We start from the raw sequence: 127,565 nt of genomic DNA on the forward strand, positions 1-127,565 counted from the left end.
ACGTTGAACAGTTACAAACGTAATAATAAAGCATAGTCATTTGATCGGAACGCAGCGACAATGTAATATCTAAATAATCTCTGCCATAACAGCGAACTGGCTGCAATAAATAGTAGATTGAGCCTGCACATTGGGCAAATACTAATTCAAGTGGTTCATACTTCGATACTAGTTCATCGGACCTTATCATCATTAGAGAGGCAAACCTTTACCTATATTTTAGACTGCACGGCTGTTGTTAACCTGAATATTTCTGCTGTAACTACTGCAGAGATATGCAAAGCTATTCCGTCAACTTAAAAAAACCATTACGAAAAAGGATAAGTGAATAAGAAGCCTAGTGGTGAATTTGCTGTCGGACTGCTCCTCTATGCCGCTAAAATGTATGATTTTGTTACAATAATTGTCTACGTAGAACAGGATTCAATGCTATTTTTGCCAACCACATCTGTCACCTAGCCCGATCCTTTTTATGCGCCCACAATTCCTAACGTTAAACCATCGGAAACGTCGGTGCTCAGGAAATGAATTCTGCTATATATATATATAGTAACCTTTCCCTCTTTATAACGCTTTTTCCCTCTTAAGTCTCTACCTCCACGGGTCTACGTGCTTGCAATCAACTTGACTAACTTTGATAGAAGCTTACGTCAGGCGTATTTTCATTTACGTCCGGCTACAATTTCACGGTACTATTAACCAGATATTGCACCGCCGAGCTACGAAGGCATTGGATGTACAGACAGAAAAAAAACCACGGGCTGTTTATTGTCATATAAAGTTAGAGTATATATCTATTGGGAAGGAAAATACGACTCGCTTTGTATAGCCGGTGGCTCCATCTTTCCGAAGGATGTTACATGTCTATAACATGATTTGGCATTAAATCAACAGACATCGGACTGTGTAAGGTAGTCAAACAATTACATTTTTCGAATTAAACTCGTTTAGGGCGTTGTCTGTGGTATTGCGTAAACCCAATATATTTGTGATCATGATTCTAAAAAATTGTCTTTTAACTGTAAATGTCTCTTTTCCCATCTATTACTATTATTATTTGAGCTCATTTACTAGGAGTATACATCCTCGCAATAAGAATATAGTAAAAATAGTTTTTTAAGAGCTACATATGAGATAATATCGAAGCAATTGTACACAGTGTGTGCACAGACCGGTAGCACGTAGCCAAAAGCGCCGTAGTACTTCGACAAAGAGCGAAATGTTTTTTTTTTGCTGATAGTATACAGTACCTGTATCGCCCATATATCCATCTCGAGATTGAGTAATGCGTCCTTAATGGTCGTAGACACGACGACTGCTACTCGACCATTTGACGGGAACAAAAGAACCAACAGAAAGTTAGTTAACGTAAATCGATGCTATTTTTGAAAATGTTCATTTAAATAACCTATAATCTTTGTTATTAAATCATCAGTAAAAGTAATATATGACATTATTTATAAGCTAAGAATTATAAGTGCCATTATGAAAAATAATATTTTGATGTATAATGATTTTGGTTGACTTTGAGAATTTGATAGATGCTTTCGGATAACTTTGTGAGAAATGTGCAAATATATATACAAATATGTTGGTTTGTCGAAAAAGTATTGACAGTTATTGAGCCGAAATAACACTATTAAACTAGATATGTGCCATTTTGGCCGACCATTTCATCGCCATATAACTTTTATGATTTTAGGGCAGAGAAGTTAGGGCAATAATTTTTACGTATGCCTGTATAGTGATGAAACTGTAGCATATAGCAAAAATTTCACTTGTCTTCTGAGACATTCAGTGTGATGGCTGAATAGAAACATACCGATAATTCAGCAGGTCTACTAGTGCGGAATTGATATTACCTGAAATGTGTAACTTTAAAGGGAACCAGCTAGAAAAACGGTTGATAATTTTCCTGAGCTCAGAATAATTAAACGTATATTTTTTTTAACTTAATAATAAATTCGTTGTGCTTTGAGTACGCGGAAGATTTCCAAAAAAAGCCTCGTACGCTTTGCAATGCCTAGTTGAACACGGAAGGATAAACATTGATATGTAATGATTTGAAAAATGAAATACCTAAATGCGATTATTTCGAAAATTGAATGACAAAAACATCTGTCGTTTACCACTCGTTTTAAGTTCTGCTTCGTACATCAGGTCATGTGTATCTAGGATACAGACATACACACAAAAAAGTTTCGTCGTTGACCAGATAGGTGTCTATAGCACTATGGTTAAAGTTTGTTGACTTTACCGGTCGATTTTCTAACGTTCATCTGATTGATTCGTTATGAACTGTTCGAGAAATGTATTCAAACAACAATTGCCGATGTTACTCAAGGGAATATATAGCTACAATGTTGGCGGATACGCTAACTAGTTGTCGAAGTATACCGGCTTTATCTAACACCTTGATAGATGCTACGAGTTTGCTCAGAGTATTCACTGCTATCGCGCTGAAAGCAATGGGGCCGATGGGGGTAGGAAAGCTCTTCTCGAAGTAGTTTACCTTTTCTATGTATCCGGCATCTGGCCCGTAGACTACCCCAATAAAGATCCACAAAAGCATAGGTCTGCGTAGTGATGTTGATACTGTACTAGGTAAACATGCGATGCAATGTTTTCTCCCAGTGCTATAATTTTCAATACAGCTTTTGAATGCAGTCTGAGCGCTAACGGAACTTGGTTATGAAGTTTAAAATTCATCGCATCAGTAAATAGGTAGCTTTTTATGGGATTTCGATGCTAAACCGGGCTCGGTTCTTTGAGATTAGGCGCAACGACGCCGATACACCAGTGAAAGGAAGTCTGAAAGAATCGAAATTAAGTGTAAAAGCACGATTCAACATAGAAAATGGCTGACATAGAAGAAGAAGAGATTGAGTGTACGCTGTATTGTATAGTATGTAAATGGCTGTATCTTTTACCTGTAGGCCAAGTATCGTAGCTATATTCGCCTAGCTGGTTCGTTGTGTGCGCGTATCGTTTTTCCCAATCACTTCTATGGATCATGGATAACTCACCGTCGGTGGCGTATTAAGTATGTGTTTGCGAGTATCCGCGCGTCTGTCATAAGAAGGTGTGAGTACACTGTCATTCCCGGCAAAATACTCTCGTTTACGCGCGGAACTGGAGGACAGACTGTCTGACATCAGTACACAAGCCGCCCATATTTCTGTCTTTCTCCGTTGGTCGTTACGCTGCTGACCAACGCGCGCCTCTTTAATTTATAGTCTTATCCATAACGCTACTGCCGTCCACAGCTGACAACTGTAGGCTTGGAGTCAAGAAGAAGACTGAGTATGGACGGAAGATACTTCCGTCGGTAGTACTCGAGTGTTATAAGAAAGCTGAATATGAATAAGTAACATTCACTGACCATACGGCCTATAGGAGAATACGCACGCCAATCGAAACAGGAGCAGGCATTGCCCTCAGGAAGCACCGATAATGCTCTGAATTTGTTGACGTAATTCTAGATAATTGACCTTGGTACTGGCATCGAGCATAGCTCTATGTCAACCAGCATATTAACATGAAACAACGGTTAAAGATGGCGATACGTATCTCCTACACTAACTCACAATAATATGTTAGATTTTACATTATAGTAGTTTTTGCGTTAAATAGATAACCGAAAAGATACGCTCATTGAATTGCATTTGTTGTTGACTATGTCAATCTGGCCAAATTAACTTCATTACGCATGGATTTTCAATCCAGCAGTTTGAGATCGTGGCGCATATGGTTCGCAGCACGTCGACAGGGCGGTATCTTTTACTGACATTCGTACGTTTTTGAGCCTGCATCAGAGTCTCCCACCTTGTCATACGCAAAGACGATATGAAGATTGCGTACTGTTTACATGAGAAAATTCCGAAAATTTTCCTCGTTTTTTTAAGTTCGTATTGGTCCAGCAGAACCACTGTAATAATGGTGTAGACTGACGCGTCTTACATCTCATTTACTCGATCTACTTTTATCTAATTTCTCATTTACGTTATCCAATTAGGCTATGCTAGATAGATAGTGAAACCTGAAGGCGGAATTTTTGGGTTGAAACAAATAGAAACTGAGACTCATTAAAACTCGAAACGTTAAAAAAAAAAGTAGATCTGTTACATTTGAGGTCATCTGGTTAAAAACGAAACTTCACCCAAATCCTATTATGCAAGACCCTAGCAGGGCAAATGAACCCAACTATGGATCCAAAACACCTACAGCAGTCGATTAGATGAAGGTGCTGATTATGAATAGATCACTATATATAAATTACTTTTTTTGCTGTTCATTTCTGTCGGGACCTTTTCTTCTTATTGCAATAGAGCCTAGCACTGGTGCTTCCTGTATTAGTGGTAAAGATGCCCTTGTAAGCGATGGACTTCTAATTTATTGCAAGCAAGTCAAGCAGCTAGAATATTTAATTTTGCATAGGATTTAGCAATGTCAAGGGTTTTCTTTTTCAACTGTAGAACGAAACTTTCATCAAAACTCGAAATCGTGCGATTTAATTTTGGTGAACATTATGTCATCCCATAGTTATTTTGGATATCTATAAAGTTTCTGCTTCCTCGCAGAAATTCCATTGTCGTTTTTGAAGTTCAGTATACTGAAGTTTATTAAAAAATAACATAAGTTCCGACTTGCTACAATATCCTTATTTTACAAGTTCATCTTCAATGCCGGTTCAAGTTCTGAGTCAGTTCGTATATTATAATAACGGTAGCCAAGTGCGGTAACGTTCTCCATGGCCCCCTGGACATATGGTCCTTGGTTGCAGAATTCCGTTTTAACGAGACTGACTCACGCTGGGATGTAGTGCACTTTGTTAGAAGCATTGCGCAGATGACTATCTATATCTATATAAAGCTATAACTATTACTTCGACACCAAACACACGCAAAATGCTAACGAAATTCACTTATAGTTAGTTAACAGGATCAAAAAGACAATAGTAGATAAGTAGTCGTTTATCATGTGTTGAGCAGACGATAATCCATTGACAAAAATTCATGTTTTAGAAATTCGATATCAATACCTTTACGGGAAAACAGCTTCGAAATAACAGAACTCTCCATGACGAATTATCTTTGCCATCATTTTTTTCGGAGTAGTATCTTTTAATTATTCTTTTGAAACCTATGAGAGCGACTTATCAGTACATTCTAGGCTTAGCTATCTTAGGACATAAATTATCCAAAACATGCGCTATAACGAAAATCTATAAACATATATATATATATATATATATATATATATTGCTGTTGGAATCACAGCTTAACGCATATCTACTTCAAATGAAAGTTGTAGCGGCTTGAAATGTACTAAGCAAAAACAGCTTTTATATTACGCTTTCGTTTAGCCTAGCCACAATATCATCAAAAATTATAGTAAAAGATCATTTCCCCAAATACGGCCCACAAGAGATAGATGTATTCTTCGTAGAGTTGGCATATATTGCCTTATAGATACACATATTACGTGTAAAAAGGTTTTCGGCAAACCTGAACCAGCGACTTCCAGTAAAGGGTATCCAGGTGACTTTTTTCAATAGACTGGATCGTCTGAAAGCATTACTCAACCCTTTTGTTAGAAAAATCCCTCAGCACAACAAATACGAACAATTTAACTCAGTGACGTTGGCCACTCTAATACTAGTTAAATTAAATATAAATCTACAGTAGAGAAGTAAAACTAAAAGTACTGCGCTTCTATAAAATATAGCGGATCTTACGAGGCTTCTTCCATAGATGGTGACGAAACCCAGTGCAATCTGTGAGGGGAATCTTTGCAAGCTTTCACATGTGCTACGAGATCGATATTTTGCATTTCGTAAGTCTGATCTACCGAATTTCATAGGACTTAAAGATGTCGCTAAAGCTTTTTACACAGCCATCATAACCACCATGCGTGGGCTGTAGCTGGAACTGACGACAAAAGACAAGTATTGCTAAAACCATTATTCTGCGAGCTCCTGGCAAATCTTCTTACCTAAGCCATATATAAAAATACGAATGTTTAGAGATACTTTTTTTTTATCTTAAATAATAATTCATACACATTTTTTTAGATAATTTATAATTTATAAGAAGTCCTCGTGAATAGACCAATTATTAAAAGCGGTCTATGTGCTCTGGCGCTATCTATCATTAATTTCCACTGGGCCTTCTAGTTGCTTACCGGGCAGACATTAATTAAGACTCTTCGAACGTACAAAGTCCGCCCCGAATCAGTACGCAGCGATAAAATGAACAAGGATGCATATCCTTTATAGCAATTAAAGTACCAAGTAAATGATATTCAGCTAACAATGCGCAATCGCGAACAAGCCAAAGGAAATGAACCTCCTGCTATCTTTTCGATTTAGATTTTCACAAAATGGACCATCGAAACCCCACGGCTGTCGCTAAAGTAACCTTTGTATAAAATATTTTTAAGAAAATGTACACAAAGCTAACTGAAAGATAGCCTATGAAACAGGCACTTTGGTGCAGCAATAAGTTGTCCATTCGCCTTAATAGAGTTGGTTGCAAATCTTATTACATAAACTCCAGCAAAAAGGAGTAATGGACAAGAATTTACAGAATAATTAATACATATTATAATTAGAATATGTAGGAATTCTATTTGCAGATGTCTTCTTCTCATACGAATTGGACCGCTTCCTCGCGTACCTACCATTGCTGATCTATCTACAGAAACCTAATAGAGAATTGAAAACTCTATTATACAATTAAAACTGCTTTTTTTTTTGTTCGTTTTTCGACGCGAACAAACAAACAAACAAACAAACAAATGTTCATAAGTCTCAGCGTGAACGGCAGCGCAATAGGATCTGGCCATTTATTTAAAGTTAATTAGCGATTTCCTCTATTCAAAGCCATGACGTTCAGCTATTGTAAGACCTTTCAAAAGTGAGAGAGGATAAAAATTGTCGATTAGTCTGTTGCAAATGGTATTGCTCGAGGCTTTAACACTTTCCGTGTACAGAACAGTAGAATTGGAACAGCCTCCAGATTAACGATGTTAATAGCGTTCACTGGTAACGATATCACTTAAATCCGATCACCAGCTTTCTCACTCGGATCGGTCTTTGTTAGGCGGCAGTTTTAAATGATTCGGGCACGTGAGCGATGACCTAAGTCGTAGATGAGATATTTAGCCACGTTCATGGTGGTTACTCTGACCTACAGTTAAACCACGTTATCGCTGTCTATGACCAGAAATTTGCGGATATCCAGAGCAAAACCTACATTTTTAACGCAACACAGATGTGTGCTGTAAGCAATTTAAGTTAATAATAAGTTGTAAGCAGAACAGACCGCTTTAGGCGGCCCTAAGGTTTAAAAGCTTTTTTTACATATGAAAATAAATGTGTGATAAATTATTTAAGCAATGGTAAATTCTTTTGAAATACGTTTGTTATGCAGGAAAGATCATTGGCTGTCAGTGCCCTCCGAGGGGCTGCAGGATAATACATAAATGTAACTACTCTTTGTAGATGTATGATATACATGATAGCCAAGTACATGGCAAAGCATTAGTATTGAATGAAAATTTATAAACAATTTACACACACATAATTTTTCGATATATACTGGACAATTCATGACACAAAATTCATACGCTCATAAGCTTCGACTCTTGCTTTCGACATTTTTGTTATTATGATCTTTGCTTAATTTAATCATGTATACACGTTGACTCTGAACGCCCTCTGTTGAGCTCTTTTTATTTCAATTTTTAATGCAAGGACATACGGCAAGCACTATCTATTGTAGTCCCGCGCGCTCATGTACGATTCGACCGCATTATTTGTACTTCAAGCTTCTATCACTGCCACCGTCGCAGCTAGCGTTCTATGGTGAGCGACGAGGAGCGAGGTCTGTCGAATCGAAGATGGCGCTTGCCAGTGTCAGAGACTCATTGTTATATTCGCGGTTTTGCTGTTGTTTGTACAACTTCGATTGTGGGGGCGTTGTTTGTGCGAAGCAGAATTTCTGCTGCCAATATCCCCTGTCGGATTCCAACCACGGGGGTGAATGAAATACGGATATCGGCTATGGAAAAACGATTATAGCATCATTGTGCATCCGTTCGCGCGCGCTGAGCTCCTGTTCCACCGCTAAGCCATTGGCCATTCTCTATCAGCAGTTGAATCAGCCATACCCCCTGGTTAGCCGGCTCGGGCGCACAACACCTCATCGAATTTGCTGCTAGCCAGTTTTGCTCGAACGAATCAATCATCAAAATCTATACTGGTTTCTCTTTGTGAATCGCCCCCAATCGCGGCGAATGCAACAAGAGGACCATGAACGGGCTGTTGACGAACTCGGCGCGACGACATCCACGACAACTACAGCAGTCACAAAAGAATTTGCATCGGCGCCGCCATTTCGAGCGCCGCTTGCGTCGCGACGAGCGGTCATCGCCATACCTCTGACTTCTTCGTTTGAGAAGTCCGGAGGAGCCTACTACCGCTAGAAAAGACGACAGACACACAAAAAGTGAACGAAGTAAAGCGAGGACGGCGTGTCGTGGCCTACATATGTCCTTTTCTACGGCTGCCACTGTACGAACGACCGACCCCGTTTTCGCCCCCACCGCCAGAGTGAGTCGAAAACAAAAAGCGCGGGTCGTGTGTTTTTCGCAGCAAAAACCATCTCGAAAAACCGAAACGAAAAAAGGAGAAATAAGCCATAGCGACGAGATTGTTGCTTTTGTTTATCGATCTATGTATATATTTATCTATCAAAGTGCAACATCATAATATTGGTATTACCAGAGGCCATGGTTCACGAACCGTCACATAATAATAATAATCAGCAAAAATAACAAGTCGACCCTTGTGTCTGTTGTGTTTATGCTGTCCCTTGCATCGTGGGCACGGGACAATTTCGGTGAGGCTGTGCTGCAGTTGTTCTTAGCTTGACCACCGGTATTATTCGACAACGCTTATAATATTCGATCAAGTGTTTTCGCCCGCAAGAACAAACAAATTAATAACATAAACAGTACTCTGTCTCTGTTTTTGTTTCTTTTTGTGCATTAGCTCAGTGTAGCTCGGTTATTTTTTGTTTAATCTCAGGTTATGTGAGTGTATTGTTCATGAGTTTCGAGCAAGTGCGTGTATTTAAGGGCGAACAACGGTACTTTCGTTCACTTGCGAATCGCCCATTCTGCTCAACGATTTTACTCTGTGCGAATATTTTCTATGATGCCGACTACGACTGTGGTTGTTAATCACGATTACTATCACCTGTAAACGACAGTTGTTTCTGTTGTGCCTCTCGACAGTAGCTTGTTCCTTTAGAGCAGATCCAGTTCACCCTGTACCCAGCTGCTTGTTTGCCCAACTTCGTGTCCTCAGTCTGTCTGTCTGGCAATTTTTTTGTGTCTGTCTGCGTGTGTGTGTTGCGTGTGTGAGAGTCTGTGTGCGAAAAGATCATACCACGAAGAAAGACGGCACGATACTGACACCATGGGGTTGTTCGAGCAACCTCAGCAGCAGCACCAACAACAACAGCGACACCAACAGCAGTTGCTAGAGATGTCAAGTAGCAAAACCACTACCAGAAACAGCAGTAGCAGCAGCAGCAGCAGCAGTAGTAGCGGTATCAATAAAACGACGTCTTCGTCTTTGACTAAAAATGCAACTGGCCCTCATCTAATTGGCAGTAGCACCAACTCGAGTAGCCATCATGGTCACAATGATAGCAGCAGCTCAATCGTCAGCCCGAAGACATCACCAGCAGTAGCGGCAGCAGCAGTCGCCGCGATACCAACAGCTTCACCACTGTCGACAGCAACGGCGACAGGAACGATGGTTCCGAGGACTCGATTCTGGCAAACGTTCCTGCCGAAACTACAGTTTGAACCTATGCTCGCCGGAATCGCTGGAGGAGTAACCTCTACCCTAATACTTCATCCCCTCGATCTGCTCAGGATTCGCCTAGCAGGTACGTGCGTGCATAACGAGAAGATAATCTAATATATGAAACAGAAATCCTAAGAAAACAAGAATAACAAATTGAAAGATACTGGAAAGTAATTGCTTGGCTTTCTTAGTCCCGAAAGGGCGCTAGCTTTATTTTGTTTGTTTTTGTTCAGTGCGGACCCGCGTCGACAGGCATTACTGTTGGCATTTCCAGCGAGCGTCCCTCAAATCGACAACAGCAACAACAAAACTGCCAGCTAACTCAATGTCGCGTATACGAATAGTTCATTTTAATCAGTACAGCCTGTCGCTCTTCGCGACAGCGACAATCGCTGTTAAAGGTATTTGGCACAGCCAGGGTTTTACTCCCGTCATGTTATCGTCAGGCAATCCGTCTCAGCATCGATTGATTCACTACGTTTGTTTAGGAAGCTGTTATTTTGGCATTACTTGTATGGTACGTTGGTATCTGTGACAGGGAGGTTCAAATAGTGCGTCTAGAGAGTGGGATGCGATTTTCGTTGCTGTAAGGCACGGCAGCCGAAGCAAAAGCAAGAGGTGGGCCGGCAATAGACCATGCATAAATTATGTTATACAGATTCTATTGTGACACCTGTCCGGATGGATGGTTGCTTTTTCCTGTGCTTATTTTCTAAGTCACGTACGCTAAACCGCTTGCTTAGTCTTCGCAAAATGGTTAATTATTGTTGGCTGGTCTTAGTTGTCAATAGAACTATGAAAACTGGGAAAAAAGAGGGTAAGTGATCAATACCGTTGAAAATGTTAGTCATATACTATGTGTGTACTAAAGACGTATTTTTCTTTCTACTGCTGTAGAGCTTTGTTTATATCAAGATGGGCAACATACTTACTTGTATAAAGTGTGTATTTGTTATTTGCCTTTCGTTTAAACTTCCACTAGTAAGGGTCATAGATTAAAATGACGTTACAGCTTTAGCAGTACTGCCAACGTTCCCAAGCCATTAAAGTCGTTACCGATTTCGTCCTAACTTGCGACTGTGTCCCTGTTGTTTTTTACCCATTACTGGTTTGCCTTTTGATTAGCATTGTCATGCTAACAAGGAATAACCGATGTTTAAGACGAGTTTTTTAATCACATAGTTTAATTGATCCAGATGTGAAAAGACCGAAATATTTTGGTCGCAAATTTTGATCTCTATTGTAGATTCCCTCGCTGAAAAGTACTGTCCTTTCTTTTCTGGGACAACGGTTCCTCGACAAGTCTGATGTCCCCAAGCCAGCAACAGGCATTCGTCACTTGTTTGCAAAAGCCCTGCCAAGCAATGTAACCCAAATGTGCCCAACATATAGGAGCTATTCGCAGGCACTTTGTTGCCAAAGAGTACAAAACGAATTGGTGTCAAAACATGTCTATAAAATGGAGACATTGCAGTAAGGCATTTGAGAGGGACATGAAAGGGCGCAAGGGGAAACGGTTAGTGACTAATCTAGCCTGGAGGACTGGATTACACGAGACAGTACTCAAGTAAAAACAATATGATCAGACGTATCATTTAATAAGGGGTGATTATGCCAAAAACATTACGGCTCTAGGTCCCTTTTTATTAGATACGCTGTGGTTGTATCAGCAAGCTTGTATCCATTAAAGGAATTAAGTCGTTAGTGTACGTGGGGACTAATAATAGAAGAAAATTAGAAACATTACACGCAGCGTTGTTACCACGCCTAAAAATTATTCCTGTTATATTCCTTGACTTCAATTGGTAGGCTTGTGTTAACTACAAGCACCAAAAGAGAGCTCTTTAACGCTCTTAAGCTCTAAACTCTCTACCATTTCTGTATTTTCTAACGGTGTTGATTAATACGAAAAGCTACTAAACAAGGTAGATCAGAGTAACTTAACTGAAACATTCTTGCATCGCAGTGATCATGCAGAAATCGTCATGGATCGACACGCTGCAATGGACTTTTTATGCGAACCGCTTCCAACGGAAACTGATGTTTTATCAAGAGAACTTTTTATGTGGAAAAAGCTGTTGATAAAAACTGGAAGTCGCAACAGGCAAATATTGCTTGCAACAATTCCTACCTGGAGTTTTTTTCAGTTGAGGGATTCGCCTTTCAAGCTGTTCCATCTAACTTATTCCACGAAATACAAAAACCTATGCACATATGCTGTTCGTGCAGAAACCCTCTTCTAGTCGCTACACCTCCTTAGTCCAGCGAAATGCGTTAAAGTCGATAAAGCGAATCATTGAAAGGAGTCACGGGGACCATTATAAATTATGAGGGTATTATTATTATTATTAAAAGCGTAAAACAGTGCCTTTAGCGCAGTCGATTGACAAGATTACCTAACAAAATATGCGCAACAATCCACCTATAAATCAGCCTATTCAACTGGTAGGCGTTGTGATACATTAAAAGTCAAAATTAGTAAAAGAATTTGTTGTCCATAATATTGGCGAAATCCTGACAGCTGTAGAAATAAGATCAAACAAACGATCCCTGCGCATCGACCGCGTATGCTCGAAAGATATTTTTTACGGTCAACCGATAGATATAAGGAACTTACTATAATACAAACATCGGCGTTATCGAGTAGCTGTCTTTTATCGCTTATTTTTATCGTTCATCGGAAATTTTGTCGTAAGAGATTACTCTAATGCGGATTTATAACGAAACCCATCCGGAATCGCCCGAACACGCAGACAGAGTTTTAAGGATATGCATACCAGGGGTCGATCTCAGCAAATACTCTTGAGCGAAAAATTCGTCTTTCTACCATAAATGTGTTTGTTTTTCTACTTTGTTAAAACTCCATAATATTACCTGGGAACTTTTATATTGTACCCTTCATCTATTCATAGAACAAATCGTACGCCGTAAAATGTCCATATTCGCGTTATACTAGTACCTGCTTTTCATCATGTTAGACTTCATTGTCGTGTTAAATTCTGACGGCCGCGGAATGGCCTAGATGGGTAACACACATCTCTTTAAGATTAGGGTAACCATGAACATGCGGCCATCGTTAATTCGAATTTCAAAGTTAGAAAATATTTACCATGATATCTAATCACCACATTATTTTAATTCCAAACAATTCCAGCGAGAAACGGTTCAATTAGAACCCTTTAGTGGGAGGGATCCGTAATGAATAAGTGGTGATGAAGATTTATTCATATAAGTAAAATAGCCAAAGACCTTACGATCCACTTGTAAGTATTAAACGCAAAGATTTGTGGAAGCTTTCACTTTTCTTATCTTCATTACCATTTCATTTTTGTTCATACTTTCAGCATTTTGCCTGTTTTTGGAGCCACAGACTTGACTCTGCCCTCATTTAGTTAATGGCGTTTGATTTGTGCGTATCCCATTCTAACCCAGATCATTCGCAGGTCGTTCGGTTGCTGTTATTGCTAATGCAAGTCCTGTCGTATAAAAGGTTTGGTTGATAGTGTTCATGTTGTTAGAGATCATCCAGTCTGAGTGAGCTGAAAGCGGATAGGAAATTGTAATGGATCGTATTCAAAAGGATAAAAGATGGAAATGAATATTTCTTAGGCCGTTTGGAGCTGGCGACCAGAAACAATTTTCCCTCACTCGTACGAGCGATATCGCAATCGGTAAAAAGCAACCGGACCGTTCCAACGAGTCCACATAATTTCAATGTGTATTACTCCTGCTGTAACAGTAAAAGAGCACTTTCAGTTGACAGACGATGACAGTTATAACAACATCGCAGGTGTTAACGGCCATGTTGTTGGGGCCATTGACTGGCCGTTTTGCCTGCTCAACAGGTACAATCCTGTTGAATGGTGACGTTAATGTAACAGTTCGACATATCTGTATTTCAACTGGTTTTAGATCTAGTTAATTAATGTATTGAGACCTAGAGGTTTAAAGGCATACTTTTAAAACTATTTGTTGAGTACTTTCTAGATGCAACAGTTTTACTGATTTCGTCATAAAGTAGGTACACACCGGGATACTGGCAGACTCTTAACTTTAGTATTTATTGCTGATGCAACAAATTCAGGTTCTTAAGTGAATTTTCAAGTCGATTGGAACTCGTAATCAGGAGCATCTCAATAATATGAAACACTTCTTTAAGGGCGATTGTGGAAAATCATAGTTATTTAGTGGTTGTAGGTCAGACTAGCAGCTGTTTGATAATGTGTTATTAAGATCGATATAACCTAAAGTTAGATTTCCTGCACTTTCCTAGCGTTGATAAAAGGGAAATCTCCACGACACAGGAGTGGACTGCTTTGGGTCACCAAGATGAAGATAGTTCAGTTTGAATTAAATCGGCGTTGAGCACATAAGGTCTTCACGTCTCCATATAGAGTCTGTTAAGAAGAAAATCGTTAGATGTATTTTTTTGATTCTGCTTGAAAATTCTTACCAACTACCTGCTAACGTATTTTACTGAGCCGCAAAGCCTCTAACTGCCTATATTTCTGTGAAAGTAGATTGTGTAAACATTTAAGACCACGAATGTCGTATGCTCTTTCCTTATATCTCTATAAAACAGAAACAATAACCATAATATTAAGGAAATATGACCGGAATCTTACTCAGCTTCCTTCAAACCTTTGTTATAAGAATAGTGTCTCAATTTCGATGTCACTTTACGACGAAGATTGTTGATAACGTTACAGACAACTATCAAGACAAACTCGGCACATCTAGTGTATTGCAGTTACTATTAATTACTACTAATTATTGCTAGTAGTAGAATGACATCAGCACTTCGAGCTTTTTCCGTGCGTAGTGTATACGAAAGCCTGGACTTCATTAGACTATTCATTTCCGTCGAACCGCGTGTTGAGCGAGCTAGTTGTGGCCGGTGCAGAAAGAATATTAGGACTAAGAACGAATCACGTTACAAATTGGCACAGCGGCAGGCGGCTGACGGCGACAAGATAAACATGTCTTTTTTTTTGTACGTACACACTCATTATCTCTACAGTATTACACTCAATTTAGAACGCAGTGTCTGAAAGAAAATGTATAAAATCCTATTGTTAATTAGAGCTGACTATCTGTACAATACCAGAAGGCGGAGAAATCCGAACCCAACTCATCAGTTTGTTTTTAGCGAATCGTAGGTAAAAGTAAACGCCGCATATGGGTGGTATTATATCCTAGTTTTTTTTTGATGAGCCAAACAATGCACTGGGTCATGAGATCATGAAGTTTTTGGGTATCAGTCACTGATCCTCTTCTGCAAATGGACGTTACCATTTTGCTTACTATGTAACCCAATTGGATGACAAAGCTATACTGAGGAATATTTGTTTTCAAAATGACAAGCCATTTGAGTATGCTTTTTCTGTATGAATCTATAAAAATCAGTTTAAATATTATTATCATCGTTAGTTGGAGTAATCGAAACAGTGTCATCGAATACCCCCCCCCCCCCCCGGCTTTACTGTTGGCATGTATTAGTAACATGACATGAAATTCCATCCACTTTGTTTTGCAGTTTTGATTCTATGGGATCAAGGGCCCACAAATAGGTAATTTTAATTTACATTAATCTTTTAATAGTATTCTTTTTGTCTAACGCGATAGTAAAAAGGACTATTGCCTACCACATGTCCGTTCTAAACAGGATTATATATACAAATTAATTCTTTCATAATAACATTCTAATGGATAGCGAAATCGTTTACCTTCATAGCTGGCACTATGATCCTTTCAACATGTATTTGGCCCATTGGGGCAACAATATTGGTCGCTGAAACCACACGGGCAGTATTTAAGGTTGGTCGAATACCTTTTTGCTTGCCCTGACACGTGGCAGATCGCACTAAACTCAATGACACAAAATAAGCACCTTTTATGTATACTATGGTATAAGAAAAATAATTTATTATAATTCACCTAAACCCATATAGTCATGTGGTTTAAGAAACAACACCCACATTTGGATTATAAGGGGCATCTCATTTAGTTTGTGGTACAGGAAGTCAGATAAGTTCATTAAATAATAGTTCTGAAAAGAGACACTGTTTTGTGCAAAATAATATGTTTTGGAAAGACGGAAACATTACCGAGTATGTTCAAATAATACGCCTATGTACTACCGGTACTAGGGTTTTGGTGTCAAAGTTCTGGGTAGACAGGTTCATGTTACCTAGCCATTATCCGAAACACAGTATTGTACTTCAGCTTGCTACTAAATTTTATCTATTTATTACTATTAATTTATATATACAGTAATCGTAATCACTATAATATCCGGTCTACCAAAAAAAATATTGACCGCCTTAAAACCAAAAGCACTCTTTTTACTAAAAAACATGATTACTAAGCCCAATATACGCCATTTCCAGCAATGACTTGTTGCAATTTTTCTGGTAGCACTACAAAATACTATCACTGTAGAACTTCGGTAACATTTTGAAGGAAAAATTGTGACAAGTGATTTTTGCATTCTTCCACTGAGCTAGCTACCGAAGATGTTCCGTAGAGACCAAAAGAGATGATAGCCTAATGATGCAAAATCCGGATTATATATATTTAATAAACGCCATTCTTGACGTCAGCCTGGCCAAACGTTATGGAGTACACTTTTTTAATTTTATTTTTATTTGCACACGACTGTCGCATGCAGTCCATTTTTCATCACCTAGAATAAGTTGTTTTAGAGACTGCTCGATTTTTTGTAGTCGAATTTCTGTAGAGTTTCGCAGATGGAAATACGTCCGAAGTCATTTCGTTTACGTCAATTCGTATGGCGCCCAAACATCGAAGTTTTTTGTTGCCAGCTTTTTCAAATGGTTAGTTCCTTGGTGATATTATGATCGCTCATATATCGCTTTTATTCAACTTTGCAACAATTTAATTATCTTTTTTCGTAACTGGTCGACAAGGAGCTCTTTTCATATCGAAATTTCCCGGACGAAAGCAACAGAACCGTCTTTGGGCCGTTTCACCCGATAACGAATTTTGACCATGAGTAACGCACATTTTCGTGAGCTTGTGTCTTAATCATAATAATTTGGAAAGATAGTGTATTTTACTAAATTTCAAGATGTTGTATGGGCATTTTAAGAGTTAGCATATTTACTGCCAAATCTCAGCTTTCAAATGAGACCAACGCTGACCCAACAGGTATGTGACCTTAGCGCCACTAAGCTAGAAAAACGGTCACTACCTTTCAACGACCCAATATTAGTTTTGGCAACATAACAAAACATATTTCGTCAGGATGAATAAATTGCAAACGAATATTGATCCTATTATTATAATCAATTACGGTTGTTGCTACCAGTTATTATTATCATTATTATGATTATTGTTATAATTGCACTGGTGCGATGTGTCTTTTCTCTTCATATGTTTATCTCTATGATTGCGATTTGATTGTACAGTGAACGACGGTCAGCTCAAAACTCGGCCCCAATATCTGGGTATTCGCAATGCGTTAACGAAGATCGTTCGTGAGGAGGGCGTGAAGGGTCTGTACCGTGGAGTGTTCTCCAACTGCATCGGAAATGGAACCTCCTGGGGCCTCTACTTCCTCTTCTACCATTCGATCAAAAACTATATGCTCAACTCTCAACGCAGAGCAGAGCGGAATCACCCGAGTGGCACGCAAAAAGATGTCGAACATCTCGGTCCTGCAAGGCACATGCTGGCCGCAGCAGAGGCAGGTTGCATAACACAAGTAAGTTAGAAAATGAAGTTCAACATGATAGCTCAACATGATTGATAGAACCTATTAGATACACAGCTCGATCACGCGTTAGACTAGGCCAGTGTACCAAGTAGCTTCCCTGCCCAGCATCGGGCAATCAGCCCTCAGCAAAGATATTGGTGTTGACAGGTTTTAGTCACATGCAGAATATGTATGCCTGCACGTTTCCATGCATGTTTCCATGCCAGTTTCAAAAACCAGCCTTGGACCTAACCGGCAAAGTATGTCAGGCCGTTCAGCCGTGTTAATTGGTATTGCCAGCGAGTTGGAGGTTTCAGTGTGGTTAAGAGAATTTATAGTAGTTGGTATATGGGAAATCACCTGTCATAAGCCAACAGTAGCATGAGAGATATTACTAGTCCACAGCAAACTTAGTACACAGCAACGATCAGACCGCAGTATAGCATAAGAAAGGCAAATCACAGTATTAGATAAACTGCATGGCCATAAATGGCCATACGTCCCTTAATGCCTTGAAGCAATATTAGATATGGCCAGCATGGAAAAATCAACTTTGGCCGTGATCTCATATCAGGCATTTTTAATGTACGTGCGTCTTTTATATTGTTTGTTTGCTGATGGCTAAGCGCTGTATACTGATTAAAACTATTTTCGTTGACCTATTATAATCATTTCAAAAAAGAGATAGCCGAGTTTTGTCCTCACTTCGGACTCTAGAGATGGCTATGTGGGACGGCAAAAAACCGCATTTTTGAAATCGAAAAGACGTCGACTTATATAACAATTATCCTCGTTCAAAACTGGCTTAGCCCAATTTCCCTTGGAATACTTTTGCCAATACCATCTTTGGTTCACGCCACGTCTTAATAATACTCTCAGCTGTAGAATCCTTGTCATAAGCCTCACATAGATCGTGAGATGTTTCCGTAACTTTCTCACCTGTTAAATAAATGTGACAAATTGTAGTCGTCCGTTATATTCATTTTAGAGCAACTAAAATTTTGTGAGCCACACAAAACGTTGACTCTGTAAAGAAAACTGCAGATAACATCCAAAGAAGTAAAGTTAAAAAGAAAAAAATTAACAAAAAACAAGTAAGTAGGTATATACATATATATATATATATATATATATATATATATATATATATATATATATATATACATACTCACTCATATTTATGATCTTAAGGAAATCTGATTTAACTTCTCGTATTACTTTCTGTCCTCTTTTCAGACCTGCTGTTAAATACTTGATAAATGTTTATGCTCTCCTTTATCCCCAGTATTTATAGTGCTGATTTACATTCCCATTAACTGCAACGTAATAACAATAATACTATATTCGCAGAAAACATTTAAAAAAGTATGTACATATATATGATAGGTTTGCATAAATAGGGGGTCATGGGAAATTTATAATGATAACCTGTTTGAAATTCGTCTTAGGTAATCACCAATCCACTGTCGATGGTGAAGACGCGGTTATGTCTTCAGTATTCTGACCATTACATGAATGTGCCGGCGACCAAGAGATACAGCGGCATGGTGGATGCTTTTCAAAAGGTTGTCAAGTATGAGGGCTTCAGCAGTCTATATAAGGGTGAGTTAATTGTAGAATTTAACGCATGCATCGATATTTATATTACACGGATATTTGAGCATCCTCGAGGTATATATGAAAAAGCCTAGTCGTGAAACCTATGATCTTTCATAAATTATATAGTTTATGCGTGCGACTAAGTCACTGTCTTGTCAATAATTTAGTGTATGTTACACAGAATAAATGTACTTATTGTGATGCAACTTAAAAATATTTTTCATTAATATAGCGTAACTTTAGTACAATTCCCGCAACTGCGTGAAAGGCCTCACAAGACTTCGGTTCGAAGACTGCTGTGTTATCGAAGTTGATAATCATCAGATTTGTCACATGGGCAGTTTAGTAAGTGTCTTCATTGCTAACAGTTCATCTCAGGGGAGGTACACATGTTTGTTCCCGCGGTAGGTATTTTTCCCTGAAGGCTAGGATGGTCGTTGACGAGCTGAGCTATTCTTACCGGCTGTAGAGAATCAGTAGGCTGGCCAGCACATATCCGCAAATTCGGTAAACTCTGAAATCTGGTGCGTATGTCCTAATTAGTATGACGAACAATTATAATGCAGAGCTAGATTTGTTCTGTCGTTGAAAAATGCTCGACGCTTGTAATACCTACCACTGGATTTATCCTCGTTTTTGTAATGTAATTGCGTCTAGTTATATTATTGGTGAGCATCTCGTTCGGGTTCAGTTCCCTTTTAGCACACAACGGCCACCTAACGATTTCACGGAACATCGCACCTGCAACTCATGTTAAGGCGCATAGTCTTTTGTGTCGCCTCAAGGTAATTCGACAAATACACTGGAAATGTTAAGCGGTCGGTTGATTTCTTGGCTCCTCGACCTGCTGTATTATTGAATCAAAGTAAGCAATACAAAAATTACGTTATTTTTTCTTATATCTCTGTTGGCTGATGAAGCAACACTGATCTATTCTACATTGACTGTAGAGGTTGAGCGATGTGTAGACAGAACTGCTTATACTGGGTACATATGTAACAGTAATAATTCTGCCCGTTCACTATAGGTTCGACCAAATACAGAACACTGTAATTAGTTATTAAAAGCTAGACAAGGAACAATGAAAACGTATCCATTGCAAGAATATCCCTTCAAACTTAAGCTTAGTCTTTGTTATTGAAATCTAGTACTGATTAGACACCTCTGAAGTATTTTACCGTAATTACCTACAGTCGTTCGTCGCGAATTATTTGCTTATTGTTGAACTACAAGTGTGCATTATTGTAAATGCTCGTGAGACACACCCCCCGAAAATACTGCTTTCAAATAACTTTTTTGTGCTTTTGATATCTGCTAAAAAATTTAGTAGTAAAATTTCTAATTAATTATCGAAGATCGTGCTTTGAGTAATGGAGCGCTCTTTTTTTTCAGGTTTACTACCTGGTGTCTTTAACGTAGCGCATGGATCGATTCAATTTATGGTCTACGAGGAACTGAAGGCCGAGTACAGCTTGCATGTACGTCGTCCTGGATGTGAAAAATCATCCTGCATATGTGTTGAAACACGAACACGAAACGATTGTTTTTGTTTTATTTGAAACTGGACTAAGTTATGGATTTCCACAAAGTACACTCTTCTACACAAACATCTTTGCGATGCTTTAACACAGTGGACAAAAAGTTGAAGGTCTCATATAATTCTAGAAATTTTTTAGATATGACCGATTATGACTGTCTGAAAAATAATAAAAACAGCGTCAATAAACTGCTCACTGTCTCATCAACTCGAATTTGAACCCGTTGAAATTCTCTGCTTGTGCGGCACTTCCCTACACAGAGTTGTCCTTCCTCAAAACAGGTCAATCGACATCGTCTGACGACCAAGGAGTACCTGATTTTTGCCGCCATATCAAAGCTTATCGCCGCCGCAGTCACCTATCCTCAACAGTTGATTCGTGCTCGCTTGCAGGACCAGCATGTGCAATATTCTGGCTTTTTAGAAGTGGTCCGAAGAACCCAGCGCGCTGAAGGGATTAAAGGCTTCTACAAAGGTTTAGTCTATTGATCCAATTTTAAGAGAGACTTTTTAACTTTTTAAGATTATTTACCATGCAATGTGCCTAAAAAGTAGAAGAATTGTTTATAGATGCGCATATATTTATGAGTGATTTATCTAAACATGGGTAATTTATTTACCTTTAACACGTTTAATAAAATAAGCTAATTAACGATAAATGAACAAGTTCTTATTTAATCGCTTTTGTGTTTTTTGGCTTAGGTTTTGGGGCGTATTCAATTCACGTGACGCCTAACATCTGCATCGTATTCTTAATATATGAAAAGATGTACCCGTCTAAAGATTAGAATTTATAAATTGATGGTGAGTACTTTTCCGACTATACCATACAACTACCTCATGGATTTCTGAAACTACCTTTTTGAGAAGTATTACTTAAAAATATAACGAAAAATTATTTATGTACAAATAACTATCCGATGGTGTCGAAATACGACAAACACTATTAGGAAGGTTTCTTAAAAGTGCCAGTTTTCTTCAAATTCCCTTTAATATCTGCTAAAAAATCTGACAAGCAAAATTTAGCAAGTTATATATAGCAGGTCGTTATAAAGTCTTTTCAAGTAACTTTGCACATGCATAATTTTTGTACTAGACACTTTTTTGCGTATCGCAATATTACAGGGTAAGTACAGTGTATTTGGCCGTCGTATCGGTTAATGATTAGTCGCTGAATGGACAGCATACGTACGCTTTGAAGTTGCGAACCCGTGTCGCACACATGGCCCCGTACCAGGCTCTCAGTGCGGTACAGGACAGGTCTACAATCACCTAAGGCAATTGGATAAGCCATTACGATGATAGCGATGCAATTACGCCGACACACAGAAGAGGCAAAACGGACCACAGACAGGAAACAGCCAAGTGCACGAACAACGTTGGCGCCAAGGCAGGAAAGTCGGGTTCCCGTTCATTTCACAAGGGGAAAAGTAGGAACTCACAAGCTCTAAGCACGGGCATCGTAGAATGGGCGGTCATTTTCTTAAAGAGTCCACCCACAGTTGTGGACTTTGGAAGATTATACGTATGCAAGCTTGGGTGTTTTGGATAGAAAGAAAAATAATTGAGTGCTTCTAACTGCTTTTCTCGCTCTCCCCTTTTTTCCATGGATTTGAATGCAATTCGTGGGAGCCCCGAAAGGAAAAGCGAAGCTCTACAACGCCGTCGAGGTTTTTATTCGTTAGCAAGGCCCCAATTCGTCGACAGTTGTAGTAAAGTGAGGAAACAAAATTATATATGGCTAAAAGCCGAGCTGACTACGACTCGCTTCAAATACCTGTGTGTAGTAATATGCTAATCAACCGTTTTGATTTTAACTTGACAAGTAAAATTTGTCAAGATAATGATGTGAACGAAACCAAACAGACCACACCAAAAGTTTTGTAATTGTTGTTTTTACCAAAAAAAACATCAACTGATTTCAGCAATTAAATCTATTGGAAGAAGCTGACAAATTACTAGATTTCTTAATAGTTAGTAGTGGTTAACGGTTTTTTGTTAGGTAAGAAATAAAAAAATCGACGGTCGAGGTCGTCGTTGTTACTGTTGTTAACCCTTGTATTAACCGACCGTCATTTATATATATGTCTTTAGAATATAGAAAATATCTCAAAAATTGAATACGATGAAGAGAAAGGGCCCTCTCAAGAGACTAAAGTTGTGTTATTGTATTTGAAAGGTGTATATCTGTGAAACTGAAGTGTGGGTAAAGACGAAAATTCATATATATATATATATATATACATATATATATATATATATATATATATATAGAGAGAGAGAGAGAGAGAGAGAGAAAGTGGTACTAGCAATTGCCTATGATGATTACTTTTAATTATAATATTACGAGAACGACTATGAAAATCATATATTAGTAAACGTAGCATGTTAAAATTATATCAACAATATGATAAATGTGACCGATTCTATGATTTCAATTTTTCAATGACTTAGAGGAACGAATCGACGAGCCAGGGAGTCAGTTCGCGCGCTCGGCGGGCGTTCTGAATTGTCATTTAATGCTCCCTCCGTTCTTCACTAGTGAATACTTATGAAAATGTAATAATCGAAGAGTCATAACGCAAACAACATAGCAATCATAGAAAAGCATGTGCATGTTTAAAGCTGTGTTGAGGAAACTTTCGAAGGTTGACCGTGATCACTTGTGAATAGCTACGGGATTACAGAGTTTTGTTGATGTTTAGAGAGAATATTGAAAAAAACGTAGAGGTCGTCTTAAAAGCGTCCGTTATCTATGGATACGTACGTGTGCAGAATGGAAAGTGCAATTAGTCCGATGGATTTATCAAGGTTTATATTAGCAATAATCGTAATGAAATAATTTCTAATTTTGCCATATTTAATAAAACTCTACTGTTTGGTCCCTTTAGGGAAACACTGAGTCAATCAGCACTTATTGTTCATGACGAGGTAATTCCGATATACTGACAATGGTCACCTTGTCGGTCGAAATGTCGTAAATTACCCCGATCGCAAGACCTGTGCGACTTGGAAGACCACATTATGACTTCAGTATATTAGCTTCTGTTAATTTGCAGGTTTCTATTATCAATAATTAGAAGAAAAGTTGTCGATCTCAGTTCGTTAATCGAAATCATGTCAATTCCTTCTGGTAATGATCCAACAAGAGCAGAAAGTCTCTAGGTTAAATACAGGAATACACAAATTTGGGCGAAGCTCTTTCCAAGCCGAGCGTGTACCGGGTAAGGGTGATCCGCACAAAAAACGAAAAACCCAGTCCGAATAAGGAAGCTCTAAATGCGAAAAGGTCGCGTTGAAGGGGCTCTACAGAATAATTAATATTAGGAAGGATGACAGTGGTGATGATCGTTCGAAGCATGTATCACACGTACCCACAGTAGATTAACAATTTCTGAGTACTAACACGACTACTAATTGTTACTGTTGTAATGAATTTCATTTTTTCGTAACGCATTCTTGTTATTGCCATTATACTAGGATGTTTTAATTATAAATATACGTTTAACTTTATTGAAAGGCTTGGGCTGGGACATAAGTAGAGTTGAGTTAACGTCTGGGAGAATAAAGTTGACTGAGATAAAATACTGTGGATAAAAAAATTTTGCCGTATCTATCGAAGACCGTCGATTCGATCAAATGCTGTGTCCCGATTTATGAAAAAAACGTAAACGACGATAGAGGATGAGCGTTACCTTGCGAAGAAATAATGACAAAAGTGGTGAGGAGGAGATAAAGGCAAATATCTATTTTGCTAAGCAAATAAGTAATAAGGAAATAAATCAAAATGCACTATTGCGTACACGTGATTAATTGCCCTAATCACGAAACCCGCAATGTATGAATAATCGAAAGAAAATGTTGGTGTTTTGCGTTCTTAGTATTTCGCTAGGGGAAGTATATGATTTGCAGAATATCGTGCACCTTTAAGTTATCTAGATTCTGATCATGCAATCAACTACACCTAGAATCTTTCGGGAGATTTATTTTTTTTAAGAGTAATGTATTTATCAAAGTTTAGCAGCGTTTTGATGTATAGTTATGTAAGTGGTGCCAGTGTAGCCCACCACTATCCCTCGTAACACGAAGTTCGGGCTGTAAATCGTTATAATATTACCGTCAATACAAAGCAATGTTTTAGGTCTCTCCTTTCACCATTTTTGAAACCTTTACGTTGTGTCTCCATGCATCAACTCGTCTTCACTTCCCTAAGCCGGTTAATACACTTTAATTTTTTAGCAGTAAGAAACAATTGATGCCTCAATAGGATTTGCTGTATGTATGTACCATATACATAGGTATATACATCTTCCGCTGGACTCTATCTACACACATGGACTTTATATGTATGACTAGGTTCTTATAGAAGTAAATCAATCAAAGCCATGACACATATCTTTCTAAAATACTGTGATCAGTTGCGGTAACGTTTTTAGCAAGGTCATGCGAAAAAGAGATTTGACTAAAATATGTCTTACCAATAATACTAAAGATCTCAAAGCTGCATCAATAAAATGTGGGCATTAGAGTTTCTATTGGCGAAACAAGATGACAGGTTCGGATAAAAATGGAATACATATATTTAAATCATGATGCGATTCACAGATGTACGAATAGTATAAAAAAGCGCGCTTTCTCTGGATGTATGAAATTGAAATGAATTTTTGCGCGAGACCTGAGGTTTTTCTACGTCGTAGCAAAGAGATACAATAAGCCCTGGATGTAACTGACTATCTCATTGCCTCCCATTTTGCTTTCACCATAGAACCGGTCCACGAACGAGATCCCCACCTAGAACAATGTCCAGAATAAGTATTTATTTAATTTCAGACCATCGAAGCACCTGTTACCAGATAGATCAAAGTAGATTTAAAAAGTAAAAAATCGTCGTATACGAGTATCGAAAAGGCAATCGTACTAACCTCGCCGATCGAATAGTTGTACTGTCTGGCGCGAACAATCATTTCCATCTGAAAAACATAACCTTTGGATACACATGACTCAACTAATTTTCGGAGAACATTGCACCGATAGAGCCGAAACGAGCCAGTCAGATCGGACGCACCCGGACGGAGCAGAAATTGTGTGAGAAAATTAGCTCCACGGGAGATAAGTTTACGTTTGAAATCCCATCCGTGTACTCCGCCGCCTAACGCATACCTGAGAACGGGCACAAACAGAAACAGATATGGTTTTTTGTACACGCGGGACTGAATGTTTGCGAGTTTTGACAATAACCCATTCTGTTTCACCAGCAGAAACTGTAAAATGTCTACATTTCATATATCATGTTTTGAGATCTTTAGCGTTATTGATAAGAAATATTTCAGTAAAACCCCTTTTTTGCATGACCTTGCACCTAGCACTTATACTACTTTGATATTTGCATTTTAGTTGCTACCGCAGCACGACTATTAATGTAGAAATGACTTGCGAGTAACTTTTGCAGGATCTTCCCGGGCTATACTTAAGTTTCGTGCTAGAAAATTACCGCGCGCGGGACCCCCCAAACGAATATTAGATAGTTAATGAATTAAAGAAGTAATTAGCTGTCATTTGTAAAAAAATATTATTAAAGAACTCAAAACGTAAACAATTAAACTGTTCGCTGTTCGAAGCCTTTTGAAATTCGATAACCGTTAAGGATTTCCTCCAGCGGACATAACTAGTCGACATTCTCGTACAAATAAACGAACCGTGTTCCGGAGACGACATCGAAATTACCCTCCTTCTGCTTCGCTACAAAACTAGGAATGAATTTTGGATGATGCGAAAGATCGGCGTCCATAATCACAACGAATTCACCCCGAGTGTATTTAAGACCATGGATATACGCAGTTCCAAGTCCTAACTTAGCTTTACGGGGCTTCAGGATGATACGATCGTCGCCATAAATCTTCTGTAGACTTTGGGCGACTTTAAGGGTTCCATCTGGGCTCGCATCATCAATGACGATAATTTCGTATTCCAAATCACTGTAAAATAACAACGAGTGGCTTATAAAAATAATAAGAGACTTTATTATATAGATAGCATTTAAAGAAGGTTGTTTATGTACATAAATAAGTCATCGTAATATATTGTAGACTATTTCTATTTTTTGTTTTCTCTCTATCATAGCTTTAATGGTATCCGTTTTTCTTAGACTCATGCGAACAACTGGAACGGCTATTTTTCGATTCCATCATCATTTAACAAACCTGGGAATATGAAAAGTACCGTAAATTGGCAGGAGCCATATTAGTAGGAAGTTGACTTCACTTTTGTTAATTTAACCAAAAACTATCTATTTCTAAACTATTACTATTATTCTATGCCATTCGCCCTGATACAAGATATCAGAATTATGTCATTAATAAAGCCAACACTGATATGTTAGGTTTAAACATAACATCAGCTAAGAATTTTAGGTTAAAATCTTTCTAAACTGAACTTTCTGAAGGTTCCTCCAATTTACGCACTAGAACTGCTCTCAGCAGCTTTATTAGTAAATCATCAGTGAATTTCATAATTCAAAATAAATAAATATATTATATTTGTATATACCCAGAAGAAATGGTATCTTTCCAAATTGCTTATTATACACCGCACAATAATTACTTTTGTTTGATGATTAAGGACAATAGCTTCACGTTAAGTAATCGCTCGCTGCCGCTGCTTGTTCGCACGATGCTCTGACGTGTGATCCAGCTGACAACTACCGATAATGCGCTTAGCGTCAACGGTTCATTACATTGTAACACAGTCCCTACTAACTCTTGAAGCCGCTACCTAGTTAGTGGCCTCATACAAAAGAATTGCCAGTTACAATGACCCTTTGTATGTAATAGCGCCGTGTATAGTCCAGCACGCTGGAACACCACTTGGTTACCTTTCTGTCATATATTTGTTGATGAGCCACACGACGATTGGTAAATTATCCTTTTCGTTGTACGTCGGTAAGAGTATCGAATACTTGCTTGTATCGCCCATTGCCAAGACTAGTTTGTCACATACAATGGTAATCCAACGGAAAAGCAAGTATATTGTCGGCAGAGAGGAATGCCCCTATGTAGCCAGCACGGTAAGCTAAACGTGAACGTAGTCACCGTAGGCCGATGCGGCTGGACCAGCGAGGAAAGGAAGCGCGCCAAATACGAAGTGACCATTAGATCCAACAGGTTTCCCTGACTCTATTCGAACACTTCAGCAATAGCAATAATAGTGATATCGGACGCGATAGACTTAACCGATGCAGACAAACGTGCTCTTGGAACTCATGCTTGGAGAGCAGATATACGGTGGTTGCGTGCTTGGCTACAACGCGAGCCTTACAAATCTCGTAGTAATTTTCATTCAGGAGCTCTAGACTCTACACTTCAGAGCCAGATGTCATGAAGCACTCTCAACGAATAGTTGGCAAATAATAACATCTTTTAGTTTAAAAGATACGAAACCATTTACAATCGCATTTAGGTCTACAGAGACTGAAGTGACGTGAAATGAAATAGGTCGCTCAGCAATAAAAGCCTGTATGTGGTAAACTCCAAAACTGTACCTGGAACTCATTAGGTTCTGTTTGGCGCGTGCATTTAGGAGGTAAATGTAATATAGACTTAAGGTGATGTATTATTAACGAAAGTAATGCAATGGACCAACGACTAGTTACTGCGGCCTACTACATAATTCCAAATTTGGAATCGTCTTGAATATTGGTTTCCTGAGTTCCTACCGAGATATAACGAATAAGCCCAAAGTAAATGTAGATTTCTAAAAATACTGGCAATATGTCACTTCAGATGACTCATTTTAGCTTGTGTTCTGTGAAGCAAAAATCATATTCGTTTCATGTAGTTTAGTTGACAAACCACGATTCGCGGTCATTGGCTTATACTATATAATACAACGAACCGCAAAGTACTCTGTATTTAAAGTGATTGCTATACAGGAAAACCGTACATATGTAAATATGTCTAGGGTTTATGAGTGATGGATCCACTTGTCGCTATTTAGATATGACATTCGGTGGCCCAACACATCACCAGCTATGCAGGTATTTCTCTTCGATAGTCTGAAAAAGCAAAAAGTGTCGTCCTAACGTTATAGAGGATTCAGCGATCTTCAACTCCAATTTAATATAAACTTCGTTCATCACCTTCACGTAGCACAGAAACGATATCATACTTTTCCTCTTCCGGAAAGCGTACCAGACAAAAGTATGCCACATACCTATCGCCACAAAAGGATAATTCTGTCCTGATTAGTGAGAAATGACGATGTTGTGGTGGAAACGTCAATCGGTACTGTTTGGCTGGTTGGCCAACCAGGTATATATTGGATACCAAGTTAAACTGTGTATGCCCAAGGTTAACAGAAATCAATGGTCATCTGTGAGACCATTAACGGAAGATATATGCCCACAATTGTTTCTACGTGGTAACAATGCCAGTGGCACTTTATTCCCTCATAACAACCAGGTAATAATTCCACTTCCAACAACGTCAAGAAGTTTGCAGGAGGCGAGGACAGTCAGGTCAGGTAACGCACTTGACCGGTGAAATGGCGATTTACGGCATGAAGCTAGATGGCTAGGCTGACTATTACACGCGAACAGTTTTTCCAATGATCATGGCGTCTGCTAAGTTGCAAGATCTGGTAGGACCATAGCTTTGTCTTAACGTAGCTTGATTGTGTGTCCAGACGACGCAAAATTTAGCAAAATTCGGGTTTGTATTGTTCATATTAGTCGATGACAAAGGACAGGTCAAGTCCTATTATTATTTTAGACGGCTAAACTGACTAAACATTAATGACAATAAGCAGAGTAAACACGAAATTTTCACTAGTCGCTGTGGCGCTGTACCTTATGTTTATGTTTCGAACTAGTTTAACTTTCTTCAGATAAATACCAAACTATGAGTAACGCACAGACTTCAATAAACCTGAGGTGGTCACATGCAACTAATTCGAGGGTAAAGCTCATCAATGCTCTTAAATCAGGTAGTTGTAACAGCCTTCCTTTGTATTGCTGTTATTTAGCACTATTCATGCAAAATAGTACGGGTAGTTGGTCCATATCAGTATATTCGTATTTGTAGCTAAGCAAATAAGTCAGAATTTACACACTTGAGCCACCCTTTTTGTTACGTATGCGCTGACGTTAGCGCCCAGTCACTTAATTCGTCTTCAAGTAAAGTAAGCTGCTGTTGATTATTAGAAGACCAGCTGCTGTATTCGAAACCGTAAATTGTACGTTCTCTATAGCAGCTTGCCTGTGCCAAGTTATTTCGAATTGGGAACTGTTGTTTAATGCCCGCATTACGTTGGTGGAAGTTATTCGCTTGTCAACTTGTTCCCATTTGTTAAAGACTATCAACTACAGCTATCTTTGAAGTGTATATAGCGAATGGAAATCTAAGCAATAAATTATAGACTTTGACAGATTGACTAACTTCCGAGTTGACATTTCTCAGATGTAGTTGACTTCATTGAAGGTGACGTACTTCTCGGCAATCTTGCTGGACACAGCAGTGATGTAAGTAGATATGTTCGGAATATAACGCTTTGCCTATTTTCTGTTGTACATTACTAATGAGAAATTTACCAAACATGCATCGCGTAATGGTAATTATCACCACATTTCCTTTCAAGCCTTAAATTCGTAGTTTAAGAATCTAGATCTTAATCTTAAATTAATGAGAATAAATCACGATCTATATGAATCGATGCTTTTTTTCGGTAATAATTTTGGAACGTTATTGTTTAAACGAACTTATGCCCTAGTAGTGATAACACTAAGTCTACCTTGTTACAAATTTAACAAGTCTAAGACAAGGTTACCTTTATATATGCCTAAATTTCAAATTCAATAGACATAGTAGGTTCCCTTGATTTCTTTCTTAAAAGTGACTTTCATTGTCGTATCGGTTTTCGCTACAGGCTCGTGTACCAATCATGGCGCATCCGCCAGACACAACGTCTGACATTCTGTTTAGCGAATGGATACGGCTTGTTAAGGAAAGCAGAACTTCAAAGGGTATTAAAGTCGATTTTAAAGGTACTTCATTCATCATTCAGTCACGATTATTAAATGCTGTTGGTGTTAGACATAGATGAATACATGATCAACCCAGGTAAATGTTCCAAATTTTACACTTAGCCGTGTCATTAGGTATCGCTTTAGGTTCCTAACCGTCAGCATAAAGCAACGCGTTTTCTGTTTCTTTTTTTAATCTATTTTTTTTTAAATCTACACCATTATTTGTCAAAAAACTACCACTGCAGCATCACAGAGCGGGAAGTGTACCGAAACCGTCGTATTGAATATCTTTTGACTGAGAAATTTCCTTACAGAGCAGCGGATTTTAATCTTGCTATATTCATGATTTTTGGTGTTTTCAGATTTCGATGCTGTTGAGTCCTGCCTTTCCGATATAGCCATAACTATTCCGACGGTAGGTTCACCTTATAGCAAATCTTCTAGTATAATCAACTTTTGTACGGCGACAGCTGAGGTTCACAATGGCTTCTCGCCTTGCATTCAAAAAATTATGGTTCAAATAAATTCTTTGAGCGAGTATGTAATATTTCTCGTATGCTTCTCTGCAGCGTTCATGCATAAAAAAGGTGAAAAAAAAAACAGTGTAGGAAGTACTTTTTTATTTACATGAAAAGTAAAATAGTTTTTTTAAAGATACGATTACTAATTGACCCGAAATGTATTTTTCGGCCGGGTTTGAAAAGTTTTTGATAACAGCATGGTTTTAACGCTTTTACAGAACAATTTTGCAGACTGTAGAAAACATTGAATTTATCATGTCGAAACGAAGTTGGAACATGACGTAGTCGTTTAGATAAAATCGTGCTATTACTTTTACGACCTATGCTGTATTGTTTGCTTTGTATCGATGTGAGTATCATGTGCAGCCGCTGAATCATGAGCTGTGGCTGAATGCAGACGTCTTAGTAGGGCCCGGTGAACCGAAGGGAACAGCCTTGCCAGCAGAGGCTTTTGTCGATATTTGCACAAGGAATGGCCCCGCGGGCCATGTACTTTCAATTGGATGGACCACGGAACTGGCGGGCACGCCACAAGAAGTACCCTCAGTCTACTCGTGGAAAAACATTTTTCAGGTATTTGTGAGCGTATGTACAGTGTATCGAAAACTCGCGCTAGAACCTAGAAAATTTGAGTGAAGCTGCGTAGTGATTGTAAAATTTATTTTCATCCTTTGTCTCAGAACTGCATATTAAGGTAAACAAAGGCTACGCAGAAACATACACCTACCGGCTGATCCGATTATTTGAGATATTGTGTTGACGTCCTCTAGACAGAATTCTTTCCCCTAAAATAAATGTGAATACGTTGCATGCCCTGTTGCCCTTGATTTAATATAGCCTGTAGATGGATTGAATTAGCAAGTTAGAACTACTACATTCAACGCTCCATGCTCTTCACATAGTTTTATACACATGTGATGTTTTTGCTCAGATGATTCGACTTCTAGACAAAGTTCCCCGTGAAACAGTTGTCACATTTCCAGTGCGTCTTTCGCATCTTGTGTTTGCTCCGTTGACACTTCTACTCAGCGTCAAGAGCGCTACCTCGCTGACTGTGTGGTCACACGCAGGTGACCCGTTACCAAAATATGAAGTGATGACGTTCCTCTTATGGGCTTACCCTAATCGAATCTATATTGATCTATCGGAAGAACATGTTCGGCGCGTCATGGACCTTCTCGAAAGCCTCAGAAAAGTTGTTGTAAGTTCAGCCGCTATAGTCGCTACATTTCGAAACGAATTCTGTTATTTGCCCTTAACTGGTTCATTAGAAAAGTTTGCAAAGTTTTTTGTTACTTGGCATTTTTTGCCGTCTTAACTTTCCAGGTGCTTACGTCAACGATGAAAGTTATTACTTGGAACACGACCGATGCAGCTGCATCACAGCGTGCTCCCTGGGGTAGTCCCTATGCAATCGTCGTATCAGGCCCGGGCTCGATAACCGTTGAAGTAGCAGATCCTTGTCGGCTTAAATCGGTTGGAATCAGCGGTGATCTCACTCAAATAGCGAGTCACAGCAAAGATTTAGGACGTTGTCTAGTAAGTCAAGTAGCAAAATGATATTCTTACAAATGTCGCGTTTCTAATTAAAGAAAGCGCACTAATGCCTGACCGCTTGCAAGATGGAACCTCTGTTCCTATCCTTGTGGTTGACAAGTTTTAGACTTAATATGGACTATGCTTATCAATTAAGGTCACATAATGAGTCGGCTGTATCAGGTTTTCAAGGCCTATAGTAGACTGGAAGTGCATCTTATAATTTCTCAAATAAGTATTCTTATATTGTTGTATCGGCTGAACTGCAAAGTTCAGTTGAAGAAAAAAACTACAATTAGTAGTTTGCGATGACAGCAGATGCAGATACCTTTGTCGACTATTGTATTTCTCTACTGCGAAATTAACACTCAACTTGCTCCTTGTAATTGCAGGACATGAAAACACTTGTAGACGACATGACTTTGTTATCTCAAGTGACGCTGACATTTATTGGATCAGGAGAAGTCGTTCTGTTTGTGGAACAGCCGATTCCATAAGCTTCAAAATAAATCTAGTGCTGCGGAACTCATCACTGGCTTATCCGTTATTCCATTATCATACCCACTAATATTCTATAAATATGGCCGTATGTACGACCCAAAAAATAGAAAACAGAAAGAATTCTTCCGTTTCTGTTTTTGTATACTGCTAAACAAAAAAACCCTTGCTTTCTCCTTTACATTCATTGTGTGTACGAAGGTAATTGCTTTAATGTAGAACTACCGCGGTGTTATACCATATTTTGGATGAAACGGCCTTTCTAATATCTCGGAACGTAGGCCTTACTAGAAGTTTGATCGTTTACCGCATTGCGACCTCAGATTGATTTTACTGGTTTACAATGGCGCCGAAATAGTTTTGTAGAATGAATACCTGTTCTTCGTGTTTTATTTTTTGTACGAGCCATATTACTAACGTGCATGCTGCTAAACCGTCCCTTTAAATAAGAAACATCCTCAAATCCTAAACCATGTCATTCTCGGGTAGTTGCATTTGAGTAAACAAACAGCAATTTGCACTTTTGGCTCATTTAAGTTGGTCTCAGTATTAACTATCGTATCCATCATACTTACGCAGTCATTTACTTAACGAAAATAGCGTTTCGAACAGAAATATGACGAATGCACAGCATTCTTTTCAAGTAGTCTATTCATCTGTCTTTAGTGATTCAACTTCTACCCGTTTTTCTATTTCCCGCCAAAAAAGAAAACGTAATTCAGTATTCTACTGTGGGCAGCTAAACAATCGTTATCGTCTGCTAAGTTGACATTCAGAGAGCAAAATATAAACAACAAAAAAAGCATCTCTCCCTTACCATTTCGCTGGTCACTCTTTGCTGTTAGAGGGAGTAACCGCCGCAGTCCTAGCACAAAGGGGTAGGCAAAGGCACGCAGCTGGTGGAACATTAACAATATAGTAGTTTGAGTATGTGTGAAGTACGGTCGTAGTTGTGATACGTGTGGGCGTGCTGCGAAACGCTTTACTTTGGCCTGATATCGTGCGGATCAACGACAACGTTTAAAACAATAAGCAATAGCTATTCATACAGATGTGCACGCGCGCGAAGTGCAGCAACAGCAGCTTTAATGGCCTCCAAACAAATGACCCAATGTTAACTATGCCGCTCTGTGACTGTAATCATTCCAACGTTGCGCTGTGCGAATAGATGTTTTTTCAACGACCCAAAAAAGAAACGGTGCCACCCGGGGTGCTTAACATTAACGGAAGTGGCATCCAATCCAAAGCCTCGTGAAGAATGAGTCACAGAGGGGGTTGAGAGGGGATGGCTCATATCGGCTCAGGAGGGTCGATTAATGTATGATCACGGATGCGTGGTCGCGGTCAGTTGCTTGCACAATGCAATTTTTGCAAGTGATTTACATTGTTGTTGTGCCAGAAGCATGAAGGCGCGGTAAAAAGGCAGGTTGACGGCAGGTTAAAGAAATGGAAAATTTACGATAAACAAGCTTCTTGCGCCTGGACTGTTCGTGTGAGGCAAATATCATAGTTACGACGGAAATTACGTGTCTAGGGACGTACCACACTCGAAAAGAATTAGCCTGAGTCGGATGCAGTAAATGAACGTAGTTAGGAGAACAATGGGTAATAGGCTGTTCACCCACAGAATAACTTCCGGTAGAATGTATTAATAATATATTTGGATCAAAGGATATGTTTTTGCGCAGATTTCCAGTACTACTTGAGGACTGTAGATTCCGATGGAACGAAACCAATTGAATTATATTAGTAGACCGGTGGCGAACAGCCTTAACCTTTTCTCAGCATAGTGAGCAGTTCTGCAGGAACTTCAGTCACAACGCATTAACGAAGTTCACTAATCGTAGAACTTAAAAAAAATATATTATGATTTATTCCCGGTAGAACTTAAACTCTAGCAAAATTTCCGTTTATTGTACCCCTGCGCAGCGCCGGTGCACGACTTTTGATTCAATTTCCGTTCTATCTGCTTTTTACACTACCCCATCGAAACCAGACAACCAGGACGGCTGTCTTACCAGGGTTTTCCAGACCGTCGGCAACGATGGTAGTCAAAATCAGTACAGCAGCGATGTCGAAGAACCGTCGCTTTTATGAAGAAGCTCATTTGAGCTTTTCGGGCGGCGGTTTCCTCGGCATCTATCACGTCGGGGTGGCGCTTGCGTTTCGAGATTTTGCCCCGCACGTCGCAAACCGCAAGGTATTTGGCACCTCGGCCGGAGCCTTAGCCGCCAGTTGCCTCGTGAGCGGTTTCCCTATGGATAAGGCAATCAACAATATCGTGACCTTAGCGGTACATTGCCGAAGTCTTCCATTGGGGCCGCTCCATCCGCGCTTCAACCTATTTGATACAATGCGTAGGGATCTTGATCTGTATATGCCAGCCGATGCGCACATTCGCAGCTCGGGTAAGCTGTTTGTGTCAGTGACGCGTGCATCAAATTTACAGAACGAGCTCATCAGTAATTTCGATTCTCGGCAGGAACTTATTGATGTGCTAATGGCATCGTGTTTCATTCCGTACTTCCTCGGTTGGGTTCCGCCAAAGGTCAAGGGTGTCAGCTATATTGATGGCGGAATTAGTCGTAACCTCCCTATCCATGATGAGCATACGATTACCGTGTCACCCTTTCCAGGCGAGTCGCGAATCGGTCCTCGGTCAGGCAATTTACCGAAAGTAGCATTCATGCCGGAGACACTTTTACGCCTCTGCAAGACCGTATACGCCCCTTCGCCCTCTATCCTCGAAGAGCTGATTCAGCAGGGTTACAAAGACGCCGTCCATTTCCTACAGAACAACGACATGATTTCCTGCCATTCGTGTATCGCAGCTGAGAATTACTTCATAACAAGTTCCGGCCCGTCATCATCAATGAAAATAAGTCACAGCCAGCAAGAGAATGACAGCGAGCAATTGTCTTCACTAATTATTACTGATAGGTCCATTGACGGCAAGGATTGCGAGCATTGCGACGCGCATATCAAGCTGTCGAGCAGGTCGAACGTATCTCGTACACTTTTGCGGCCGCTTGAGCTGGCGACGATTGAAGAACAGCTGGAGCGACAATTGAGGCCATATCGACATACGAGACTGGCGCGAACTGTGGCATTAGTGGTCGCCATTGTTATGCTACCGTTCGACATAGCTTTGGCGACAATAGGCAAAGCGGCGAGAAGCTGGGGATACATGTGGGACTGCATCCTGCACAGCTACAGCGGTTTGTCTGCACCTCTGCGTAAGATTGTTGTGGACTCGCAGGAGAAGGGTTGCCAGGTGTGTGGAGGACCGGGTGCAATTGCGGCAGAAAGCTCGACAGCTTCCTCTTCTTCGAACCATGTGCAATCCGACTGCAAAGCTGACGGCGACGAAGTGGACAATGTAAAGCACAAGCCTGTTTCAACGGATAGAAAATGTGCCAATTGTGTGAAAGGACAATGATTACTCATGATCAACCTCAGTTAGCAACGGTCGGCAAAAGTTCTGACTAAAACAGTGAATTCTTTACATTTGTCATGGGTTACTGAAATTCACAAGTCGCGATGCGATGTGAGTTGTAACGATTGGTAACGTGCCTCGATTTAGTACATTGTTTACACAGCACAAAGAATAAACGATGCATTCTGAACTAGTACGCATTACCACAGTAAGAACATTTATGTAATTGTTTTAGGTAAGTTTATTTTCGTGGCTAGGCTGGGTTGAAGCTTAGTGGTGTCCGATGTTTAGTTATATCTGCGTTTTTACATAGATTACATGCTATCCATCAAACTCGGCATTGGGGTATGCTTTGTGGTGTGGTAATTCGGTAGACAAACCTGATATGAAGTAGTAGAAATAGATTCGTACTTCGTTCGTAGATACTTTTCGAACTTATACGGTTAACTCGCTTTCATGAAGAAACATTATCGTCCGTTGACGAGTATTTGCTTTTGTCTGTTTGCCTGTCTGTCTGTCAACGCAGTCGTTATTTGTTGTACATGTTGTTGCATTAGAAGCTATATATTTGTTATCCTCATAAGCTTGTGTTGCCTTATTCAAACCGCAACATTGTCGAAAGAATGAAGAAGTAGTGATGTTTCGATCGTTGTACTACTCTAGTATGTTAATGGAAATAACGCGCTACTTGAAAGATTATCGCGGATCGGTCAAACCTAGGGAAACATTCGTTAATCATGATTGTATTGATGATTATGTGATTATGGTACTATGGTCTTTACGCTGAACATCGTTTAGCAGTATTATGGCCGTTAGACGATCTACGCTAAGTATTTTTGTACATAATTGTACGTAACACGCTGGTCATTCTGGCGTTGTCATTTTTACATGGGAAGTAACTGTGTCGTGTGAGAAGTAGTACAGGAATTCGAGTAATAACAGTTATTAACAATAGCATATAACGAAACTAGCCAAAAACAAAGTACAAGGAAACTTGTATCTAATATTTACTACGAATTTGTCTGTGCGCATGAACCGGCTGATGATACAAAGAACAGGATAATAACAAATAAATAACTTTATGCATATGCAGATGAAGAGATTGAATTGTTATTTTTATAGAAAAGTGCAAAAACTGAACCGGAATAAGCACGTATAATCTAATTGTTATTGCGGAACTTGTAATCGCGTTTCATCCTGGCTTGTAGAGATAATGCTACTTTTAGTAAGGTCAAAGGCCGTGTTTACCTCAGTCTACTGACACTCAGTCATGGTAGAAGCGTGTTTGTATTTGCCTGTTAATACGAGTGCATGAAATGCACCCTGTGCTAAAGGCATTATTCTTATGCATATGTGCAAGGATTGCTTTTTAAAGCTGCAGTGCATCGAAACAAAAAATGCGAGTTTGTAGCTGCAAATAGCCGTCAGACATGGCGCGAAGCGTCAAGCCCAATAATAGACAGATATCTAAGCCTGCTCTTTCGGGTCCTTACCAGCCAAAAGAACTTTGACCAAAGGTATTTATACGTTAAATAAATAATATCGTAGATGGATATTTTAAGATAGAATAACTTTGCCAATTAATTTCCACACGCCCACTTCGTGAAGGGCGTATTTCATCTATATCTTGTCGCTTATTACCTGATTCGATTGTCTATAATATAAATAGAAATGCTCTAACTCAGTAGATTAAATTCCAATTTATAATGGAAGTTTTTCAAATTTAAAATGTTTGTCGCAAGAGTATTTTTATCGACTCTGCACTGATTAACGCGAAAAAGTGGATAAAACAACTGTAATTGTTTTCGTCCTGTTGCCGTCCCGTACGTGAGACAAGAGCTGAACGCGCAAATAACGCGAGGTGTCAATAAACTATACATCGAACATTGAGCAACTATTCAGATTAACGATTACAGCATCGTAGAAATTATAATATTTAAATTCGCTCCTATGCGTTCGTAGTTTCTGCATGGGTGCCCATCGAGGCTTACCTTCACGACTCAACAGGATGCACGCTAAAAACTGTAATCTATAGACGAGAAGTTGGAGGACTGTATTTGTTATACTAAACATTTGGCTCAGTCAACTATTGACAATAAGAGTTACGGGGCGTCGAATGGTTTTTTATAGATTTTGCTATTGGCTTGGTGTCTTCATTATCATACTAAATAATGAGCAACGTATACAGCGATGTTGAAGAAAGTACGTGCTAAGTACTATAGCGTTATCGGCCGTTGCATATATAATTGATGCATGCAAACGAATGTCTGCTCACTGCATCTTCGTGGACAACATTCTTCGAGATGGTGTGTTGGTAATAGAAAATTTTAGCTCTTTTAGAAAATATTTTTCACTGTCGAATGGAATGAAAATTACTATAAAGAATCCTTAAGTAGCCTAAAGATAAAGAACTCAAAACATACTTTCACCGCAGAGCTAAACAGAATGCATTTTTACGCTCTTCGAACAACGTATTTTCTACAGTTATATTCGAAGTAAACTGCTAGTGGTATAAAAAATAGCCATAGAAGCTGCAATATTAAGTGATATCAAACCTCACTCCACAATAGACCGTTCAGGTGCACAATTTTATTCTATCTTTCGTTCTTACCCTGAAAAAAAGTAATTTTTGTGCTAGTCAAACCTGGCACATATGCCATAAAATATCAAGGTAGAAGTAATGAAAATACTCCAGGTTGTAAAATAGAGAAGGAAACGCGTTGGATTATTCTGGTAAATAAATGTCTCAATGTACTCTAAAGCATAGCATTTTTTTTACTGTGTTTATTGATTAATACAAGATCCGCCTGTCAGCAGGTCAGAGTGCAAAGTAAATAATCCTGAGCAGATCACAGTTTTATCTGAGCTAACACTCTTACATATTATCCAAGTTTTTCCGTTACACTAACAACGTCGTCGACTTGCCAGCTTACAAGGCTACGTGTGCTATTATATAACCAGTATGATTAAACTTCATGTGATTTTAGATTAACGCTACTGACTATAAGTAGAGTGCAGTTTGCCTATAACTGATTGAGAATAAACTGCTATAATGATGCACAATCAGAATAATCTACTTTTTTGTTACAGCTGCGAAGTAGCTGGCTCTTTTCTGCAAATTCTGACAAATGCCCATATAAATATTTCTGGTAGATGCTTTCAGTGTACCTACATAGTGTTCCTGTGATTGCGTAGCGAATAACGTATTGCGTATTCAAATCCAATCTGAGTGTTTCGTGTTAAGAACCAACTATCTGAAATAATGCCTAATGGCTTGCTACTTAAATACCATAGATAAGAATAGGAACACACGTATATGTATATAACTCATTAGATTCTAAAAGAGCCAAGTGAGTGAAATTAATCATTGAACGTACCTGTCTGCGCAAAGCTGCGAGGGAGTAATCATTGATCAATTTCCTTTAGCCCAAAATAGGAGTCCTGCATCGTATTCTAGCTTTGAGCATAAAGTTGCATGAACAAGAGTGTCAGCTCAAAATGGCTTTCGCCCTTGGGCTGGAAAATGGGGCGACAGCACTTCTACAGTCACGTCATATGTAAACATCTCCATTCAAAATGCAACTCGCTTCGTTATTTATGAAAAAAAAAAAATCGATTCTGTGTTTCATCTAAAAGTATACCTCAGTGTAAAATTGCACTGTTTTCCTTCTCGATGAAAACGCAGGGCTCAAATGTGTGGTAACCTTTCCTTAAGCTAACTAAAAATCTCAAACCCGAATCCCCAATGACTCTTTCTGCTCACAGCTTCCTGAGCCTAACCGTGGACTTTCAGCGCTGCTTTTGTATCACATGCAACATTAAAATATATCTAACTGGTTTTATATGCCAAATGCTTATGTATTGATCCGGCTATCGATTCTGTTCGTTCTTGATGGCGTTTCTGCGATCAAAACACAAATTTTGCGAAGCTGACCGTTATGAAATGCATCCAGTTACACTCTATGTGATGTTAGTTAGCAAACCAACGGAACACTGTATGGTGTGAGCGAAAGCTAAAAAATGGTTAACTTCAAATCGTTAAATTAAAGCTGCTCTAGAAAATTCATAAGTGTCCCTTAGCAACACGACCACCAATAGATGTCGAAATCGTGGTTAGTTTCTTCCGTTCAAAATTGTAAGGCTAAAATCAAGCTGCTTATGTAGAGTCCAGGCACGTATCGACGGCGCTAAGGGTTCAAAGCCTCACATGAAGAACGCTGGTTTTAGTGGGACGCGTCATTTATATTTGACTGCCGTGTCGTTCATTTGCTCTGGCATCGGACAAAAAAATATTTCGCACAATCCTTCGACAAGGTCGAGCAGTTCATATATTCCGACGCATACAATTTATTATTTCTATAGAATAGACATTATCTGATTCGTATCCTTACAAAGGAAAATGAAGAGTGATCACACTTGTCTGAGGGTCGCTTTCCATGAAACGTTGGCCGATTGGATAATTATGAAGATAAGGAAAAGGGCCAAGCTCCAGGTAGCACTGATATCTGCTTTTTCAAAGACAAACTGCAACAGTAAATATTCATGCTAAGGTTCTTCTCTTCTGACAACACGCCACCCCCTCCTTACATATGTTAAAGGACGGACTTGTCATTTTTAGGGTACGCGAAATTTTCACGAAGTAGGTTTTTTAGTTCTTAGTTTTTAGTAATTAATTATTTCGTCGTTATTCAATTCATTATTCAATCGTTTTTCTGTTAGCAATGAGCTGACCGGTTAATAAGGCCAAGTTTCGAAGCATATTCGTTTATTAATTTGGACGTTCTTTGAATAGTAGCGAATACTTCATCATATGTACAAAATACTTCAAGAGTGTTCACGAAGTAAAAAATCTGGCAAGAATTTTCGCTGTGATTTGCTGTTGCTTCCTAGAAAATAGTAATAATCTCTTAACCATCAATACTTTCTAATTTGACTGTGACGCCGTTATGACAGAAAGATAAATAAAAATGTCACTATTGTAGTTGTCGTCTACCATACCGGCTGCCAGGATTCTAATCTCATATGTCTGGTAAAGAGGTGGGTTGCTTATAGCCATATAGCTGGATTAGATTAATTAACGAACACACTTGATGATGAGAGACACTTTTTGGGTGCAAACTTAATTAAGCACCCTAACGGAGTGTATATATATATATATATAGTTAATTTTGTAATTTTTTGTAGTGATAATTATATACATAGGCTCTTATATCTCCGATTACTAGATATATTACAATATCTATTGTGCTTTAGCGATCACAGCGATTTATTGTATCAGTTAAAACTTAAGTACGGTACGACTCTTCATTGTAGTTCGAAGCTTGTAAGCGTTACCGCACCTGTATCGTATGCTGTCAAATGCCCCGTCCGGGTGTACGGATTCAGTAAGACTCGGCCACTGGCCTATCGCCTCAGACATGAAAGGCTCTTATTAGCTCGGCAACTGCCGTTGCATTCACAACACGGTTCGAGTCTCAACGGCGATGATGACAGCGACGACAACGATGAAGAGAAATGGGGATAGATAGCTATTTAAAGGAGAACGCTGGAAAAGTAAAGAGAGCCATGCGAGTATCGACCGACTGAGGACGTACGGAGCTTCTAGTGGTTTATTCTTCGATGCCTTCATTTTGTTTGATTTCGTCTCCCGCCCCTTGCGACTTAACCTTCGAGTGTTTCGACGTCGTAATGTGGCCGTATTGTCGCAACTAACCAGACAGAGAACAGTGCTGTGAAGAGTATACGTCGCGGTGTCTCCAGAGTTGTTAACGGCTTCGCAACTGTTACATAGCCAACGATTAAGCGTCGAATAATTTCTAGCCATCATCACGTGACTGTTCCATAACCTCGAAAATGGCGGCGTTTACCCGTCCGTAAATGGCTTGTTAGAATAGCACGAAGATACAGTGTGAAAATTCTCGAACATATTTCTCTTCGACATACAGATAAGTTAATTGATTATTACAAGTCGCACCTATATTCCACTGAAATAGGTTGCGCTATGGATAGTTTCCTTGTTCAGCTAAACGTGGTATATACTCCGTATGGACAAATTTGCCGTAATTACATAAACATAGCTACTATTTGTTTGTCAATGAAAAGAAATAAACTATTACTAGTTTGTTGCGTAAGCGTCTTTGTGTTTATTCACGCTTAGTTTGAACTGTCGATGGAGTCGAACGATCGATGCTGTGCATATTACTTATATATATAGTACCACTATTAGTGGCAGAGAAGAACATGCCATGACAATGTCTTTGTGAAGCTGAAAATGAATGAGGAACAGCTTCTGGGAAGGCTAGAAAACATAGTATCGATACGATAAGATGGAATAGACAACTGCTGCCATGAAGCAGTTTAGTTGCATAGCTGTGATTGCCGTCGTGTGATCGGGAGAATATTGCAACGCTTTGCGATATTTATTTTATATATCGCGTCACTACCTTATAGTTCATACTTAATTATATCAAGTAAATTAATTTACTATAATTATAGCACATCTTTATGTGTATGCTTATTAGCCTTTTCTAAGATGGCAGTTGAGGCAAGTGAGTATTTTAGTTGATATCAAGTGAACTTTCAAAAGTGACTCTACTTTGCTAATCCTTGCGTTGTATGTGACTTTACAGGAATGTCTTGACCGGCGGTTGCCTAATCTAATGAATAGGGTACAGCAGTTGATTCGAGTAATGAAAAACAGCGTTATTATTGTGTAATATTGTACATTAGAGACAATGCTTTTACTGTTAGAGGGTTTCCATATCTAGAACAGCAGTCTCGCATCACTTTGTCCAGGTCTGCAGGCTAGAGAAACTCGCTGCAGGTTGGGCTGTTCGTCGTCACATTGTGGTCGAGCTATTGTTGCTACGGCAGGCCCGTTGCTTCACGAATCCTGGGGTCCTTAACTGGTACGCACAGCAATGCTAAATATAGCGTTGTATCTTGCCTTTGCAAGAACATACATTCTTTGTCACAAATTGTCGTTGTCAAACGTCGGAGGAGGCCCCTTAAAGATTGACTGGAACCCTTGCTTAAATTTGGATAACGTATCTACGAATTTAACAGATCTAAACGCGCTCTCACGTTAAATTTATAGCTCTAGTAAATATTCGAAACAAACTGTGGACATACTTGAGGACAAGCATTTATGATGAATGTGTCATGCTCAAATATTTTCGATATAAACTTGGAAATATTAACCAGCAACCTGAGGTCCTATCTAAAAAATACATTTAAAGCTTAGTTACACCTTGGTATTAATCTCGAAATCTTGTATTGTATGCTAAAATGCTTGTAAAAAAATGTATTGTATGCTTTCTTAAAATTGAGGAGTCTTCGTGATACGAAAATCAAAGTAACCCGAGGAGTACAAAAGTCAAAGGGGAACCTAAAATAAAGCCTTTAACAACGGCTTCAGTGCAATTTGTGTTTACTGTTTATTTACAATATGGGAACGCTGGACTGCCTAGTTTCTCTCTGCGAATGAAATTTGAAGCGCCCTATACCGCCGATGTCATGCTTAATGTTATGACGGCTTCAATTAAGCGGTGTCACATAGAACAGTGATTCATCTACCTGGCGTATTTGCTTAGCGCGGCCAAGGCCATGTCTCAATGGCACTGTCTTAAAGAAAACACTGGGCAGGTGTTCAAAATAATAGTGAAGCCTATATGCGTAGCGCTACTCAACAACGAGTTTAAAGATGCTGTACAATGTCGCTACACAATTTCACACATAACCCTGAAACTCATAACAGAATATCTGATTAGCTAAGCAACTCCAATACCCTACTTTGAGGCGTCAAATACGATCGCAAGATAGACCAGACAGAAAATTCTATGGAATGTCGTCTGAATATCGAGCGAGAAGTTTATAAGGTACGTACGGTTCGTATAAGTGACATTTCTGTAAAAAATAAGCCAGCACAGGAGCAGTGTTTGGTTAAAGTAATCATTCGATAAATAAAACAAGACAAAACAGCCTGTTATGCGACATAATTTTCGACAATTATCTGTATACTGCAATAATGCACTAATGTACAACCAGAGATTAAAAATATTTTTTATACAATTTTTTAAGGAAATTTTATAATACTAAAGCTCCAGAATGAGACCGCGAAATCATTTACAGACAAATTCGGATAAATATTTATATATATATATATGTGTGCTTGTCTATAAATAATTTTGCGCTTCAACACTGGAACGTTAGTATATACTGGAGAGACCCAGAAGCCTGACGCCTCGCCTATTTTTTTTGTTTATTCATTTCGGACTCGTTCATCGAAGCTACCGAGAACCATACGCGGGCACATATGAGCAGTGATCTCTATGCGACTACCCTGCTCCAGCGAACTAACCCGTTGCTCTTCTCTAATGATTTGATCAGCTTGTTTTAATATACTTAGCTTTGCTTCTCTCATGATATGTAGGTTTTGGTGTGTTTCTACAGTGTAATTACGGGCTTTTTTAATGTAAGTTGATTGACTTTGTCCTCGGAACGCACGTGAAAAATGTCGACCATCGGCTAATCTCTAAGGGAAGTAGGTAAGTCGAGTAGGGTAACTGCTCATTCTGTCCTCGCTATCTCACTCAGGCTTAAACATTTTTTTTCTATAGGAACTTACTACATACTTTATTACCGATTATTACGATCGGTACCCAATAATAATTTTTCTTATATAGAGTCCCAGTTCTAGAATTTGAATCACCTAAGTGGAAAAAAAAGCCAACGCATTCGGTTTTTTTTTTCTTTTCGCACTGGAACATTCATTTTAGCTACAGGAAGATATATTGCACGTTTATTTATTTCGCCGAAATTTATCGATTGTTGTAAAGAATTGACATTAAAATGTGGCACTTCGCATAAAAAAAGTTCCTGAAAACTTCTTTTTATTTTTGAAGAATATTGTTTTTTTATATTTTTGAAGAAAGTTGTTCAATACAATTGCTTCTGATGCCAGCCACCGCAGCTTTCGATGACATTTATCAAGAATTCGTACAAAAAATAACTCTTGAATAAGCTAATGATGCGTCACCACCCCACTGTCGAGTCAGCGAGACGAATCTTTGAGTGAGCTTTGGACCATTTTCACGAGATACCCATTTTACAGCAATTTAATTTAGCTTAGTATAAGCTTTCGACTGACGTTAAAGATAATTCTCCAGATAGACATTCACGTAAACAGTGGGTTACTTTTTTGTCATTAGAAATTTTTTATTCGAAAATTTCACCTAAATATAGCCTAAACCAGCCTTTATAACTCTCTCATAAATACGTCTGAAAGTTTGCTGAAAAAAAGACGCTTAAAAAAGCAAGCATTCAGAAAAACAAAAATTTTTGCCCAAATCAACAATAAACTTTATGGGATGAAAAACAAACTCTCACAGTAGCGCAGCCCTATCCTCAATGAATCTCTTAGGACCCGCTAAAAATCAGTCCAATTGGAATACTTTCTGGGGGGTTGAATCAAGGCGTACGAACAAAGACAGAAAGTTTCAGTAATACAGTAGGCGAATCCGTAGGTATCGCTCCGCGCTTGTTTTGCCCTCGATTTATCTGATTTGTTAATATTTATGTCCAACCCGACATAAGCTATAACGATTATTTCGAACCCGAAAACTAAAATTGGAGGATAGGGATGTGCTTTGCATCTCATTCAGAGCGGCAAGAACTCTTAATAGATTTCAATAACAAGTTCTTCCCCTACAAGAACCTCCAGAACATTCGACTTTTATTTCCTCGGTAGGAAAAATCTTCTTAACAAAGATCACGCTACAAATTAGCCCGCCTCGACCTCTATAACTTTCATATAGATGTGTGTGAGAAAATCCTGCTGAAAAACCCAAAATTTGCAAAAAAAAAGGACCAGTTCCACCAAATTTGCACTACGCTCTATCGAAAAACTACATGAACTGTCCCCAAGGAAAAATGCTCAACCAATCAGCGCCATTCACGAGGATCTCTATTCCGGATAGTACTCTAGCAACCTGCCATAAAACAGCCCGACCCGATCACCTTAAAAAATCGATTTGAGCCGGAAAACAAATCAATAAAGAGATATGCGGTTTCAGTTGTACGCTATTATGGACTAATCTGCAGGCATTTGTCCGCAGACCCGCGTTTGTTTTACCGTTGATTTATCTGATTGGATACTATTACAGCCAACCTCCTTTAGCCTACGTTACCTATACATTAGCCTTTATTCCATTACCAGCCTGTATTTATTATACCATCAGCCTGATCCAATATGTTTGTCAGGGAGCTTCACTAACTTAGATTTGCTTCTCTCGATATATTTTTACTTTAGTATATTTCTACAATATAGTTATAAAGCCCTTTACTGCTGCTTGATTAATCTTGTTCCCGGAACGTTTGTAAATAGGGTCGGTCGACCTCTAAAATACGCACGCGAATCAAGCCGGCTTTTGGTTGATTTTTAATAGATAACGCCATTGATAAAGTCGGCGAATCTATTGAATCTGTTCTTTGTACGTGACCCAAGCTTCAGAGCTTATTTTTTCTGTTAATAACTTATACACGTTACATTAAATTAAGATTGTCTCTGTTCAAGAAAGACGTCACTAAAGGTTAGAAGTTTTCGAATCTCCGTTTCTTAATAAGTAATTGCAGAAACTACTAAATAAAGATAACTAAATGTACTTGACTAGATAGATTATTTCGCTTGGTATATTGGTTCTATTTTTAAAACGTTACGAAAGCCATTTTATTAAACGAAGATCTAATAAACATTTTGATGGTTAGATGTGTTTTGGTTGACGCATTGATTCTGTTCTGGGACGTCGCCAAAACTTAAAGAGAGAAGTTTTTTTGGCTTGTAACTTTTTTTGCTTATTGAACTTTTACGACTTTCGACTTCCTATAGATACAAATCAACTGGACAACTTTTTAAGCAATGTAACTTAAGACAACTGCCATAATTCCGGACGTACTAATACAGCACTATTACCGGATGCTACCTTGAAGCGTTTTTCGCAGGAGATCTTAGCTAAGGCATTTCTCAAACAACTTAACCCAGACTATGGTACACATATTAAGCTAGACGCACCTGCAGAACAACAAAACATAGCATAGTCATCCTTTTTGGAATGAGATTCATTGGTCTCGAATACTGAAATTGCATTTATCTGAATTTTATTGACTCATCCAACATACTAGATACAAAAAAGTAGTCGTATATCTACGTGGTAGCTGTTAAATCAGAAGGGTTCGATCAGGCGATATCTTAACACCGAATTTGTCTGCAAGAACGAGCCCACAAGCATGATAGCCATTTCTATTGGCATAAACGACTACGTGTACTGATAGTGTCACAGAGCGCCGTTCGAGTGGTATTAAGAAGCCATATGCGGCGGTCGACAAACTCAATACGCAGCTTTACCTCTGGTGAAGACCCAGTAGTGGCTCTCCATATCTTTGACCAACGTAGAAACCACAGAGATCACGATTACTGCGCTTTGGCGTACAATGTCCAACACTTCCGGCAAAGGGGGAGACATCTTCCAAGCTTTAGGCAATGAGTGGCAGGCAATCTTGAAGCGCTAGCAGGCGGCCGGTGACAAGCGCCGACTCTGCCTGTAGATGGCGCCTCCGCTACCGCAGCATATTAATGCAACCAAACCCGGTACGGCCGCCATTGGTCACTACTTACAGATATATGAAGGCTCCGGTAGTGGAAATGGAACATTGGCGTACGTTTAAGACTGGTGGCTCTTTGGAGAATCGCAGAAGGGCTTCATATTAAAGTAGCGCGCTTTAAGAGTTGAGTTGAGTGCTCGTGATTCATCGGTTACCACTAAGTACAACGGCCTTCCCTGTTCAACCCATATAATGTATTTGACAAGTTAGTGAAGGAAGTACTATACTTCATAGAACTGTTAATAGAGTAACTCCAATTTTGTATTGACGTATTAAGAAAAAACAAGTTTGAGCTGTCTGAATACGGTATAATGGCTATACTTGAGTAGAACAAGTACCGTGCAAGGTATTGTAGACAAGGCACTGAATAGCAGGGTACCTATAGCAGACATGCTTAAGTAAGATTGTAGAACGATGCGTACCACAAGTATAAGGAAGTGGTTAGGGGTAGCCGTAGCATGTGTGATTTTTTTATGCTCGGGAGTAAGCTCATCGAATGCAGAACCCGGTAAGGAACTCGACGACTTCGAATTTGATGACGATGGTGAGAACGAATATGCGTTGATCTATTTGCATGAGCTCCCGCTTGCAGATTTTCGTTATTACTGTGCTTATTTGTGATTTGCTTTCAAAAACAATTCTAAACATTGCATTTGTATTCTATTCGATTATGAAAGCGAGGTTGCATTGGAGCATCTTATCATTCAAGTCGTGGTACAGATACCGTCAAAGCATATCGACCTCGAACGTTGATTCACGTGTTCGGAGGCTCACGGTTTTTGTTTATGTGACTGCATTCTAGCCTACTCTCCACTGAAAAGCATGAAAAATCGTATCGGCCGGTCACACGCTGAATGTGACGATGACTTGTGCTATTATCTTGCTTTCCATGCGTCCCGCTTTCCTAGCACAGAGTCTTTGCTTTTTTTTCAATTTGCTTCATAGAAACAATGATACCGTCTTCTTATGTTCATCCTCTCAATTCAAAACTCTACAAGGCGCAATTGATCACATTTTTAACGAAAAAAGTATAAATATCTATTCAAAGCTTGCTTTCTCTAATGGTTAGAGTATATAGTTTAGTAAATTTTATTATTTGCTAAAAAATTTAAAAAAAATACCGCTGTTTGTGCCACATTACAGTTGACATATTCCTATAACTGGGCAGGTTGTTGCCTTAAAATGCGAGTACACAGGCTACCTTTTATATAAGGGATAAAACATTGCAAACATTAATCAAAATGTTAATCAGCCACTGTTCCATAGCAATTAGTGGTAAAGAATCTTTAGCTTTCACTCCTGTTTTGTCTCACACGTTACGGTCCACTATGAAACATTTAAACGTTACTAATCCACCATCTAACGCGCGCTGCATGTTCCCACGGAAAGTTAGGCCCAACCTGCTATGATAAGACCCTGACCCCGAAACCTTATTATGGAAGATTTTCACAAACAAAATAAGCGGCCTTTTGTTACAGATTTTCTCACTTGAAACTGCTTTGAATATTTGTGCTTATTGCTTTCTCAGTTCCGAGTCAACGCAATCAACATCCTATTCCCCAGCGAAAAAGTTGGTCTGTAATGGCATACATGCTTTCTGCAACAACACAAAAGGGCAAAATTGTTTAGTGAAGGATTTTTTGTTAATATTTATACTATTTTCTGCTTAGAATATACGTATTAACGATCCGTTTGGCTTGGTGAAGTCATAAACTTAATGAGTCTTGATCTTGTCTGTGCAATGACGAATTTCAAAAACAATATTGTTATCATCTAATTAGTCACGTTTACCCGCGATCAAATTAGTATCCGAGTTGAGCGATTCTAGAAATCAACCTTAAGTTTATTGAGTAAATATGTGCGAGATAATAGACCAATATAGATATGATGTATTGAGTATTTCTGCATTTTCATCGCAGTGCGTTCTATAGGTTTTGGCAAGTTGCAAAGTGTAGCAAGATTGTAGCGAAGCACGTTGAAAGTGTGTCCCTTAACAAGTTGTCATTTTGATACCAGTCCCTGGCCTTTGGGCCTTTGTAAATGCCTAACGTTTTTCTCTGTCACTATTTCTCACTGACTGTAGAACTCGAAAAGCTACCTGAGGAGGACGAGACTCAAGCGATTCACTACCGTATCTCAAAGGCTATCAACGATTTGCTTCAGGACAAGGTTCCGCTACAAGATTTTTTCCTAATTCTTAGATCAGCGTTACATATGTACGTTTTCTAACCCTCTTTACAATTCCATGTGAGTGTTCTGTGCAAAAAAAAAGCTCCAAATTATGGCAGAGGGATAAAGAATGCGATGATGCTACGTTCTCCTGTATTATTTATTGATTAGATGATTCAATGGTGTCCATCCTTACTAAATTACTCTCCTTTTTTAGTTAAAACAGTAACTTAAAAATAGATTATGTGGATTGATTAAGTTGAATTTTATTTATGAGGTGTATTTGAATTGTCTCTTGTATAACAACGTATATGATACTATGCGATAATGACCGTAACACGAGTTAGCAGCACAACCTTTGTAATATCTTAGAAATTTGGCTGCAGATACATCTGTTCCAGCATAATTTTTAAAAAGGATAGTCTGTCTTTTACAACGCCTCAGAATAACATAAAGTTGATTATCAAACACAGCTTAATTTCTTCCTTTGCTTATCTTTAGGTCACTCGCGAAGAGCTGCTTAACCCTTCGGCCATTTTGCGCCGTCCTCTCACAGACCCTCTCGTAATCGAGGACATCACCATAGATCAGCAAGATATATTTAATACGATTCTGGCCAGCTTTACCAACATGCGCGTCAGGGGGCTGCGAGCTGTTGAACTTGATAAGGTTAATGAAGTTCTTCAATGCATTCTTGTGTAACGCGCTGCTACATTGTAAACCTGATTGTAAAGAAGCAAACTCGAGAAGATTTTTTTGAAGCACTGTGCCACGGGTACAGAACTCGAACCGGATACGGGACTGAAACACTATAACCCAATGTCTACTAGACATGGCATAAATACATTATTTTCAAAGGCAATCAAGTTGACCATGTATATTTAAAAGGTAGTGGAACAAGCTGTTGCAAAGTTTAGCTATCTTGACAGCTATAGACTACCCGAATTGAATTTCCTGACATCACTTAGATGGGCGATCATTGCAGTCGTAATACCCAAATGGAAACAAATCATTACAGGTGGTAGCGAACATGTCCGGGCAGAACGTTCGAGTTGAAGCATCGATTCCGCTGGTGGAAGTTACAGGGAACTACAATATGTCGGCAAACGTCGCAATGTGGGCATTAGAAGGAGCTGACAAACTTCTACTAAACATAAGCGACTTGCAATTTTGCGCCGAGGCATACTTTGCACAGACATCCCAGGGAACACTGGAAATAATCGACGTCAATGCTACGTTGCAGGTAAGGTTTATTTTTGTATCTTGGTGAAATTTTTGCCTGTCTAAAATCTATGTACTAGAGTAGAACATAGAAGATAATAACAACAATAGATACGAATTATGTACGGCGGAAACTTGTTGGCGATGCGGTCCGATAGCAAAATTGGCGATTTAAGGTTGTTCATTTGCTCTACAAATCCAAATGTAGAAAATTTCAAAGTGTACAACACGGACATCGAAACGAGATGCACGAGGAGTACTCGAGTAGCCTGGTATGAAACAGTAAGCAGAATTCAACACCCTAGCTTGACTAGTAGCTATAGAACGCATGGAAAAGCAATTAGTTTGTAATCGGCTCGTGCGGTAGAAGGTTCCTCTACTTTAACGCAAATGTCATGACTTTTAGGCATACACAATTGATCTTCATCTTTTCGGCCTTCCGTCATGGGGTGGATCCCTTATCAACCTGTGTTCGGAGGTCATCTTCGAGAACATCAAAGACGGCCTATTAGAAGATTTCCGTTCTGGTTTCAAACAGCGCGCTAATGCCGAGCTTGAAAACGTAAAGATACCGCTTGACTACCAACAGGATGAAAGAATGATTGACACTCTTCTTGCCAAGACAAACGAGCATATTCGGGCCGGCAAAAATGAACCCCTTAAGGTAGATGAACCGATCGACGTTACACATCTCCGAGTCTAGCAATGCTTCTTCACGAGACATTTTTCCTGGACTCTTTATTCGATAGGAGCGTGTTTTATTATGGAAAATGATACGTATGGCTGCGTTAAAATGTGTGCGCTATGCTCGCCATCGCTGCGCCAGCTTCTTCTACTAAATAATCTGACTATTCTGGTAACACGCCAGGTATTATTTTTGCTTTCAGTTACCGCCATTCACCAATCGGATGAAACAAGATCTTATTTTGATGTCGTTCCAAAGGTAAACTGAAAGCACACGTTTTCGTTTTGCTACATCAGAATCAACCTAAGCTCAGACTAAGCAATAAGAGTCTTCTTAAAAAATTTTACCGAAAACATAATATCGAAGGTCCTTTATTGTACAGCAACAATGTAATCCCTCAACATCAACGAAGCTTACTCAGTAGATTGCGTCTGGAACCCGTTAACGGTAGATTGCAACTTGATGATAAATAGAGCAGTTTATTTCAACGCTGGAACGGTTCCGCGTACGTATCGTACAGCCATATTAGTAACTTTTTTTCAGTGAGATGCGTTTAATTCGAGGTGTTCTCAGTGGGTTATCTTCGATGCGAAGAACAGGAGACGTTCTAGCAATGTACGCTAATAGAACGCTTTCCCTCATAGTTCACTTCGGTTTCGATCGACTCATAGGTGACTATTGCAATGAACATTTACACACAGATTGACTCTATTTAACCCACACGCGCGCATATAAACGCGAATATGTATATTATATTTATATATATATATATATATATATAAAGCAATTAACCTTAAATATCAAACTCGACATGGTATGTAGTCGCGCGTGTGTGCCTGCATATTATATGTACATGGTACTACTTCTCAATGTGTCACGAATAAGCTTAAAACGGGTGGTAGTGCATAATTGTACATTTCACTTAGTTCTTTTGCACAATATGGCAGGTAGCTACGATTGGTACGCGCATATGATGGGCGTTGGTCCATCAGGATCAGCTGAGATCACCGTGAACGACATCGCCATTCAAACGGAGTGAGTACTCACGCAATGAGCTAATATTTTTTTAAGAGGATATTGGAACATCTCGTTCGGGAATGATCTCGTTTATGATCGGTATGTGAAGAACCGATGTGAAGTACAAGCCTTTCATTTCACTTCATCCGAGCCAGCCCTGAACAGCCGAAACTACTCTACAACACTTTAAAATATATAAACTTATATAATATAATAAAATATATATTAAATGGTACCGCCTTGATGGTATAGTCGCGACCTACACACACAGGTTAGCTGTTCCTATTGAACCTGATATTATTTAGTGGACATAATCTTTAGTCACTTTCGTGTTTTGCAACGGCCAAATCCTCACTTCGCTTGCGATGCGGACAAACTTGTGTTGGTCCGTCTCGTTCGAAAGCTGTTTTCCCTTTCAGACTTAGAATGAATGAACTAGCACATGTACCAAATATTGTTTGCAATCTCGCAGGCGGTATCATACCATCTGATACACTAGTAAGTGGAAGTAAACATTACCACTGGGTATATCGCCCAAATGTGGACTGGATAACTCTGCGAAATAGACCTATTTGGGTAACGAACATTGACAACGGGTTTCAGATTAAGTTTGCGTCTTCGAAGACGCGCCAAGTTTGCTCTACGTTCGCTCAAGGTGCATAGCATCGGCCAGATTGACACGAAGGTCTCAGGTGTGTTAGCTGTTATCCTTTTCAGGCGGTTATCGGTTCCGTATTCGATTAATACGTCATATATGTAATAGATCAGAATTTTCTCATTTCGTTTCTCACCTTCCAGGGCTAGGCAGTGGTGACCCAGCCACAGAAATAATCGCAAATTTCCTAAGCTATGCTTTCCGGCAGCGCCTAGCTGATTGGGTAATGGACGGCTGTAGAGCTAGCCTTCAGAAGCAATTAGATAAAATTCAGATTCAAATATTGGATTGATTCAATCGAGTTCATTGTGTTTAGCCATGACACGTTAATACGTTGCAAGGAGCGTAACGTTTCACTTTGTCGTGAGATGAGATCATGATGGGTTTACGAACGCTGGTCCCTCAGTGGGGGAACCAATCGAAAAAGCTCTTCGATGAACTATCAACATCGTCGAACACAAAAGTCTTTGCCCATGGAACGATAGATCGGCTGCGGTAACGAAACTGAATATTTCCTTAATAAAATACCATACAGCTCATTTAGAATTTCTCTCGTGTAGTCTTTTTGGCCGCGTCATTGGATGGTTCGATACATAAAACGTATCTAACATACGTATACTTGCTTGGTATAATGTACGGCGTTGCTATAACATAGAGCAGATGTTTTTTCTGCGGCAAATGTAGCGTATGAGTTGATAGTAATATCAACTTCGTCCGGACGTAGCCATATTTCGTTTCTTATGTGGACTATAGCTTATTTGAAGAGGATTTCCTACGTTACATTGTTGTACAAAATGCGGTTTCTCGATGCGTAAATATATATGTATTGAATGACTACAAGGTTGATTCTAATGATTGCTTTGGTATCACTCATCTTCATTTTATTTACATTTTGTCGTAAACACAATAAAAGTCAACCACAATCATCTACCACGGTTGCCAAACAAACAAGGTTGTAAAGCATATCAGGAAACGTGGCGTCTGAGACGACCTGTTATTATTATTATTATTATTATTGCTACCTTATAATGAAGCTACACGCACAAGATGCTTCTGCTCGTTCTCACTCGTTCAATGATTTCGCATTGATCGTTCGATCCACGAAATCTAGTCTTCTTTTTAGTTATCATCTGTTCATTAATATGAAAGCAAGGGTTCCTATACTAATGTCTCATTTCATAGATTATTTAACAATGGCATGATGAATTGCGTACTGAGCAAATGCGCTACAGTTCCATATACGCAAATGCTGTTTCAACAAAACTCGGCGGTTACCATTACGAAAGCTCACTTACAATCGCAATTCTACGAACCCCCCTAACACTATTGGGGATTGTCTGTTGACGTATGCTTAAAGCTGTACGTCTAATACACGCTTATTATTAAACTAGACATATGATTAATTTATATAAAATAATACAACGACAAATAAGATGACTTACACTGAAAACTATAACAGCTTTGCGAAGTCAGCGTAAGCGGGATACAAGATCTAACAACTTCAAACGCTTATTACGGGTTCGACAAACGTAGTCTGAAACAAGAATAAAAACAATAAGATTTTGCTAGAGGGTGGTCAGGCAATTGGACATCCGGAGGAAAGCGGAATTTACAAACACAAACATTATGATATATTATCACCAATTTATCGGATCATTACTGCTTCATAACGTATTAGCATATCTTCAGGTGCCAGAACGTTATTAGCTTACACGTGAGGAACCGGTTGACGAAGCCTATGTTTGCCTCGCGAGCATAGCTTGCAAAAGACCTACGACTATGCGATTCTAGATGTAGATAGCTTTTTTTTCATTTACTCTACTAGTGAAAGTGGGTAATAGCCTTCCAGCTATACTGGAAGCCCGAATACCCGCCAGCGTAGTGGCAATTTTTCAAACCAGCTTCGGCAAACGTTTCAAAAGGTCTGACCCAGCTCTACGCGTAAGCAAAAAACTTCCTAACCCAAAATAGGACAAGCAGACTACAAAATCGAATGGCACGAAGCGGCGTACCATCTTCCTCGAGATTTCATGATGTGTTAGATTGCAGTTGTCCAAATCCCTTTACATATAAACGCGCTAAATTGTTTATGCCTTAAAGAACTGTCATGACGAGTCGACGAAAACAGTTTATAGATCTATATATAGCTTTCATCAAGCTAGCCACTATTCTTACCCCATCGTAGCGAACGACCTTGTGCACTTGGTCAACAAAGGAGGCCTTATCCGAATCGAATCGGTGACTGATAAGAACCACCTGAGTTCGGGTTGATATGTCCTTGAGGAGCTCTAGAACGTACGTTAGATGAACAAAGCAATGTGACAGGTATTATGTTTTATTAATGCCCATATCAGGCCGACCCGCCTACATGCCACAGTAAACGCCTAGGTATCCATACGTATTATTATATAATATATATACATACATGGTCTTCATTTAAACAAGACGGTAAAGACTTTTCACTAGCTCTTATTAGCAAACACTTAACGAATCGACCTGAAGCGTACAAAACTGTTGATGAACACGAAATTTTATTCTATGTCGCAACCGTCCTGTGAGCCTTTAGGACTTAGAAATGATAAATTCAAGCAAGCCTAAAATAACTGGGAAAGAAATAGGCCTACGTTGTTTGACGACTATTTGTCAACTATAAATTGTTATTGTACTTTGTGCATGTAACCCACCGACATATGTTCTTCTATGTACGTAATCATCTGTCAACAAACCTGCAAGTCTCGTACAATGTAGCTCGTCAAGGGATGCATCGACTTCGTCAAGAAGTAGAATTTGCTGTTGACAAATGCAGCTTCCGGCCGTCGCTAAAACCAATGACATTATCGCACGTTGACCCCCTAAAACGTTTCGATATAGAAAATAATTGATAATGGTGTTGTTAAAAATCATATGACGGATGATCACTGTCCTCTACCAGTAAAAAAGTATCATTGCATCATATATATTGCGTACGATTCAGTTCTGGAAACATTTTAAGAGTGTAATTCCTCCTTCTACGAGTGGACGACCTCGTCCAGGCCCCTTTATAACCTGTCTTCTGTTCAGATTAGTGTCATTGAACAAGCTCGTTTACAGATGCGGTGGAGTGTTTTTTTTCTAGGAAAAAACGTGCCGGTGATTTTGTACTCTTCGCTGCGAAAGCAACATCATCAACTCTATGTGTGATCGAATATGGGCGTTGCATTGAAATGACAATTTAATGCTCTCATAATAACAACGATAAGTTCTTAGTCTACGACGTTCCATTGGAGAGCTTGTGTTAGATGGCTGGCTTCGTATAGTTGGCCTAACATGTGAGGCTCATGGTGATAAGCAACATCGAAAGTCATAGTACGAACGGATGCGCGATACCTCAATGAGCGCCCTTCCGTCCAGGACAGTTGATAATGTTCTCCGGCAATATGCCAATATACAACATATTCTGCCGAAAACGGGAACCAATGTCCGTGTCATACCTGAAAACATGTCAATACCACGAAGCGGCTCAGTTGGTCCAAACCTGGCCTTAACCTCTAATGACACCAAATCACTTTCGTTCTCACTTTGATCTCCTTCGCCCTTGAAAACACAAAACAAATTGAAATATTATATTTACACTTGATCACCCATACGTACAAATGTACACATATTTAATTGGGCCTATCGGCAAGGAGCACGAAGAACACCGTGCAAGGACAATGCTATATTTCCAAAGCTTCAAACATTAACCGGAGGACAATAAATGTTGCTAGAATGAACGATTGGTAAAGCCAGATCTGCTAGAGGTAGCAATGACGATGTCTATAGACTAGCGTTACTGGTAGAATTAAATTTCATAGTTAGCTTAACCAAAAACATATATAGTTTTCTGAAATTCGTAAAGATCTTTCCTAAACTTATAGGACTGATAGGTGGTACGGTATGCAGGTTAGTTTCCCGTTGACACGACGTTTTCTATTGCATATCTTAAATTATATATCTTGCCTATTTGACTTCACTTGAATAGCTGCTGTTGAACGGAAGAGGTGCTTTCACAAATATCGGCTTATAGGAGTAACGTGTTTTCGATTGCCTGTGTTTCATGCAAATGATAAAAAACTGAATCCTATAATAATCTACCAGCCTCGAATTTCCTTTGAAAATATTTTTACTTTGTACTACTCGTCTTTATTTTATTTATAAGAAGAGATAACTGTCCACAAGAAGTACTTCCAGCGCGTCTTCCTATCTTCTTCTTAATTTTTATCGGCCAAAAATAGATACAAATCGTCAAACACTAAACGCATTGCATATTACCTTGGTTTATCATATAAAATAGCTGGCAAACGAAGCGTTACGAGAGGTGGCGAAGTTACATCAAAAATAGCTCAAGGTTTAGGACGTTCGTTTGAAAATAAATATTGGCTTGTCAAGCCTTGCCAGGCCCTACCATAGGAAACAGATAGAATTTGTTGCATTCAGCATTTCTGATACGTAGTATAACCTACAAATGCGACACTAAGCAAGTCAATCAACGGTTCTGGTACAACAGAGTGGATCTACAAGGACATGAAGGAAAATCTCTTCCAATTAAACATGATGCGGATTTTTTACCACTACCATAGCCGAAATTCGTAAGATAGTTTCATTCGTTTACCTATTCCTTTTTTACAGTGACAATTTTTTAGTCGCTAAACAAGATAGAGCAGATTAGCTCGTCGCAGGTCTGGCGAGCATTTGTCTAAGCAATCCGCAGGGATCCAAGCTCACAAGCTCTGGCCTTTGGGACTTCTGAAGGTCAAAATACAGGACTTATATAGAAAGATATTTTTGCAAATCAGTTGTTAGAAAAGTCGACGCTCAATAAGCTAGATGGTAGATCAACGTGTATGCTATAGAATGACGAAATTCGCAAAGATAGCTACAAAGAATCGCCAATGCTATATGTTTGAAACAATTGTTTAGGTATCCCGGTTACAGTAGACATAAAAAGGGAAAACTCAGCATTGTGAGATGTGAAATGGAGTATAATCGATGGACGGGTGGAAAGGCAAACGAACGTACAGCTCAGCATATAGGGAACATACATACTACAAAAAGAAATTAGTGTATTAAACAAAGGACAGGCAGACGGTGGCAAGGGCAAAAAGTACTGTTTTTGGCCGATAGTTCGTATAGATAAGCGCTACGAATTACGAACAACAGACCTGCGCGCGGCAGGTACGATCCCTATTGCGTGTTCTGTTGATAAGGGTATCGAGGCGCCATACAAAATCTACGTATAGAAGATTGGTGCAACGAAGGAAGATTGAGTACATAGGAGAAAAACGACACGGCTGACATGACTGTTATAATTGCCTAGTATTAGGAGTAAGACGGTGTTGCATTTAGAAGTGAATCTGAGGTTTTCCATTAGGAACAGCGAGGGCACCTCATCCACCTGGATACAGTGAAAAGCCAGCGCTTTAAAAATGTGTAACGGACATTTAAACAGCGCACAGATCGATACTAGTTTGTGTAATCGCCTATCCTGCTTGTTGGGTTCCGACGTATGGTGCTGCGACAAAACGAAGGTAACTACACAATACATAGTTCTACCAGTTCTTCCAGCATGCACAGTAAGGTCCATGTCGTGACTATCGCTAGCGTGTAAATTACCTGACTAGAATAGACCGGTATCCACGTGACTTGACCCTGCGGTACAATTGACGAAAACACCTTTTGCATCTGCTCGCCGATATCAGAAAGCGCCGAACGCTCAACTGCTCGTCGTAACTGAATGAAATTAGTCTCAACCATGTCCAGGCCTGTCTCAACAACATATCTCAAAGCATCGTAGAAGTTTCGATATTTCTCTAGCTGATCAGCGAGTTTGTCAGCCATCGTCTCATCCAGCAAAAATGACTCAGCCGGAAATTCTAAAAGTTGTTCGCACAGGTCTTTTAGCTGGGTTCGCATTTCTTCTTCTGTAGCAACGACCTCTTCGTCGTTCTCCTTGCTTACGTCGTCACTTGCTGTATCATCTGGGTTTCCACCTAAGTAATTGTACCGACCCCTTAGATTAGTTAGCCTGGCACGCATGGCTGTCATCTGATCTTCGATCATTCCTACACTGCTTGTATGAATGTCCCCCGTCTCGATAGCCTGTGTAAGCTTATTCTCGGCGTCGATCGTGTCGGGGATACGCGATGAGAGGTCGGCTAGCCGGGTCTCGTAACCGGCAAGCCTACGATTAGTCTCAGCTATGTGGCGCTTTATGCATGTGATCCGAGAAGCGGCTTCCCCGATCAAACTGTCTTGATATATCGCCCAGTCATCGTACTGACGCAATAATTGTTCCTGAAGTCCAATTCTCTCAGATTGCAGTGCCGCATGCTCCACTTGAGTGTTACCATGCTGAAGCATAGAAAACAACAGATTATTCCAACCGTACATCATACTACGCAAGTTTCTGAATATGAACGTCTGCTTCTTTGGCATGCTTTCAAAGCGGCATACAACCTGTCAGGCTCAAACAGCAATCACCGCCCGGAAGCTTCTTTATCATATCATATATACAAGTGTTATGTATATGTATTTTAAGGAAATTTCGAGACAAATGGCTAATTCCGCTACTGCCGTCATATCCAATTATATCATACTGAGGCAGCATTTGATTCGTGACAGCTTTTATAATACTCAGAAGCTCTGAACCATGACTAATACCTGTTCCATAAAGGAAGTCAGCTCGGCGTTCAACTGGTGGAGTTCTTCCGCAATGTCTTTGAGCTCGGTTCGGAGTTCGTCTTCCGAGTATTGCTCGTCCTCCTTCGCAAGACGACTGACCTCGTTCACATAGTAATTCCTCATCTGCAATTCCTTTTCAGCCCTTTCATAACGGTCACCGTATATCTTCATTATATGTTCGTCTATGATCAGCATTTTTTCCAGCATGACTTTCCGGTGAAGAACATTCACGTGCTCATAGCTAGAAGAAGAAGAAGAAGAAGAAGCTATTCATTGCTAATATAATGGCATGCATAATGTTTACACGGCGAACAACAACAACGACGCCTCAGTTAGCATCAATAGATCTTCTATCAATATTTGACATTTGAACGGAACGTATCGTCATGTTGCAAAGGCCGATTCTTTCCACAACTGGTTGCACACCGTGTTACATCGGCCTTGGGCCGTATTAGCGGCTGTTATTATTAGGCACACCTTAATCTTGACAGTGAACGCGTCGTGTCACAATTATGAAGCAAAAAAGTAACTTGCATATTGATTCTACGATTGCCCCACCTTTTTTTTTGGCAATTTAGTTACAGAAGACATAGCAAGGTGATCTGTTGTGCGGCTATAATCAAAAACGAACTTAAATTCTTGATACAATATAACCGTGGTTATATTGTATCAAGAAACTATACTGTGGCCCATCAGTCACTACCAACCCAAAACAGCGCCACACTTTTTGACTAAATGTGGAGTAACACCGATGGCTCGTACGGGCCAAAACTTCGTCACCTATTTCGCTAATGAATATACAATACAAACCTTAATTCAGCGATGACTCCTCTTTCCGTAGCCAAGGCCGACTGATTATTGGCTAGTTTTTCACAGATTTTCCGTTCATTCTTCTTGTAGATGGCAATCCTTTGATTAGGTGCATGCTCAGTACGGCTGAGCCGCTTGAACTTCTCGTATATCGAAATGATATCGTGATATGGCGAGCAGGTACGAGCCGTAACCCCATGTCGAGTTATGATGTCTCCTACGAAAATGACAAAATTTGTTTATTCTTAGTGACGTGAACTCCTCGCTAAAAGAACCTAAAGTGAAGAGAGTTCCCGTTATGTATACACTCACCGGTGGGACTGACAAATGTTAGTTTCGAAAATCGCCTGTCGTCGAAAAGCTGCAGAGTGTCTTCAATATTTTCTAATTCGTAGGTTTCTGAGCCCAACAACCAAAAGTTACGCAGTTCAGCCGCTATAATCTGGAATATCTGCGACCTCAGCTTGGGACTTTTCCTGAACTCGTCACGGTCCTGATACGAAAAAATGAGGTAGTGAATTCACGTTAAAGCCTTGTGTTGTACGCGGCTAAAATACATTGTGATATTTTCCATTTTACAAAGGTACCTACACATCGTTTAGGGCCGTACTTTCCAGTTGACTGTTAACTTATGCCCTTTTCATCTGCTGCACTGCCATTCGATTAAATTCAGCCCAGCCTGAAGTACGAATAGACTGAAGGTAACTATTCTATACAATTTTTCATGGAGGTCTCCTCAAAAAAAGTGTTTCAGATGTTGTGTCATTTACTGCCGTTAAACATCGCTTGATGACGGTTCCACTAAATAATAATAATCTTAGCCGACACAGTTTCAAATCAGGTGATTGCATAAAAAGTTAAAACTGTTAAAAAAAGTTTTTTTATGGGACCTCTACCGTAATGGATCATCTATGTTATGTCGACAAATGAACTAATATCCTAATTCTATCCTAGTCACTTACCTACAACAATTGTTCGACCTTAACCGATTCTGTGTAAAAGGTTTTTTTCAAATTGCTTATCTTTCGGTAGATGGTTCGATGCAAGACACCTTTAATATAATCCTGCATATTAGTTACTTGATTTGAATACAGCCCGTGTACTTACATCTAGAGCAACATAATCTTCTAAAGGTGTAGCCCCTGGGGGACCAGCTGTAGACTCTTCAGCTCGTTTATAGTTGTAGTTGTCAAGAACGATCACGCGTATAGATTCATCATTCAGCTGAAGCTCAACCAGCACCTTTGCGAAGAGGTCTGCTATCTCAAGGTTCGGGACCACAAAAGAGTATAGGCTGCAGAAAACGACAGGGTAAACCGCAGCTGAATAAGAAATCACGCTTCCTTTTGATCATATATGGTTTGACCTTTAAACGTTGACGTACATTAATAAATCACATCATGGCCGTCTCGGTTGAGATTCTCAAGTATCTAATCCATATAAAGCAATAATGCAGAATATAGACCTGAGCTATGTATCACCAGGAGGTCGAACGCAAATCGAAAAAAAAAAACACGATTTTGATCATCTGATGGTCTAATATTATCTCATATATGGCATTTTCAAACTCAAGAACCGACTGCCGAGTACGGCAGGAAAAGCCGTAAAAGGACTGAAAAAAATATCTGCATAAACGTTCTTTGAATTGCTTGCTGTGTTGCTTGTATTCCAATATGGTCTATTTCTGCGCGTTAAAACTGAGTACAATTCTATTTCGTCGACAGCTTTAATTTCTTCTTTTTTAGGATGTAATTGAAATGGCAGACTCGGGTTGAGGGATGCATAGTCACTGAAGGAGCAAGCGAAGGCTTTCATATTTGCCTTATTCCCGACGGGATTCTTCCGTTCTGCTCCATTTGTCTGTGTAGGAAAAAACACCTCCTGACGTTAGCCTAGGAATTACTCAACAAAAAGACAGACTTACAATTCCTCAGCTGCGCGGACAGCAACTCGATATGCTTCATCTACGTGAATAAGATCCAAGATGCATCCGCAGAAACCGTCGAAATCTTTGTAGTGACGAAGACGTTCATAAATATCGGGAATTCGGAAGTATACGTTGGCCAAGGGCCCCATAGCCGCAGCAAGTTGCTCGCGTGCACTTTCAAGTTCGAAAGATGAGCTGTAATATGTCCAAGCCATTATGAATTTCCTGCTGATACTAGCAATTCAATTGGCACCGACGTACTTTATACCGTTTATATATACATATGTAAACTTCATACCGATGTGTCGCATCGACAAGGTAACAACTAACAAAAAACCGCACTTGAATCCTTACAAATAAATCATTAACACGTCCGATGAAACGGAATTACGGTTTAGTGGGCTTTGACCCAGTGTTTGTAGCCTTACGTAAATACATAAATAAAATAAAAAAAAAAAAACATGTATACATTTCAAGTAAGCGTACGACAAAGGCAGGCAGTCAGCAAATGTGTGCTTAACTAAAGGGTAGCCCACATCTAGATACATGTGTATTGCATACTGCATCTTTCATTGAAAAACGGATGTTTAAACATTTAGCGATGAGTAATTTCAAAGCAGTGCAAAAACTTGTGGACCTGTTATTGGATATTTTGATAATCTCCGAAATAATTAGTTGATTTTCGTTGAGTAAAAGATTTCGCCTGTCCTGTAGGTCGTCCTCTGCCGAGCTATGCGCCCTGAGTTGATCCTGAACCGTTTTTAATTTTTCACCTAATTCCTAATAATACCGAAAACACAATTATAGGTTAGACAAAGTACTACTTTAATCGTACGTTTTTTGTCACGGCATTTTTTCATTTATAGCGAGTTCCTTTGGTTTAATGAATTTGAGCCTACTGGTTAATTAGGAACAATGGCACTATTGTTATATAGTGTTTTCCCTTTTGAGACACTCGAAGAACCATCTCGAATTAGGGCGATAGCATGTATTGGAGAAGCCTTGACGTGTCTCTCGACACATCTGTGTGTTCGATGAGCCCTATCATTGGACGCGTAAGAAGTGCACCTAAATTACCTTCGACTTCTTCATATATATATATATATATATATATTCCCTTCACTCTAAAATGTACATATAAATAATACACTCTGAATAAGATTATTCATTTCAATTTTTTTCATACCTTAATTGTTCTTTCCTTGTCGTGTTTGGATGCCTTTAGCATATTCATTTTACTTTTATACTTGGGTATCATCATTTTTAAAGTTTGCGTTTCTCTAGTGATACGTGCATCCTCCATACTGTCAAGCACACCTTGTTCTCCGTGGGTTCTGTCGGTTAGAACAGAGCAGAACGTATATAAAGTATTAGCAATATATCAATATATTCAAAGCCCCCGTCAAATCGCTTTCAAATTATTGCATGATTTGACCTCTGTGCTACGATACCTCTTTGGTGTTCTTTATACTAGAGTAAGGGGCTGGGTTTTTCCTTCGAGAACCTTTTCTCTACTACATGCACTTGTGTATAGCAGGAGTTCATTTTGATAAATAAAGCGAAACGAAGCACTGCATTTCTAGTAGAACACCACTTAATCAAATTATATTTGATTTAATTTTTCGCTGATATCTGATCTTATTACGATCCCCATTTGTAGCAAGAGGGGTGTGTAGGATGCTAACCTTGCAGTCAGTACCCGGATCAACGCATCTTTCCTAGCAGCTTTCGTACCTATCTCGTCTTCGAGATCTTTGATCCTTGACGCCATCTGCTGTAACGAATCCGCAGATTCGCTAATCTGGGTCTCTAGTGAACCTAGATGAGTAGAACCATTGAACAAGGTTACGGTTTTCGTCGTGGCATGGTTAACTTGTTTGGTATGTCAGTATCCACCGTCGACTCTGCTAATGCCGACGCTCGCTTCGAACGACCTGATTGTCCTTGATAGAGCTGCATTATAAGTGTGACTTCCGTTTTAAAATCCTCACGATCATTTTTCAATACGTAAACCAATCTGACTTGTGAACGATAAGAAAGCAAGTTGACCTATGGGAGACCTTAGACCAAATTTATGTGAATCATCGAACTATAAAAATCAGCTCTATGAAGCACGATCATTTTCGACATAATGCGCTTCATCGTCTCGCCATTTGCTATTTATGCTAGCTTTTGGATAGAGAAAGTGCTTCGCAGCCTATCATAGGATATCAATAGCATGAAACATCGTCACATAAATGAACGTACGGATTTTGCTCTCCGTCGATTGGCATTTGAAAACGTCAACGCGCAGTTTTTTCACGTAGGTTTGTTTGCTGTTCAGGTCGTTATTAAGCGTGTTTAGCTGATTTTGCAAGATGACCAACTGCTTCCGTATGAAAGCGCCCTCTGCCCCGTAGAGTCTAGCGGAGCTCAGCTGCGACTGGAGCGCCTGAAATTGAACAGACTACTTAATCGGCAAATTATACTCAACCTGTTAATGACTAGATAAATTCATAGGCAACCTAAACGTTGACACTAGTTACGCACGTGAGTGTTGTTGTTGTTATTATCGTTTCTCTGTAATAGAGGAGGAAGATTCTCGAACGCTAACAACAAACGCCGGCGTGTTGCCGATTCATTCGCATGACAACGCACTCAGTGTATCAAAATTCATTGTTTGTATACGATTGTTGGCTGTTCAAAGACAGAGGAACGTTACGTAGCCGTCCCGATATTTCCGCTGTGGCTGTGTCCCGTATCAGTCGATCTGGTAGATCGATTATCATATTAACTATCGAAAAATGCGAACACCTACTGATACTCTGTAAAAAAAATCCGATTTCTTCAAAAATGTTCCGTCCGAATGTCTATAAATGATCTCGTCACGTTCTACCTTGTTCTAGTGATATAGCTGCGAGTACTACTAGTTCAATAACAAACATAGGCACACATTTCGCACACAAACGCAGATCTCGAACAATGGACAGGATATATCGACAGCGCACAACGAAGGATGGTCACGTGCAGAGATACCTTGCGTGTACTTAAGATTTCTTCTAACGAGGTTGCGATCGGCCAGTAAGATTTGGAAACTTGTGATAGATCAAGCTCAAGCTTAACGATTTGACTCTTGAGCGCCCGCAGCTCATCTCCATTAAGCTGAAGTTCCAATTTCCGCTTCTGTTTCTTGAGTGCTAAATACTTCGCTTGCAGTGTGCTTGCATCCTTGAGTTGTTTCTGTAGGAAATATGTACGTTTCGATGAATAAGGATTGCGATTACCTATTTACGATTGTTTTCCTCTCCGAAATCTTCTATAGCAATCAAAAGGGCCATACTGTCTAACCTAATTGTCTAGCACACTACATGGTAAGTAAACGCAAGAAGACCCGCCAATGTCCTTTACACTTTAAGACAGCTGATTTATGGACAGAAATTAGGATGAAGAAAGTAAACGAACCTTCATTTGACAAGAAATTGCTACTGCAAACAACTTTTGAGGTACAATAAATTGCTTCGAGAAAGCAGTCTAGTCAATTCAACAGGCATTTAGTTCAACAGACAGCTCTTAAAGCGATAACACTTTAGCGAAACATCATTCAGGAAACGTCCTACCAAGATGGCCTCCGCTCTGTCAATGTCCTGCGCGGCCTTAGTGACCGCCTCTGCCCCAGATTCTCGGATGTGTTCGGCCCATTTTTGCCAGTGCTTCCAAACAGCAGCGTCGACCAGATTGCTCAACTGTTTCATAAGGGTGCCGCTCTCAAACTCGTCTGATGAAAATGGCTGTGAAGGAACCACCATTAAAGTCGCTATCATTTAGTTATAATACGCGTGCGTGAACCAACTTTTTTTTTATTACAAAACAGAACCATCAGATAAATGTGTACCTGTCGGCGTCTACCGACACGACCGATAACACTCTAGTTCTAATTTATATTACCGTACAACAGTGAATTTACTTTCATTAGGCTCTTAAAAGATGCTTATATCAACACCTGATTTTGCCGAATGAACTGAACGCTTTTCGTTGTGACGCCGATAGATCGCAGCCTTTCGTGCAGCTGCGCGAATGTGACGTTTTGGCCATCAATATTGTAGAGGATTTGCAACTGGGTCGAGTCTCGGTTAAAGTGAGCTTCAACGCGAATATGGTGCTCTCCAAGTTCTGCAGAGCCCGGAGACTGTTGTGTGTTTACGTCACCGAGAACGATCTATTGTGAAAAATCGAACGACGAAAGTTTACTCAAAATGGTCAGCCCGGTATGTCAAATGGGACTGCCCATGCGATATCAATGCATTTGGTGGCATCAGTTTGCCGTTAAGGATTGCTTCGGACGTCTGGCCCCTGGCGCGAAGCTAAGCGGCTGATTTCAAACATTTTTCTTTTTTTTCCCTCGGTATAGTAAGCGTCACGCCTGCACTAGCACGGGGCCATCTGACTCCGACACCTAACAGTAAAGAAGCTCCCATACGTAACCAATGCAAGATACCCTTTTTGGGTGATTATTTTCATTTGTTGTCATATTCTATGGTGTACTAATTGTTCCACGCTCTACTCCCAGCTACACCTGTGGACCAATTGGCGAATTATCTAGTTAAGCGTCTAACAGGAACCCAATGATTGGCTTACGCAAAAGACATTTGCGAAGTGGACGTTACTCTATCGAATTTTTTTATACAATCTTTAACACTGACCTCTTTATTGACACCTGCCTGCAAAATTGCCGTATGAGAAAACACGACTCTAGGTAGCTTGACATAATAAAACTATTATAATTTGAACATAGAAGTGCTAGGTACCTTAAGCACGGTCGGTTGTTGCTGCTTCCCTGAAGTAACAATTGGCGACAAGAACGTCGTTCGGGCATTAGAAAGAGCTGACTTTTTATACGATGTCTGTATAGCGGCCAAGCAAAGTTCCACGGCTGTGAGGGACGCATGTTTCCGCAAACGTAAATCCACAGTTGCAATCAAAGTTTTAATGTTATTAATATCGGTTACCTTGCGCTTACACACTAAACTTACCGGATCACTGAAGTACGTCTGAACCATGCTCTAGGGTATAACTTAAATAGAAACATCTACTCAGCTGAACTCTAATACGAAGAAATGTGATGCCCGTAATGTGCGGATCGTGCGAGCTCGATGCAACAGCCCTATATTGAGTAAATGAGCCTAGTAAATTATATCGGATTTGTAGAAAAATATCACCTATGGTTGACTGGCTAGCTCATATGGGCGACTCATAACTTCGTAGCTAAAAGGTAAAATACGTCGTATTTAAATAGAACTCGGTCGATGACATAAACTGAGAACAGCTGTATGTATGTACCACATCTTAGCTTACGCTGATCCTAAATAAGCAGGAAAAGCTAATTAGTGGTTTACAAAAGTAAACCCATAGCGAAACATATAAACGTAGCCCGTGGCTAGTTTGGATTAGTGAGATAATTTACGTTGAATAAATTTTGAGTAATTTTAAGCGTTTGATCTTACCTTTGATAATGCTGCTCTTTCCCGAGCCGTTCTGCCCAACTGAAAACCCACACAGTGAACAGCTGGGTCTTCAATAAACAACTTCTACTCATTTTGTAAATTGTTCAGCGTCCAAATAATAACGTGACCGTATAATTACATGTGCAGCAAAACTAACAGTTGTATTGACCTGCCCGCGTCTATCGCGTTGATCTGTCTAACCAGTCTGTATATACGAATCGTATGAATTCAAAAAGACTTCACCTAAAAATAGAAACGTTGCCCATTCTGCCGATGCAAGCACGACTGATTAATCTACTGTTCTTCTTCCACTGTACAATTCTTTATAAACACTTATGTCAAACACTTTTATTTATCTATTCGAAAATTAATCTACCTACCCAGTAGATTGATGCCGGGGTGGAACTCGATTGTTGTGTCTGCGAAGCTGCGAAATCTTTTCATTTCGATCTGAAACGCCGTAAATTAATAAGGCACATCGGAGAAGACTGTTGTTTACGCGTTTAAGCCGGACAATCGCATGTTACTTTGGAAACAGGACGTGTTCGTTCGTGACGACTGTTCTAAAGCAATGTATGAGTGCGATACCGCTGTTTTAGTTGCCATACAAACCTTTTTTATGTATACCCTATTGGTCGATGGCTCAGCAAGACTACCATCGACGCTAGTTTGAGAATCTTCCGCAAATCTCGTTCTCTTCGGAGCTGGGCCATTGGACATCATTGAGGTTTATTGGCTACAGTAACGAAACCTGCATGATACGTATTTATCTATTAATTAGATATTGCCATAGGAACTATGAAAAGAGAATGTGTTCTTCACGTACATACCTCGTTACAGCATCGTTTACTCAATCCGTTATGCGGCACCTATTTGTGGTAACCGGCCATTTTGTTTCAACACGGCGAAATTTTCACATAGAATTATGGCGAGGTGAAAACTTATAGCAAACAGCATTTCAGAAAAATCAGCGAGTAAACATGTCGATCTTCTAGTACAATCATATTGCTATATATGCAATCTCGTAATAGTAATTTAGCCTTGGCACTTTTATTCACAGATAAATTATTATTACCTCACACCAGTTGCTACATCCACAATTGTATACGTTTAAGTTCCGAATCGGCAACCAAATCAAGCGCTGTTACACAAAGAAGTTCGCACAACCGTCATCATAACTTATCTATATGCGCTTTCTCTGACTGACCTTCGCGTACCCACCGTGAAGCCAATTGATGCAGATGTTACTGAAATCTGTTTGAGGCCAAACTCAATGAAACCTGACGTGCGAGGAAGATGCATACGGAGCTACCATCTGACAACGTGCGCAGGGTCTTGTTGCTGACAAGGAACTGCTGCTGGTGCCTCGTTAGCTTGCTCATTACCATTAGAAGCTAAATTAAACATGGCGTGAAAACCGAAGAACGAGTCAATTCTCTTGCTGGATGCCCACAATTTGCGAGCTCTTCTAATGCGGCCAAGTGAGAAATTGAACTTGCCGCCTGAAAGCAATGAATTAAAATGAGATTCAATAATACCCCTTCGAAGTGGTTTAAAGATTTTCCTTTACTAGCCAATTTTTCGGTCCTATCATTCATTTGTCATGAATCACGCGGACTCGAATTTTTATGGTAGATACGCAGGAATGATACGTCGTGAATCTTTTGGGAAAGTAATTCTGCGGCTGAAAGATGATGGTGAATCAGCTTCAAGTGCTGAACTATCATTTCTAATCTAAAATGAGCCAACTGACCCTTGGAGGCTACGAAAACTTAGTAAACGACAACGAAAAAATTGAGTGTTTTGGGTCTTGGCTGCATCAGATGAAAGGTTTATGGTCACGAAATATGTTCCAGGTTGAAAGATGAATACGCCACGGGTTATTGAATAATTTGCGTGAGAATTTCACAAATACGGTGCGGAATACCTTTTCTAGGGATCGACCTGTTACGACCATTTGGTTTCTATTGAGCTCTGAGTACCTTAGAAGAGTGACCGAAACTTCTAGGCTTTACAACTTTGCCAACAAGCTTTTAACTTGTGACTACACCATTACGTGACCGCAAAACTTTTGTCTTACACTATTGAAACTTTGAGTGGTCTATTTCGTCGTTATTACTTATCGTGGCTTTCATTGTCCAAAATCGCTAGTTGACCTACCTTGATGTTAGTGAAGACAATGGTTTTTCATTATCAGGCAACCGGGGCGCCAGTTTTTCAAAATTGTTGTCGATTCCTCTGACTTTCCGTCTGGGTATCACATGCAGCAAAAAATAGGTTGCCAGTGGGCGGGTTTACGTGTTCGTGTAATATCTCTAAATATGTATTACACGATAGTAGGGTCACTGTATTAGTCTGTGTTAACGTTCGGATCGACATTTTGCTTGGTAGATGAGTAGACATAGAACGCTTTATAAGGTAAATTTTCAGATTTCGTCCTCTATTTTGAGTAGAACTTTTCTTGGTCCCATTACTCTACAAACTTACAATGCGAATGATTTCTTGTCGAACAAATGTATGATTTATTTCAAACACTTACTTTCATGAGCCACTGTTAATGGCCTTACCTATGTTATAGCTAGCAAACTTATCTTACCTATGATCTAAATGCAACATTCGCCCAATACGAAATTGAGCCGGCCGTAACCAGCATTAAAGAAGAGCAACTTCTAATAAGGTATATAGCTCAAGCATTGGTGTTAGGTCACGGCATTCTTCGTTGAGTGAACAATCGACAAAGAGTTACCGGTCGAACGCCCTCTCGGATATCGCATAGTCAGAAATAACAACCTAAACATTCATTAAAGATAGGAAATAAAACGTCTTGCGTAAATATTTCAACAAATGTGTTAACACAGACATAAGCTCAACCGCGGTTATATTGAACGATGCTAATAGAACGATGTATGAAATGCGATTCCCTAACCCTGACCTAATCTGCACCCAGGAGCGTATTTTCGATTTAACCGTAATGAAGGTCTTCATCCATACGAATTTCGCCGTTACAGCCAACGACTTCGGCAACGTGCGAAATACGCCTCGTTAGTGAGGTCGAATGATAGTTTTATTTCTTAGATCCGAGAAACGCTTGCCATCCGTTCTTGGTCGCTGTGCAAATTTCTTCATCTAACTAAATAGAGATTCGCTCGAAAGGGTGTCAGGGTGGAGGGAAATTAACGTCCTGAGTAAACGAAAATCGGATTTGTAAGTTTCGCTGAGCGTCCGACCTACAGCGTCCGACCGTCGCTAGCAGTCAGTGCGTAATTAGCGAAAAGAAGTTTACGTCATCTCTAATGGATTTTACTTTTGTCCGCAGCGATTATTTATGAATTAGAGCTATAGAAGTTTGTCACTGGTTTGGGCAGCGTAGAAAACTATACGTCTTTACAAAGGACCTTTTTGATATCATTAATTAATTTAGATATAGGTCGTTGTTCAAACGTTATCAGTATCTGTGTCGTGTTGAAGCTCTACAAATCCGTCCAAGAATGGATTTGATGCTACAGTCGATCGTGAGTAACCCAACCATTCAAGGCACTTCCTGCGCACGGAGCCTCTCCGGCAATCGTAACAACATATTCAGGAGTAAGTTTTTGATCTTTATTGCAAGGATATTGGATGTACTTCCTTCAGTATTACTCGACATGGCAGTTCAATCAAGTTAATTCATTTTGCGCGTTGTCTCAATTTATTTGCATATATTTTCATTGGTATTGCCATGGTTCTTACTTCGTTTACAATTGTTGCTTTTTCTACGCGTTTGGACGTCTGCTTATGTGAGTGATGGATGCATCCGGGAAGTTTCCATCGGGTTTCGCGTCAGGAAACCTAGCCGATCTCGGCTCATTTGACCAATGTCTTGGAGGTCCGATTCACGATAGCCATTACTGCACGATGCTACTTACACCGAAAAACCAAAGTCTTATTAGAAATATCGCCACCTATACACATCAGGTATTAAACGATCATTCGAGTTAAATCAGTGATGCTGTTTAATTGTCGACATTATATTGCATTGATAAAAGCGCTGAAAAATTAAATTTCATTAGCGCAGGATATGTACACATTTAATAGCTCTTAATGACGCTAAGCCTCGTATTCGTTACGTTCGAATGTCAGTCAATAATAATAATTTATTATTTTATTTTGAAAAAAAGCTATATAGACAGTTATACGGAAAGTGTCACAAAATATGTTACATCAAGGACATTTCTAGCCTATATATATCTTGGATTCGCCGCACCATATAGTAGTCACTATATGGAATAATCACTGAATGTCTAACGGCTTGACATTTCGTACTCTAGGTTGATTTTAACGTCGCTCAATTGCTCATCGGAGTCTGTGCTCCAACAGAATGTCAGCCAGAACAACTTCGAGCTGTTTACCAAACAGGTAGGATTTTGCAATTCTAATATCGGACATACCAAAGCAGTGAGCTTGGCTTCAAAAGCCTTAGGTTCATTTCATTCTTTTTTCGCACTCAAGAACTTTAGAAGACACACATGACTAGCGTAAATTGAAAATTCAATACATACCATACCTCTGGAACCTCCTTCCTTCGATCAAGCAAACTAAAGACAAGCTACAATATTACTTATGTATGCATGCCAGGAGCGCCCTACCTTTGGAACGACGAAGCTAACCTATTTTTTCTTTTTCTTTCAATATACACCGCAGCATTTGACGATTGGTTTAACGCCTCTGTTGATTCGTGCCAGAGCGCCTGGACTCCGCTCCACCCAACCCAGCGAACATCATTGTTGCTTATCGGCTGCTGGCTAATACTCGCTTTCCTTTTCACATTACTACTGGGTTTTCGTATATCGGCCCCCAAAGCTATTAAAACCTGCCTCACATTGGCGACTCTTAAGACTATCGCTACCCTCTGGGTTCTTCTGGGACATACGTATGCCATTGTCGAACCTCATATAGTCGGTATGAGTATGTTTCGTATTTTCTTAGTCAGTCTACAAAGAGCAAAATTGACAGAGTCGTAAAACGTTTTTAGTCAGTTCTCTTCATCTCGTAAAACAACAAATATATATTCATTTCAGAACTTTAACTTTTCTCGATAAATACTTATAACTAAGAGAAAACGAAACGTTTATCTAAAGCGTCAGATGGCTATAGGCGAGCCAATTCTAAAATTTTCGATCATATTGTTGCGGGCGTATGAGTACAACGTTGTACTCTGGTACGGGTAAAAATACAGAATGCTTAAACTAATTACCTTTTTTTTTTTATTGCAAAATGAGCAATTTCAGTATACACAGGAGAATACAATCTTATATAATTAAAAAAATGCACAGTCGATTACGCAAGGATGGACTATTTATCAGAACAGCCGCTTTAACAATCACACATTGCTGTTGATTAAAAAAGATTATCAAGTTATAAAATCCTTTTTTTGCTACTATTTAATGTTTTTTTCCTGTCGCATAGGTTTGTCCTTACTTGGAGTTCCAGCAGTGAATAGCTCGAATGGCACCGAACAGCGTATTTAACCTTTTTCATGTGTTATGCACTTAGGTCGAAAGACTGTTAAAGTAACTTAAAATTACCCCTGCGTGTATGACGAAGACTATACCTGAGAATACTACTTAGAGGTGATTCGTTAAGTTCAAACCTTCGATCCAAGGAACGCACTTCACTTGACCTTCCTAATTCGTTGAAGATCACCCGACGCCACTCTTCAAGGAGAATAACTGTTAGCTAGCTTAGAATTCTCGTCATGTAAAACAAATATTCTTGTTACTTGTTAAGGTTTACGGCATTAGAAGAATCTCAAATTAGGTAGGTATCGAAAATGATGTTTTTTGGCACCCGATATACAGAATGAAGTAACGGTGAAGTTTCGTACTCTAGACAACACGGTTAGAACAGCCCACTACAACCAGGAAAGAACTAACAATACCCAATATTTTACCACAAGAATAAGTAAAATTAAGTAATAAACAAAAGCAGAACCTCACTTTTGAACTGAATCGCCCCCGAGTCGGCTAAATTGCTAGTTTTTTTCCGGTCCAATACAAATTGTTAAAGAATGGAAAATCTAAATGTCTTAAGTTGTACACCTGGTACTACCATCGAATTGTTGTCAAACATTGTTTTAGAATGCTAGACTTAGTAAGAAAAAAGGTGTGTCGCAGCCACATTATCAATGCAAAGCTAGGTAACACTTGCCATTATATATTGTGCCTTAACTACACTTTATATATTGGTCACAAGAAGAAGAGCGATTAAATAAAGAAAGAAAGTAAATAGCTTTTTCATTTACTTTAGGTGTATACTATATTTTAAATTGCATAAAGTTTGTTCATTTTTAATTATTTAATAACTTACCTAACAATTATTCTATCTTAAACATGCACTACATTTCTCAGATATACACGGTTCCCTAGATACACAAGTTCTGTGGCTGTCTTAGTATCCTAGTAGCCTAAAAAAAACCGCGGACCAGAGTTCCGCAATTTAGAATACGCAAATTTTAATTATTATTACTTAAACTTCATTGCATAACATGCTCTGCTATATCAAATGTTCCCCATCATAGGCTTGTCTCTACGATTCTACGAGATGCGAAAGGGCTTGATGTTTTGCCTTATTTCCAATGCGCATGTCTCCGTGGAGATCTTCTTTTGCGTAACTGGAATTCTGATCGCTCGAAAAAAGGTCCGACGCCGACTCGTCACGGTCATACTCGGTTCGTGCGAATCGCTTGCTATTATCAGAGGCCTCAGACAGAATATTAGTGTTCAGAATAGCTTGACAGTCGTTAGATAATTAAGGTTAAGAGAAATTGTTCGCTTAGGTACGTGTATAAAAATGGCGGGAACCTATCAAATCGTGTATCTTCATAGATTTGAGCCACTTAACCTCCTGGCCAAGTATATCTCGAGATGTGAAACATGATTAACGAAAAGTTAAATAGAATAGACTTGCTCGCTAAACAACAAGTAATCAAAAGATGCAACAACGTTGGCCCCTATGAATAAAGCAGCAACTAAATAAGGAACTCATAGAATCACGTTATAACCAAATACTGCCAGATTAACCTTTGATTATACTCTGTTATATAATTCGGTTTGTACATCTACAGGTATCATCGCACGATACATTCGTTTAACCCTTCCTGCTTTGGCTTTATTGCTCTTAGCGCCTCTTTTTCCAATCACCTGCAATGGACCTGCAAGTTTACTTATAATGAAGCAGCGATTTCTAGATTGCCCCCATAACTGGTGGGCTATTCCAATTCATCTCAACAATTTCCGCCCCATGCGCGAAAAGGTTTGATTCTGTTACGTCATACAATCAGACTCCGATACCTTATCATATGAGCTTATTTTTGCAATTGATTACTTCAGCTATATAAAAGAGATATCCGAAAAAAAAACATCGTTTCTAACGTATGTTTTGTTACCAATCGTTTTTTTAATCGATTTTTCTAATAATAGAGTTATGATTTTCTCATTAACGTATGTAATTAATTCCAGTGTCTACCGCATTTGTGGTATATCAGCGCTGATCTGCAACTCTTTGTAATCGTATGGCCATTGCATGTCCTTATTGTCAGGTATAATGGCCAAAGCTAACTTCATAAAATATCTGATTTAAGTAAATGTGTTTAGGACAAGGTAGGGGTGCTAGACCTCGCTATAAACGGGTCTCGAATGCTGAATCATCCACCTATTGAGGTTGAGGGTCAGTAAGGTTTACATTAAAGGGCACACTACTCTGCTAGGAAAAAATCAAGTATACTTAAAATTGCGCTTACAAATCGGTACAAACCTGGCTGAGAGCGCTATGTGCAACAAAAAACAATTTCTATAGCAAGCAGTACTTCAGACTATCTGCTTTATAATAATTTCTGATTCAAGCATGTACGATTAGCTTGCGGCAATGGGCAGTCATCACATCCCATGCTTCAGTACAAAAGTATCGAAAGCGGCACATTTGCGTGGAAAATAATATTCATAATAATCCAAAACAGTAGCTAAAATTAAGAGTATGTAGGGTACGCGAAGTTTAGTAAAGGCATTCCTGAAAACTAGATTAAAACAAATGTTCAAACACAAAATTTCCTTTTCAGAAAGCGCCACCGTATGGTACTTATTTCCGTAGTGGCCCTGATTGCGACTGCATACATCGCGCTTGAGACTTTTCTGTATAATTACGCCCCTTGCGTAATGGCTGGTCGAAACATGCACGAAATTTTTCGTATGTCAAACGAGGTTTGTTAATCGATAAGCTTTTTCATAATCCGATGTTGTTAATTTTCGTCAATATGAGCTAACAAGACTAAATTTCCTTTCTGTCAAATCTGTCTCTATAACTGTATTTTGCTCATCTTCAATTATACGATATTATTTTATTTTTCGATTGCAACCTGTTTCGCGGCGAACGTAACACAAAGACCTAAGTGGTCGTGACAGATGCAAACACAATTATAAATCTGTTTTCATTCTGCCACACATAAACTTCTTTGTGAAACCAACACTGTTTGTGATCATACTTCCCTGAGCGGTTTGCCTTGCGTGGAATGCTAGTAGCGATAATCAGCTGTATAATAAAGTAAAAGTAGTAATAGTAAAGTAACTATCTGAAGCAACGAAGCCCGACATACTAAATAATTACATTATTCCGGGGCACCTCCCGTTTTACAAATTCATGGTTCAAACTCTACATGCATGATATGAACCTTTTTGCTTACCTTTCAGGTGTACCAACGCCCTATAGCTCACTTGCCTTCTGTAATTATTGGCTATCTGTGTGGTTGTTTATGCGGCAGTAAGATGCTGGACAGCCAGTGGCTCTCGAAGATTCGATCTGAATTGCTGATTCTGGCAGTGGTTTCCATGAGCTATTCGACGTTTGGAGGTCATCCCTGGATTAGTGGAGCTTGGGATTACACACTTCGGCCTTTCTACCCAGCATTCTATGCGGCCATTCACCGGCCTCTGTTCGCACTAGGCATATCACTGATCTATCTGATACAAGAACATCCCTGCGAGGTAGCCTACGCCCGTACGCACGGTAAAATAATCAGCAATAATGTACTGTTCTGTACTTCGGTATATTTGTCCACTGTATACGTTTGCTATTGATTCAGTCTGACTGACAGCCTATAGTTAAAACGGCCAAGAAATAGAGTAACGGCAGCCATCAGAACCTTTCGTTCCTTTCACTTTGATGTAACCCGAATCGTTCATATATAGCCTATTGAGCGATCTTATTAGTAAACACGGTTGTTTGTTTTACACAATGTTCGTGCCCATATCTTTCAATGACTATAACATCTGTCGCCTATTTTTCTCAAATGTTGTTATTCGTTTTTTATTAAATGGGCGATAAACAAAAATATTGAAGACAAATGAACGTTTGCAATCTATCTGGATATGAATGCTGATAACAGGTCAAGGCGGCTCAAGAGCGCTTCTCCCGCGTTCCGAACAACGTGTTGTCGATTCATCCTCTACGTCATTAGCAAGCTCTAGCACCTTTCAACAAACGCACACCACTCAGTCGTTTGGCGCGTACATAAGCACGATCGCATCACGTCTTGCTTTCAGCGTTTACTTAACCCACATGTTCGTCGTAATGTGCACGTCGGCAACGGCACGTGAACGGCTGCTACTGTCGCATAGCGAGTTCCTTAAGCGTTTCGTGGTCCACGTGCTACTCAGTTTTGTTGTGGCTATGGTCTTCCATCTTGGAGTAGAGAGACCAATTGAACTAATTCTTATCCACGTCTTCGGAACTCAAAATCCAACGCGCAGATGCGAATAAAGGTCAGCCAGATCGATTCATAAATGGTGACTGAGTATTTCTTTCTAGTGGTAGTGAGAAATATAAGAGGTTGTTTCCTTTTATTTTAACTTTTGCAAGAAAAAGTTTCTAGAAACACATCGCTTATTTAGCTGGATGCGATGCCTCTTTACCAATATATAAATAATAAATAATATATAATAATAAATATATATATATATAGTACGTGCCCAAATAACTTAGTTGGGCGCGACCGAATGCGGCTGTAATCTACTACACTATTTACTGCAACAACAATTAAAATCGATCTAAAAAAACTACCCAGTACCGTTTTGCACTAAATTCTACATAAAGGCATAACTGCATGCGTAAGAAAAGACAATCGTACTACAGGAACTTTTTCTGCTGTTGAATGATCCCCCCCCCCCCGTGTTCATAAGTCAGCTGGTTAAGTAAAAAATTTTTTTACGCCGGAGATATTGTCATTCTTAAACCCAGCAAGTCCTTGCAAGGCTTTCATTATATATAAATAAGGCGGGACTAGCGATCAGTGTGAACAAAGCACAGACCGTAAGGTTGTGCCGCTACCGACGTGCTCTAACTAAGCGGAGCGGCATTGACATACGTAACCAGCTTTTAGTACCAGGATGTGATTTTATCTTCGAACGATCGAATTTTGCAGAGCACGGACGATCGATGGTGGCGAACGTAGATTCTCACTCTATAGAAATGCTCCTTATAGACGGCATTGGTCCGGTTCAAAATAAAGGTGATCCTGGCAGCTTCCTACGAGTTTCAGGTCTTATGAAAACACCTCTTGTCGGCATGACTTAAGAAAATGAGACCAAATTAAACCTGAATTTCTAAAACGCGACATAAGGCTGCATCGCTCATCATGCAACAAGTATGTGCGCGTTCTAAATGACACACCACTGTTTGTAGAGGATCTGAAACGCAGATTTAAACGTTCCATTATCACTGCTTATTTAGAGTTTAGTATCAGGAGAAAAAATGGAGGAAATCGGTCCCAGCCTTTACAGAACAAGGGCGGTAACTAAAGATGATTGATAAAGTCTATAGACGGGCGAACAGAACTACTCGATACATAGTTACGCGTTTTGCAGTACATAAGTTTTACTACATTGTATATGGCACATTGGGTTCTTGTTTAGTACATGTACAAGGTATAGTGGAGCACGCCATTTTGTGGACATTTCTTAATATCAACTTTTTTCATTAATACGTTTCTGCAATCTCATTGTATTCTTGTTACGTGCCAAGCATCGCATTTACAAAAATAGTACCTTAACTAAAGTCATCTGAATAGCTCAGTGACATCAGCAACTTGACTGATCATCTTCCAGCTTTTCCGTGTTTAGTTACCGTTATGAAAATAGCTGTAGATCTCAAATCTTTTTTACTAGTGATAATTATAAGGCCAATCCAGACGATAGACTCCGTTCTAAACTTGAGCAAAGCCGCGAAATAATTCGCTAGTATGTACACTAGTTATGTAAACTGAACATGCTGTAGTAATGCCGACGCCTCGAAAATAAACCCTTCTGCTCAACTCTAAGCGTTACTCGATTAAGGAATGAATGAATCTTACTTTGTCAGGCTGAGTTATTTTGAAGTGTTATATTTCTTTTCCACAAGTAAACACGAACTTTCACAAACGTGTAGAGGTCACCTTTTGCTTTTATTAAAAAATCTCTCTCACGGTGTTTTTGCCTCTTCTCTATTCTCTCTAAAACTGTCAAATCTTTCATCTTACCGAATTATGTCAATGACTTCCATTACCTCGGAACCCGTGCACATGTAGGAATTTGTGTGTCATCATCTCCGCTGGTGTATACCATATATATACTAGTAAATTGTGGTAATGCATTAGTCACTTTTTATCACGGATAAACGTCTCTCATTGATTGATAGGTTTATAGATGTTTTTTTTTTGTGTATATATATAATCTGTAATATGTATATGAAAATACACTTTCAGCCACCCTCAGGCTTTTCGACTTTCGACCATTGTAATGATTTGCTCCGTCACCAATTAATCTTTTAACTTAGTTTTGATGGGCTTTCCCTATTTCATGATCAGCATTATTACCTACTTCGACTTGCTAATGCTTCCATAGTTCATCGATTTGGGATACGTCGAAAGTACCACGTCAACGACAAAGAGAGACCCAGTAGAGCGACTCATAACTAGCTAACCACATACAACTAATGGAACGCTGGTGAATAGGCCAGTCCCAGCAGCCGACAACTTTGAGCCAGTACTTCTGCATATATTTCCTCTATGATTTCCCGGATCAATCACACAGAGCTGTCCAGCGAACTTGACGGGATCTTTCGTGATTACCACCTTCTTCTTGTTCTTGTGCATCGATGTAATTATAATCATAATTCTCATTATCATCTTCATTGAATTACATGTATTGAGTAGGTCATCGTTCACTTCTCGCTTGTATTACGTTACTGTTATTCTAGCGTTATTCTTCCTCTCAGAGTCCATTAGATCTGCCTAAAACTTCAGACTGTTCAGTTTTGTGCAGTTCATTGATCTTTTTTTGCCTCCCCCTCGCCCGCGTCTAAGATCTCGAATTCGCTTTCTTCGGATCCTGTTGTTCGTTCGTCCTTTGACGCACCTCCGGCATCGATGGCGTCTCCAGTAGAAGATGACAAACCTGCCTTGCCTTCCTTACCCTCTTTGTCTTTGCTACTTGACGATGAAGTTCTCTTATTTGTTGTCGAAGGGGATTTTCCCTCCTTATTTTCAGCGCCTTGCGCTTCCTTCTGGATACCGTCGCCGCAATATTCATAACTGTAAAGTGGAACAAAGCTCTCGAAGAACCCGCAATCTTCCGTTAGATTCGGAAGTATCCAGAGACGATGTTTGCCAAACGACGCGAGGAAAATGATAACGAACAGTATACGACGAATAACAGCCAACGCAAGAATGACACCGAGAAACCCGGCGGCCGCCAAACTGAGATAGTAAACACCATCTCGCATACGCCGGGGCCATAACGGAAACATGCACACGGCGATAGCGGCGACCACTAGCAGACCGCCCAGCATCCATGTACGTAACGGTATTGGATCATACAGCCATACGTAGGGCTCGAGGTCGTCGACAAAGATCTGTTCAAGGTGCATGTTTAGCTTGAATTTCTTCTTGCCTTTTTCCGTTCGTGGTGTTTCACGTGGCGTAGCGTTGGCTTCTGTATCCTCTTCATTTTCTTGGTCCTAACAGAAACGGAACAGGTTAATTATAAGAAACAAAAATATAAATTGTTAAAGCAAAATACAATACTACAAAAAATGTTGTAATTATAGGGGCAGGCCCATATTTGATGATCGGAGGAGAGCACTGAGCGCAAGCTAATTAAGAATTCATTATTGAATAAAACTGATCTCCATTGGACTTCCTATTAACTATTTTTGACATCTTTATAAATATGAGACTTGTGATCACATGAACTATGGAAATAAAATTTATAAAAGATACGGGCCTGGCTAATCTCAAAAGCTTGAATACTGATTCTCGAACTGACGAAAAGTCCTTATACTGAAAAATATTTAAAATTACAAAAAACATGTTGAATTAATGGCAGCGGTTTGCAGTGTGCGTGCTGGCTAAACAGCAAATCGACGATGTATTCATACAAGTCAACGTGCGCGCCGTGTGTGATACGATTGATTACCATAAGTAGCCGCATAATGCATGATGACGAGTCGTGACAATTTCTCCGTTCACTTAGTTAAAAAATCCGGTTATTTAAACGCAATACTTCCAGGATTACACTGGAAGCACAACATCTCAAAGATTACAGAACTTAAAACAAGAGTAGATCCGAATGAAGTATAAAAACACGTCTCCCTACGAACCTTGCTTTTCTTGGGTTTAACTTCCATGGCGACCTTACTAGCCCTATGAAAAAACTTGAACGCGAGCATCTCCTCCATTAAGTAGCAGGCTTGCTGACGTGTGTGGATCTCTAGCTTGTCTTTGAGTTTTGATTCCATAATTGCGTCGATAGCCTTACGTCCGATGAAATACTTAACCTGTAAAAATATGTTATGCGGTTTACAAAATATGTTGTACTTAGTATGTGCGAGTGATAGCACTAGTTGCTAAATATGACAGCAATAGAAATCCGTAGTTAAGCCACACGCTTTTCCTCGCCAAAGTTACAGAAACAAACGAACCAATTCAAAAAAACCCGGATGGGATTGTCGGAATTGTTTAGGTAAGAACTATTCCGTTTTGCAGAACACATCGACGTTTGCACCAATCCGTTTTCAACTTTTTTTAAATTATTACCAATACAGGTAGGTCATACATACGTACTTTATGCCCGAGGAGAGATGTTGTTTTCTCGGGTAGTTTGCTTCTCAGGAGGTTAGCAATATCATAATACTTCTTCGGGATCTCCGGCTTTACTGGACCTTCAGAAGCTTCCTTTTTCTTAGCCATCCTCAACTAAATATGCCACTTCTGAAAAATAGGAAAAGCAATAACTGTTTGTCCAGGAGTTGCTTACAATAATCCACTCTTGTTCTTTAGGTTAAAATTCAACGTTCACGTTTGCCTCGCCGGATTCTCTGTCGGTACCCGGCTTAAAGTTTAAACGTGAGATAACGTAAAATATATAAATACCTCACCCCAATCAAGAAATTATTCTTTTTCATGGAAGTGCGTAAAACAACTATTGGAACGGAAAGCCATATTCAAAACCCAAGTGAAGTTCAGCTGTTATTATTAAGTACTGTTTATCTTTAGTTAACCAACACTGTTCAGTTTCCGAAATGACTGTAGTACTGATTCGCGCTAAGCGACTGACCGGAAATGAAGTTTACCTCATGTAATCTGGTGATTTGTTAATTTGCACGTAAAGGTGAAACTAGTAAGGTTATTTTATAGTGCTCCCATGTAATTTCTAAATAAGTCACTTAAATCTGTTCTTCTACCATCACGACAGCCCCATCTTACTTCTACGCATATGGCATATGCAAGCAAGAATATACAGTTACAACTCAAACACACATTCAAGGTACTGCACTTCATTTCGACCTAACCTTGGCTGGTTATTTATCGTTACACCCATACATAAATCCGCCATTTTTGGTGCCAGAATAAAGCCCCTTCCTTCTAGAGCAAAACAGAAAACTTGAAAAAATAATGCATTTTGGCAGTTTGAACAAAAGCAAGCCGTTATCCAGTCTCTCCCCGTTAACTAACCCCCGTCACAAATCGTTATTATCAGTAAAAGCCGTTGAGACTTCTGAAAAATCCGAGCTGAAAAATCCGAGGAAGATTTCTACGAGGCAAACCGAATAATCTTACTAAATTGTAGGTTTATACGGCTTAAAAATTTTTCAATGCTGCTCACAATCCTTTTTTTGTTCCGTTGATAAATTACAGCCATTTTGAAGAAGAAAACATCAGTTATCAATTGGGTCGTCCACAAAAATTATTCATCTTGAAGACTTCTGCATTTTTGGGGTTTTCGGCCTGCGACCAGGCCAAAATTTTATTTCGCTAGAATCTTCGGTATCTAACTCATTTATACCTACCAATATCGCTTAACGCACTGTTACTATTTAATAGTTCAAAAATGACTAGCTGAATTGACTAACTGAAAATGACTAATGAATGGTTTAGTTTCTCAGCTTAAGCTTTAATTGCTGTGAATGGTGGTTATGTTGTTTAAATGTGACTTTCAAGGACGACAATTAAAAAATTCCATTACGTCACCTCATAATATATATATGTATATATACATATACACACACACATATATGCATATACACACACATATACACACATATATACACATATACACACACATACATACACATTAATATACATATGTCTATCCGGACGAGATAGCAAACGATCATGGTAGAAAGGAACACGGCAGATATTTACTGTGTTAGAAGAAGAATTAGTGCATTTAAGAGCGTATAGATCGATATATATCAATCATACGTAAAGTGCTTGCCATTGTGGTTCTTCGCGCTGCACTTGCTTTATGTTTCTCCATGACTAAAATATTTCTATGACGTGGAGTGGGCTGAACGACTTAATTCACACTAAGGGAGATTTAGGGGTATGTTGCCATTAAGTTACAAGTAGAGTCTACTAGCACTGTCCCAATATTTTACCGATTTTCTGTTAATGTGGGCTTTTTTCCAAAAATACAAATATATATATATAATGTTGTTATATAGTTTTTAGGCATTAGCTTTGTAATGAACTACTTCTACCGCAGTCTGTCAGTATGCTTTAAATTAACATAGTTAACGATAGGCAATATATATACTATATATTGCCTATTGTTGCATATATACTATATATATAACTATGTTAATTTAAAGCATACTGACAGACTGCGGTAGAAATAGTTCATTACAAAGCTAATGTCTAACAACTAGAGACAGGCGAAGGAGGATGAAAAAGAAGTTCTATGTGACGCTAAATCATGTGTAATTACTCAAGACTAATAGACTACAATTCGACAGAATTAAAATACATATATGAAATAATGTGTACTGTGTGTATTATCATATAAAAAAGGCAAGAAACGATCAAATAATCTGAATCACTCAGCTGATCGGCCACTGTGCGAGAAGTTAGGCTGAGCTTCTCAAGACCTTTTTTAAAAAAATTTTTCGGCGATCGACGAGAAAAATTGTCTCTGCTTTAAAGTTAAGCCGGACTGAATTGCATGTTTCTGAAAATTAGCTGAAAATGCCACTCTTTGAAGTACAAAGTTGGTTCACGAACTTTCTGGAATTACCAATAGATTAGGTGCAAAGATGCTTTCAATGTCATACCACGGGATCAAATATAGATTTAAAATTAGCAACATGTAGAATAAAAAAGCTCTATACGCAGAATATTTCTTCCTGTTGACACCTTTCTATTCGGATCTGTAACTATGGTTTCGGCCAATCAGTATACGCCGCTTCTTTTGTTTTCTACGGATTCTTCTCAAAACGTGTTACTTATTATTAAGGTAAGACCGATGCTGGTCGGGAAAATCAGGAATATCCACAGTGAAAATAAGGCATATTACATTACAAACAAAGGCAAATATTACATTACAAACGGCGGAACGTTTCGGTAACGAGTACGCAGCATCGCTTCTATTACGTTGTGAATTGAAACGTAAATGCTGATTCGAAAATGAGAATCGGATTGATCTGTAAAGCAACACAAAGATGCGGGTACATCTGAAATTTTTTCTTGACACAATTCAGATATCAGTGTTAGAAAAAAATTCAAGATTCAAAACAAATTTGCAGAAGATCAGAATCATTACTTCTGTGAAAACTACTGTTATGAACTGGCATCCTTTTTTGTACGCATTTACTAGTTCGTATTATTATATCAATGTTTTGTTAGCTTGACTCGGTTTAACCCAACCTCTATCCTAAATCCTTCGTGTGAAAGTTCAACGTCTTCCCTTACATGGTAGCCAGTGCCCTACTTTTTGCAAACACTTCCTCTGATAACTAACTGATTCATTAACAAAACAAATAGGCAGTTGCTAACCATGCTGCTTGCTATCTTGTCGTTTTATGGTATTCATCTAGTCAGAAAATGTATTCCAGAGACTTGTCCAGCAGATATGGATGATCCAACTACGTTCTCCTTCTACCCTACAATATGCGAAAGTTTCACCTAATAGGACACACATTCACAAGCGCAAAACGGTTCGCCTGTCTGTGATGTATGATTACACAGTTTATTCATTGTTTGTCCATGCGCAGCAGTTAATCCTAGCACAGCCGTCGGCGCTTACTCCATTTCCATTGTAATTGTTCGCGAGTATTCAAAACATCTGTCGCCATGGCTCTCACCTATGGTTTAATATAGTAATTTCCGCAATCTTGTGTCAGGTTCGTACGGTTGTACTGCTGAAAGCACTCGCACGTACTAAATACATGCTATTGTAATTGTCAATAAGCATAATAGGACTAAATAATTAGGTAGACTACAGGAAACAAATGCTACACAAAAACCATCTGCTTGTTGTTTCTCCTCAAAATGGAACCCAGAGACCAAGATATTTTCACTCACGTTCAAAAGACTCCAAGACCGATGTGAAGCAATCGCTGATTATACTTGTCTTGCACCTGACGATATATGGTACACCTGCCTTGAACATGCACGACACCAGCAATTACTCTAACGTAACGTTACCAGAGCTCACGCAGCCATGCTTGCAGAAAGAGTAATTAAAAATTTCACTTCCCAATTCGTAATGATCTACCTGTCAAGCTTCGCCTGTCTGGCCAATTTCGTGTCGAAGCACACTGACCCAATTCCGTGATAGCGCGGCGTCAGAGCCCAGCACCAACGACGGCAACCTATCTGTGTTGGATGTTTTGACAGCTTCAGCTCCGGTTATCGTCTATACGGCACCATCTGGCCCTTACGACTTCAAGTGTGTCGTAATATGCTTACAATAGCATATGACGTTTACATTGCTTACGTTCAGCTGTATGACAGCCGGCGACTCACAGCAAAATATTATTATACAGTAAAGTGAGAAGCTATGAATACTGTACTGATGAGTCGTTTGTGAATTTCACTGCTTTAAAAATACCTCGTATTGTGGAAATGCTTACCTGTTCGTCACTGGCTCTCAGGATACACTTAGAGACAAGGGCTGACGACTAGTACAGTGCGTATGGAAGCGATGTAGCGTTGGACACGCACGTTCTCTGTTTAAAACGTTCAATCTGTCGACTATACGCTGAGGGGATAGTGCCTCCGATTTCCACATATACTAATACCGTTTAACTATTTGTACTATGTAGCGAGTGGAGAAAACGCGACACCAACGAACTGGCGCTAACAGTCAAAAGCACAGAACAATTTGTTCAGTTCAATTCTTCACGCAGCCAGTAGCATCGGTAAAATTTAGCAAAAACAGCAGTGCACAACATCAGCAGCACCGGAGCAGAACCGCTTGGCCGGACGGATACACCATCTACAGACAATACAGCCCAGTTACTCGATGAACTGCTGCGTGTGATGTGGCTGGCAATTAGATGGAACAAAGAGTTGACGCGCAGCATAAGATTAACTGTCAGGTAAATTTCTGCCGCTAGATGAACGAAGCAGCGCTATGGACATTCGGATGGCGCGCACGGTGTAGTTGAAGCGCGCCAAAAAGCGGCTGCTATGAATGCCGGTCAGGGGAACTTTTTATGAATTTATGAAGATTTTATGGACGATTTTGAATGATTAGAAAAAATGAAATATTTTTAAAATTTTCACATAAATTGATCAATCTGTAAGCGTTTACCGAAGCGACGCCTCTTACAGTTTGCTCATTGCTCAGACAAGATGGTCTTTAATTATGTTCTCGAAAATAAAAAAAACAAGCTCATAACGGCCTGGGAGCTTGATAACATCGTATGACATTGTTAGGTTGATTTTGGTGGATCTCAAATCGAACTTATCTAAGGTGATAAGCGGCGATGTCTAATCTTTATATTTACTGAACTACTCATGGAGAAGCTTAAAGTTTCTTGATTTTAACGTTCTATGAGATTTTACCATAAACAGATTCATCCATAATTAATCAAGTAAATTGCATAATGGTCAAATAGAAAGGTTTTGAACTGATAGCTTTTTAAGCCAACACTGTATTCGTAGAGTATTCATTTCTCTATTTTATTTGGACCTAGCAATTAATCAGAACATTTCTTAAAGGGAGCGTTGTTCTTAACCACATTTATTTTCTTCTATATAATTTTTTAAGTTAGGAACTCCGACAGTTATCTTAGTGACATATCGTTATGTTTGTCTCATTGAAATATATAGTGACTTGTTCCCTCAGCGTTATTTTGCTTGGCAAAAGCGAAAAAAAGGATGTGAATCGGCGAGAGTAATTTTGTGAGCAGTTTAAAAGGATCATAAATTGCGGTGAAATGAGTCTACTGGTAAGAGACGAAATCCAAATAAATGTTTCGAGTTTCATGTCCGGCACAGCCGTTAAGCAGTGATTCATACGACTGGCTCCCAGAACGGGATGAAGCGTGCTTAACGCTAACTTAAAGCACGTCTGCCGGAAATGGGATTTGACCATATATATCTTGCCACTATAAAGCAATTCATTAAATAACTTTAAAGTTACTTTATTAAAGTTCTAAATCTACTTTATTAAAGAAGCTAAATGTAAAAGCCATTGCGGTCCACGATGCAAATGATTCGTGTTCAATCTTGATTTCCGATTTGTGGCATTGAGTATCAACGCGTGCCCACCTGGTAGTACGCGATGACCCACAGTACACTAACTATGTAGAAAAAGTTTTATTCAGAGTACGCGAAAATCGTTCACGTTTAGAACAACTATATGGTATTTTCTACAGTATTTAGTTATAAACCATGGCAGTAAAAACCGAATGTTTACGTCCGGAATTTTTTCTAGCGGCGACACTATGCTGTAAAAAAGTGTGCCTTACAACTTGAGCATAATCGGCCTATCCATTGATCTCTCTAAATCCAAAATGTAATGTAAATCTAAAAATGTCCAACTATACTTGATTAGTATAATCAAATACTTATTCCCTTTCATATTCAATACAACACCTTCGAGAAGTCATTTTGATAGAAAGGTAACATAGAATCACGTATGCTTATAAGCTTCTATTAAGTTATTATAAACGCCATACTAAAGGATTGTGTTTATTTGAATAACACATATACACATCTGTCTAACAGGCTAAGAAATGCAAAAACAGTACGACCTCGTGAGCCTGTTTAACGCACGATGAACGCATCGATCTTACGTGCTTCAATACGCAATGGCAAAGTTAGGGGCACTGCATTAAGTGCATGGGCAACACAACATTATCATGTTGACGTATTGCGTAAAAGTACATTATACAGGTTCACACAAGCATTTCTAAAATTTCTCAAAAGGGTTTACGCTTATAAAGTTCGTTTTGAACCGAAATAGAATAAAAAAATTACAGTATCAACACGGTAAATATTTCTCGTTGATGTACACGTGTCAGCGGCCATTATTAAAAATTACAATTTTCGTGCTTTAATCAACTTCTCTGGCCTTTTTCGCTTTCACAGAGCATTACATATTTAGTATCCTTCATGTGGATAACGTAATCTGTTTTCATAAAGCCACTAAATCATTATTCAGTACCGTCGTTGGGTACTATAATCGTATTATATATAATCATTTATTTTGCCACATTTCAAGGGACACTGAACTATTTGAACGATTTGTTTTTTTTGATGGCAAATATAAAGGTGTTTCTTGACGATGTAGAGATTCTGTTCAAAACGAATTTAATGTTCGATCCTATCAAGTTCCCTCTCTGTCATCTGTCTTACATAAACTTGTTTATGCTAATTTAATGCATTATTTGTCAAACACATGTCACCGAACCTTCTCCATGTTGGAAATTTGTGCGATGCCCGATGATGTAGCTGCAGTGCGGTCTCATTGGGGAACTCCTCCAGATGATGCAGACAAAAAGGCCTGCGTAGCTGGATGCTGCGTTCGGCTGATTAGCCTTAAGGTTTTGGCGCGTACGTGGTTTTGACAACTGCACTGCAATTGCTAAACGCTCTGGTCCACAGCTACCTGTGGTGGAGCGCCGCGTATCACTTTTATCCGATATACCGCTACGAATACAAGCATAAACGTGATTATTTTGGCTAGAATTTGAGGTCTTTCAATTTTCTTTTTTTGTCTAAGTAATAGTTACTGCCGAGTGAAACCTCCAGTTCTTTCTCGTGTGCGAACTCAACAAAGTTCAGCAGCTCTCCGAGATTTTCTACCCCTTCTTAATATCACCCTTTGAGATTGAGTCATAACATGTTTTCCAAATTACTGAGCATTTGAAAACCGGAACGTCTAAAACAAAATCAATAGGTCGGCTACTGATCATCGATCAAAAAGCGATTCTTCAAAATATCATTGTATATCTGTCCAAGATGATCGAATGGTGCAATATGTTTTCTATACATATTTCATTGGACTTCGAAAAGGTAACAAAAGAGCACTAGGGAATCATATAATAATGAGAAAGCGTGAAAACTTTTAAGCAACTTTATGGAAACAAATACTAGCAAGAGTCGGGTACAGCAAATTATAACAACCGGCAGAAGTGAATGATAAATAATTATGTGCCCTATCCATATTCTGTCGTGAATAATACGGTAAGCTAATTTTGCATTATAATTTTAATCAATTATCTTAACCTAACGCATTCATCAGATGAACAGCATCGATACTTTTCAAGACTGCGATATACGAGCACGTTTCATTTTCTCTTACGTTTATAATACATAAAGAAAATTAATATTTCACTAATTAAAGCGACCTACATTTAACCAGAAACTTATTCACTTGTTAAGCAATAAGCGACAATAACGTACAATCAACGAGACAATTTGGTCAAGACAGCGCATCGCTCCTTTCCCTTTCGTTCACGCATGGCCAACTGTATCTCCCCCTCCTCGCTGGTGTTTTCCCTCTTTTAGCCTGGTGCAGAAAAGGTGGCTTATGAGGCTGTTTACTGCGACTGCAAGTATATATATATATACTATAAGAACCAATTTAGATTAACTGGCTGAATATCAACAAGCTACCTTAGCTACCTTCAATTTTTTCCCATTCTCGTGAAATAGAGTCCAATTCGTCATAAAATTTAGTAAGCTGTTAGGTGTATAATTGTGATGATTATGCATTTAACCACATATCTTCGAGTGCCTTGCTATGCCATGAAACATGAACATGCGATCATTGCTGAGTTGACAAACGGTTACTGTGACTAGGTCGTCTCTATTGGACAAGTATTTGCCTACTAATCTTAGGAACACGTTGTGACCTCGGTGCGAACCCGGGCATAGACACACGGTTCGTTTCGTACTAGGAGCCAGCCGTCTGATGAAATGCCTAAAGGCAATGCCGGACGTGTAAGACTCGCAGCATAAAGGTCTTTTAAACTGAAAATCCAGATAAGTCTAATAAGACCTACAGACAACCACGGATAGCCAATACTCAATGAAAAAACACGACATAATATTCCACATCGAGACTGACACTCACCAATATAAGTCTAATTGTCGCGGGTCCCAGCAAGAAACTGAGGTAGGCCCAGTTATGCTGTAGATTCCTCCTGGATAACCCCTCTAGTTATACCTCACGACTCAGAACTGATTTAATACCCAGAAAATAATAATAATAAGTGATTTAATACCCAAAAAAACGTCAAAATTATAAGGTGCATAATCAGTACATATCAAGTTCTGGAACGCACTTAGTTAATCGATCTGCCGGTGGAGGCTAGAATCACCCCAGAAAATGTTAATGTCAGCGTTCGCAGCGGTTGGCAGCTAGCATCGAAATAGCTTTTGCAAGTCTATATAGTAATTACTAAGTTGCTTTTTTTTTAGCTATATGATCATTCTACTAAGCTCAGGTGATGACAACTGGACTCTATATCAAGATCAAAATCAAGTATGAAGTTATATTATTCACTTATTTGCCATACTGAGTAAGGCCCTAAAGAAGGAATGCCTAACCGCGATACCAGACGTAAACTGGAAACACAGAGAGCAAGGCCCTGAAAATGGCATACGTCTGATAAAAGCCTCCACACAATGCGAGGCATATATTTTACACGGGGCACAACTGTTCTTACTATTCTTCTTGAAGACAGATCAAAAAAGTCCCGATAACAAATCAAACGGGCATATATATACTTTAAGCTGTAATTGTCCTGAGGCTATTCTTTTCTGTCTTCCGCCTAAGGTGTGACACCTGAGGATAGTCATATCTGACAACCGCCATCATCCGCTGAGTGTTTGCTTAAGTTTATTTTTGTACGGTTCAAATTTAGCGGGCAAAACATTTGTTTTGGCGCCATTTTGTTGCATGCTGCCAAACTGCGAGAATGCGATTACCGGTGTGTTACAGGGTGCGCCGTTTTATTTGAATTTTACAGCACAAACGACCAGTTATCGTGGTTCAGTGAAAAGGCATGTCTAAAGCATACTCAAAAATGGACACAACAGAAATTGTGGGATTTCGAGAACTGCCTATCGTACAGAAACAACCAGTTAAATGGCGAGAATTATTGCTGGGTGAGTAATGAGCACCTCGTTCGATGCGTTCTGCTCTCCTGCATTTCGAGTTCACAATTATGAATTTATGAATTTCAGAAAACAAAAACTTTAACCACATTGGAATTAGAAACACTCATCGCTTAGTGTGTAGGGACAGTGTAGATCACTGTTGATCATTTGCTGTGATTAGCGGCTGTCAGCTGCGATCGATATGGAAATGTCGGTACGCGATAAAAAGTCAGGACACAAATAGAATTTGTCGACTGGCACAAACGGTAGTTGTTATATAAGGGCGAATTTTTGTACTTCAGTGGACAACGTGCATTCTTCTGTAACTATTACATAAGCAAATAGACTAAAATTATTCTATTTCATAAAGTGGAAGGACTCGATAGCGTAGTGACTTCTAGAATTCGTGGCTTTTGCTTTTTTGCATATTTGCTATTAGCTAATCTCAAGCAACTAATGGACACGAATCAAATGGCTTATTTGTTAGTCATTACTTGTTGATCTTTAGGGGCGGATATGGCTCGTAAGCCGGTACATTTTGTACTGGAGTTCTGTTTTTGCGCTAACCGCAAAACTGAACACGCGTATAATACACCATTTTGGAAATAAAAGAACGATTTTACAAGAACGCGTTGTTTACAGTTATGATAAGGGGGTTAATATTAAACCTTATATAGCTCAAAGCTAATAAAGAAATTAATATTATAGTTTTTAGTAAAAATAAAATGTATTAGCTAGTGAAACGACCACTGTAGTGCGCTTAAATTATTTGAGCTATTTCATAGAATAAATTGTGAGAATAAGAATAATTTTTTAGGCTAAAAGCGAAATATTGCCGTGTGATTTTAGGCTAAATAAAATTTCTGCTATTGTTTATATTAAAATGGGATCGTTACAGATACGGGGACCGGCCAGGGTAGCTTGGAAACGGTATCAGTCATCGAGAAAGCCGGCGGCTTAGTGTTGCCGAGCCCATGGAACCGTTTTATTTATTGGCGAACCCAGCAAGGAAGTATCGAGCTGGTCGAGGAAAGCCTTGATTCTAAACTGCAAGGCAACAGGTTATTTTACGATATCTTTACATAGGAGCTTCTTTTCTGACTAATTTTCAACTGTTAGAAAGATAAATGAAACGGCTGAAACATAATTAAGCCGCGTTGTACACTTTATTCAGTGAGGAATAAAAGAAAGTGAGAGACTGCAAAAAATATATATATACGTGTCAGAATTATTAGCTTATTTACTTATTCGAATTGTATTTTTCTTGTAAATATAGGTGCAATATATAGAAGGTACCTAATCCTACGCATCACATTGATTAGGTACGTTACTGTAAGCATTTTTCAGAGATGGATGCAAACGTTTAACGATCTATGAAACTGTTTCTCTTGTTACTTAGGCTACGAATTAAGCTAATTAATACACCAATTCTCGGAGATTCGGTGACATTGTCCGAGAGTGGAGAGGACTATGTGATCCTCCTTCTTAGTACTCTGGGCTCGTTACATCGGGTGGCGTTTCCCCATCCTCGTCTTCTTGACGCAACTCGCAGTATATTTTCAGATGCGGCAGGCTCCGCACTTAAGGACTATTACTTACCCTCACTCCCGGGACAGGTAAATCTTACCAAAAAAAAATTTTTGTTTAGTAACAGGACGCAGTATTTGCCCTGGTTTTCGCCTTAAGTCAAATTGTGATTTATCAAAAAAAGGAAGTGCTGAAAAGGCGTTGTAGGTACTTTTTGTTCACGATTGCTAATTAATTTATCCTCGCAGATTAGCAAGAGGAACATCTAAAAAGATTTTGTCATCAGCTGAGATGGCATATTATTTACTCAGTGACTACGTGCTGTAATGCAAGCATAAGGGACTGAACTATGTATGTATTTTGTTATGCATATTTTCGCGTTTTTTCAGATCACATTGTGCAGTAATTACCTGACAGCAGGTAATGATGGCATGTTCGTCGTCGGAACAACAGGCTCGCTTCACCTCATAACCTTTTATGTTGATGGTACGCATGTCATTGACCTTGTTGTTGCTTGAAATACTAGAACGCATTCATAAATAACATTGATTATCCAATTATGTTTCTTGTTTATGGGCTTTAAGGACCCCATACTATAATAGATTTACACTATTTTTTGTCTTCAGGGCAAGCACAATCCCAGGAACTTCAAAGAACTCGGACAATCAAGAAGCGCTTGACAGGCATGCTGCCTACCGTCATACGGCCTCGAGAGGGCTCTGGAGAAGCCCCAGCTGCGGTGACATGCTTTGAGCACGAAAATGATTTTCTCATTTTTGCCCTAGGAAACGACCGTCGGTATGTACTAACTATGCTCAACGAAGTATTCATTATTGTTTCTCTTTTGAAAAACAACGCTGTAAAGTGATTTTTTTTATTTGAAAGCCATGTGAAAATCGAATTCCTTTTCGACTCTTTCGGTTCTTAGATGTACTCTTGGGCATTGGAGAAGAACTAATGGATTCTTCTAAAATTATAAAAAGAATGAATTAGTTTATTTAGATAGATTACCTACTGTTCGCATATATTATAATATCGACTTAATTAAATAGCAATAAAAATTATTTTTTAGGTTATTAGAGCAAAAATATTGATGCATTTTGTTTCAGGCTCTGTGCGTGGTCATTCTATAGTAATGAAGTGGTTTCCAACGTAAGCTTATCGGAGATCATGGGCTGTCTTGATACAGGGGTCACCTCATCCGGAGGTTCCCGATCCTTCGATATGAAGCGGGTACTTAATCGTAATTTGTTAATCGTGCGTGCTTTTGAGCGTTTTGCTATTCTGAAACCACAGGTCGACCCACATTATGGCGTCCGCTTCTCCACGGTATGTGCAAAATTATGCACCATTCGGTGCAGCAAAGTCAGGTTCATTGATTTAGACATTTTGAGGTTTCTGGCATTTTAATCCATCTTACGTATTCCATTTAAATATGTATTGGTGTTTTTTTTTTATTCTTTTGGTTTGTGCCAAAGCCTTAGGGACTATGTGTTTTACGGATGTTTAGATAATAGGAATAAATTTGTTTCGCAGTTACCCGGCATGACAATACTTGATGTGACTTGCAAAAGTGATGATTGCATTAATTGAATATCCATATTGCAGTTGAGCATAATATACTTAACCACGCTTCGTCTAACAATTTTTACGTATTTATGATCATGACAAACAAACGGTTTGTTTTCATGCGTCCGAAATATAGCTTGCAAGCATTAAGTTTCCTGATACCAACATTGTGGATTTCGGTGCAGACTCGTTACGACTCTGGGTTCTTTTTGTGAGTTCAAGTGGAGATCCCTTTATGACGGCGTTCGAGTATGGAGCGGACCAAATGGTGGCCGATCCTCATTGGATGTCTGTTCACTGGGCAGATCCCGTCAATGGAGTGAGTAAAACGTTTGGTGAATACAAAGTAAGCGATGTCGTTGGTATCACTGCACACCTCTGTGACGAGTTTACAATATAATGATGCAACATTTGAATGAAAAGCGATAAAGAGGTATATAATAGGGCATTTTTATTTAATATGTTCCATTAATGTATGTTTCATATTTATTTACTACACTAATTTTGATTTTCAATGTTTTTTCGTGTGCTACACTATTTTCGACGTATACCAGGAACGACGCACTCATTTGCAGGATACCGGAATAAATGAAGAGTACTTAGACAAGATCTTTCGTGGGGACTGTTTTGGGGTTAACGCGCTCACGAAAACCGTTGCTATTTTTCGAAAAACAGAGTTTGGTGACACGCTGGCACAGTTCAACGGTATGTTGAAATACCAATACAGATACGAGTACCAATAATGCAAGGTATAACTTTGGTTATATGTATGTTTCTTATAGGCTTATAGGCAGTATAGTTACGGGTCAAACGGGAATATCTCCCTAAAGTTGCCATCTAAGACACAGGTAATGCAAAATCCTACTAGTTCTTATCATAGAGGTGAAAATCCCCGTTTTTCCTTTTGTTCATTCTTAATTACCTGGGGTTTTAGTAGCATAATACTAAAACCGATGCTTCACCGTCTGTCGATATGTTGTTTTCAATAAATGTTTCACGTCTTATATCTGGTACAGGCGATTAGCATTATTTCAGACGGCAGCACAGAACGAAGTTGATTTCGAACCTCGAATCATTACATGTTTCTAAGTAAAATAAGCAAAAACACCATTACGTTATTACCGGGATGTCTGATGGTTTCTATCGCGTTCTCAAACTGTACAGGTACGCAACGCGATGAGATCATGGAACTAATATCATTAGCCATCGACAGACGGCTCGACTCAGGAGTCGATGAAGAAGAAGCGCAAACGGAAGTTTATGAAAAGTTCCTCTCGTATGCAGTCCAATACCATAACGATGGACTCAAACCGCTTGGAATAGTGTTAGGCGAGCAGCTTACAGCTGTTGTCAAATCTGACCAGGTAGATAGATTCAAGTATAAATGCTCTGATATAGAGCTGCATATCTACTTATGCACATATGTGCGTACAGAGTCGTGGTCTTTTTCGCCGTATACGCTATATACACGGTGTTTTTTTTCTGTTTGTAAAGCTGCAGAGCTGACTAATGTTGTGATGTTTTCATCTACTTATTTTCAACTTGTGAGAATTTACATAGATAAACAAAAACATAATTAGAACTCTTCTAGTGGATTTAATTGAATTGTATAACCCAATAAATTTGGTTTGTATTTTAGAGGGGTTGTGATTACATTTTGTCTGATCTTAACGATTTTATGCTTTGATTACACTTCAGCTGGGCATAATTCAAGAGTGTGACGATGCCGAACAGGTACTTCTGTCACAGAGTCTGGGTCCAGTTCAAGTCGCGGGAATAAGGGAGCTAGTGGACTGCCTTGGGCTTGTTAATCAGACACTGGAACCTGAATCACTCTACGACTTATCATTGGCTGTATACGATAACGGTCCCATTGAAGAATGCATCTGGCAGCTGGCAAGAACCATTAATAGCAACAGGGAATTTCAGCAACCCTTCATAAAGGTTAATTTTCTGTTCGACTTGGACTTACTAATTTTCATACCGTTATGACATACCATATATTTAACAATATTTTTAGAAATGATTTGTAGTGCAGCTAAGATATCTTCTTCTTATATAAGAATTCTTATATATATATATATATATATAATTAGAATATAGAATAATAGAATTGCGTATCAGATATCTTAGCTGCACTACAAATTGTTTCTGAAAATATTGTTAAAATATATATATATATATATATCTAGTGCGCTTTGCCTCTTGAGTATCCTTTGCCACCCATCATGTTCTATTGATTATTTTCGGCCGCATCTTCTAGGCTGCTAGGTCAGTGGGCCGAATGTGGACAGAAATTTTGTCTCGACTTATCGTCCTGATCGACAGTGAAGTCACTGATCCTCCGCTCGAAGCTGGCGTCGACCTTTCACCGACGTTGCTCTCTGGTCCGCTAGGAATCACTTTGATGGCACAGAACGTTTACCAGCGAGCTACCCTTATGTACGACTTGTGTCAACGGCTAGTAATTTTTGAGGCCCTTCTTGTGTTAAACCACGATGAGATTAATATTCCGGCTAGTAACTCACACTCCATTAAGACAGAGCATCTCCAGTCCACGGTGAATACGATGCGTTGCTATTTCCTTGTGTTATGGGCTTGTGAAACGGCTGCTGATCCCCACGCTGCCCCTCATCCGACGACAACGTACAGTGACACGCGAATGAATCTAACACTGTCTGAAAGTTTACCAATGGTAGGAGTTCAATCAGCTACAGCTTCGACTCAACAAGGTACGACAGTGACACTGATGGAGCTCTTCTTGGCGAACGACAACACAGCAGTAATGCTTGGTCAGCGTAAACCCGGCGGTGTTAAAGATATCACGCAACTACTGTACGATGTCACCCGTTACAATTGTTGTCTGATTAGTCCCTCGCAAGAGAGCAGCTATCAATTGTTGCAGGTAAATATGCTTGGTAATGTAACGTCCGTCTGTGACATTCATGCCTTTTTGAGCACACAAATCATCGACTATTTCTTATTGAATGAGAAATTAATGGGAGTATCGGTGTAGCACTCTTGAATTTTTTACATTTCAGAATCCAAATAACGAGTTAAGTTTTGCTGACGACCACTGTTATTACGCAACACTTAAATTGTCCTGCAACATTTAATGCTATTCCTATGGCGGTTTTGAATTTGTATTGATTTCATAGGTTTTGATGGAAAAACGTCAGTATTGTCATCTACAAGAGTTCCTACGTCTACTTCAGTGGGACCCGGCCCGGAGGGGTCTGAAGCACTTTGTCCTTGCGCATGCTCTTTTAAAATCTGGCGACGTGGAGCGTGCCTGCGATGTTTTTATTTCAAGTCACGACGAAGCAATTAACGACCCATTCGTTCTGGAAGAGATCGGCCTTCCGACATGCGAACCGGACCTCATTAGTGTGATCTACTATCAGAAAATGATCGCCGTTCTAGAATCTATGGACAGCCCGAACGATCAAATCATTCGGCTCGCTGAAGCCGCCATTGCTACAAAACCCGAGCCGCCACCTGAGTACATGATTGAATTGCTGTCTTTAATATTCCGCCATCAGCTAGAATGTAGCCGCATCGACAAAGCCTGCGAGGCTTTGACTGCCATACCGGACACCGAAATGCAGCGTTCGTGCCTTCGTGAGCTTATTACAAAGTCACTGGGCCGACGGCATCCGGAAGTGCTCGTCGAGTTTAAGCCTCATAGAGACCTTAGAGAGGAACTACTTCACATCATGACACACCGAGCGCGCACGAGTGATATTACGATAGATTTATGTCTTTACGACCTACTCTACTGTTGTCACATTCGCGATACAGAGTACCGCCAGGCCGCGTCAGTTATGTTCGAGCAGGGTCTAAGGTTAAGTCGCGAACTGCAAGGAATTGAGAGCTTAAACAAACAAGAGCTCTGCTACCTCACAGCTATGAGCGGTCTTCAGCTACTTAAGGACAGGTAGGTTCTTTAAAGGACACTATAAATATTAAAAAATAGTTAAAAGTCGACATTTCTGCACACGTCGTAAATACGTATAATGAAGCTTAAATTACGTATGATCTGATAATGGTTTCGTGTCGCAATTGTAATAAGAAAAGTGATATTGAAAAATTAAGTTTTAATTGAATATTGAAAATTAATTTTTAATTTCCGACAGATTTATTGTCAGACCAAAAAGCCGGAAGGATGTAGTAATGTGGGAAAGTCTGGCAGCATGTAACTCCGAGGGTGATGATGTACCGATCGAATTCGAGGAAAATATGGAAGTCCTCGAACTCAGCGCCATTGAAAAAGAGCTTTGCCTAGTACAGAGTTGGATCAAACTTGCGTCACAAGAGAAGAACTTCTTAACGCCTTTAAGTGCAGAAGAAACCGTAGCGCTTCTTGTGCGACACTCAATGTATGATTCTGTTGTACAGCTGTGCGCTCTCTTCAATCTCAACAAAGCAATACTATTTGAGAACGTTACGCTTGCTTGTTGCAAGGTAAACTTATGCTTTCATATGGATATGCAAATTGCTCAGTATCCGTCTTACTTATTGATTTTTATTCAATTATTTGTGGCTGTGTCAAATACGCAATGTTTGTGTGTCAAGATGGTAGCAATCGACGACCGGCTAACTCCGCTATGATTTTACAACGTAGTCGCCGTACAGAGAGATCCCACTTAGTATCTACAACGGCTCTGGTAATCTAATTACTCGTACTATGAGCGGCCTTAATTAGCGGACCCTAATGGAATGTATAGATAGATAGGAAAGGAGAATTAGATTAAATCTAACATTACGGTAAATATTAATATACATGTTTTTATCTCTGCTTCGTATAGATGCCACTAGCCTATGAAGACGCTACGGAAATTGGTCCCCGAAATCCTGAATGGATCCTTGAGAACACAGAGTATGTTAATGATGTACCTAAAGCTGCTCTGTTTTATTTGAGCCATCTTCTAATGGAGAGTGAGGGCAGCCGATACTTTCGTGTATCTGCGCGAGTTTTCCTATATTCGGCGTGTGCGCTACCACCGTGGTTTGTAGTTGAGTACCAGAAAAGGAATCCAGCCGAGCTACTTATGATTTATGTTGCTTATGAACGGCTCACAGAAGCGACAGAACTCGCACTCCTCATGGTTAGTGGAAACCTAAAATATTTTCTTAATACATCTATTATTTAGGGGATAGACTGCTAACCGTATGTGACTTCTATACTCAAAGGCGTTTGCACACGTTAGGAATCACTAACTCTGATTGCGTTCTATTTCTTTGTTCTTCTATTCTGATGATTCCTTTCATCTCAAATTTTAGGTGGAAGCGGCACTCGGTTCGAACCCAGAGATGTTGAACGTCCAGGAGTCCGTCGTGTCAGGCCAAAAAGTATGGCTACCGCTTAATGTGATAGACTTGTTGCAGTATAAATTGACAAAAATCGAGGGAAGTTCACCGAAGTTGCTCAGACAGCGGCTGATGACGTCTCTTGAGCAGTTCTTCACCAAAGTCAAACAACGCGCGGAAATTAGATAAACTTGTAGGTTCTCTATGTTTTTTATGCGACTACAAGATGAACAAAGTGAAGTTTATCATAAAGGTGATTCTGCATATTTAAAGGAAGATGGTCGACAAATCATGACCATGACAATTGCTCCTATGAGGGAAGGTCAGGAAAGAGCACGTAGCTCTACCGGCAGTCCATGTAAAATGACGAATGTATCTAAACTGTATGTTATTTCATAGTAAAACAATGTTTGTATGCGTTTAAATGAATAAATTAGTATTAATAATCAAATGAAAGTAACTGCATATTCAGGCTATTAGATTGTTAAGGGTTATTTGACGGGTAGAAAAACTTGAATAACTGCTAAACCGTTGGTAATAAGATTTATACTCTTTTAGGGTTCACGATTAGCGCCAGCGCTCTTGGAGCTTGGCAATATCTTTATACATGTAATTTGCACTATCACATCTACCTCGTCAGTGGAGTTTTTGAGAGAATCAACGGCAATACATCTCCTCTCTTACCTCCTTTTGAGGCATGGCGGCACCTAGAATCACACGGAAATAGATCTATAGATGCTGAAGCCATGATTTAGTTCTATTTTTCTCGATATACGCCGTGATCGAAGCATGGCAATTGTGTAACTACATTGCATACCGTCGAATCTCGGGGCACACATCCTTGAACTTCTTCAACAATTCGGAAGATAATTAATCGCGTCAATAAATCGCGTCGCCCATTTTTGTGCTTCATCTTTTATGTTTCCTACTATTTTACTCAAAATTTCTGGAATCGCAGGGACTCGTTCTTCCGTTTAGGTTCTGAGATGCAGTCAGCTCTTTTGTGATTTTTAACTTTCCAGTCAGTCTAACGTCTTCATTAATTTTTGAAGGACTCCACAATCATACTCACGCTAGAGAAACAAAAACTTTTTTTTAGCATTTTTAGCATTAAACATTGCCTCTAAACTCACTATTACTCCAGAAAGCCTATTTAGAAGCAGATAGCTAAAAACCTAGTTAGTTTTCTCGTAATGCATAGTTTAAAAATTATTCAAAAACTCCAACCCACTAATTACCTCCGGTCAGCAAAACATTGTGATAATTTATTATTATAATTAGCAAAGGTCGCGGCGTTTGAAGATACATTTAATACTACTATAGAATGAATACTGCGAAATACATTTGATTCATGTAAAATCTGCATTTCAAGCTATATATGGAGGTAACTTCATTACCATTGTTTGGGGCGTTTTCTCTCGGAAATTTCCTATCTTGGTAATTGCAACAATGTACCTTACTTGATTTTAAATTCCCTCCGTCAGGATGGTAAGCAAACGGGTCAGTGCTGCTGCAGTTTGCCGTTATTGCACGTACCATATTTAGAATTTTTCTGCATTGATCGTATTAGCATAGCTTCGAAGCGGGGAGCATACTAACTAGAGCATGCTGTCGTATAGACTTGCTTAGCACAGATTCCCAATACACGAGTCATTGCGTTTATATTACTGGTTACAAATAGTGTATTTAAAGTGAACATGTCACTTATCGATGAGTACTAGCAAAACGTAAGTTCCGACATTTACCAGAATCTATAAGCTATAAGGTAACATAATCTGGTTCAAGCACTATGTGTGGCGGAAAACATGCCGCAATACACCAGTTGCCAAAACGGTCATCTCATTCATTAATAATATGAAGGAACGATCGCTGCTGTTGGTCACGCAGTGCATTGCGACGTTCGACAATAGATAACTCATTATAAACGTGACCAAAAAACCAATAAACATGGAGTAGAAAAAATAAGCCATATACAAATGTGCCTATGAGCAACCATGGTTGCACTAAATGACAACTCTCAATATTTCCAAACATGAGGCAGGGGTATATGAATTAACCAAAGTGTGGTAAACAGTTATACTGCAGTTATACTTGGTGTGACAAATCATTTTTTTTCTTAGCATGAACAAATTCTGGTTCACGAATCGAAGTCCTGCTCCTAACAAGAACATTTTATTTCCCGAACAATTTACAACCTTCTGCCTTTTATACAGGTGTCATATAAATCTTCCTCCTAAATACTTCAATATCTGCGGAACGCCTTCGTTGAATTTTACAGATTCAAATACAACCATGACCAAATATACTACGCACGACAACTTAGCGATGCCTCCCAGCAAGTACTTTAGTCGTAAAAACATGATTTTTGAAACAGCTTAGAATTGGCTACGATGCGGCGTCTAATTGGAAGCAACTCCTAATTATTACAGAATAGAACCGCCATAAACATCTTGAAATATCTACACTGCAAACAATATGGCAGCGTTCTGGCACTTAATTTGTAAGTTGATGGCGGGCGACTCTATCTGTCACTATACTGAGCATTGTCAAATATGTAATTCAGTAGCCATGATTGTCCATTGGGAATTGGGTTGATTAGACGATCGAAAGCTGTTAGAGGGATAGAGACCACGCTAAACCAATCATCATGTTGTAAGACGAAAATGTACGCGGTCTTTGCTGTTGCTTATGCCAATGGCGCATCCTGTTCTTATCATACTGCTGTACCAGCGAGATGATACCTTGTTACCTGCGCCATTTGACTACACGGTAGTATTATGCATTATTAATCAAAACAGCAGAATTAACGACAACACTCACAGTGGTATGCCCATACTATTCTTTCTGCTGCCGCGAGCAGCTGGCCTCTACGGTATAAGCGTGGCAACTTAACTTCCCAAGGTTAGCTGCCGTACAGAAGAACATATATAATACTAATTACATTGTTCAGCATGATTATTTGGCTGGGCAAATTGAATTGAAGTGGGCAACAATAACAGCAGCAGTGGTAGCGGGTAGGGTAAGGCAACGCCAGACGACGCCTCCGGGCTACCTTCAATTTGCCCCCAGGCTAATTCGTATTCCACACAGACGGCAACCGTTGATGGTGGTGGCACGACGGGGGAGTGCCTGTTTCGAGTGACAATGCCGTTTCTTTCGCTGAAATATTCTAATCGAGGAAGAAGATGGTTATCGAAGCTGTCGTGCTGAAATAGCGGCAGTAACAGTTGTTGTGTAAGCAAGGTGCTTGATGTATTTGAACAATTTCAAACAATATTTTAATGAAAAAGACGCTTGTCTAATCAGCGTCAGCTGTCGCCAGCGTTCAACAGGGATAGCGATGCCAATGTCAACAGGCTTCTGTGGATGCTTTTTTGGCTAGCGGTTGACGACGGCGGAAGCAGATTGTGCACTCTCGACGGTGAATAAGAACGATAGGAACAGCGATATGTGACCTTTTGCTGTAAGGGCAACAAAATAGGATATTAAATAAGATCGAACAAATTGAAACCAAGGCAGACGTGACTGCGTTTGGCTATAATACTCGCCTATGATACACTCACTTTAAACATATTTCGCGTTTCAGGCGAGACATTTGATTGCACTGAGTATACTGCATACCGTTCGATACAAGCAACATATAACTGATCCGGAACTGATACAAGATTAATATGCCATATTGAATGCAGTTGCGCTTAACTTAAGAGAATGGCGTAAAAAGACACGTTGCAATCATTGACAGTCATGTCTAAGGTACTCGGCAATTAACGAGTTTTGAATTTGTACTGCTGTAAAAACCCAAATTTCCAATTTGGGACACTTCAGATGGTGAAATTCTAATTGAACCATACACATTTCCCTCAACATTTGGAACGAACTGCCTGTTCTTTCATGACTGCTGCTAGTTCCTTCTCTTTATCTTTTAACTTTTCTTTATAACTTTCAGATCTTTTACTTTATCTTCTTCCTCTCTATAACTATAAGATATCTTATTGGAATCTGATATGGTTATGCTTGAGACAGCGTAAGATAAGCGGCATAAAAATACATGCATAAGACGTAAAGGTTGAAAATATCTATCGACAATGAGAGAAAGGGCAAACGAGCGTTAAAAAATCATGATGAGTTACCCACTGAGGCAAAACAACAATAGAAGTATTGGGCAGAAGACAAGGAAAGTAAGAAATTGTATTGGCAAAGATTTATAACCATAACGAGGCTAACTTTTGAAGCGGCATGTGGTTTCGTTCATGTATAAATATATAATATTTGAGATTTGATTTATTTCACTTGTAGCGCATACATCAAAAGGCATCATACGAATCAGTATTGGAAATAAGTTTTAGCGTAAGATTAATATTCCGATCAGCAACAATTGCTCGTACCGGTTGAAGCGCTTTAAGGTAACAATCTATGTAAGTTCCTTAAATTTTTTTGTCTGGCAGATCGTGCAGGAGTACGTACTTTCGGCTCAAATATATTTATTTCGAATAGAAGTACTGTTATTTGCTCATATACATGGAGCAAACTGTATTACTACAGTTAATACTAAAATTACTACATGTCATCGTTTCAAACAGTTTTTTGACACGTATGCAACGCTAAATTCTATGTGCTTTCTGTGATGATACCGGATGACCCCTTCCAGCACCAAACTAGGTGTATCCATCTACACGCGCAGCCGCGGTACAGTCACGTCGGGACAATAGGAGGCTGACCCTATGAATTATTTCTATTCAAGTCTAAGGATCTCCGTTTCGAGGGTAATTTCTGTTTTCGTGACTTAGCTATCGGTTTGTATCTACATGAATGTAGGACCGCTGAACGCTTTAAACGTAGTTAATATATAGTAACACCAGTATGGGATGGTTTCTAGATGTGATCCATGCCTGGTTGACAACGCAGTGCTTTGTGTTGGCATCTTGTAATGTTTCAACAGTTGACAATTACCATTAAGAGGAGCTGAGGGGAGCTCCAGCAACTAGCCCACTGCTAACGAGGTAAAATGTCCCTCAAACAACATTGAGTCTAGACGACTCAGATCGATTCAGATCTTGTTAGGTACGCGCGCCACTTCATGAGTACAACAAGCACGTTTGCTTTTAATGGATATATATGATAAAACGTGCCCGTTAATAGCCAGAATAGGTGGCTATATATATATATATATATATATATATATATATATACCTATTGCCTAACCATACTAAAAAAGGAATACGAAAAATAAGTAGATTATATTAGTTGAAAATTTTGATTTACCTTTATTTTGATAGTTTACGAACTTTTTAAAACATTTTTAAACAATTTAAAAACAATAAATATTTTGTAGTGCAAATATTGACATTCAATGTCGATTCGGTAATTTTGAGATAGGCATAACAGTCTTACTTACTAACATATATATATAAATCTAGGTCTAAATTATGATTACTTGCATAACATATGTAATTAACATTCTATGGGTGGGGCACGAGAGATCAGATGGCTTTCAGCAAACCAACAGAATGTCAAGCTAATGTCTGTTGTAGCGAGATGCCAATATTCCGCATACACGACCTGCTTAATGGTGAGCACATGTGCAGGGCGCACCTGAAGACCCGGAGTCTCTGAGGCATGAACAATACTCTGCTAATCGTCGGCAATGAGACACTCTCAGCTGCCGCAACGTAGGTACGTCAAAGCACTTCGTCAGCTTGGTCCGCATCTAAACAGAATCAGGAGCTTTCACCGAAATGCGCTTTCATCTGGGCTATTTGAATACTGTTTCGAGTATTATGTTTGGCACTGCCTTAGTCAAGGATTGCTTCAGACGGTTGTCTCTCAGCACGTAACGAAGTGTGTCAGCTCGGTGTCCAATGTAGACTACAACAAAAGGAATTTAAGTTAGAAAGCCGCTTGAAGTGCATGGTGTTCCTGCAGCGGCTACCACAGTCTTCCCTAATAGTGTAGTCGAAATTGTCGTTGATTGTATTTTACATAAGATTGCCACAAATATTCTTCTATAGGAGATATTCATTAGACTATCAAAAAAAAAGAAGAACCGTATTTTTTATGGCTAAAGGAAGGAATTTTACTGCTCAGTTTATTTACCGAAAACCCTGGCTTGGTTTCGAAACCATTAATGGAGTAAAATATAGGGGGCTACAGACAGATATAGGGGGGTCCAATCCAACCACTGAGCACTTTTAGCGATCGAACAGAGAATCAGAAAAGCTAGCCAAGGCGCAAAAGAACGTAACCAGCAGTTTTCGGTGAAGAACCCTCTTCCTTCAAAAACGCTCAGGCGTACTTTGTCTTCATAATGTTCACTTATATGCAGTACCAAATAGTCTGCAATGGCAAATCGAAGTTATCTTAACTATTACTACATTAACTTATTCTGAGTCCCAACTTTAAAGCAACGTGTACGATGCTATCCTAAAACTAAGACACATTTGCGGCAGAAGGACTTTACTGTCTATTGAGATAACCTGGAGATAATGATTTAGAGTTGAAAGCGTGATGCAAGTAATACTGCACATCAAAATAGTCGCGGGCAAGTTCCTGGCGGTGTTTGTTCTTTGTCCTTGTATCGATGGCAATTTGCCAGAAACGATTTCTACCGTTTTAGAATTAGCGAGGTACCATTAGGCAGATGTGTCCAGTGCGATGGCGGCTTCGAAGATAACTTCGTACATAGGCAGCTGCGGTATCGGGCTATACAGCGGATCAAACAACCCATAAATGCGCATGAGAAGATGGTCGTTGAGATCAAGATCGAAGGCTTTGCTTCTGCTCGTTGCAAAACCGAAACAAGAATGGGACATGAAAATGCTATAGCAAGGCTGACTCTGGAAACAAGAAAGCACCTGGGGAAGACGTGGCCGGAAAAGTGTACGAGAACAATGCTACGAAGTTAGTGAACTTCTCCAGCAGACGCCAATCATTTCCCTTACGTGCCCGTAGTAATTACTACCGGAGGGTCAACGAGAGTGTGTATAAAATGTGACGCTTTAAGTAAACGTGGTATAAGGTTTTGTGTACGATCACTTTGTAAAATAACCGAGTCTAGCCTTTTGACGAGCAATTCTGGTCCTTCATTACCCGGACACAATACTTTTAAATGTACCGAAATAACTCCAGTAGAAGGTATATTATTCTTATATTATATATGGTATATTATTAAAAGCAGATTACAACGGCTTTTAATATTTATATGTGACAAACATTTTGATATTAGATTAAAGCTCCTTGAGCTTACTTTTATCTAAAATTATCCGATTGACTGATTTAACTTTGAATGCTGTCATACAGGAACTTTTAAAGAAGATACCTTGAATGCATAACGTAACAATTATAAGACCAAAGTTTAGATCTAAATCATTTCTGCTAGTGTCTCAAAACTCCGATAACTATCTAATGATTGAAGTTACTTATTTATCGAGACAGACTCTTCAAACATTTGAACCTCTCCAAATTTTCCACAGACGTAATTTCAGGTAATTACTTGCTTTTTGTTTCAATTCACACTTGTTACAGATCATCTAGGTATTCAGGTGCGATAGCTTTCAAAATGTAAAAGACGCCTTTGCAGATGATTACTAAATAAATAATACTTTATTATTTCTATTGTTAAATGCTACAATAAATATAATATAATATATGCAGTAATAAGTACTTTCACCAATCGGAGCATTAAAGATAGTGCTACATACATTAAGCGCAAAACTGACAAGGTAATTACATTCGTAGCCTATGACATTATGAACGTCAACGGTTTCATAGTTTTGAATTTTCCATTCATAAGGAGCAACGTCTCTACATGACTCACTGATAAGGCATATAATAATATTATCGAAGGGTGTCATACATACTCAAAAGTAATGTGCTAACCACGTTGCCGACCTACAAAACAGCGATGACCTAATGTTCATCTGTGTTTATATAATATACTCCATTTCGATCGGTATTGTACAGCTGCCGTCATTTTGATCTCATACCAATGCATTTTTAGATTTCTGAAAATGCAAAATATGTTCAACAAGCCATCGAGCCAACAATCGTTGGAGTAATCGACCACTTTTTGCCTTATGTTTTAATCGAAAATTTTACCAGAGACACTAAATGCTCTTTGTACACACAGCGAAAAAGTACGTCTACGGTACGTCATCAGAGTACACTAAATTGCTAAATAAGCTATAAAAAGAATTTTGAACACTGACATACAGGTGACATCTTGAAGCTGCCAAATACCTATAAAACTCACGAGTCATTATTTCGGCATTTTTCAACTCCATAATACATTTTTTTATATTTACATTAGAAAAGGGTAAATAATCAGTGCATTTCACCGACCAGCTACTGAACGTGTCTGTGATATCTATCAGGGGTAGGTGCAAGCTGATTGACTACGGTTTGGTTTGGCCTAATTTAGGAATTCGTTCGCCTTTGTTGCACATTAAGCTACAGTTTCCTCCCGTTAGTGAGCCTCATGAGTACCTCGATAAATCTGCACAAAAACGCTTATGCGGATTCGCGACTTCGTGTGGAGACGTTGGGTTAAGATCTTATAGATTAATAGGAGGGATAAAATGGGCAAAATGTGTTCTTATTAAACTTATTGACTGCAATTAAAATGCTTATAGGCAAAAGCATTTTAATTATTCGTCATATAAGTAAACTCAAGACCACACAAGGTTAATCAAGTTAGACCTATTTTTTAATAGAGTTAGATATATTTGATTAATTTACTAATTAGTCTATCCAAGATATAGGTTTGCTCCTACACATTTTACTGCTTAGTTTTCCGCAAAATTTCGCCCTTATATACGACTACAAAACATTCAAAATGATACATATCATATTGACTAGATCTTTAACACATCTATCAATGGTGAACCCTTGTAGAAGATAAGCACCAGGTAGAATTCTGCAAATATCTGAGACTCGAAGTAGGATACGCGCATCTGTCAATCTTTATGCTAATAAAATATATAAACAAACATTGAATAATACGATATAGACGATATTTTTTCCGTGGAGTTATCTGTCGGGGCACAGACAGTTTTAACACCTTAAAATTCAACTATAAAATAACTAAGTTTTGGCTTTTATGACCCAATGCCGCTGGATAATTTCTGTCGTGGTTTATTCAACAACTACTCGAAGGGTACTTTGCCACGAACAGATATTAGATGCATGTGAAAGACCGTGCTGTGAATACTACTCTTCCCAGATGCCTTCCTAAACTTATGACTAGGCATAACACAATGCGGTTATAGTATTGCTTTATAAAAATGAACTCTTTAATAATCAAATGGAGCCAAAATGGCAATGAATAGCTTTCTCTTAACATTATTATTAACATCAGGAACATCTTTTGATGGATGAGTTCTGGACTGATTTTTATCCGATTCAGGCCGGTATGATAGATGGAAATTGCTCGCCTCACTGAAAAGCAAACTAAATGAAGGCCGGCTCCAGCTACTACTTAATATTGACTTAATTTCCTATAGTAACTGCTTAGCTCTAAGAAACACACTTATCTCATAAATATTTGTTATTTTAAATAACAGTTTGTTCCTGTGTGTCAACGTGAAGGCACACGAAATTAGGGGGTGTTCGTATTGAACAACGTAGTCCTCAGAATGCCAGCGATGTGTCAAGCCTGTGTAGGTAATATGACTTTTAAGCTGCGTAACAGAGCAGCTTTGCGACACTCAAATAGTAAGCCAGTTTTACGTATGCCATTATGTTGCACGATGCCTGACTGACTGACTGACTCGAGTGTATCGGAAGATTTTTGCTAATGGTCTATGTTGAAATTTACCACAATCAGTATATTCCAGGTAAAGGCGGCATAAAAGGCGATTCCGGATGGTGTATCAATCCATGAATTACCAAGTTGGCATGGGAGCGTAGAGGACTCAAAGGTGAACTCTGGTCCCCAACAAGAAAAACAGTTTGATTATGCGACTGTTTGCTTGAAGGGAGAAAACCCTGTGGGGTCGATTGTAAATGGCACTGAAGATGTGCCGTTTCATCCTGGACTTCCTTCGAATACTTTTGAGAAACTATTTGTGGGTGGTTTTGATGTTGTTGTTGCTGTCGATGAAGCTCCTGTCGTTGTCCTTGGCGGTGCGTGGGATGCTCTGTCTCAAGGTGCTTCTTCAGAAGCGAGTTTCGTCGGAACAGTTGAGCGCAGAGTGGACATTCCAGTTGCTGTGAGGCCGACGGCTTGTGCCATCGTCTATGCGACGCTAAGTTGGCAGGGTTGTTAAATACCTGCATCAAATTAATTAGTGCTCAACCTTAGTTTCTTGAATTTCTTCTTGAGAATATGTTTCATTATTTAAATAATCCAAGATACGTTGCTCAAAAAGAACACGCGGTTTCGACGACTTTGACTAGCTTTTAAATATGATATACAATTAGCTATTATGCAAATGCGAGAATGATTTTCCAAATATCGTGGACAGTTTCTCGCAATTTGCATTCTTCATTGCTTATTCCAGGTTACCAATTCCAGCTTAGTGGATAACGTATCTGCCTGCTAACCTTAGGAATACGTTGTGGTCTAGGTTCGAACCCGGGCACATGAAAGGAACTTTGCTTTGTACTGGGAGTCAACCGTCTGATGGAATGCCTAACGGCGATACCGGACGTAAAACCCGAAACATAGAAATCCCCAATGATAACATAATGGTACTATACTGTTCTATATCTAGACTATTATTTGTGTTCTGCTGTACGATTGTGTCGCACACATACAGAGAGGCGTCTTCTACCCGGTCGTACCATGGTGTAATCTCTAAAATATTAAAATAAATCATATTTTATGATATAAACGCATACTGACCTTGTCACATTCGGGACACCTGTACTCGACTGGCCGAATAGCCGCACATACATGCCTCGCAAGTGACAGGGGATCACTGAAGTTGAGTCTGCACAACTTGCAAGTGAACTTCGTCGTGCATAATCGCTTATTGACAGGTAGTGAAATTGACGGGGTTGTCTTCTCATGGTCAGGAACCACCGCAGCGAGCTGTGTATTTCCTGTTGCACTTGACGCCTGCGACTGCACGCTCAGGCTATGATGTCTTCCTGCAGCATAGTCGGCAGTAGCTGTGGTAGAATTCGTCTTCGTAGCGGGCGACGCGTACGTTGTAGTGTATTTTGTTGGAAGAACTGGCATATCGTGCAAGTAATCAAGAGTTAGAGGCGTCTCAGGCACCGTCCGTACGGGCGGACTTTGTGGGATATTTGTTGTAAGATTGATGGGACTGTCGGCCGTTGAAGCGGGCGACACCGGCGAAGGGGGAAACCGCATATCATGCGAAACCATTTCCGCAAACTCTATCAACGCACAATGAAGGAGGCGCTTCTTGGGGTTGGGAGCGCCCATGGTGAGAGTTGACGGCCGATGCAGTAGGAAACCTTTAGGCATCTTGTTAAGCCACAAAAACTTGTATACAGACATAAAAGGAACACGCGTGTAAGTGGGACAAAGCTAGTGTTGGAACGTGGCAATAGGGACAAAGATCACTAACAAACGTAACTGGTACGAAGAAGTTTATTCGACTTGTCAGACAAAACTTCAGATTTCCTAGAAACGTGCTCGTATGCACAACCACTCGACCTTTTGATCGGCGGCCGTCTTCAGCGATTTCCAACTTCGACTGATCCTGTAATCGACCCTCAGTCCAGGCTTTCGAATGGCGTCACTTTGTGGGCGCTCGGTCAACATTGTACGCCGAGTATAGCTCTAGTAGTATGTCATCACAATAGTTATCAGCAGTAATAAAAGTCATCGGAATCGTAATAATAACCATAGTAACTGCTGCACTTTTAGGGGCTAGGGATGTTTAAGGAGGTTCATGTCAGTCATCAAGTAAACTTCACCCAATTACAATGCTACTAGAGACCTCCACGCTTGATACTACGAAGATGGCCAAGCCAACAGAAGCAATCCAGCGGCCGCGGACCCGGCGCATGGTTCTGAGGATGTCACGAAATGCGCTCCACTTGACTTTGTGCCGTGACCCACCCTAATTGCGTCGTCCTATATCGTTTGCTGTGCTTCTTTATCACCGTGGTTGGTGTCCAATTGCTTTTTAGTCGTCGCGAAGCAGCAATAGTAGCGGCAGACCGGGGGAACTCACACAAAGAGAATGGCGGGGATGAAGTTTGTGCCTGATCGCGATGTTACTTACGTACCAATGATGTGTGCCACTCTTGTCAATAGAGCTCACTTCAGCTTCGTATCACTATGAAGCGGAGCTGCGAAGAAATGAAAGAACTTTTTCTATGTGGGAGTGTCTTCTTAGCTGCTTATTTGCGTGCGCCGTGGTAAGTCCAGGTCCTCGCGGTAGGTGGCAGTAGTAGAGTGAGTTCTCCCCTCTCTCTTTTTCTAACACGTCACAACTTTTTTTCGTCGCTTTTACAGAGTTTTGACGTCGGCGTGCATGTCGCTTGCTCAGTGTCATCCGCTTGGTCCAACGACGATCCATCCGCTACCGTCCTCCAACAACAACTATTGCTAGTCCGAGAGATACATAGATACCTCTGGAGACAATCTGTCAGGGAAATCTACGCGTGAGCCCGACTCTCCCGATTGGACTCTGAAGTAATTCGACTTAATCTACATCGATTGGTCAACTGTTGGAACTTCGAATGAGCGAGTGAGGCATCAAGTACAGTTAGGCGACGATGTTGATGACGGACACGAGTTCTACGAGTTTTCGAGACTGCCTGGAGCGGAGAGGGGAATGGAGGTGGGTGAGGGCCTGAGATGGCCGGCCTCCAAAGCGGGTAAGGGATCTCTGCTGTTTAAGATTCTCTAAGGCTTGAAGAGCTTCCTGCATTGGTCTGAGCGGTAACAGTGGTGGGTAGCGCGGCGGTGCTCGACGATCTTGCTCTCTTTAGCGTCTGCTCGCGATCTGGATATGGTCGAATGACAGGATGGCAGCTATATAGGATGTGGAGGTACCGCTATTTTGCTATAAGCTTGCCGCCGGCGAGAGTGTGTCGCTAGTTCGTACAACGAAGGTAGCACCTCACAGTTTGGCTGCTTAAATCAACATATAGTGGCAACCTTCAGAGCCCGTGAACGGCACCAATATCAGCATCGGACAACTCCAACCGGTATTTTAGTTGAGTCCGTGGGCGCCCGCGACGACCACAATGGGGGAGGATCGCATCCTTTTTCCGGTGGTGCAGTCGATTCAGAAATGGGGGAGGATTTCAAACTTGACTAGATGAGTGACGATGTAGCAGACCTACATATTGAGCATTAAACACACACACAACAAAAGTGTTCTGTTGGTATCGTTCTTAATAAATGGCAAGCAGCATTGGTCGCGTTCAGGTAGAAGCACAGCTAGTCGCAATCAACGAATTTCTATATTGGCATGGAGCTAGCTAATCAACTAATAAAAGAGAGCCTAAGACACAAAATGTCTATATCATTAAAAAGATAAATGAAATAATTGATTTATTCTTTCCATTTATGTATCTCATAGAATACGCGCTGTGTATGTATGCATATATGAGACGCACTGATATCAGTTTTGTACTATAATAGCGATAAGGGACAAAAATGCCTTGAATAGGCTTCAGCAAGGTGAGATTCGAGAGAGCGAATCAAAGGCAGGAGAGGCTGCTAGTCCTGGGGGGTTGTCACTTTCAGTGTCTGTCTCTAGTGGGAGGAAGGTCATCAACATCTTATTCGGTGGAGGTAGAGCCCCGGGGATTCCTGAACACTCAACAGCGGTGCCATTCTCGAGGTTCATAGGAATGCGCGTAGAAGAGGAGGTAGAGTAGCAAATATTCGAATGGCGCGTGCATCTAGCTCTCGTATCCCCATCTAGCTATCCGCCTTCGCGGCTGCTGGCGAGGTTAAGGCCGTTAACATAGGCCACAGACGCGAATAGCCAAGGACATGCATAAACCTATAGGCTCGGGAGGTATAAATAGAGAAGGCTACATACGGGTAACAAGGTCACTTAATAACAAAAGCGTGTATTTTTACCGGCGCAAGAAGGGAAGCTTTGTGGGACGCGTGCCTTTGTAGTGGTCCGAAGGTCGAAACAGTTCAGGGGGCGCTATACGGCTCGACAGTTTAGAGACAGCACAGGTCAACATCCTGCCGGCGCTCAGAAATCAAGTGGATGTCAGATACTGAGCATGGCACGGACATTAAAAAGCCAGCTGTTACGGGAACAATACGTAATTAGCACGTGGCTTTAGCGATGGCTCATCTTGCCAGAACATAATAGTTGCCTATAGTAGATTTAATAGGGTAAACACTCATATGTACTCCATACTATGACCTTACTCTCTATGAATCCGAGGCAAAAGTAGCCTCATTATAGAAAAGAATGTAAAGTCGCGGCTGGTTCAGAATAAATGAATTTTTAGTCAAGAGAATCGGCACGTTTGGAACCAATACCCAAACTGTTTTAGCTATAAAATTATTTTCAGTATAAACATGAACTTTCTTTGAAATTTTCAGTTAAAATCCTCTTACTATCTATTCTACTCAAAGATTCTAACTTTTAGTGTCCAACAGTAAAAGCAACTATGGTACTATGTAGAGCACAGCCTGTGTAACTTCACCCCTCTCTCCATCGTATATGTGAGTTAAGGACATCCAACAATTTTAAATAAAAAGTTACTAGGCAGATGCAATTCGATCCGTTCGCTGTACCAGCTACTGTGAAAGAGATCGCTACGAAACAATACAAGCTATAGTGATTGCTAGTCTTTGAGAGAAACGGCGTTATCCTCGTCACATACGCAGAGGCTGTTTTGGCTGTTTTTGCGGAGCTTTGTCTGCAGAGGCAAACATGAGTTTCAACCGAATCCTCTAAATTGTCGTCGCCTTTTTGGCAAAAATAGACTGGCGCTCGCTTTCTATTCGATGGAACACCCGCGCGCGAGTTTTATGGAAGGGCCGAAAACGGGGTTTGCTCAAAGCTATAACTAGAGCGAGATAGACGAGAGAAACGGGTGCTATGCAGCAGCGCTGGGACAGACGAACCTCAACAGTTGTGGCTTCAAGCATATGGATCGTGACGATGAAGGTTTCAAAAAGTTGAGTCTGTATTTTTTGCCTGTTTGAAGTAAAAATGGGTCGTGACCACCTGGTTGAACGCCACGGACTAAAGCCATCGAGCAAACGATGCTAGGGCGAAGGCTGTTAAGGAAAAACTCTTACACAGTCACTCATAAATTCATAGACATAAATATGATGCATTGCTAAACAAATCTACCTTGTGATAGGGTTGATTTATCAAGAACGAAAGAAGATAGTATTTAACAACATATCGCAACCTGCAGTGTCGTTTTCGTACAGCATGCAAGGTTGTCAAAATTAAGTTTCGCAGATGAATTTTATGCTCCATAACAAAACTTCATTATTCCCTTATAGGGTAAATACTATACTTTTGTTCTTTGGTTCGTTGATTCTTGTACCTGTTCATCACTTATACCTTCTACGCACTCAACACATTAGCGCAATTACTGTTTGAAGGCATAGTCATGCACCGATTGTATTCATGTAGGTACAGGGCTTGCAGTCAGTATCCTGTCTGACATCGCCTCACGACCAGGTTGTTCCTTCGTACCTTTGTTAAGGACAAGCGGGGGAAGGCTCACCTACTTCTTGTCGATGGGTATTCCAGCGTAATATGCATATAAATATGTGATAGTAGGGAATATGGGACCTGCTCCAATGGGGAAATGCAGATTCACATGCACCCTTGCATACTTGCAGTGAACAAAACTACAATAATTATTTATGTAAACGGTATGTCTACGTACAGTATAACGATCCCTCTGCCCTCTACATAAGGAAGGTACGACCCCACGGTATTTGCTGAAAATGGTTAGGTGTAGCAACGTATTGTTCTTTATCAATGTAGTACTCTTGCCTCAAAAGCAACTAGGTTTGTAGAAATGTTTCCTGCTGACCATATTAAATTGTTGTTCCCGTTCAAATAACTTGTGTTCGAAATAGAAGTTGTTCTCTAACATGTATGTGTACACATGTATGTATATAAACTGGCCAGATTTGTAAAAACTTTACAAATGGAGGATATCGGATACACACTTTGACGATAGATATAGCGATCGCGCCAGGCCGTTAGGGAGGTGGCAAGCAGGGAAGCGTTGACACTCGCATGAAAAACGCGAACGCCCCTGGACAGAGCGTGGCTGGTAGTAATGGCCGGTCAAGAATCTAAACAATAAACAACTGCTAGCTCAAATAGAGTTAAGATGAACGCTACATTATCAGTCCCCAACCAATGACCTAGCTCTTTACGATGCACACGTTTCTAAAATGTCGTTTAGTGCGGTAAATTGGTAATCGATTCGAAGATTCCACCCGAGAGAACGTTCATCCAACATTCGTGCTACTGCAAAAAGAGCTCACTGTTCCAAATAAATTCGATGAAATTCCTAGAAGTTCACTTTTGAAATATTACAGCTGACGAACCACCGCCTAATGTCCTTGCGCTGGACAGCTCCCTACAAGATTACGAACTTTTTTTAGGCGCCAACAATCGGCGGCCTATTTATTGCCGCTTTCGAAAACTCCAGTTCTGCGAGAGTAAACGAACTAACCGTAGTAAAAGTATGGTTGAAAAAGGTTAAAGCTAAATTGAACTGGGTGAAAAGCCATATTGAAAGTGACGAAGAATATTTGCTACGCATTAGATCGCCCAGATAGGTCCCAACAGTTAGCCTTTTAGGGACCTTTTCCACTGCTTAGACTTTTTAGGCTTTGAATTATTAAAATTTAAGTTGGTTGAATTTTTTTACTACGAGCATCCTGTTGGTGTGAAGCTTCAACAGAATATAAAATACTAAAAATGTATTTATTAATTCGGAAAAATAATTTTCAAAGTCAGTTTATGAACAGCTAAGGCCCCGAATCGAAGACCTGATTGAAGCGAATGGTAAATATTTCTACTGAATATGACTTTGTCGATGCAAGCTAAAGTATTTCCAAAGCTCTCTTTTCATTGGTTACTGGCTTATAGACATTAAAATTATACAGCAATGCTCCATATTAGAGCGTAAGAAAAATGTGCGTCATCAAAAAGCGAAAAAAAGGTCACCAGACACTTGATACATTATTATAAGTTTATTGTCAGTTTTTGTCAGAATCGAGTGCATTGTCCACAGTTCTTTGTGGACAAATCCTGTCACCGTTTTGTCCTTTTCAACGATTCACACAAATCCAATTCAAGGAAACCTATTCGCTAGTATTTGTTCGACAAAGCCTAAACTGCTCATGAGTAATTTCTTTTTTCTAATCTAAGTTTTCTGAATTAATATATACCTCTTTAACCATAACCGTGGGTGGAACGATGTTGATAAGCCTAGAAGTACCACTGAAATAATTCTCACGCAGGATAACCTAACGGACTTACAATTTAGCCTAGCAGTAGGCCAAAAGTCCTGGAGAGCCATAGATTTATAAAATTGGAAATGCGTAAAAGGCTGCAAATTGTTAATTGTCAACAGTTTTTAGATGACTCAATCGGTGGTAAAAACCCCGTCGTTAAACAGCCTCGAATTTCTATGACCAGACCCTTTTTTGTTTTGCGAAAATTACTTTTGAGCCTTTCTGGTACATTTCGAGCTCTTGAAATTTAAAATCGACTGTGAGTCTTCCGCTTTGCTTAAGAAAAATAGCACTCGTATTTCTCGGAAGCTACGGGCGTCTGGTAAGGCATCCAGGGTCCACTTACGCAACCTGTCAAGCTAGTACTCTCGATGGGGCTTGGTCCAACACGAAGGACTGTCTAGAGCCCTATAAAGTGATATTCAAATGTTGGGAAAACAACGTATTTTAGACAAAAATACGTTATTTTTTTCCAAGTATAATGCACTATCTTCAGAAAGGCGTCAGCAGGTCGGCGTTATTTCTTATTCAGTCTTGTCCATCGTCAATTCTTATTAAGTCGTGACCACGAAATCGCTGTATGAGAAAATTTGAAAATTCTAGCCCATATTAGGTACAGTACTGAAAAAAAACGACCCAACAATGGTATCCACTTTTCACAGGCTGAGGCGAAAATGATTGATTATTTCTTATAGGCTTAGCTAGTAAGATTCTAGACTGAAAGCATTTCTCAGACATCAGATCCACCTACTTAGTTATAACAGTTACTACAGATCTGCAGAGACGTTCGGCTGACCGCACCTACAGGCTGCTTAACTAGCATATTATGCCTCAACTTTGCACCCATCTTATACAATGTTTATTATATACATAGGGCATCGCTAGAAGAAGTTTTTGCCTAAAATAGGCGATTCCTGCATTATTTGGTCTACATCTCGAATGTTGTTGTACGCCTATATCTTCATCCGTAACTCACTGTTCGAATAACAATCAAGTAGTCCTCGCTTGCTTATACACACCAGCGTATCCGCACAGCCACACATACATATATATACATGTCTGTGGGCCTTCCTATATATATACATGCAGGCCCACCATAGCACAATTATGCCAGCCTGTTGCCGTTACCGCCGCAGCTGAGAATCACGGGCCTTAGCTCGCCAGTCACCAGCTTCCGCAGTGCTTTGCCATTCACTGCCAGCAGACAGTCAGAGGAGTGGCGGTGTACCTGCTCCAAAAACGCTTGAGCAGTCCCTATGCCTACAAACTGACTGTACACCCGCTTTAACAGCCGCCCCCCTGACACCCTTCCCATGCCAGGGGTCCCCAGCCCCGATTATTCGTACAAAACATCCTGGACCCCCGATACATGGACATCTATCTGCATGACGAGCCACCTAGCTTGTGCGAGCGAAACCAACAGCCACATTTCTCCTTCTTCGCCTGCCTTCCTCTGTCCTGTTGTGTCTTTCCCCCCCCCCTCCCCCCTGCCCGTTTCATCCACACTGGGACATAGGCACAGCCTGTGCCAGTTGGTGTTGACCGCAGCGAACGAACAGAGCGGCAGACGACGCTGGCACAAAAACAAACACACATACAAATACACTATCGCAGGAAGAGAAGATACACGTGCCACGGACGAACTGAATTCGTTTTCAGCCGGTGATTTCAATTAACTCGCTCGAAACTGCCAGCCATCGGACCAGTGGCAATGCAGCGATAGTAGTGACGATCAGACGGTCGGCCGGTCGGTCGGTCGGTCGCACAGGCCAGGCAAGCTAAGACACAGACCTATTCTTTAGCCCGCTGCGGACGAACGGAGTTCTAGCTCGTTGGTGGACACGCGACTTCGTTAGGAAGTTTCACGTATAGTGCCGTGATGTGGCGGAGACATAGAAAGTAAGAGAACGCGAAAAAGCGCGCCAGTAGCGCGCTCCGGTGATAGAGCGCATCTTGGGAATAGCCTTCGAAGAGTGAACATAACACTGGGGATGAGGGGTAAATGGCGTGGGGATGCGGCGCAGCGCGGGCGGGCGGGCGGGCATGTACACAAGCTAGACATGCGCCTGCAACTGTGTGCGCGTGCCACTTATGCACGTTGAGGTAGATAGGGTGGTATTACACGGAGACACAGCCAGAGGCGAATAGGCGAATGACGAGTGGAAGAGAGGCGATTATAGTGATGATGCGTGCCGGACCCGATTCAAGAAAAGTCCATGTATTATTTATTAGGCGGTTGCTAAAAATACCGATTGCAGCTTAGGGTTATAGACGAAGCAGTGAATGAAGGCGGATCTTAATAACGGAATCGGCTACAACGAGAAGCTCCTTCTGTTATCCAATTCAGGAAGCATCTTTCGTCATGATCCATCGAAACGACGGAATAATGCAGACGGGAGCATACACGTACACATACGTTTTGGTACGCGGATAGAGAGCACGGATGGAGCAATGACAAATTTAATATAACAGAAATAATTTCATGCATGCTTTCCTAATAGTCAGCAAGTTTGATGTTCTTCGAATCGCATAGATAAAATAATGTATCTAGGATTCATTATCATTGCAAAATTATGAAAAAAATGATAATCTGCGGGAGAAAAGTGTGTTTGGTGTGGCGGATAATAGAAAGCCTTTAGCTACAACTTCTACATTTTCTTCACCGTAATTTTTGTGGTGCGTGGTCGAGCGTTATCATGCAATAAACGCGGTTTGGCTTCACCAGGTAGTCCTAGCTATTTAATAATGTATAGTTTCTTCGACATCTGCTCCAATTGCGGAGAGTATACTATGGTCCTAATTTACAAACCAGAGTTTTCTAAGCTGCAGTGGATATCACCTGCACTAGACCATCAGGTAAACACCGTAAACTACTGCAGACGTACGTTTGTTTCAGAGTGATTTCCGTTGAATCCACTCATTGATACGGTTATCTGCGATTGTTGTAAGGAATCTATTTTTAGCCCAATTTCCAAGTCACTGTCAGAAAAAATCACTGTTATAGCGGGACAGAAAATAAGAGTAAGGGTCTTTGCGACTTTTTTTTTTTTGATTCGGTATCAATTTGTCCACTTTTTGTTTTTACTTAGTTAAGTTACCTGAGGTGAATAAGTATGCTACTTTGACATTTTACATACAATAAACATTAACGTTAAAGCACGTTAACTTTGCGATGGGTCATTTCTGCTATAATTCCGAGCATTTTGCTATTAAGCTTCATACGAGGTCTTCCACGGGACTCATTTTCGAGTTCAAAGTCCTGAACTTTTTAGACCAACAGCTGGCAGTGCTTCTAGTATAACAGTAATTCTCTAAATGAAGTGTTTATGCCGCGAGCTGTCACTGCCGCGGTGATTGTCAGCAAACCACTAGAATTTTAGAATAGTCTATGGCTCATTGTAATCATCGAAATGAACAATTTTCAATTTAAATAAATAGGAGTGTTTTTTTTTTTTGAAAAAGGGTCGCAAAATATCTCACTGTCAATAAATAGCGCCATTTTCAAACATGAAATTAATTTCTTTTTGTGCATCACACTTATTGGATCAATATGCAAGTACATAATAAAAAACTAACCTATTTCATAGAAGAATAGAATCCTGCGTGTTTGATGGCCCACAAGTTCGCACTATACCCACAAAGAGAATTACGACATTCTGGATGATTTAACTGAATCAGAGCTTTGTTTTTTGTTTGACGGGCCTGCAATTTCCAGTTGCCTAGTGCAAAGTACCAACGTATATGTGTATAGAGATATGAAAAGCATTAACGGTGAGCAAAGGGTAAGCCAAAACAATCTGTGTCTCGATGAATGCAAGACGATGGGTATTAGTAGTGCTATAATCAAGCGTCGGTAAGTCTTGATTGATGTCTTATTTTTATTAGGAGGTGTTACAGGAACTAAGAAATCGTCTGAACCTTAGCTCTACTTCCGCCAGCAGGGATGAAACTTAATCCGAGCTCGTTGATAACCAAAGCTTTTTCGAAGCACTGAAATGTTCGATCGCCATAGTCAGTACGAAATCAGATCCAGTTGACGTTCTCAGAGTCCCGACTGCAACTGCGCGACGGCAGGAAGATGCTTTTAGATGATGTTCTGATATTGTTTCCAAAAATAGGCAACAGCGTAAGAATGCGCGCTTTAGCTACGAAGTATCGTTGAGTCCTGTACCAGAGCCCGAATCATCTGATCAATATAGAATTAGTATTATATTCTACATACGCATCTTAAGATATTGTTCTCCTCTGATCTGGGAATAAATTAGAACGTGGAATAATTTATAATTTGCTCGTATATTTCAATACGCGTTGTGTATTGTCGTCATCAGAAAATAATAAACTGCCTAATCGCAGCGTTCTGTGCGTATTTTCGATTAACAGCGTATGCAAGTACAAGTTCAAACAAACGTATACCGAAACGCTACTCGTAAAATTCCATCTAAATAATTAAACGTGATTGACTAGAGAAAAAGCATTTAGACCAGCAAATCATTGCAGGTTTAGGGATTATGCAGTGCTATGCACGAGGTCTAGCTTCGTTCTCGTAAGGTTCGTTAGGAAGACACTTAAATATAGCGTGCTTGATCGGCTGTACGCGTGCCGTCTCAGACGGACCCGTTTCGAAAACTGACCATAGATTTTCCATTACTTGACACAAACTTAATAACGGTCGTCTCAATTGAAATAGTTGTGCAATTAGCATAATTTGGAGAACGGCTCAAGCTTATAAATCAGCTACTATACAATTTTATACGATTGGAAAAATTGCCGCTAATAATACTCACACTTACCGTCAAACGTTGCAAATAGGACCAGTGCTTTCGAGGCTAAACTTGCCCCGTCTACCCGCCCTTTTTTTGTCGATACGCAAAAAACTGTCTGAGTTGTGTACAATAATTAAAAAAAGAACATTGTGCCAAAAAGAAGAGCATGTTTAGAATTTTTTTCTAGTACAATTCGTTAAGCTCGAAGGCCCGGCCGAATAGGATATGTATGACACTTCAGTGGTCGTTAACGTATGCCCTTATTTCTCCGACGTATCTGTATATGAAATGTTTACAACGAATGGCATAAATAGCTACAAATCGTCGGTATGAACCTAAATATCCAGCACCAGAGCTTCCCCTTATGGGTTGATGACGAAGCAAATTTAATTAGGTCTTTATTGGAGCTATCAAACAAATCATGATCAATATAAAGAAGTAATTAAATCTCTAAATTACGCCACTTTACATTTAGCCATATTTCAATATTTACCCCTGACCGCTAATTTTGTATCAGCCCCACATGGCGTAAGCCTATTACAATACAAATATCATTATATACATACATATTATATTAGAAAGCTTGGCATTTCTCGTTACGTATCCTAACAAAGTACCAGAATTGGTAGTACTATTAAAACAACACTGAGTGTTTCATCGGCTACATATTTAACTCTGAAGCCCTACTCTCTGAAAATGGCGATGACGGTGGCGAATAGTTCATTAACGGTACCCATTTTGGCGTGTCCTGCCGACGTAAGGGCGTCTACTTATTCTAGCTTTTCGCGTAGCCATGTCCACGAAGAGTATCGTAAAGATCAGAGCGCTTCATCTTTTCGTAGAACGTGCTAGTACATTACATAACGTCGACGCTGCCCAGTAAATCATGCTTAGTATTATAGCAGTACCTAGAGCCTAGTGGACCTTGGAAAATGTGTACAAGTCAGGCCATCTGGGCGGCCTCAAGTATAGTTAACGAATAAAAGCAAATCAGTACTTACATATGCATTAAACGTTCATGCAAAACAAGCTCCTATAGTTACTAACACAAAACACCTTGGTGGAGAGTAACATCTTCTACAACTTGACGTGAATGAACTTCACGTCGATAATTGTAGCTAATATTTTATACGGCCGGTACTGTTAATAGACGTAAGACGATTTTCTGTGCTTCCAAAACGGGACCAGGTCTACCTAAAAATGAGACGCGTTTGAGCTCTTAGCTCGATTCGGGTATCAAACGAATTATTGACTCGCGGTGTTTTGGTGGAACAAACCAATAGACAACAGGGAGCCGAGTATCGTGTTCGCATGCTATGCTACGACGCTCGGCAGGCGACATTAAAAGCCTGGATGGTAACTGGTTAGTTTTTCTTCAACTTACGTATATAGGCTTAATTATAGTAGAATGTTTTTTTTTTCTTCATGCAGACAGTACTATCTATATGGAACTCTGCGTCTCGTTATTGAATATCGTTTTTCTCATCGCTTTGTTTCAACAAGATTAGCCCATTTTAGCGTGGAGAGAAACATTATTGAAATGACGATGGCTCCAGTTAATGAGCCTATTCGTAAAATGATCACATAAGATCACGCAATATTTTCAGTTACTTTTATTAGTTTGTCTGCTTTTTATAACTAAAAGAAATTCAGCTATTTCAGAGGAATGTAGCCGTAATGACTAAAAGAGAGAAAGCCAACGACTTTCTTTCTCAGGTAATAATGTTCAATGGTGTTTATAGCAGCAGATTATACGAATTATTCCAACTGCCCGCAAAAATGGAAACAGCATATGATTTCGCCTACCTGTGTACGTAGCCAATGAAGCAAAGTCTTAGAATCCGATTTTCCCTCTACTAGCTTCATCCTGCCTTTCTGCATAGAAGTCAAGGCGTCTATTGCATAAATGTACCTATTAAATGGTTATTATGAGTTTCAGTGAAGATATACAGAGACAGCACTATGAACGGCGACACATCAATGAAGGCGCTCCGCAGGTGTACACACCTCTTACATATATATATAATGTTCATTTCGAATAACATATCTTTCAGAAAACCACTGCCGATGGATCACAGGTGCTCGTAGTTAGAACGATACCAGTTCTCATACGTACACGAAGAAATATTGTAATTCCGTATATATTCATTCCCGACCTATGAGGGGCAAAAGGGGGCCAGTGGCTGCGCACTACTAGCTATCTGCGGTCTGTGATCAGTTTGCATGCTATACAATATTCAAAAGAGAGATATCTTCATTCTACTATTAGTGCTTCTGATGATGTTGTATACATCGTCACAGGCAGCTAATGTTGGTTCGTCCATACATTTCCTTGACACGCACGAGCGGCTGGTCAACACCGAATCAAAATTAATCAGACATTCTTTGGGAGAGCTGGCTTACTTGTCAGCTCCAGCAACACAGACACAGACGCACGAGAGAAAAACTTCGATAAGAATGGCGGAGATGTCAGAAGGGGACTGTGTGTGTGAACTGAAGAATGACAATGTAAGAGCCAGGCAACGCGCAAGAGACCAAGCTTTTGAATTCGACCTCTCCTCGTTTGTTGGACGATTCTGTCCCCCCAGCACTGCGTATCTTTGACTCGTCATACGAAGTATAGTACGGAGCCACATGATCACGGGTAATCTTGTTTAGGGTTTGAGAGCCCAACTACTGTTCTGTTAGCATCTCACGGCAACCACATACAATACTGTTGCCATTGTTGCGATCGCGCTTTTCGTACTTTTGTTATTATTTCGTTGGTCACGAATCGAAGCTATTTTTCATAGCACCGGCAGGCACAAGAAAGGCCATAGAACTTCAGAGATAAAGCGACAAAGGTCCATATATAATGCTATTACGGGAAAGGCATACTTGCAAGAGGGAGGACAAAACAGGCTATCGAGTTGCTTTTAATGGCGGAAAAGGATTTTGAAAAGGGCGGATGTTTACGCTCCATCGATCGATGCTGTTCCTGCGTCATGATACTTATAGCTTTAAGCTAAATTTATTTATTATCTTCTTATTTGTCTATTGGCTAAAGTAAGATGACATTGTTTGATTTAGATCGGCGGACAGAGGATTGATTTATTGGGGGGCGCCGATGTCACGTTTGACTGCGTTAGCGACGAACTGCTTCCAACGTATCAGCTAGCGTAAGATGGTGTGAGTACGCGATAGGTAAGTGTCTATAAATGTTTCGATTTTTATGTCTTAGCTTCGGCCATTCAAAACTTCATGACGTCCAGCAAATTTCTACCATTCAGCAAAACTTAAATGAAGGTTAGACAAATCATCTTTGACCTAACTGGCCTAGGACTAAATTATCATAAAGTCTCTAGCTAACACAACTTTTTTTGAGGAACAAGCCCCTATATGTTAGCTTTCTAAATGAGACGAGTTGTTTCAATTAAAGCATTAATGGGTCATATCGCCTCGCCTCTGACCCATATCATTTTACTTAGTAGAGCTGTAGAGGTACGGGCACAAGTATCTTTAACTGATATTCTCTTAATGAAGCGTTGCAAATCCCACAGGATATGCAAAATTTAGGCGAATACAATGGTACAGCTTTTCCCCGTAGCAACCACATGAACGTTGGCCCATATAGGCGCATATAATAATAATAGTAATAGCGTACGCTGATTTACATACTTTCTGTTCGTGTCATTATGGCCTTTTGATAATAGGTCGACTGACTGCGTTACAGTGGCCTGCTGCTAGCCAAAAGTCAAACTATTAATGAACGATACCGTATCAGTCCAAGCGGTGAGGACGACGACACTGGTCAAACTATTTTATATAGTTTACACTTGATATGGGACAGTGGATAATGCTAAGGAGAACGAGTGAAGAAAACTGTCGATAATAAGATCGATATGGCCAGCTGTCCTCGTTAGAAGAACATTTCAAACAAATGACTAGTTAATTTTTGCAGGACACTAACATTGCCTGGACTGCAATACAACTAGATATAAACGCAGTGAAGGACGCTTCTTTGTAAGGGCATTAATGTTTTGGCGTATCTATCTAT

At 39.7% G+C, this 127,565-nt stretch overlaps 9 protein-coding genes and 2 long non-coding RNA genes across 37 annotated transcripts in view; 5 read left to right on the forward strand and 6 right to left on the reverse strand.

The window, feature by feature from the left end:
* Positions 1 to 4,966, reverse strand: part of LOC147757607 (uncharacterized) — a 14,900-nt gene extending 9,934 nt beyond the window's left edge. For all 4 annotated transcript variants that reach the window (XR_015321517.1, XR_015321520.1, XR_015321519.1 and 1 more), the window contains exon 1: positions 1,251 to 4,966. This is a non-coding gene — a long non-coding RNA (uncharacterized LOC147757607). The remainder of the gene's footprint in view (positions 1 to 1,250) is intronic.
* A 2,919-nt stretch (positions 4,967 to 7,885) lies between these two features.
* Positions 7,886 to 23,635, forward strand: LOC111244269 (solute carrier family 25 member 32-like). Its single transcript, XM_022791174.2, has 7 exons — positions 7,886 to 9,962; positions 17,311 to 17,606; positions 19,046 to 19,199; positions 20,589 to 20,674; positions 21,016 to 21,208; positions 21,436 to 21,537; positions 21,859 to 23,635. The coding sequence occupies exons 1-6, from the start codon at positions 9,485 to 9,487 to the stop codon at positions 21,519 to 21,521; spliced, it is 1,293 nt and encodes a 430-aa protein (XP_022646909.1). The 5' UTR covers positions 7,886 to 9,484; the 3' UTR covers positions 21,522 to 21,537; positions 21,859 to 23,635.
* Positions 23,636 to 25,295: 1,660 nt separating this feature from the next.
* On the reverse strand, positions 25,296 to 27,831 carry Dpm1 (Dolichyl-phosphate mannosyltransferase subunit 1). 2 transcript variants are annotated; one of them, XM_022791179.2, is made up of 4 exons: positions 27,605 to 27,831; positions 26,430 to 26,729; positions 25,656 to 25,893; positions 25,296 to 25,524 (listed from the first exon to the last, which is right to left on the reverse strand). In XM_022791179.2, the coding sequence occupies exons 1-4, from the start codon at positions 27,703 to 27,705 to the stop codon at positions 25,420 to 25,422; spliced, it is 744 nt and encodes a 247-aa protein (XP_022646914.1). In that variant the 5' UTR covers positions 27,706 to 27,831; the 3' UTR covers positions 25,296 to 25,419. The 2 variants fall into 2 exon arrangements, with proteins under 2 accessions (XP_022646914.1, XP_022646915.1); XM_022791180.2 differs by having other exon boundaries at positions 26,430 to 26,708; positions 27,605 to 27,828.
* LOC147757608 (uncharacterized) lies at positions 26,731 to 27,598 on the reverse strand. The gene is made up of 2 exons (XR_015322052.1): positions 27,334 to 27,598; positions 26,731 to 26,933 (listed from the first exon to the last, which is right to left on the reverse strand). It is a non-coding gene; the product is annotated as an uncharacterized LOC147757608 (long non-coding RNA).
* A 942-nt stretch (positions 27,832 to 28,773) lies between the features above and the next one.
* On the forward strand, positions 28,774 to 33,337 carry LOC111244270 (protein FAM151B). Of its 4 annotated transcripts, none has more exons than XM_022791176.2 (8): positions 28,781 to 29,250; positions 30,207 to 30,247; positions 30,652 to 30,769; positions 31,114 to 31,166; positions 31,639 to 31,845; positions 32,204 to 32,473; positions 32,599 to 32,811; positions 33,201 to 33,337. In XM_022791176.2, the coding sequence occupies exons 1-8, from the start codon at positions 28,983 to 28,985 to the stop codon at positions 33,303 to 33,305; spliced, it is 1,275 nt and encodes a 424-aa protein (XP_022646911.1). In that variant the 5' UTR covers positions 28,781 to 28,982; the 3' UTR covers positions 33,306 to 33,337. The 4 variants fall into 4 exon arrangements, with proteins under 4 accessions (XP_086837377.1, XP_022646911.1, XP_022646910.1 ...); XM_022791175.2 differs by having other exon boundaries at positions 28,782 to 29,250; positions 30,186 to 30,247; XM_022791178.2 differs by lacking the exon at positions 28,781 to 29,250 and adding an exon at positions 29,468 to 29,712 and having other exon boundaries at positions 30,186 to 30,247.
* Positions 33,338 to 35,350: 2,013 nt separating this feature from the next.
* Positions 35,351 to 36,745, forward strand: LOC111243755 (patatin-like phospholipase domain-containing protein atgl-1). Its single transcript, XM_086982127.1, has one exon. The coding sequence runs from the start codon at positions 35,351 to 35,353 to the stop codon at positions 36,743 to 36,745; it is 1,395 nt and encodes a 464-aa protein (XP_086838253.1).
* Positions 36,746 to 47,871: 11,126 nt separating this feature from the next.
* On the reverse strand, positions 47,872 to 70,301 carry LOC111243752 (uncharacterized). Of its 9 annotated transcripts, XR_015322048.1 has the most exons (25): positions 70,139 to 70,279; positions 69,676 to 69,814; positions 69,444 to 69,513; positions 69,064 to 69,102; positions 68,368 to 68,492; positions 67,563 to 67,778; positions 67,180 to 67,350; positions 66,599 to 66,802; positions 65,831 to 66,014; positions 65,269 to 65,401; positions 64,770 to 64,917; positions 64,221 to 64,363; positions 63,581 to 63,778; positions 62,764 to 62,950; positions 61,969 to 62,149; positions 61,657 to 61,873; positions 60,826 to 61,087; positions 59,779 to 60,516; positions 57,618 to 57,720; positions 56,874 to 56,999; positions 56,323 to 56,435; positions 55,590 to 55,681; positions 49,889 to 49,997; positions 48,823 to 49,213; positions 47,872 to 48,576 (listed from the first exon to the last, which is right to left on the reverse strand). XR_015322048.1 is itself a non-coding variant. In XM_022789784.2 (22 exons), exons 2-22 carry the CDS (start codon positions 69,784 to 69,786, stop codon positions 55,649 to 55,651), a joined length of 3,702 nt encoding a protein of 1,233 aa, XP_022645519.1. In that variant the 5' UTR covers positions 69,787 to 69,814; positions 70,285 to 70,301; the 3' UTR covers positions 54,994 to 55,648. The 9 variants fall into 9 exon arrangements, 3 of the variants coding, with proteins under 3 accessions (XP_022645519.1, XP_022645517.1, XP_086837369.1); XR_015322046.1 differs by having other exon boundaries at positions 47,872 to 49,213; XR_015322049.1 differs by lacking the exons at positions 48,823 to 49,213; positions 49,889 to 49,997.
* Positions 48,768 to 80,824, forward strand: LOC111243754 (uncharacterized). Of its 9 annotated transcripts, none has more exons than XM_086981247.1 (19): positions 48,768 to 48,908; positions 49,929 to 49,974; positions 50,484 to 50,569; positions 51,071 to 51,238; positions 51,588 to 51,812; positions 52,197 to 52,454; positions 52,678 to 52,733; positions 53,019 to 53,146; positions 53,423 to 53,510; positions 72,485 to 72,648; positions 72,845 to 73,017; positions 73,371 to 73,458; positions 73,744 to 74,001; positions 75,620 to 75,769; positions 76,166 to 76,353; positions 76,560 to 76,639; positions 77,156 to 77,297; positions 77,784 to 78,099; positions 78,479 to 78,854. In XM_086981247.1, the coding sequence occupies exons 1-19, from the start codon at positions 48,897 to 48,899 to the stop codon at positions 78,850 to 78,852; spliced, it is 3,000 nt and encodes a 999-aa protein (XP_086837373.1). In that variant the 5' UTR covers positions 48,768 to 48,896; the 3' UTR covers positions 78,853 to 78,854. The 9 variants fall into 9 exon arrangements, with proteins under 9 accessions (XP_086837373.1, XP_086837372.1, XP_086837371.1 ...); XM_086981245.1 differs by having other exon boundaries at positions 48,806 to 48,944; XM_086981244.1 differs by lacking the exon at positions 49,929 to 49,974 and adding an exon at positions 79,514 to 80,824 and having other exon boundaries at positions 48,810 to 48,944.
* Trp1 (translocation protein 1) lies at positions 80,506 to 87,618 on the reverse strand. Of its 4 annotated transcripts, none has more exons than XM_022793137.2 (5): positions 87,478 to 87,539; positions 86,927 to 87,005; positions 83,189 to 83,335; positions 82,726 to 82,902; positions 80,506 to 82,083 (listed from the first exon to the last, which is right to left on the reverse strand). In XM_022793137.2, the coding sequence occupies exons 3-5, from the start codon at positions 83,312 to 83,314 to the stop codon at positions 81,391 to 81,393; spliced, it is 996 nt and encodes a 331-aa protein (XP_022648872.1). In that variant the 5' UTR covers positions 83,315 to 83,335; positions 86,927 to 87,005; positions 87,478 to 87,539; the 3' UTR covers positions 80,506 to 81,390. The 4 variants fall into 4 exon arrangements, with proteins under 4 accessions (XP_022648872.1, XP_086837378.1, XP_022648873.1 ...); XM_086981252.1 differs by lacking the exon at positions 87,478 to 87,539 and adding an exon at positions 87,120 to 87,276; XM_022793138.2 differs by lacking the exon at positions 86,927 to 87,005 and having other exon boundaries at positions 87,478 to 87,618.
* A 187-nt stretch (positions 87,619 to 87,805) lies between these two features.
* On the forward strand, positions 87,806 to 101,824 carry Nup160 (nuclear pore complex protein Nup160). Its single transcript, XM_022793744.2, has 16 exons — positions 87,806 to 87,945; positions 92,833 to 92,971; positions 93,861 to 94,023; positions 94,362 to 94,578; positions 94,879 to 94,975; positions 95,116 to 95,287; positions 95,599 to 95,818; positions 96,195 to 96,377; positions 96,613 to 96,763; positions 97,223 to 97,422; positions 97,757 to 98,002; positions 98,322 to 98,963; positions 99,217 to 99,995; positions 100,195 to 100,522; positions 100,867 to 101,166; positions 101,342 to 101,824. Exons 2-16 carry the CDS (start codon positions 92,869 to 92,871, stop codon positions 101,555 to 101,557), a joined length of 4,017 nt encoding a protein of 1,338 aa, XP_022649479.1. The 5' UTR covers positions 87,806 to 87,945; positions 92,833 to 92,868; the 3' UTR covers positions 101,558 to 101,824.
* Positions 101,825 to 108,688: 6,864 nt separating this feature from the next.
* Positions 108,689 to 114,164, reverse strand: LOC111246038 (uncharacterized). The gene is made up of 2 exons (XM_022795240.2): positions 112,209 to 114,164; positions 108,689 to 111,634 (listed from the first exon to the last, which is right to left on the reverse strand). Exons 1-2 carry the CDS (start codon positions 112,830 to 112,832, stop codon positions 111,185 to 111,187), a joined length of 1,074 nt encoding a protein of 357 aa, XP_022650975.2. The 5' UTR covers positions 112,833 to 114,164; the 3' UTR covers positions 108,689 to 111,184.
* Between the last annotated feature and the right edge of the window lie 13,401 nt (positions 114,165 to 127,565).

This window comes from Varroa destructor, unplaced genomic scaffold (genome assembly GCF_002443255.2).
Source record: "Varroa destructor unplaced genomic scaffold, Vdes_3.0 BEIS01000002.1, whole genome shotgun sequence".
Taxonomy (NCBI): Eukaryota; Metazoa; Arthropoda; class Arachnida; order Mesostigmata; family Varroidae; genus Varroa; species Varroa destructor.

Bases quoted from the DNA above. Each gene is read 5' to 3' on its own strand.
- LOC111243752 (XM_022789784.2), bottom strand. From the start codon at position 69,786: ATGATGTCCAATGGCCCAGCTCCGAAGAGAACGAGATTTGCGGAAGAT. The intron at 61,874-61,968 runs GTGAGTGTATAC...TCATTTTCGTAG, and splicing joins AACATTTGTCAGTCCCACCG to GAGACATCATAACTCGACAT. The intron at 55,682-56,322 runs GTAAGAATAGTG...TTCTTGTTTCAG, and splicing joins AGGTCGTTCGCTACGATGGG to ACTACGTTTGTCGAACCCGT.
- Dpm1 (XM_022791179.2), bottom strand. From the start codon at position 27,705: ATGGGCGATACAAGCAAGTATTCGATACTCTTACCGACGTACAACGAA. The intron at 26,730-27,604 runs GTAACCAAGTGG...TATTTTTATAAG, and splicing joins AACAAATATATGACAGAAAG to CCACTCGTTGTTATTTTACA. The intron at 25,894-26,429 runs GTTCGTTTATTT...GCCCGTTCTCAG, and splicing joins GATGTCGTCTCCGGAACACG to GTATGCGTTAGGCGGCGGAG.
- LOC111243755 (XM_086982127.1), top strand. From the start codon at position 35,351: ATGGTAGTCAAAATCAGTACAGCAGCGATGTCGAAGAACCGTCGCTTT.
- Nup160 (XM_022793744.2), top strand. From the start codon at position 92,869: ATGTCTAAAGCATACTCAAAAATGGACACAACAGAAATTGTGGGATTT. The intron at 94,579-94,878 runs GTAAATCTTACC...GCGTTTTTTCAG, and splicing joins TACCCTCACTCCCGGGACAG to ATCACATTGTGCAGTAATTA. The intron at 99,996-100,194 runs GTAGGTTCTTTA...AATTTCCGACAG, and splicing joins CTTCAGCTACTTAAGGACAG to ATTTATTGTCAGACCAAAAA.
- LOC111243754 (XM_086981244.1), top strand. From the start codon at position 48,815: ATGCGTACCACAAGTATAAGGAAGTGGTTAGGGGTAGCCGTAGCATGT. The intron at 48,945-50,483 runs GTGAGAACGAAT...CACTGACTGTAG, and splicing joins CTTCGAATTTGATGACGATG to AACTCGAAAAGCTACCTGAG. The intron at 74,002-75,619 runs GTATGAGTATGT...TCCCCATCATAG, and splicing joins TGTCGAACCTCATATAGTCG to GCTTGTCTCTACGATTCTAC.
- LOC111244270 (XM_022791175.2), top strand. From the start codon at position 28,983: ATGACGATGTTGTGGTGGAAACGTCAATCGGTACTGTTTGGCTGGTTG. The intron at 31,846-32,203 runs GTATTTGTGAGC...GTTTTTGCTCAG, and splicing joins CGTGGAAAAACATTTTTCAG to ATGATTCGACTTCTAGACAA. The intron at 32,812-33,200 runs GTAAGTCAAGTA...TTGTAATTGCAG, and splicing joins AAGATTTAGGACGTTGTCTA to GACATGAAAACACTTGTAGA.
- LOC111244269 (XM_022791174.2), top strand. From the start codon at position 9,485: ATGGGGTTGTTCGAGCAACCTCAGCAGCAGCACCAACAACAACAGCGA. The intron at 19,200-20,588 runs GTGAGTTAATTG...CTTTTTTTTCAG, and splicing joins CTTCAGCAGTCTATATAAGG to GTTTACTACCTGGTGTCTTT. The intron at 21,209-21,435 runs GTTTAGTCTATT...TTTTTGGCTTAG, and splicing joins GATTAAAGGCTTCTACAAAG to GTTTTGGGGCGTATTCAATT.
- LOC111246038 (XM_022795240.2), bottom strand. From the start codon at position 112,832: ATGTCTGTATACAAGTTTTTGTGGCTTAACAAGATGCCTAAAGGTTTC. The intron at 111,635-112,208 runs GTCAGTATGCGT...AATTTGATGCAG, and splicing joins GGTGTCCCGAATGTGACAAG to GTATTTAACAACCCTGCCAA.
- Trp1 (XM_022793138.2), bottom strand. From the start codon at position 83,314: ATGGCTAAGAAAAAGGAAGCTTCTGAAGGTCCAGTAAAGCCGGAGATC. The intron at 82,903-83,188 runs GTACGTATGTAT...ATATTTTTACAG, and splicing joins CATCTCTCCTCGGGCATAAA to GTTAAGTATTTCATCGGACG. The intron at 82,084-82,725 runs GTTCGTAGGGAG...CGTTTCTGTTAG, and splicing joins TTAAACCCAAGAAAAGCAAG to GACCAAGAAAATGAAGAGGA.